Raw genomic sequence first — 144,179 nt, 5'->3', positions numbered from 1 at the left:
TCAGTGAATATTTGCTGAAAGAGGTTTACATAAATGATGTTATTTGTCCATGTACTTTTATAAAAAAAATAGCTTCGGAATTTGTTATACTTGCTGTTTATGCTAATGACATAAATCTTGTTGGAACTCCAGAAGAGCTCCAAAAGGCAATTGAATATCTTAAGAAAGAATTTGAGATGAAAGATCTTGGAAAGACAAAACTTTATCTTGGTCTTCAAATTGAATATTTTGCAGACGAGATCTTTATCCATCAATCTGCCTATGCAGAAAGGGTCTGAAAACACTTTTACATGGACAAAGCGCACCCATTAAGTACACCAATGGTTGTTCGATCACTTGAAGTGAATAAAGATTTGTTCCGACCTCCAGAAGAGGATGAGAACTTCTTGGTCCCGAAGTATCCTATCTCAGTACAATTGGTGCACTAATGTATCTTGCTAATGCTATAAGGCCTGACATAGCATTTTCTGTTAATTTACTAGCAAGGTATAGTTCTTCTCCTACACGGAGATATTGAAACGGGATTAAGCATATATTGCGATATTTAAAGAGAACTCTTGATATGGGTTTGTTTTATGCTAACAAAGATAGTGCAGATCTTGTTGGTTTTGTAGATGCAGGTTATTTATCTGATTCCTATAAAACTAGATCTTAAACCGGGTACGTGTTCACATGTGGAGGTACTATCATATCATGGCTCTCCACAAAGCAATCTATTGTTGCTACTTCTTCAAATCATGCTGAAATAATAGCTATTCATGAAGCAAGTAGGGAAGCGTATGGTTGAGATCAATAATTCATTTTATTCGAGAAAAATGTGGTTTGGAATGTGAGAAAAGATCCACAATTTTATACGAAGACAATGCTGCATGCATAGCTTAATTAAAGGGAGGATTTATAAAAAGAGATAGAACGAAGCACATTTCACCAAAATTATTCTACACACACGATCATCAGAAAAATGGTGACATTGATGTACAACAAATCTGTTCAAGTGATAATCCGGCAAATTTATTTACTAAATCTTTACCAACTTCAACTTTTGAGAAGATGGTATACAAGATTGGAATGCGGAGACTCAAATATTTGAAACAAGGTTTTCATCAGGGGGAGTAAAATACGCGATGTACTCTTTTTTTCTTACTAAGATTTTTTTCCCACAGGGTTTTCCTTATAAGGTTTTTAATGAGGCAGCTAGCAATGCGTATTACTAAATATGTGTACTCTTTTTCCTTCACTAGGATTTGTTTCCACAGGGTTTTTTCTTAGTAGGGTTTTAATGAGGCACATTATCTTTTAATGAATATCCAAGGGGGAGTGTTATAAATATACTATATTATGGATGTTTATTTAGTACTCCGTTGTAAATAAGCTTCCTAAAGAAGCTTGTCCATATGAAACTCCGCCGTAAATATGTTTATCTATTTAGTACTCTATTGGAAATAAGCTTCCTGAAGAAGCTTATCATTTCGGTACTCCGTTATGGATAAATATTACCCATGGTAGAAGATTATCTATATCTGGTACAGTAATAGCTTACACAGCAACTTAGAGTAGCAGCTTACACAACAGCTTCCTTTCTTCTATAAATAGAGGTCAATTCATTATGTACATAAGTTTGAAATTTGAATAATATATCAGTTTCTCTATGCTTGTCTTTACTTTACGATCTTTATTTTATAACAAATATCTACTTTAGGTCATCTAATGAAAAATGCCTATTACATGCTAGGAATGAACTAAAACAATAAAAGTATGAGTGTATCTCTTACTAACTAAGTAATATTATAATATAAATTTAATTAGTAACATATAGTAGTATATCTTTAAATCAATTAATTAACATACTTCTTACTCCACTGTCTTTTTCTCACACCAAAGGTCCGAATTCTCAGTCTTTAGTCATGTCAAACCTCAGTCAAATGACAGCCTTTTTCCCCACACCATTTTCCTTCTTGTCTTAGCACTTAGCAGTTAGCTCCTCCCCTTCTTTTCCCTCACTCCTCCCCACACTTAGCAATGACAACAGAAACAACCAGTCCCATTTTCTTCTTCACTCTTCTCCTCCTTACTTTCACTTCAACCCCATCTTTCTCCATTGAAAATGATATCAAATGTCTTGAAGGAATCAAATCTGCACTTTCTGACCCACTCAATAAGCTCTCATCTTGGTCTTTTTCAAACACTTCTGTTGCTGCCTCAATTTGCAAACTTGTTGGTGTTTCTTGCTGGAATGAGAAAGAAAACCGGCTCATTTCTCTTCAGCTCCCTTCTATGTCTCTCTCCGGTTCACTCCCACCTTCCCTTCAGTATTGTACCTCTCTTCAATCCCTTGATCTCTCTGGTAACTCCCTCTCCGGTTCACTCCCGGTTCAACTCTGTTCTTGGTTGCCTTATCTTGTTAATCTTGACCTTTCAGGCAACTCTTTCTCCGGTTCTATACCTCCTGAGTTTATCAACTGCAAATTCTTGAACACCCTTTTGCTAAATGACAATAAGCTTACTGGTTCGATTCCTTTTGAGATTGGCCTGCTCGACCGGCTGAAACGGTTCAGTGTGTCAAACAATGGTCTTACCGGTCCGGTTCCTGATGATTTAGACCGGTTCTTGAAGGATGATTTTGAAGGGAATAATGGGCTTTGTGGGAAACCACTTGGATCTAAATGCAGTAATTTGAGTAACAAGAATCTTGTAATTATTATAGCTGCTGGTATTGTAGGTGCTGCAGGATCTTTGATTCTTGGATTTGGGATTTGGTGGTGGTTTTTGGTTCAGCCTAGTAAGAAGAAAAATAGAGAACTTATTGATGGTAAAGGCAGTAATAATAGCAGTGATTGGGTTGAAAAGTTGAGAGCTTTTAAGCTTGTTCAGGTGACATTGTTTCAAAAACCTATTAACAAGATTAAGTTGAATGATTTATTAGCAGCTACTAATTCTTTTGATAGTGATAATATTGTTATTTCAACTAGGACTGGTATTTCTTATAGAGCTATGTTGCCTGATGGATCTGCATTGGCTATTAAAAGGTTGAGTAGTTGTAAAGTGAGTACTGAAAAACAGTTTAGGTCCGAGATGAATCGATTAGGACAGCTTAGGCATCCAAATTTAGTGCCTTTATTGGGTTTCTGTGTTGTTGATAGTGAAAGGCTTTTGGTGTATAAGCATATGCAAAATGGGAGTTTGTATTCACTTTTGCATGGTAATCTTAGTACTGGGGTTAGGAGTAGTAATTGTGAGCTTAGTTGGCCAGCTAGGCTTAGGATTGCTGCTGGTGCAGCTAGAGGACTTGCTTGGTTTCATCACGGGTGCCAACCGCCCTATTTGCACCAATACCTTAGCTCAAATGTGATTCTAGTAGACGATGATCTTGATGCTAGGATCACGGATTTTGGGCTTGCGAGCCTCGTTGGTTCTAGTGACTCGAATGATAGTTCATTCGTCAATGGGGATTTAGGAGAGTTTGGTTATGTGGCTCCTGAATATTCAAGCACGTTGGTTGCGTCGATGAAAGGGGATGTTTACAGTTTTGGAGTCGTGATGTTAGAGTTGGTGACCGGACGAAAACCTCTTGGCGCGGGTAATGCTGACGAAGGATTTAAAGGTAGCCTAGTTGATTGGGTTAATCAACTCTCGAGCTCAGGTCGAAGTAGGGATGTGATTGACAAATCTTTTGTTGGAAGAGGTCAGGACGATGAAATCTTGCGAATTCTTCAAATTGCTTGTTCTTGTGTGGTTTCAAGGCCGAAAGATAGACCATCTATGTACACAGTGTACCAGTCATTGAAGAGCATGGTGAAAGAACATTGCTTTTCGGAACACTTTGATGAATTTCCAATCAACTTGACCAAGCAAAATCATGATCATAAGGATTAGATTATAAGCATGAAATGATTAGACAAATGTTTCTAGTTTTGAATATTTTAGCTATGGCGCTTGTACTTCAGACTGAAGGTAGTTCCTCTTTGAAATTACCCCTCGTCATTTATCGATAACTTTGTATAGTTTGAAATTACCAAGCAACTTTGTAGGAATGCATGATCTTTGTGCTTTCTGGATACATATTTTGTCAATCTATGTTTAAATGTTTCAGTTGTGAATGAGTATGTATTGAAGTGCTGTTTATCACATTACAAAGTTGCTCCATATCTTATTTTAAGTAGCTATATTATTGGTGTATGAATTTTTCTTTTTCACTCAGTCATCAAATTCTCTGGTAATTGTCAACATTATATTGATGTGGAATTCTATTTCAAGCTATTCATGACAGCTAAGATGGTTTATATTTGTAAGGCTAGCCACTTCTTGTTTGGGTGTTTGCATTTGGTATTACTTGCTTTGCTTGCTCATCCCATGTTTCCAATTTGGACCACTGCTTTACATAAGTTCTGATATTCTTTTATAGCAGTGATGTATGTAGGGCACGCAACTCAACTATTTCAATAGTTATGTTATCAGAGGTGGACCCAAGATTTAAAGGTCGCGAGTGCACTTTTTGATTAAACCAAAATCTACTTTGTATGTAGAGTGTCCACTATTAATATATCACTATTTTCTAAAGACATATACATGTATATATGGAATTTTTGCCGAACTTTACGGGTGTTGGCGACCCCTCTACCTATTGCATAGTTCCCGTCTCTGACACCCCTTGAAGAAATTTCTGGCTCCGCCACTGCGTCTTTGCTTGTTACATTCTCACTAGCACTAGTATCGGGTATTTCTGCTAACCAGAACTTAGGCACTACACAAGGTTTTTGTTCAAAAATTATGAATATTGAGCAACTGTGGTTGCATAACATGACAAAATTTCCAAGCAGGCCTCCCATTTTCCCAACAATAAAACTGAGGATTTTAGGAACAATACAAGGGTCAAAATTGAGTAAAAAGTGCTCAAGATGATAATAAAGAAAAATACTACTTCCGACCTAAAAACATGGGACTCTCGTGATATTATTTATAGTTTGTCCTGAGGTTGAAGAGATTAGATTGGTCAATATATTTTCTTCGGTGGACCACTAAATAAAATAAAATAAAATGAAATGGTGGCCCTCTTAATCTAATCCTCCATGTGAAAGTCAGTGTCCCTTTCCCTTTCTTTCTCATTTGTTTTCTTGTTTTTCTGTTTTCTATTTTCTTCTATTTTTATGCCCTTTGTTCTGCTTATTCCCTCCTTTTCTTTCCTTGCTTATGGAGTTTTCCCAACTCAAAACAGTATTCTAACTCTGGAAATGTAATGTATTTGTGTGCGCGTACCTACCAACAATAACATTTACGTCTCAGTCCAAGCAAGTTGGGTCGGCGATATGAATCCTCGTTTCACCACCTTTTATGTATTTAAAATCGGGGAAGGAGTTGATGTTCAACAATTGTTTAAATATCAGCATTGATCAACTCTAGTTGTAGCTAGTCAAAAAGACTGTAATTTGAGGAATATTATCTTTTTTGACTTTTTGTTCTTTTAAATATTAAGAACTCGGGAGTTAGTGAATCAAATTTTGCGTGCACGTTAGGTATCGAATGGTGGAAATACAGGCTACACTAATATTGAGTACTACATTATGTTGACAATATTGTAGTCTTTTAATAGAGTTGGAAGTTTAATGAGCACGAGTGCTATAATTCTATTTTTAAATCTTTTTGGAGGAAGGATTCTGAATAAGAGAAAGAGGAAGGATGAAGAGGAAAAGGCTTGTCAAGATTTGAACCTTGCATAGATCGAGGTAACCTTGTAGCTTACTTGTTGTCGGTAGCAAAGTCAGAATTTTTACTAAGAAAATTCAAAATATAAAAAAATAAACATGCAAAGAAACCAAGAAAATTCAACATTGAATATACGTAAGAATTTGGTAATGTTCAAATTAGTGTATAATGCCAAAGCAGGAATTACTAGTCTTTCAGATTTACAATATTACATAATTATTACAAGATTTTGCAACCATAGTATTAACAATGACAGCTTCAAATTACAAAACTTGTGTGAAAGCCTTGCAAACTGTCTGTCTCATGCCTAGCAGTATATGCTCATTTAATGGAGGACACAATTCTGTGATTGCCACAATGGAAACTGCAAATATTATACTATACTTGTGTTGCAAGATGACTCCATGTTATGATTTTTTCATTATTTTCTTTTATTCAAATTTTTCATTGCTTTTACAACTCTTCATTTTTTAGGTAACACTGTCCGTGCTATGACTCTTCATTATTTTAATTGACTATAATTCTTTATTGGCTTCACATAGATAATGACTGAAAAACTTGCAAAAAAGATAAGAGAGTAATATATTTGCTGTCATAGAAAGTTGCCACATCAACTTGTTTATGCTAGCTTTACCTCACATCGCAAACAAAAATAATAATACATACCCCACTTCTTGTTCAGAATTTTTGCCTTAATTTAGCAAAAACAAAAAAGCTTTTTTTTGTTCTATCCACAAGTAGATATCACCATATATACAAAGCAAGTACGAAGAAGAATTCATTCATGAGACTTGCAACTAGGGTGTATATAGGTCGGGTTGGTTCGAATTTTTCAATTATCAAACCAAACCAATGGTGTCGGGTTTTAAATTTATAAACCAAACCAAACCAACAAAGATGGGTTTTTCAATCTCAGTTTTTCTCGGGTATTTCGGGGGTTTTCGGATTTTCGGATTTTTTTTCGGTAAAGTCTTCATCGTATAAAATATGTAACTTGTGCTCCAAATATTTCTTAAGTCCTAGTAAAATACAACTATATAATGTGTTTTCCAAGAAACTAATACAATAATATGAGATAAGTCATAGTATTATACTAAAATATTCAATAACAAAGATAAAATAATAAAATTACATAAAATAAATATGGCTAATTAATAAGCCATAATAAAAATTAACATAATCTAAAAATACTATATAGGTCATGCTAAAATATGTATAGCTAATAAGTACTAATATTAATTACATAACTAAGCACTAAAAAAAAAAGATAAACTAAGTTATGCATTTTCATTATAAACCAGTGTAAAACTAAAATAATTATCCAACACTATCGTCATTTCTAGTATTGAATTGAATTTTTTTTTTAGCGATCATGCACAATTATGCCTTATAATAAGGACTAACCGGTCATTGCAAATATAATCCGATTTACATGTCCGGAGTCGAATCCCATAGAAAAATAACGTGTGAATTACAACTAATAGTTTTGCACGAATTCAAATAATCAACTTTCAGAAATATTATATAACAATTTGAGAACTTACTAACTAAGATCAAAGTAATTAAAAATACAGTAATTTATAACTAACAAAGCAAATATTGTAGACAAAATTTGAAAAAGAGGCTAGGATTTCCCCTATTGTCGGAATCTTCCCCCTACGTTTCCTATAAATTCACTTAAATATTTTCTACCGATCGTGAGCACTTTGAGTGTCGTAGCTCTCTCTCGAGTAACTACTACAAGTTACTAGACGCATTCTCTCGAACTACTCTAGCTGATACTAATTTACCGCTCACGACGATCGCACCAAGGCTTCGTTATCTCTAATCCCGCCTTTAAACCCTCTGTATCGATCTCTCAACTACGTTAGAAGTGATGTTATTCAACAACTACCTAAATGTGCACTCTCTCTCGAGCAATATACACAATAAATAGGCACAGTTAATTGAGACCTCTTCAACTAACAATAATGAAAATATAGTTGAACAAGTAGAGAAAAATTAAAGACAAATCTATATTAAACGCAGTAAAGAATTATCCTCCAATAGGTTCCATCAAACCTTAAATAAGAGAGTTTAGCTACTCATAAATACAACAAGAATCAACATAATGTTTAAAGACATGAAACTACAAAGTAAAGAGATAAAGGAAGGGAAAACTCGTTTGATTCTTGCTCCACAGTGCTTGGCAGCCTATTTCTTCTCCAAAATCATGTCCAACCCTAGAATAACTCATTTGGGAGTATTTATGTCAATCCCCTGGTCCAATTTTAGGTTTGGGTCTTTTAACCCGTGACTTTTAATTACCGTGCTATAGATATCGCGAAGCCTGGTCTATAGCGCGGTCTAAACCTCATTGGGCGAGCTCTGTAGCACGGTCTAAACCTTGCTGGGTGAGCTCTGTAGCGCGGTATAAACCTTGCTAGGCGAGCTCTGCAACGCGGTCTAAACCTTGCTAAGCCTGGTCTATAGCACAGTTTAGATACTTGATGCTTTTGTGCTCTTTTCTTGTATTTTTGTCCTCTTTTTGTGCAATTTTTATTTGATGATTCCTTCCGATATTCCTACACATAAAATCATACAATTTAGCTCAAATAGCGCACAATAACTCATTAGACCAATAAAATATAAGGCGAGTAATGTGCTAAAAGTATAGCATTTTGGCATCACAGCACCACCCCACACTTAAACATTGCTCGTCCTCGAGTCAACCACTAATTCCTAGAGTACTTTTATTTTCTTTAGCACATCCAAAGTACACCATACCTATGACTATAGTTGATAGCAACAATTAAGCTTTTAGCATATGCCTTCGACACACATTTCCCTTAACTTTATGCCATACTTCAAATCTTGATTCAACAAAAGGACAGCATATTTCTAGCAATCCTAACCTCACAAACTGACTCAATATCACAATGCATTCATGGCTTGAACATTTAACATCATAGAGAAATCTAATAACATCACTTATCCCTTGCAAAATCATGTGCCCTCACAACAAGAACAATAGAGTAAATTGAATCCACACATTCGAATCAAATGTTCAAACATATTTTAAGGATTCTCATATATCAAAGAAATACCTCACTCTCACAAAAAAGTCACATGCATGCACAAAGTACCATAGGCTTGCCCATTATGTAAACATCTACTAATGTAGGCTTGCTCGATCTAAAATCAATTAGGAATTTTTATGGTTGTAATGTTGGCTTAAGGACAGGTAGGATAAATTTAGGAATAGTGACTAACCTTCCCAAGCACTTTAACACATCAGATAATAAACTTTAAGTGCAAATTCTTCAATCAACTTCAATTTCACAAACATTATCACCCCCAAAAATATTTTCTCTTTCTTTAAGCACCACAATAATTCATACACACTAGCAAGGACAGGATATGCTTATTTTCCCTTGCTACATATTTTTTTCTTTTCAACAATACTTTTTTTTTCTATCCTTCCTTGTAGTGGTGTATTCCTTACAATATAAGTGCAAATTTATTTCTTTCATTGGTTCCACTCAAAAGCCACCCAAGTTTCATTCTTACTTCTTTTATCGCTCATTTTACAATTTAAGTACTTTAAGAGGTAAAAGGATCAAAACAATGATAATTAAGAACAAAGGGGTATAAGCTTGTTATGTGGTTGCCAAATAAAAGTTTATAGTCTCAAAAGGGTTGATTAGGGATAATTTTTAGGGGTATTATCACTTTTAGCCCGCGCCAAAAACTATTTATATCTGGTAGACGAAAAAGTGTATAATATTTATATAATTTTTGTATATAACATACAGACTGTATATATATACAAAAAATATACAAATTTTATACATTTTTCGGTTATTATTTTTACAACGGTTATATAGTATCATTTTTCTTAATTTTTATTGTGGTAAGCATTAAGCTCAAACAAATCAAAGAAAGCCTAATATCATTTTTCAAACCAAGCAAAATCTAAAATTTCGCTTCAACTCACATGTTGGGCATGTTCTAGACTCTAATGCAATGACACAGACTAAATAATTTCTCACCACACATGGCACATGACTCACTAAGGACGGTTCCATTCCAATTCTCAAACAATTATAAATATTCACTGAGCCACAAAATATTAAGCATTAAGCACAAAGTGACACAAGCCAATAAAGCGAGATATAGGCGTTAATAAACATGCTATCTAACTCAACAAGGCATCATAATCAACTTCAAACCATAGATAATGTAATATACATGCTAGAGCCTAAATATGCTACTATCAAACTAGTCAAAGGCGCCTAGCATTTCTTATCATTTTTTTTATTCCCTAAATTCTATTCTAATCTAAAGACAAAACAAAAACTACTACCGGGTTCAAATACATCCCGTGGAAAAGAACTGATGCACAAAGAAAAATCACGAGGGATTATTACTATCTACAATAATAAAAAGACCTATATATATATATATATATATATATATATATATATATATATATAAAATTTGTAAGACCTAAGTCCCTCAAGAAAACTGCCTAAGAGATCCTTTGTCGGGAAAAGTCCAGTCATTTCATTTATTTATTTTTTTACCTATTAAATAAGGGGAAATACGAAAATAAAATAAACATTAAACACACAAACTAATTAGTTTATCCAATATGTACAAATGACAGAGAATACCTTCCACCCCACACTTAGATCATGCATTGTCCTTAATGCATATATAAATTCATAAATATAAAAATATGTAAGGTGGTTGGAAAACTCCCTAACCAGTCATCGTCGAAGTCTCCATCTTGTCACGACCCAAAATTCCACCTCAGGCGTCGTGATGGCACCTAATCTTTAAGACTAGGTAAGCCGATTACAATTACATTTCAAGCCTTTTTTTGAATTAAATAGGTAATCAAAACGAACAGCGAAAACAAATATGAAAATCTCCCAAGACTGATAGTACTGAGTCACGAACTCTAACTGAATACATAGAATGATCACGAGGACCGAATATACAATACTGTTTGATTAAAAATTAACAGTACAATGAAATAAAATGACTCCAAGGGACTACGACGACCAAGAAGCTCTACATTGAATCCTTACAATCCCACTCTAATTCTGTCCGAGTCCGATATCTCCAATACCTGGCTCTGCACAAAAATGTGCAGAAGTGTAGTATGAGTACACCACGGTCGGTACTCAGTAAGTATCAAGACTAACCTCAGTAGAGTAGAGACGAGGTACAGTCAAGACACTCACTAGTCTAATAGCATGTGCAATAAGATATACAAAATAATAGGAAATAAATAACAATAAGGGGAACAAGAACACCATTAATAACACTCAACAATTTATGAATATAAGTACACCCAATTAAATTAAGTATTTCAAATAAATATCTTTCACATATAATTCTTCCAAATAAATCTCTTTCAAATATAATTCCTTCAAATAAATATCTTTCAAATAAACTTCTTTTAAATAAATCTCTCTCAAATATATTTTCTTCAAATAAATACCTTTCGAATGTAATTCTTTCAAATAAATATTTTTGAATAAAAATCCTTTCAAATAAATATTTTGAATATAATTCTTTAAATTAAAAAGGTCACCATGTGACACTTCATTTCATAATTATACAACTACGGGTCTCAGCCCATTTCCATATTTTTTATAAATACGGGTCTCAGCCCACTTTCATATTTCCACGTCACTTTGTGCCTATAATTAAATCATCATATTTTCCCGGCACATGATGCCCTCATTTCACATCGCAACTGCACGGACAATTCACGTGTCAATATCATCATTATTTTCTCACGACACCTCGTGCCCACATTTCATATCATAATCCGCCTGGCAATGGCCACAGACTCCCAATTTCAACATAAATCAGGCTATTATCAATTTACCAATAACAAAACAAATTGCACTAGGTATAAAAATAAACACAAGAAATATCACAATATCACATAAAATCACCAATGTAACCACTCCACAACATCACATATTATCCCTGACAATAGCCACCCTTATCTCTCATATAGCCGCCCTTATCACTCCTATAATAGCCACACTTATCCCTCTGCCCTGACAATATCAATAGCCACCCTTATCGCTCCTATTGCCACCCTTATCTCTCCGCCCATCCACCCTTATCGCTCCGCCCAGACAATATTCTAACAAATACAACAACAGTGAAATGTCACCCTTATACCCACATAATATCAACATTGGAATGCCACCCTTATATTCTCAAAATAAAAACTCACATAACATAACAATTTATACGGAAAATTATCACGGCAACATAATAAAATCAATTCATATCACAATTTTCCCAATGGCCACAACCAAATTTCAAAGATACAACCAAATCAATTAATTTCATAACAAATAGCCGAAGGCTCCACGCAATATGTATAACACCACAAAAACAATCAACAGAGATAGAAATTATTCAGCATAAAGCAAAACCTTCATTAATCCAAATTTAGATAATTATATTAACACTCTTTTTTAAGCTTGCTTAATTAATTATTTGCATAGGAAAAAATTCATAATGAAACTAAATTTCAAGAAATATCAAACCATCGAACTCACAGAATTCACATAAATATACAAGTAATAATTACATCGAATTGTCGTATAAAAACAAGTTCAATAAATGTGATTCGAGGCATGGCAATTAGATGATTAAATATATGCCAACAATTATCCAATTTACTACATAATATGCCTAAGACTTTAATTCAATATATTTTTTACATATAATCCCGGGTACGTACCCGTCACCTCGCGTACACGGCTTTTCAAATTTCACAAATGGCACATAAGACTCGATGCCTAAGGGGTAATTCCCCCACTCGAGGTTAGGCAAGACACTTACATTTTTGAAGTTATGCCGATATTCTAAAAATCTCCTTCTTACTTGAATTGACCTCCGGACCGCTCAAATCTATCCAAATTAATTGTATAACTTCATTAAAATTCATCAGAAATAATTCCGGATAATAATACGTCGACTTAAAAATTTATTCCAAAAAGTCAACGTGGGGCCCGCCTCTCGAAACCCAACATAATTTTTATGAAATACAAACACACATTCCGATACGAGTTCAACCATACCAATTTTATCGAATTCCAATAATAACTCGACCTCCAAATCTTAAATTTTTATTTTTGGAAAATTTTGCAAAACTCTTGATTTCCTCCATTTAAATCCGAATTAAATGATGAATATAATCATGGATTCATGAAATATAAACACTTTAGGATATAGAACACTTATCCAAGTCAAAGTCGTGAAGAACTCCTCCAAAATCGCCTAAATACCGAGCTCCAAAATCTCAATCGAAAATGACAAAGTGACTGATTTTTGGTCCTTATGTTCCTGCCCAGTTTCGCACCTGCGGGGTACTGTTCACGCATATGTGGGCACTGTTCATGCTTCTGTGAAAAAAAAATAGCAAGCTGCCCAGAAATTCCAGCAGCTTTTCTTCAAGTCCGAATTGATCGGTTAACCTTCCAAAATCCACCCGAGGCCCTTGGAACCTCAACCAAATATACCAACACGTCCAAAAATATAATACGAACTTAGTCGAGGCTTCAAACCATGTCAAACAACGCCAAAATTACGAATCGCGCATCGAATCGAATTATGAGTTTTTAAATCTTCCAACTTCTATATTTTTGCGCCGAAACATATCAAATCAATCCGGAATGACTTCAAATTTTGCACACAAGTCATAAATGACGAAATGGAGCTATTCAAATTTCCGGAATTGAAATCCGACTTCGTTATCAAAAATGCAACCTTCGGTAGGACTTTCCAAAATCTTCTATTTTCCAACTTTTGCCAAAATGCGTCGAATTATCTTACGGACTTCCAAATCCAAATCTGAGCATACGCCTAAGTTCGAAACATCATACGAAGCTATTGACACCATCAAAATTTTATTCCGGGGTCGTTTGCTCAAAAGACAACTCCCCGGTCAACTCTTTCCATTTAAGCTTCTAAATAAGAATTGTTCTTTTAATTTAATTTATGAATCTTTCGAAAATCAAACTCGACCACGCTCGCGGGTCATAATACATATTGCGAAACTGCTCGAGACCTTAAGTCACTGAACGTACGTAAATTCTTAAAACGACAAGTCGGGTCGTTACACATCTGCACTTGTCTAGTCCTCATCCTCTACTCCCTCAGTTGTGTAGTGTTTTATTATAAAGAAGTTAGAAAACAAAGTATGTATTTTAATATAAAGAAGTTAGAAAATAGTGTAGTGTTTTAATCTAAAGAAGTTAGTAAACAAAGTAGTATTTTAATCTAAATAAGTTAGAAAACTAAGTAGTATTTTAATCTAAAGAAGTTAGAAAACTAAGCTTACAAGAATATTAAAACATCACTTACCTGGCGAGGCTTGCTCCTTAGTGAGGTTAGAAGCAGGCGACGCGAGCTCCATTGCGAGCTTAGAGGCAGGCGATGCGAGGGGTGCTGCGAGGTGGACTTTCTACAACCCAGGCAATGCGAGGCTTAACGAGATGATTTTCTGGCTAGGCGAGGTCTGATGCGAGGTAAGTTTGAAAAGCAAAGAAAACTTACCTCGTGATAACCCGAGCGACGCGAAGCAAACGCGACCTGGACCTTGCGATTACCCGCACAACGTGAGTCTAATCTTGTTGGGCAAGCTCCCAAGCGAGCATTGGATAGTAGGGTGTGAGGTTCATGGCGATATCTGAAGCTGAGTTCTTACAGCGAAAATGGGGAATGGCCAGTGAATATAATAGCGAGCAAGAACCATGGCTGGCGACGCGAGCAAAGGACCATGTGAGGTTATCTCTAATGCATGCTGAGAACCCGCCGACGCGATATCATAGCGAGAAACTTACCTGGAGACTCGAGATCACATCGAGAAACTTACCTGGCGACGCGGGCTCCTTAGCGAGCTGTGAAAAAGGAGACGCGAGGCATAAGGCCAGGATTTCCTTGCTATTTCCCTTGCGACGCGAGGCTGCCGCGAGATTGGTCTCACTATAACCCTCGTTGGGCGAGCTCTATAGAGCGCTGAAGACTGGGCAACGTAAGATGGAAAGCACGCTGGACAACAGGCGATGCAAGTTGTACTGCAAGGTGAAATGTTTGCGACGCAAGGTTTGCTTCCAGGTGCGCTGTGCATTGAACTGGATGTCGCGAGGTACGCAACGTTGTTTGGAGCGTATGCATGTAATTTTTATTTCGTTTCGTGAACAACTCCAAGCGCCATAATTTCCATCATGCTCCATTACCTGTTAGTGCATAAAACAAACGAAAATTTATAGTTAAGCTAAAATAAATTAAGAATTGGGTTGTCTCCCAACGAGCGCCTGATTTAACATCGCGGCACGACGCATGAGATCAAAGTTAAGGTTCACTCAACAATTGAGGCACCTTCAAATAAATCACCGATACAACTTTTTCCTCATCCATACCAAGGTAATGTTTCAACCTTTGCCCATTAACTCTAAACCTGTTCGTTCCATCCTCAGATTCAATTTCTACAGCTCCACTTGAGAGTACTTGCACCACTATAAATGGTCCCGACCATCTAGATTCCAGCTTGCCCGGAAATAGTTTCAATCTTGAATTATACAACAACACGACATCTCCGGGTTTGAAAATCCTCTCTTGAATATGCTTGTCGTGTATGATCTTCATCCTTTCCTTGTACAACCTGGTGCTTTCAAAAGCATGGTAACGGAACTCGTCGAGTTCATGAAGTTCTGTGACTCTACTTGTACCAGCGGCCTCCATGTCAAGATTTAATTGCTTTAATGCCCAGAAAGCTCTGCTCTAGCTCCACCGGTAAGTGACACACCTTTTCGAACACCAATCTGTATGGTGACATACCAATCGGAGTTTTGAATACAGTGCGGTAGGCTCATACTGCATCATCCAATTTTTTTTGCCCAATCAGTCCGAGTCGCATTTACAGTTTTGGTTAAAACACTCTTGATTTCTCTATTTGACACCTCAACTTGTCCACTTGTTTGTAGGTGATACGGAGTGGCAACCTTATGGCGCACGCCATATTTTTCCAGCAACTTTGCGAAGGCTCGATTACAGAAGTGAGTTCCTCCATCACTGATGATCGCCCTTGGAGTTCCAAATCGGGTGGAGATATTCTTTCTTAGAAAATCAATAACTCCCTTTGCATCATTTGTTGGGAGTACTACAGCTTCTACCCATTTCGAGACATAGTCCACTATTACGAGTATATACTTGTTGTTGTATGAGTTGACAAATGGTCCCATAAAGTTGATTCCCCACACATCAAATACTTTTACTTCTTAGATTGGGTTCATGGGCATCTTATGTCGACGGGAAATATTCCTTGTCCTTTGACACTCATCACAGCTTTTTACCCAAAAATGTGCATCTTTAAACAATGTCGGCCAATAGAAGCCCGAATCCAAAACTTTAGCAGTTGTACTTACTCCTCCGAAATGACCTCCATAAGGCAAAGCATGACATGCCTGCAAAATAGAAGCTTGATCTATCTCGAGAATATATCTCCGTATCATGTTATCAATAAAAATTCGAAACAAATATGGTTCATCCCAGAAATATATGCGACAATTACAAAAAACTTTTTCTTCTGCACAGAAGACAATTCATAGGGAACAATACCGCTTGCCAGGTAGTTTGCAATGTCTGCATACCATGGAGCTTCCTCAAGGCTCGTGGCTAACAGTTGTTCATCTGGGAAAGTCTCCATGATATCTTCCACCTCAACCTTCGTTTCAGCTCCTTTAAGCCTGGACAAGTGATCGGCAACTTGGTTTTTCGTTCCTTTCCGATCATGAATTTCTAAGTCAAAATCTTGTAGCAGTAGAACCCATCGAATCAGGCGCGACTTTGCTTCCTTTTTATCAATTAGGTACCTGAGAGCAGCATGGTCAGTATAAACAATTACCTTCGAAGTAGGACCGGAATTTGTCAAATACGAACACCACTGCTAGCATCTCTTTTTCTGTCACTGTGTAATTCAGTTGAGAGCCATTCAATGTTCTACTTGCATAGTAGATTGGATGCATGATTTTATCTTTTCTCTATCCAAGTACTACTCCCACGGCATGGTCACTTGCATCACACATCAGCTCAAATGGTTGCTCCCAGTCGGGTGCAACTATGATAGGTGCATACACTAGCCTCTTTTTTAATCCTTCGAAATCTACCCTGCAGTCATCAGAAAAATACAAAAGGGTGATTTTTTCAAGCAATTTACACAAAGGGTTAGCAATCTTGAAAAAATCTTTTATGAACCGCCTGTAAAAACCGGCGTGTCCAAGGAAACTTCTTATTGCCTTGACGGTAGTGGGTGGTGGCAGCTTCTCTATTACATCAATCTTAGCACGGTCCACCTCAATACTCTTACTTGACACCCGGTGTCCTAAGACTATACCTTCATGTACCATAAAATGGTATTTTTCCCAGTTCAGCACCAGATTAGTCTCCATACATCTCCGCAACACTCTTTTCAGATTTCTAAGGCAATCATCAAAAGAATTTCCAACCACTGAGAAATCATCCATGAAAACCTCCATTATATCCTCTACCATATCTATGAAGATGGCCATCATGCACCTTTGGAATATAGTAGGTGCATTGCATAGGCCAAACAGCATTCTCCGAAAAGCGTAAATGCCATATGGACAGGTGAATGACGGTTTCTCTATATCCTCCGGGGCAATAGATATCTGGTTGTACCCCAAGTATCTATCCAAGAAGCAAAAATGGGACCTCTCTGCCAAACTAGCTAGCATCTGATCAATGAACGGCAAGGGAAAATGATCTTTTCGGGTGGCCTTGTTCGATCTATAGTCCATGCAAATTCGACATCCCGTGACTATTCTTGTTGAGATTAATTCATTGTTCTAATTTTTCATAATAGTCATCCCACCTTTCTTTGGCACACACTGAACTGGGCTAACCCAGTTGCTATCTGAGATGGAAAAAATAATTACTGCATCTAACCACTTGATAACTTCCTTCTTTACAACTTCCTTCATGTTAGGGTGCAACCTTCTTTGATGTTTTCTGGAAGGTTTGTGCCCATCTTCCAGTAGAATTTTATGCATGCAGAAGGCCGGGCTGATACCCTTAATGTTTGCAATGGTCCAACCAATTGCATTCTTGCACTCTTTCAACACCTGAAAAAGTTGTTCTACATGCACATCTAACAAACCAGATGAGATAATAACAGGTAAAGTCGAATTAGGTCCCAAGAAAGTATACCTGAGGTGAGATGGTAGCGGTTTCAGCTCCAATTGTGGTGGTGTTTCGATCGATGGCTTGGATGGAGGGATCTTTCTTTCTTCTGAGTGTAAAGGCACGAACTCGAGCTCTCTTTTCCAGTACCCTTGCCCTTGAAGATCCAACATCCATTCCGCAAGTCCTCACCATTTACTTCTTCTAAGTTCATAAGGAAGCTGTTAGAGGGTCTTTTGCATTAAGTGCCTCATCTTCTTCCTCTATGATTACATCCACCGTGTCTAACAAAGAGCAATTTGCAAATTCACTGGGTCGCCGCATAGACCTTTGCACATTAAATATTATTTCTTCATTATTCAGCCTCATTTTCAGCTCCCCCATTTCACAATCAATCAGAGCTCTCCCCTATGGCTAAGAACGGCCTTCCTAAAATTATGGAAATCTCCTCATCTACCTTGCAGTCCAAAATGACAAAATCTGTTGGAAACACGAAATTTCCAACTTTCACAAGTACATCGTCAAGTATACCTGATGGTCTTTTCATCGTCCGGTCAGCTAGCTGCAGTAACATGGATGTGGGCCGTGCTCTTCCAATGCCTAACTTTTTATAGATAGACAATGGCATCAGATTTATACTTGCTCCCAAATCACACAATGCTTTGGCAAATGCATAGCTACCTATGGTGCATGGAATTGTGAAGCTTCCAAGGTCAGATAACTTCTCAGCTATAGGTCTTGACATAACAACACTACAAGTTTTTGTCAACGTGACAGTTTCCAAGTCTTGGAAGTCGAACTTACGAGACATCAAGTCCTTCATCATTTTTGCATAACCGGACATCTCCCTCACAACATCAATTAGAGGAATGTTTACCTTAATTTACTTCAGCATTTCCATGAATTTTTTTTACTGTTCATCCTTCTGATATTTGGCCAACCTCTGTGGGAAGGGTGCCAGAGGTTGCTTCTTTGCTGTAGCTTGAGTTAGATCCTGCTCAGGCACTTTTTCTAATGCCTTCTCCTGCACTTTCTCAGTCTCCTCCGCATCCTCTTTTTCCTTGTTTATTTCCTTATGGGTTGGTTGCACTCTTACTTTTGTTAGCTCAGTTGACTCATCTAACTCAATTGGCACTGTCACAAGTGTTTCAAATGACCGGCTCTCACGAGCAATTTCTTGCTCTAAATCAAGATCTCTACCATTTCTTAGGATCACCACCATAAGCTGATTCGGGCCTTGCTCCTACGGATTGACATTTGTGTCTGCAGGTAAAGTCCCTTGGGGGCGATTATTCAGAGCCATAGATATTTGGCCTAATTGAATCTCAATACCTTTTATCGCTGACTCATGTGCTTCCACCTTCTCTTGCATTTTTCCATTAGACCCAATCAGTTGCTGCAACATTCCTTTAATTTCAGACAACCCATCATCTTGCTTCACTAGCTGTTGTTGCTGAGGTTGTTGATAAGCTAGTTGTTGATTATGCTGACTGTGCCCCTGTTGCCTTTGGTAAGGTACTACTTGACCATGTGTTCGCATAGCTCCGGGATTGTTGGTGTTATTGTATTGTTGATGTGCTGGTCTATATTGCTGATTTTGCTACCCCAAATTCTGACCACCTTGCCTCTGGCCTCCATAGTTGCCCACATAGTTCATGTTCTCTTGATAGTTCTGGTTGTCACTTTTACCACTCCATGAACACACGTATGGTTGGTTAATGCATGGTGTACATAATCCCTCATTAGTCGTGTCAACTATGTATACCTGCTTCTGGACTGATTCATCAATCTTCTTGGTGAGGATACTCATTTGTGTCATCAGAGTAGCCATATTCTCGGCTATGGAATTGTTTGGGTCCAATGCTACTGAGTGAACTATAGGGGTGATTGTAGTGTCTCTTGTCATCTAGCCTGAGTTTTGAGCCATTTTATCTAGTAGGACTTTACATTCTCTAAATGACTTGCTCAAAATGCTCCACCTGCTGAAGCATCAACATTGGCCTTCAAATTATCCGCCAATCCCATGTAAAACCGTTGTCCCAACATCTGATCTGGAATTCCATGATGTGGATACTTAACCAGCATACCTTTGAATCTCTCCCACGTTTCTTGTAATGTTTCAGCTGGTTTCTGCCTGAAGCTCAATATTTCATCAACTTGCTTGGCGGTCATATTTGGTGGGTAAAACTTGTTCAAAAACTGTTTGACTAATTCCTCCCAAGTGGTAATGGAATTTATGGGGAGCGAATTAAGCTAAGTCTGGGCTTCCCCTGTCACTGAGAATGGAAACAACAACAGTCTTATTGCTTCCGGTGTCACATTCGTTTGCCTTTGCGTGACACAAATTGACAGAAAATTTTTCAGATGCTGTTGTGGATCTTCAATGTAAGACCTGGAGAACAGTCCCTTGTTTTGCAGCAAATGTAGTATGTTGTTTGTGATTTGAAATGACTCCGCTTGTATCTGAGGGACTACAATTATAGTTGCCAAATTTTCAGCAGTGGGTTGTGCCCAATCATACAAAGTTGCTTCTGGCACAAGAGGTGCCACACCCTGATTGTTCGGGTCATTCACATTGTTTCGATTGTTTTGATTATCCAAAGCGTCACCCATGTTTGGTTCAATTTGTTCTCTTGGGTGATGATGTTGTTTGTCTTTCTTGTTTGCACGATTTAATGCCTTGAAAGTTTTCTCAGGATCCGGTAATGCTTCAAACAATTCACCAGTTCTTGAAGAGCTTCTAGGCATAGACCTATAACACACAAGACCACAAACGTTAGAATTTCAATGTAATGAATAAAAATGGATAAAATTGACTAAACTAAGAATCTTACAAATTCTTATAGCTGTAATTAGTTGTTGCCTCCCCGGCAACGGCGCCAAAATTTGATCACGCCCAATTATGTCTTATAAAAAGGACTAAGCGGTCGTTGCAAATATAATTTGGTTTACAAGTCCGGAATCGAATCCCACAGGGAAATAACGTGTGAATTATAACTAATAGTTTTGCACGAATTCAAGTAATCAACTTTCAGAAATATTATATAACAATTTGAGAGTTTACTAACTAAGATCAAAGTAATTAAAAATGCAGTAATTTATAACTAACAAGGCAAATATTGTAGACAAGATTTGAAAAAGTCTAAGGTTATGATTCCCCTATTGTCGGAATCTTCCCCGCTACGTTTCCTATAAATTCGCTTAAATAGTTTCTACCAATCGTGAGCACCTTGAGTGTCGTAGCTCTCTTTCGAGTAACTACTACAATTTACTAGACGTATTCTCTCGAACTACGCTAGCTGGCACTAATTTACCGCTCACGACGATCGCACCAAGGTTTCGTTATCTCTAATCCTGCCTTTAAACCCTCTATATCGATCTATCAACTACGTTAGGAGTGATGTTGTTCAAAAACTACCTAAATGTGCACTCTCTCTCGATCAATATACACAATAAATAGGCACAGTTAATTGAGAGCTCTTCAATTAACAACAATGAAAATATAGTTGAACAAGTACAGAAAAATCAAAGACAGATCTATATTAAACGCAGTAAAGAATCATCCTCCAATAGGTTCCATCAAACCTTAGATAAGAGAGTTTAGCTACTCATAAATACAACAACAATCAACATAATGTTTAAAGACATAAAACTACAAAGTAAAGAGATAAAGGAAGGGAAAACGCGTTTGATTCTTGCTCCACAGTGCTTGGCAGCCTATTTCTTCTTCAAAATCATGTCCAACCCTAGAATAACTCATTTAGGGAGTATTTATGTCAATCCCCCGGTCCAATTTCGGGTTTGGGTCTTTTAACTCGCGACTTTTAATTACCGTGCTATAAACCTCGTGAAGCCTGGTCTATAGCGCGGTCTAAACCTCGTTGGGCGAGCTCTGTAGCGCGGTCTAAACCTTGCTGGGCGAGCTCTGTAGCACGGTATAAACCTTGCTAGGCGAGCTCTGTAGCGCGGTCTAAACCTTGCTAAGCCTGGTCTATAGCACGGTTTGGATACTTGATGCTTTTGTGCTCTTTTCTTGTATTTTTGTCCTCTTTTTGTGCAATTTTCACTTGATGATTCTTTCCGATGTTCTTACACATAAAACAACACAATTTAGCTCAAATAGCGCACAATAACTCATTAGACCAACAAAATATAGGGTGAGTAATGTGCTAAAAGTATTGCATTTTTGCATAACATCAGTTAGTATTAGTATTGATTTGAACTTTGTTTGAGTTACTACTTTTATGCATTATAAAATTTATTTACCATTCAAGAATGTTAAGTCTAAACTTGAAATAATACGTTAAAAGATAAAACTGAGAAAAAGTTTAAGAAATATTTATAAATTACATTACAATAAATATTTATATGTATATAATACTTTTAAGAATTATATAAATGTACTATCAGGTTGGTTTGGTTTCGGTTTGACTTTTTTTAGTTAAAACCAAACCAAATCAATTATGGTGGAGTTTTATTTTTCAATACCAAACCACATCGTATTTTTTTTCCGATTTGACTCGGATTATCGATTTGGTGCGGTTTATCAGTTTTCTTTTATCACTCCTACTTGCAACGATTTAAACTTACCATTTTTCAAAGTGAAAGAGAGAGGAAAAAAATAGCCGTATACACTTCGTGATTCCATTGAGCGCATCAGCATATGTGTGTAATTAACTTCTTCCAAAAGCTACATACAAAGAAGGAACCTATGTCAATTAATTGTAATAACCATATCAGTGGTGATAATTTCAAAGAATGAAGCATATAACCATATCAGTGGTGATAATTTCAAAAAATGAAGCATGATGATATTGATATGCCCTACTTCTAGTTCAGAATTTATACATTATGCACAAGTAGATAACGGCAAAATATACGAAGCAAGCACGAAGAAGAAAATAGGGTGAAAGATGGGTTGGGAAGATGAACAGTGTGCAAATATTGTGACTAATTAACCCCACTACATGACTTAATATAGTTTGAAGGATATTGTTTTCATTCATTTATAGTATGAGAGAAATGAAAGGAAGAGTTACACCTTTTTATATCAAATGAATTTACTCTCCTTTAATTAAGTAATGCACCATTTCGTACCATGGAATGACAGCCCCTTTAATTGAGTAACGCACCGTTCCTTTAACAATTGAACCGTTACGAAATGCCGATGGCCTTTAATTGAGTGGTGCATCGTGTCATATTGAGTGGTTTTGTTCTATTTATACGAGGAAAAAATAGGGAGAAAAGACCCAAAAAAAAAAAAAAGATAAATAGGTTTATTGGCTAAAGAGAGGTGTCAAGTCACATTTTCCATTGCCTCCTTTATATATATACACAGTGGCGGACCCAGAATTTTGCGCAAACAGATTCAGTCAAAAACGAAGGTGTCTAATAGCATAAGTGGTGACTTGGTGTCGGGTATGACAAGTAGGGTTTGATCATTTTATTATATTTTTTGCTCTTAATACAATATCAAAATGAAATCATTTTAAAGTTGGTATTCTTTAATTTTAACAAAAATAAAAATATTTTATGAAGATATAAAAAAATTTATTTATCTCTATTCTAAGAAATTTATCTATTTAATTTAACAAATTTTACTTCAAAAAATTTAATTTAACAAATATTTATTAACTCCAAGATATTTAAATAAATCTTTTTTTTCTTGTTAGTAATAAGAAGTTATTTGCAGAGAAAAAAGAAAAGAAATAGAAGTCAACGAAATAGTAAAATGACAAAGGAGAGAACATAAGTGTAATAAATTTGAAGGATGATGTTTAATTTGAAATAAAGATGGTCTTGCCCTTCAGTTGCACACACTCCATCCAAGTACTGATTAAAAAATAAATTGGGAAACGCCCCAAAATGGATTCGATCCTACCATCTCTCTCACACTTTGAACCCGCTCGACCACCTCTATTGGGGGCATGTTTGTGTTAAAGCGGGTTCAAACATTTTTTTATAGTAGTAATGTTCCTCCATTAAACGTAATATATCAATATACGCAGTATAATTTTTCGACGAAGCGGGTTCAACTGAACCCCCTTGACACCATATGGGTTGGGTCCTGATATATATATATATATATATATATATATATATATATAGAGAGAGAGAGAGAGAGAGAGAAAGAGAGGGGGAGATATTATTGATATCGTGTGTTCATCTCCCATTAGTTCCACCCATGTTTAGAGGAAGATCCTCAGAATTTTACTCTAGCATGTTTGGAAAGCCACCTAGGAATTGAATTTGAGCGTAATTGGGTGTAATTTGTCTAGCCAGATGGTCAGCATGGAATTGGGTGAAATTGGAGATGTGTAATTACACTCTTCAATTCTCAAGGGGGAGATGACAATTGGTGGTAATTACACTGTGTAATTACAAGGTTAGTTTTTAATTTCTTTTCTTTTTATTTTTATTTTAATTTATTTTCTTTATAACTTTTTTTATTATTATTTTAATTTATTTTTTTATTTTTTTATTTTATTTTAAATTTATTTTTTTATTTTAAAATTTATTTTCTTTGTACATTATTTATCTACCTTTACTTCTTGTGATTCCATGTAATTGCTCGTATATTTTATTTCTTATTTGTTTTATTTTCTTCATTTTGCGTAACTGCGTTATATTCTAATTTTTGAAACTACACCTCCTAATATTAGAAGTAATGAGTCATTAACAAACATGGCATATAATGAGTGATGCTATTAAATTAGAATTTTTTTGTTGAATGAGGTTGTAAACTTATTATGTTTCCCAATCTTAAGTTGTATTGGAACTTATTTTTATTATGTTGGAATTTGACATATGTTAAAAGTATTATTGTTTTGTGAAATTTTGAAATTGTATTATATTTATGATTTTAATTTACTTGTTTTAGCAGTATTGGCTTGTTATTTCACATTGCATATTTTTAAATTTTTAATTAAAATTTATACATTTGTATAATGTTATATTTATAAATATTAATTTATTTTATCAAACATGTATTCATGATGTTCTTATAAAACGTATGTTTTTAGTTTTTATAATTAATTAAATTAAATATTATTAATTTTAAAAATTATATATCAATTATTTTTACAATATTAGTTATAAATATATGATTACTAATTAGTGTATATTCAAGAAAAAATATGCATCTTAAATACCAAATCTAATATCATCTTCTATATATTATTAAAAGTAAAAATAAAAAAATAATAAAAGGCTCCACATTAACCTAAGTGGTAGCCTAGAAAAAAGTCATGTGGCATAATTAGTTAATAATTAGTTATTTAGTTAATAATTAATTATTGAAAATTAACAAAGAAATTAACTACCTAAAATTAACTACTGAAGCATAGGTGATGGTTGGTTTAGGTTAGTTAATTTCTTTATTTCTTTTATTTTTAAATCATTTTCGTTTTTCTTTTTTGAAATAGAAAATATATTTATTCATTAAAATTCAGACAATATTATTGAGAAAATTATAATAAAATTAAAATAAAAAATATTTAAGAGTAATAAAATATATATATTCTATTATATTACAAAAAGAAAGTAGCAGAGAAAAATATTAAACAAGTAATATGCTAATAATTTCTATTAACAATATAATTATACTAAACATTGGATAATATAATAAAAAAATACAGAACAAAAAGTTATTCGATGACTATATAAGTCCCTTTAAAATAATAGATATTTTATTCATTCTTTGTTTTTTAAATCATTTTCGTCTTTCTTTTTTATAACAAAACATGTATTTATTCATTAAAATTTAGACAATATTATTGAGAACAATAGAAATAAAAAAAACATTTCAAGAGTAATAACATATATATGTTCTATTGTATTACAAAGAGAAAGCAACAAACAAAGATATTAAACAAAGTAATATACCAAAGTAATATACTAATAAAAATATTTTTATTAACAATGAAACTATACTAAATATTGGATAATATAATAAAAAAATACATAACAAAAAAGTTATTCAATGACTATATAAGTCCCTTTAATTTAATAGAGATTTTATTATTGGGTTTATCGTATTGACAAATAAGGTGACAATTAAAATTTATTAAAGCAATACGATCTAATATGTTCAAACAAGTCTGATCACAATTTAATTTAATTAATATTTTTTTAATATTGATCGCGCATCGCGTGGGTACGACTACTAGTTTATACTTAAAGAAAATTATTTATATGCATATATTTATTATATTAGCTTTTAAGTTTTAATAATTACTTCATTTAAAATTTAATTTAATTGTGTAATTATATTTGTGCAACCAAACCGCACACTTGTAATTACACTGTGATTACGTTATGACAAACAAACAAGTCGTCATAATTACGTTGTGTAAGTACTACCCTAGTAATTACTCCAATTCCAATTAGTGGATGGCTTTCCAAAGAGACTAAGGGTTCAGGCTTTAAAGTTCTTATTATTGAACCCGTTATATTTTTAAAATTATGAGTTCATGTTAATCATTTATTATATTTTAGTAGTTTTTTACACATAAATTTATGTCCGCATCCAATATTACGAGTTTATTTAAACCCGATGTCAGAAGGCTAGATCCGCCTCTATCCATGCTTTTTGCAACTCTCGTCTCATGGAACACAAAATTTGTATTACGGCTATACACATCAGTATGAATTAATTACCTCAAGTTCATTAAAAATATGTTGTCTGTTCCTCAGGTTGCACACTGCACACCAAGTCCCAAAATTAAGAAACCACGTCCTATCCTTAAAACTCTAGTCCTTCCGGTCCACTTTAATTAATTTTTTGATTGTTTTCACACATATTAAAGAATTTATTTTTTAGTGTTAATTAACAATAAAATTATCATATTAACCTTAATTTATTCATTAAAAATATAACAAATACTCTTAGACTCTTTACTCCAAAGACAACTTTGAAAAAAAAAAGTTAATTCTTTCTTGATATTTGAAAAAATTAAATTTTATAAACCACAAAATAAATCAAAAAATTAATTAAAGTGGACCGGAATGAGTACTTACTTAAATTCATCTTGTAAGTTTTCATTTAAACTTTTTATTTAATTGATAATCATATAAAGCAGACGATATTTTAGTCATTTGCATCAAACTCAAACTTTCTTCCTGCATGCGCTACCCTAGAAGCACACACTATAACCAGAGGTAAATTTTGAATGGCGGCATATTCAATCAAACAGGTGATGTTCTCTCCGACTACGTATCCCATACTACCCATAAACTGAAAATTCATAACCCCAATTGCTACGAAAATCTCGTTTAATTGGCCTAAGCCTATGCCTGTTTGAACAGTTTCGGTTAACCCTATGCTTCTTTTATTACACTTACCATATGTCTATTAATTTGTTCACTCAGACAAATAAATACTTCATTTTTCTCTAACGAGGAACGAAATTTCAAGATTATTCTTTTTACCAGAAGTATGCCAATAAACCCCATATTAAACTACCATTTTGATCAATCACTCGCCTTCTGCTTTTGTGCAAATGATGTATATTTGGTTTTGAAGGATATTGATGTTAACGTGTTTAATTTTTATACTCCCTTCGTTAGTAATATAATTTGAATTGGCACAAAATTTGTGAAAAAAATAAGGACTTTTGAAACTTAATCTTAAATATGTCATAATATTTGTGTGAGTATAAACTTTTGAATCTTGTAACCTTAAATACGCTATAACATTAATTTTTTCTATAATGGTAAAATAAAAAGTATAAATGTAATTAATTCTAAATTTAAAAAAATTTCATTCTTTTTTATATGGACTAAAAATGAAAATGCGTTAGTATCAAATGTAGAAGGGAAGCATGGGGGTTGACTGTTGAGGGACGATAAAAGAGACAAAGAGGATCTGAATAGGTATAAAACAAACTATAGGGGATGGTTATACAATATACAGAAAATTAGAGGAGATCTACGAATTAATTCAGAAACCTCCAAAATCAAACTTGATCGGCGGTGAGAAATACGGAGACACAATCGATCGATTCAATGGATTCTCCATTTTCGCCGGCGATTCTCCTCTTCATCTTCCTTTTAGTTTCTTCTTCTCCAAATCCATCCGTAGGGTTCGACGCGATCTCTACGGAACAAAGAGAAGAAGGCATCGTATTAGTAGGACGGAGACATCTGATGAGCTTTAAAGAGACGCCTATTGGTACAAATATCACTTACGATTGTTCTCCGTCTGGTCCTTGTGTTCCTTGTACTTATTCCGAAAAGGTTTTGCTCTTTTTCCTTTTTCAATTTGACAATTTTGATGATTATTTCATTTTCTATTCTAATGCATGTATTGTTTAGTTGCCTGATGCGTGTTTGTTTATAGAGTTATATGATCAACTAGCTCGGAAAGTTTCAATTTTATTCCTCGCGATCAATAGAGTAATTTAAAATTCTTAGTACTTATATAGAGATTATTGCTACAGTTGTGAGTTGTCTGTATTGATGTTCTAAGATGATTAAATATTTAAATGCCAATTTCCTATCTCTGGGCACGGAGTTCAAAAGACTTTTTGAAACTCTAAAACATTCCATAGATATTTCTGTGCTATAAATCATCTCATTAGGGTGAAATGGAAACTTTAAAGTTAAAGTGTTTCTAAGTATTGAACGGTGTCATTCTTTTTAGTTTGCCAGCAAAATATTATGTGAGATAGTTAGCTATCAAATTGAAAGTAAATTGGAGCATTTATTGAACTGTATTGGGAGAAGGGGAATGGCAATTGGTTATAGTCTCAAGTAACCACAAATGAACGAAAGTTATGTTAAATTAAGGCTTGTTTAGATTAGATTTTTTAGGTTAGATTTGTGAATTGTAATTTTTTCTTCTATGTTCTTTCCTGTAGAATGATGAAAAGTATAGGTGCAGTGAAACTGGATATCGTATCCCATTCAAATGTGTAGAGATCAAAGCGAGTTCAAAGGAAGTGAACAGCAATAAAGGAAAGAAGAATCGATCTGCTCTGGAAGACACTTATGCTGCAGTAAGGCCACATGTGATGAAGCATAATGGACAATCTCTTGCCTCCTCGGTAAGAGAAAGAAATTTGCTCGATGATTCATCCACGTCGAAGAGTGGATCGCATACATATGTGACTTATAGGAGCTGTGTTCTTTCCGTTAATGAAGAGAAGCTGTCAGTACTTGGCTTTGAGGTAAGTACATGCTTTTTCTGCTTTACAAAAATGCCTCGTGGTGAACCATCAAATTTACGTTCTGCAACTGGTGACTTTGGAAGTCTGCATATAGAGTTGTACACTTTTTCTTCCGATGTAGTTGGTTCTTTTAGTATTCAGAGTTCATTTTAGTGCTAGCCAAGAGCGAAGCATGAAATAGGATGAATTAAATGATGTGAGAACCATCTATGATAATCTTGTTTTGATAATTTTGCCTGGGAAAGCAGTAAGAACTGTGTCATTTTAAACTGCTACAATCTAAAGAAATATGTGAAAACCAAATAAGTGTTCAAGGATGAAAGTTTATTGAAGTATTTACGAAGAAAAAAAAGAAGGTGCGAGTTAATGAGGTATAGAGAAGTAATAGATACTTTATTTTGTTATGGAAAACCACTCAATTTACTAGGAGGACTTTGAAAGGAAGCAAAGGAGACCTAAGGCATTTCATCTCTAAACGTGAAAAAGTAAAACTAGGTAAAAGCCCGGGTAAGCTAATGGAAGCAGAGGGGCGTATTGCAATTCTGAAACTTCAAAGAAATAGTTAAAGATCTGTATTCATAAAATGGAGAGAATATTATGAGGACTTATTCTCCCTAATTCTTGAATAGTTCCTCTTGGATTGTCATGTGTAGTCAAGAGATAACTCCAGGTTGAAGTTTTGTTATCCAAGAGATCCTATTATTTTCTGCCTCCAATTCACAGTCATGTCCAGTGTGCCAAGGATCCCTTCTACCTAAAGCCTAAAGCATAAAAGATTATGGTTATACCAAGGCCTTTAAAAATTTCTTTTGTTGCGAAGGTAAAATTTTATTAATAAAACAACACCAAGACCGTTCCGACTATGTACAAGATGCATTCACAAGTTCAATTGTTGTTCACTATTAGATAAAGAGCCAGTGAAGCCTAAGGAGGTGTTTTAACAGATTTCTCAGCACTTCATTAGTTCTATTACGGTGAACCATCAACCGTGAATGTTTTTGGGAACAATGTCTCCAGTTAAAAGATTGTCCTGCCATGATTACTTGCTGTTAGTGTGTCATTCTAACAGTTATCAGTTTCTTAGTTTTTCTCGACTGATCCAGTCATCTAGTTTCGAAAACTTCCTGGATTTCTTTCTCCTGAATGAAATGATGCGAACCATTTCCTTGGTAGGTAGAGTTACCACCAGTACCTGTTCGGTGGGAAATAGTAGGTACCTAGTGAAATAGTCCAGGTGCGAGCAAGTTGGCGCAGGCACTATTGCTAACAATAAAAAAAATGATATGAACCATTTTGCAGGCTTGCCTTAGAAGTATTGGCTGTTCGTATAGTGCATAAGGGTATTTGAGTTGTGTGATGTTATTCTTTTTGGACATGGAAATTCTTTAGGCGTAGTCAACCCAATTGGAAGATCTAATCATTCTGTCATGGACCTTAACATGGTATTTGTTGCTGTGCTGTTCTGTTTTCATATCCCTCTTCACCAGCGACCAAACTGAAATTCAAAGACTTTCACAGTTAGCTGATGCACACAAAGTTTCAGTATAATCATCCGAAGAACAAGTCTGGGACCCACACAACTTCTTTCTAAGGAAACCCGTTATACCTTGTGGAATAGTTCTCTGAAAAAGCCTCATAGTTTGTTGGAAGAACAAGCTCTTTCTGATTCTGTAAATGTGTTGGAATTAATTGGCATCATCTGATTCTTATTCTGAGTGATTTAATTGGATCTGTATTCTGTAGGTGCTTATGCTGGGCTTGCTGATTGTCAGTGGTTCAACAATATACTTCAGGAAAAGGCGAGCAGCTGCTGCACCTGGTGCTGGACCAGTTAGACTTCCAACTAATTCTCGATTTTGACTAAAAATCTGTAAATTCGTAGCTTAGGGATTCCTTTTTTTTTGTCGTATCTTTTTTTTATTGTTTGGTCGGAGGTTGCACCTAATTGATTTGCTGTTAAACATGTTTGAATCGGTGTAAAATGTTGTAATTCATTCTACCATTTTATAGTTGGAAGAAAATAGAGATTTCATAGTTCCTCTATATCTGTACTTGTGCCTTTGCAATTCATAAAGTATGAAGAGTAATTCCGGACAGGGTAGAAGGTGATCATATCCTGTTGTACTGTGTATTCTTTTGAACCTTTCAAATCACAGGATTCTCTGTTCATGATCTCTTCGTTCGGATGTGCATGGTTGGTGGCAGAATTAAAAAAATATTCAAATTCATCTTTTTTTGTCTCTCATATATTTAAGACAAGAATTTTACTTTTGTGGAGAATAGAACAATGTCTTGGCACCTAAATTAACTTTAGCACATTCCCTGTGCTTTGAAGTTCTAAGTATTGCACTTTGCATGTTACTAGAAGTCATAGATAGAGGACATGATTTTGCACCATCATAGTGCAGACCAAAGAGGTACTAATAGAATGTAGACTCTAACACCATGCTTTGGAGCTTTACAAAATTTTCAGATATTTTTCAGTAACTTATTTAATATTGGAAAAAGCGTGTTTAGCTATTTGAAATTTATTATTTACTTGAAAAACGTGTTTACAAACCTTTCAAGCCTTACATTATTTAGAACTCTTGATTAATCTAAAGCTTACACCGTGGGTTATCATAAGAGAGACATCAATCAATTGGGAAGTTCCGACTTTCTCAAGTAACTAAAATGATGTAAAGACCCAAAGATACAAACGCACACCTAAAGCTACTACATCATTTCTTTTAACGACCAACTTCGGACCAAACATAAATCAAAGAAAAAGCTGTTAGTAATAGCAGAACAATTAATTTGATATAACCATCTACCAATTCGGGTGCCAGCAGCCATTGGCAGGGGACTTAGGATAGAAAAGAGAACCTGCTTTCTAGGATAAACTTCAAATACAGACCACAATGTGCCATGTTATTGCTGCTTCTTTTTGAAAAAATATACACAATAAGACACTAAGGCCCTTTGTCAAAACTGTGGTGGATCTCTGGCGCGCATGTTCAAAGCCAGCAGCATAGTAAACTCAAAACAAAAGAATGGCGATGCTAATAATCCTCAAATAACAACTACCTTTATGACACATCTACAGGGATACAATATAGAAGGGCTACAATCAGCTCAAGTATTCGGATCACAAGAAGTAGTCTGGAGTCTTCCTTGTAGTGTCAGGCTCAATTTGCCGTGGAGCTGGGTCAAACTGAAGGAAATTTTGCTCCATATTTTCACCTATTTCTAGAATTGCAGCCATATTACCACACCGGTAACAATAGTTTGGAGCGCTAAATACCGTTACAACATTCTTATCCTGCCAAAAAGCAACCAATATCATGTTAATAGTACAATTTAATACCTTAAAGACAGATTCACTTAAATGAACAAAAGTGGGAGATTTTTCCCACAGAGGTGGGAAAGAAACTGTTCGGATTATATCCACAGACCTGACACCAATTAAAACCTTCCATGACAAGCTGATGGGCTCTAGATATCAGTGTGAGACCATTGGTGTGGTTGAACTGAGATGCTATATCCTGTCCAAATGTGTAACCAGCCCCTCGGGGTGATATTCCCCACCCACAGCGATCATCTGGATCAGACCACAGGAGATCACACATTGGCCCTTCATGTGGCACCTAACGACCATAAAAAAGAGGCATAAATGATAGGATCAGTAACATTGGCATTAAGATGATAATAATAATCATGAAACATCTGAAACAATCGCAGCCACTAGTGCAAATAGGAAAGGAGCAACTGAAAGATAGTAAAGTGATTCTAGTATTTTGCCTTCTCTAGATCCAAGAAGAACTGGAAAAGTAGATTGCATTAACTGGTGAATGGAATATACTACAAGCCTCTATGTTCCATACATGAAACATTGTCAAACCTATCCAACACCACATTAGAAAAGAAAATGGAACTCTTTCAACTTATGATAATAGAAACACAGAATTCTCTTCCTGCTCAATTCTTGATTAGTTTGGCTCTGCATTTATAATCTTGCTGAAAAAAATGGATCTAACCTACATAAGACAGCCTGTTGTGCCATAATGATCAATTTTGTGAGGTAAATAGGTGATTACGTTGATACATGGTGTCAAATAGAGAGTGGAGGAAGTGACAATATAAAGCAAACTAGTTTGACATATCATGAACTTGTAAAAGCTTGAAGAAAACAACTATTATTATACCTCTTGTATACGATCCAGTGCTCGGATGTTATCGAGGGTATCAAGGGATGGTGAGAGTCCTCCATGCAAACAGAATATCTACAAATTTCTCAAAATTAGGCATATAAAACTTGCCAACAGTTCTATTCAAGTAAATTGCCAGCACAGTTAGAGCTCAAACCTGACTCTCTATGAGTGCTGTCAATGGTAGATAATCAAAAAGATCAGTGAAATGCTTCCAAACATTAGCATTTCCATACTTCCTCAAGCATTCATCATAAAACCCATACCTAGCAGGAAAGGAGATCTGTCAATTACTGCAAAAATGACTCTGAACCTGCAGTCATATTTTATGCGGTGAAAAACAAGTAGGGCAGCTGATCAGGAATAGCATAGATGAACCCTCCCTGCAAGACTACCCATAGAAATACTTTATTTAAAAAAAGAAAAACTGCATACAGATATCTTCACTGATGAGTACATATTGTGACTGTGAGTAACAAAATTATGGTCTCATTCGATAAGTAGAGGAACATAAAATCATATTTATCCTCATTACAACTTCAAGATGAGAAGGAAACAACTGCTGGAACATCCATCTTCATTGTCCCAGATTTCTCATTAATGCACAACTTCAAAAACTAACAACAAACCCAGTGTAATCGCACAAGTGGAGTATAGGGAGGATAATGCGTACGTAGACCTTACCTCTACCATGTGAAGGTCGGGAGGCTACTTCGGATAGACCCTATCCTTGCACATAAAAGAATAATGCGATAGAAAATTATCTTCGCTTGAATTTAGAAGGTATTTTGACACAGATGGAGTCAACAAATTAATGGGATGAGTTATGCATATACTCATTTTATGGCGAAAATCATATTTTATTTAGTACACTATTAAATCATTTGTTCACTTTATTATTTGCACATGACTTACATATTTTTAAATATTTATTTAAAATTCACATTCAAATTTAAAAATCTTATCAATTAATAAATTGTTAGGAATAATTTATTTATTTATTTGAAAAAGAATGTATATTTGAAAGATAGGATTCTAAGATCCTATTTATCCTTATCCAATAATAATATATCTACCTAGATAATCATACAAAAAATTAACTTAAAAAGGAGCAATTAAAAATTGGAGATCAAACTTATTTGTCTACATACAACTCTTTTTCCTTCCTTATGTATTGCTTATTTGATGAAATCTTATAGCTTTCAATTGGATCTTGGGTTATAAATATTGGTATTATATTTTTACTTAACTGAATTTTTAAGAGTACTATTTATATACGTATATAAATCAGATCAATATAATTAAATTTTATATATTATCAGTAGTAGGTAAAAATCATCAAACTTTCCTCAGGTGTTTTCAATAGGTATAAAGTTCTAATACCTGACCTCCATGGAAAGAGGGTGAAGAAATGGAAAGAAGATTTGCATTGAGTAGGCTGAACAGAAGCATCACATTCAATTACACACGCATTGCTTTTGTGCAATAGGAGAAGACATAAATCAAGAAAGGACATTTGAGCCATAAAAGCGAAAATTTCAGGCTGCTACCCTCACTGGCTCACGCAAACCCAAGGAGAGAGAAGCAAAGAGGAGATTAAACTAACCACTAGCATAAAGTCGAATAACATAATCCACCAAACTGGACAAATTTTGAAAGAAAAAGTGGCATGTACGAACATCCTAGGCCAGTGAAACACTAAGTGTAAGAAACACATAAAAGTATCATGCACCAAGCAGCATAAATGAAACAATCACCAAATATAAAGAGATGGAAATTCTTCTACATACTTAGGCAGCATTGCATATTAAGTTCTTCTAAATTCTTTTTTTTTTTGATGAAGTAAGAGAATTTCATTAAAGGCATCAAGAAGATGCATAGCAAAAGAGGGTACAAGTAAATAGAGTGTGTGTGCTCATAAACATAACAAAAAGAAACCTATGTTAAAACTAAGGGGCAGACACAGTCCAAAAAATGATCACAACTAGATACAAGTGCCTAATTAAGCCAAGTAAAAAGGTTAAATAAACATTTAGCTTTAAGAGCATGATTTGGAGTTGATATTCCATCAAAACATCTGCTATTCCTTCCGGTCCATATACACCAGAAAATAGAAGCGGGGACCAAAAGCCAAGTTTTAAAATTCTTTTAATCGGAGAAATAGCAGTTTAGATAGATTAAGAAATATAAGAGCAATGCAGAAACCTTTTTTAATTTTATAAAAGCATCGCATAAACATAAAATTCTCACTGCCATACATAAACCAGATCATTTAAGAAATGACAAAGAATAATCCTTGAATATCACCTGTTGAGAAAGAGATATCTTCAAAAAACCTCATTTACGCACTTTAATGATGAATAAATATTAAGGACTCACACTTGAGTGATCTGACGGCTTTCGTGGTTTCCCCTAAGAATTGTGATTCTATCTCTGTAACGGACCTTCAGAGCAACCAATAGCGTGACAGTCTCAACGGAATAGTATCCACGGTCTGCATTTGTTAGGCAATTATTAATGACAAACAATGAATGCTAATGTACTCAACCAACAAGGAAACTGATACTACTAGTTAACACTTAACATACAGAGAAGTAAACTGAAAAGATAAGAAAAGGAATCCATCAAAGAAACAGTAAAAAGGTAATAAATGTAATCTGTCATTGCAGTTTATGGAATGAGACCTACATAATAAAATCTACCTTAGATGAAAACAATATTAGAAAGACAAAAGAAACCCTCAAAAGCCTTTATCTACCATCATGTCATAAGGAAAACATGTGAGTCATTTAAAATGGAAGACAGTTACTAATTTTATGGAACCCGCTGACAGAACACTTCCTTTTTGGTAGAGCTATATACGAAAAACAAACAATGATGAGTAGGGAAAAGTCTACACCACTCAAGTGCCCACTCGGCATCTGTGCACCAAATTTTTGACATGCGTAGGAAGAAGAAGCTTTCTGTATGGGGAGAACTTCTTTTAAGAAAAGAACATATTTAGAAAGCAAAAAAAAAATCCATGACATGTAATTACTTGTAGCATCTCTGTCCGCAATGTATGACTCAGGCACAAAATCCAGCACCGAAAACCGGATGCTTCCCACTCATACTAAGAGTAAGCTTGTGAAATGACAAGATCAGTATGTCTGACAGTTGTCAAGTCATCGTATTTGTAAGATAAAGTGAAGCCATAACTCCAAACCAATTTTGGTCACTCGTCCGCCCCAGAAGCTTGGTCTAGTGATAAGAGAACAACAATGATGTGCGCATGTCACAGATGTAAACCTCGTTGCAGATAAAAACGTGGTATTTATGTGGAGAAGGGTAGAGGGACATGCCCATTATCCATCGAGATTTGAACCGTGCGCCACTGACCCTCAAAAATTTCTCTATTAAAAAAAAATTGGTCACTCGTCTCATTGGATGGCCAAATTATTTTGTTCCTTAATCAGCATCCTGCAACTCTAAGGAGGATGTTTCCACATGTACGTTTTACCAATTTGTCATCTTTGGCACCAAGAAATTACCAAATGAAGTTCTCCCACGTCTGGCTCCAAAATATTATATCAATGCCGTGAAGTTACTTTGTCATATTCCAACCACCAAGCACACTAGAAATCCACATCACAACAACACTTCATCATTCTCGAGTATAAACAATGATTAAATCAAAATAAAGCTTGCCATTGTTCGACACATCATAGTGACACTGCCAATAAATGAACGGCAAATCATATATCATCCTTATCAAGAATGATTGAGAAATAAAATCTCGAATAACGGCAAACTACAAAACAACCGCCATAAAGTTGTTACTTCACGGCATCCTTACATTCGGCAGAACCACCCACACACAACGATTGGAGCTAAAAGTTACACTTCACATTCTACTTGGTACACAAAACAGCACAACCTCTATCATCCTTCAAGTGCTGCTCACATTAGCAGTATCATTCTTACTTATTTTGTTTTTGGTTTCCCATCCGGTGTCTGGTATCCGCTTTCGGACTAACAATCCGGTTTCGTGCCACGTAAGGCCCATTAAAGGAGAAAGTACTCACTACTAGGATTTTTCCATACCCAGAGCTCAAACTCAAGACTGTCGGTAGCATTTTATTTCTACTTCCTATTTATGTCCAAAAAAAAATTCATTACACGCAGAGAAAATTAACACAAAAACCAAGATATCATGTGCAAATTTCTAATTTAACAGAATGAATCTACCAAATCCAACCTAGATTTTACATTTTCAATAAAACAGTCCTTAGAATCCACAAATATATAACCTGATTACCAAAACTCACCAACATAATCGCCCATGAAGAGGTAATTAGTATCAGGAGCGTTGCCGCCGATTCGAAAAAGCTCAATGAGATCATAGAACTGTCCGTGAATATCACCGCACACCGTCACCGGACATTTCACCGGTTGCACATTCCATTCCTCCACGAGTATCGCCCTAGCTTGATCGCACAGTATTTTCACCTCCGCCTCTGATAACGGCTTGCACTCCATCAATTGCTCGATCTGCCGATCTACATCCGCGTGCGACGGCATTTTCTTTCGTTAAAACACAAATTTCGTTCTACAATCGCCGATCTAGCTATTTTTCGCCGCTTCAATCGTCAGATCGAAAATCCAACTGCTATAATATTCGCCAATTGAATCGAAAGTTGAGGATTAAAATCAAGCAGAAAAAAGTTATTCGAAATTCAAATTTTCAAAAAGTTGAACCTCGATAAAGTAACTAGGGTTTCAATCTCTGGAACATCTAATGTTTCCGATATTTGTCTCCATTCATGCGAAGCTATTGCGCTGTCTCTCTCTCGCTCTCTCTCCTATGTGAAAATTGCGGCAAAAAATAAAAGGAAAAATATTTTCACTGTCACGAATATAATATATTATATTAGAAACTGCTGTAAATATGTTATCTTTTATTTAGAAACTTATCCGCCGTAAATATATTTATTTATTTAGTATTTTATTGGAAATAAACTTGCTGAAAAAGTTTATTTTTCGGTACTCCGTTATAAATAAATATTATTTCAAGTAAAAGATTATCTATATCTGATACAATGAGCTTATCCTTTCGGTACTCCGTTATGGATAAATATTATCCCGGTAGAAGATTGTCTATATCTTATACAATAGCAGCTTACACAACCACTTGCAGTAGCAACTTCCTTTCTTCTATAAATAGAGTAGTTTTCAATTCATTATATACATCACTTTGAAGTTGAATAATATATTAGTTTCTCTATATACTTGTCTTTACTTTACAGTCTTTATTTTGTAACACGTTATCAGCACGAGACTCTGCCATCTCGAGCAAATACTTTGAAAGTATGAGAGAATATGGATAATTCTCAAATTATGTTTGGATCAAAGACCAATCATGAAGATATTTGTGTAATTGATAGTAGAGCAACTCATATCATATTCAAAGATCAGAAATACTTTTCTTATTTTCATAAGGAAAAAGTAAATGTTTCAACAATTTCTGGAAATATAAGTTTGATCGAAGGCTCCGGAAGAGCCACTATAGTTTTGTCTAAGGGAACAAAACTTATTATAGACAATGCATTGTTCTCCTCCAAGTCCAGAAGAAACTTGTTGAGTTTTATAGATATCCACCGAAATGGGTATCATGTTGAGACGATACATGAAATGAATGTGGAATATCTTTGTATTACAAAAAATATTTCTAGCCAAAAGTGCATTGTAAAAAAGTTACCAACTTTATCTTCTGATTATACTATTTAAAGATTGGTACAGTTGAAGCACACTCTATCGTAAATCATAAGTTTACTGATTCAAATACTTTTGTGCTTTGGCATGGCCGTTTGGGCCATCCTGGATCAATAATGATAAGACGAATTACTGAAAATTTGAGTGGGCACCCATTAAAGAACCTGAAGATTCTTACAAATGATGAATTTTCGTGTGATGCTTGTTATCAAGGCAAAATGATCACTAGACCATCACCAATGAAGGTTGACATTGAATCCCCTACCTTTTTAGATCGTATACATGGGGATATATGTGGACCTATTCACCCACTAAGTGGGTTGTTTAGATATTTTATGGTCTTAATAGATGTATCTTCAAGATGGTCTCATGTGTGCCTACTATCATCTCGCAACATGGCGTTTGCAAAACTAATAACCCAAATAATTCGATTAAGGGCACAATTTCCAGATTATCCTATAAAGGTTATTCGCCTTGATAATGTTGGAGAATTTTCATCTCAAGCTTTTGATGATTATTGTCTATCAGTTGTGATAAAAGTTGAACATCCTGTAGCTTATGTTCATACTCAAAATGATCTTGCAGAGTCATTTATTAAACGCCTGCAATTGATAGCAAGACTACTACTTATGAAAACAAAATTGCCCACTACTGCTTGGGGTCATGCTATCTTGCATGCAGCATCACTTATCCGTCTCAGACCGATACATTATAATAAATATTCTTCGTCACAATTAGTTTTTGGTCATGAACCAAATATTGTCCATCTACGAATTTTCGGATGTGTTGTATATGTGCCAGTAACACCACCACAACGGAGTAAGATGGGCCCACGGAGAAGGTTAGGAATATATGTTGGGTTTGAATCACCCTCTATTATTCGCTATCTTGAACTATTGACAGGAGATTCATTTACTTCTCGATTTGCAGATTGTCGGTTTGATAAATAAATTTTCCACAATTAGGGGGAGAGAAAAAGAAATCAAAAGAGAAATTGTGTGAAAAGTTTCATCATTATCTTATTTTGATCCACGTAACCCTATATGTAATCAGAAAGTCCAGAAGATCATCCATTTACAAAATATAGCAAATCAAATGCCAGACACATTTCCATGAAGAGAATGTTCCTATCTAAATTGATGTCCCAGCAGGACCATCCACTAGCATGAGAGCTAGTGAACCTAAAGCACGCCTGAAGCGTGGTAGGCCTTTGGGTTCTAAGGATCGAAATCCTCGAAAAAGAAAATCGACAAATGATCAAGATGATACTATAAAGGGATCTCTTGAAGAGACCCAAGATCTGATTAGTTCTGAGATTCCTGAAGAAATCAATGAACCCGAGACTCAAGTGAGTGAGGAACTTTTAATAAGTTCTATTGATTATGGGATTAATTTAAATCGATCTGAAATAGTGGTGGATATTATTTTTGCATATAATGTTGAACTTAGCATTATGCAAGATAGTGAGGATTTTGAACCCCGATCTGACGAAGAATGTCAACAAAGATCTGATTGGCCAAAATGGCAAGGGAAAATTCAATCAGAATTGAACGCACTTGCTAAATGAGAGGTCTTTGGACCAGTAGTCCAAACACCCGATGGCATAAAAATAATTGGTCATAAATGGATTTTTGTGCGAAAAAGGAATGACAAAAATGAAGTTGAAAGATAAAACGCTCGCCTTGTCGCACAAAGATTCTCACAACGACCTGGAGTTGCTTATGAAGAAACATACTCACCCGTTTTGGATGTCATAACATTTCGATATCTCATCAGTTTAGCCTTACGTGAAAGGCTTGAAATACATCTGATGGATGTGATTACAGCTTATCTGTATGGGTCACTTGATAATGAGATTTACATGAAAATCCCTGAAGTATTTAAAATGCCTAAAGCAAATTCAAAATCTCGAGAAATGTATTCAATGAGATTACAAAGATCTTTGTACGATTTAAAGTAATCTGGGCGCATGTGGTATAATCGCCTTAGTGAATATTTGTTAAAAGAGGGTTACATAAATAATGTTATTTGTCCATGTATTTTTATAAAGAAAATGGTATCAGAATTTGTTATACTTGTTATTTATGTTGATGACATAAATCTTGTTGGAACTCCAGAAGAGCTCCAAAAGAAAATTGAATATATTAAGAAAGAATTTGAGATGAAAGATCTTGGAAAGACAAAACTTTGTCTTGGTGTGCAAATTAAACATTTAGCAGACAAGATCTTTATACATCAATTTGCCTATACAGAAAGGGTCTTAAAACATTTTTACATAGACAAAGCACACCAATTGAGTACACCAATGGTTGTTCGATCACTTGAAGTGAATTAGGATCCGTTCCGACCTCCAAAAGAGGATGGGGAACTTTTTGATCCTGAAATACCCTATCTCAGTGCAATTGGTGCACTTATGTATCTTGCTAATGCTACAAGGCCTAACATAGCATTTTTTTGTTAATTTACTAGTAAGATATAGCTCTTCTCTAACATAGAGACATTGGAATGAGATTAAGCATATTTTGCGATATTTAAAGGGAACTCTTGATATGGCTTTGTTTTATGCTAACAAAGGTAGTACATTTATTATTGGTTATGCAGATGCAGGTTATTTATCTGATCCCCATAAAGTTCGTTCTCAAATCGGGTACGTGTTTACATGTGGAGGTACTGTCATATCATGGCGCTCCACAAAGTAATCTATTGTTGCTACTTCTTCAAATCATGCTGAGATAATAGCTATTCATGAAGCAAGTAGGGAATGCGTATGGTTGATATCAGTGATTCATTTTATTCAAGAAAAATATGGTTTGGAATATGATAAAAGATCCACAATTTGTAACGACCCGACCGGTCATTTTGAGCTCTAGCGCATTGTTCGGCAGTTTGAGGCCATGAGTAGCTTCACTTCAAGTATTATGACTTGTACGTGTGGTCGAAATTGAATTTCGGAAAGTCCAGAGTTGATTTAGAAAGAAAATTCTCATTTCGGAAGCTTTAAGTTGGAAGAATTTACTAAGGTGTGATTTCGAGTAAATGACCTTGGAATCTGAATTTGAAGATTCCAACATGTTCGTTGATGATTTTGGACTTGGACGTATGTCCGGATCGGGTTTTGGATGACCCGAGAGCATTTCGGCACCTATTGTGGAAAGTTAGCATTTTGAAAGGATTTCATAAATTTGGGTTGAAGTGCATTTCAATGTTATCGATGTCTGTTTGGAATTCCGAGCCTGAAATAGCTTCGTATGGTTATTCTAGACTTAGGGGCACGTCCGGAAGTGGATTTGGAGGTCTATAGGTCGTTTCGGGCTCATTTGGCGAAAAATAAAAATTTGAAGTTTTTGGAAAGTTTGACCGAGGGTGGACTTTTTGATATCAGGTTCGGATTCCCATTCCGGAAGTTGGTGTAGGTCCATTATGTCATTTAAGACTTGCACGCAAAATTTGGCGTCATTCCGAGTTGATTTGATAGGAATCGGACGCGCGGAAGTAATTTGAAAAGTTTTTGAGTTCATGAGTTAATCCATGCGTTTGGGCGTCCGATTCGTGGTTTTTGATGTTATTTCAGTGTTTCGATCGCTCGAGTGAGTTTGTATGATGTTGTTAGACTTGTGTGGGTGTTTGGTGTGGAGCCCCGAGGGTTCGGGTGAGTTTCGAACGTTCGGGAGGATGAGAAAAACTTTAATTTTTTTGGTGTTTCTTGGCAGCTGTTGCAGGTCTCGCAAATGCGAGAATTTGTTCGCATTTGCGAACCTCACATTTGCGAGGAAGGTTTCGCAATTTTGAAGAAGCCGCAACTGGGCAGTGTTTGCATTTGCGGCACTTTGGTCGCATTTGCAGCACTTTGGTCGCATTTGCGACCTTGGCAGTGTTCGCATTTGCGGCCTTGGCAGTGGGAGCCCAGGTTCGCATTTGCGATGAGTTTGTTGCATTTGCGACCTTCGCATTTACGAACTAAGTGTCGCAAATGTGACATCTGAGACTTGTGCACAACTCTATTAAATGCGAGACTTAGGCCATTTAACTCATTTTCTTTTATCTCTTGGGCGATTTTGGAGATCTTGGAAGGGGGGTTTTCACCTAGCATTTTGAGGTAAGTAATTTCTACACAACATGAGTTAAATACATAGACTATGGGTAGATTAATATGTAAAAATTTGATAAAATCAAGGGTTTAGATGAAAACCTAGGTTTTGGATAAAAATAGGATTTGACCACGAAATTGGTTATGGAATGTAGTAAAAAAAATAATATATTTTGAGTTCGTGAGGTTATGGGTAACAACTTTCTTCAAAAATTTCCGGAATCCGGGCACGTGGGCCCGGGGTGAATTTTAGGAATCTTACATTTAGGGTTGGGTAATCACTTTAATAGTTGGAATATGAACTTTTGAACATGTATTGATTAGTTTATATACTATTTGATTAGTTTTGGATTGTTCAACACCAAATTGAGGGTTTGAGCATAATCTTGGACCAAAAAGTAGGCTTTGAGGCGAGGTAAGTCTCTTTTCTAACCTTGTAAGAGGGAATTAACCCCATATGTGAATTAAATTAAAATGTGCTTCTATTTGTGGGGGATACGTACGCACGAGGTGACGAGAGTTCGTACGTAGCTACTAATCATGCTATTGTCTAGGTAGTCTAGGACCCATATCATGCTATACTTACAATATTTGTACCCTACTTGTTAACTTAATTGCTTAAGTCTTTTGAAACCTGATAAAAGAATTAAATTTCACTTACTTGAAGTTGTGAATTGAACACTTGACTGTTATTGAGAATTTGTGTTTTTCTTAAAATATTTTCTATTTGTGGAGTGGGTCAAATGCCTCGGTAGCAGATAAATGCATCTATGGTTCGTGCCGTTCGACCCTCGGCAGTGCAAGTTTTAAATATTATGTTGGATCGGGCCGTACGACCTCGGCATAATTTGTGCACGATAAATTTTTGGAAACAATTATAATTGATATTGCTTCTTTGGCTTGAGATATAAATTATTAAATGACGAGAATAAATTTGGAAAATTTTTCTATTAATAAAAGAATTGTCCACTCACTTCTTGTTATTGAGTTTACAATTGTTTCATACAATCCATGTTTAAGTATAATATCGGTATTTATTGTTAGCCCATAGTAAGTGTCGGAGTCGACCCTTCGTCACTACTTCTTCGAGGTTAAACTAGATACTTACTGGGTATGCGTTGATTTACGTACTCATACTACACTTGCTGCACACTTTTGTGTAGGTGCATATATGTCTAGTAGACTTGTGGGCACAGAGGCGCAGCTATTTCGGGGACTTAGGTGAGTTGCATCCCATGTTGAGAATTCGCATCACACAGAGTCTCCATCAGAGTTATCAACCCTCTCCTGTCTAAATGTACTTTTAGACAGATGTTGTATTTCTAATATATTTCCTAGTTGATGCTCATGTACTTGTGACACCTGGTTTTGGGGGTGATTATGGGTTGTTCAGTATTGTAGTTGTGAAAATACTATAATTTACTTTGTAAAGTCTATCTCATACTATTTTATTGAAGTAAATTATGGTTTCAAAAATACTAAAATGAATAATTAAGTTAATCAATTTTTGTTGGCTGGCCTGACAACGGTGTTAGGCTCCATCACGACCTCTAATGGAATTTGGGTCGTGACGACTCGGTATTAGAGTACTAGGTTCACTTAGGTCTCACAAGTCATGAGCGAGTCTAGTAGAGTCTTGCGGATCGGTACAGAGATGTATGTACTTATCTTCGAGAGGCTACAGGGCTGATAGGAGCACCTTCCTTCTTGATTCCTCATCATGCGGTTTGATTCCTTTGAGGCTTGTGTCTTTATTTCTTTCCTACTCAGACTTATGCGACGTGAAGCGCTTGTTATCAATTGGTAATTGAGGAATTTTAGTGGTACTACAGATGTGGTGTAGGATGTTTCTCCTTGCGTAATTGCTTGGGCTATGGTCGTCGCCTTGCGGAAGGTTGTCCTGTCATTTCAGCTCAGTATGAGTAATTCCTAAGGTTTTGAAGTTGGGCACTGGTTGTTATGAGGATTCATGAGTTGTTATCGCATAGTATTGATGTAATGGTAAAATGCTTGTCTATGTGCCGGGGCAGTGAATGATTTGAAAGGAGGTTTTCTCAGTGCATGATTAAGAGTTTCAGTGTTTTATTTCCAGCGGAGGAAAGGCAATCGGGCTATGAATGTTCAGGGTTGGGTTGATGGAGTAACGGGATTTGGTATTTTCGAGCATGGCAAAATTTTCATCTGTGATGAGGCGTCGTTGTCCTTGTTGAATGTGTTTAGTTCACCGGTGTTATGATTTTCTTCAATTCGCCTTCGAGGTAAGGTATGGTGGAATGGTGCCGGGGAAGCGGCTGTCAGAGATCGCGGTGTGATATGGTTCAGAATCGAATCGGTGTTCCTAGTGTTGATAGCTCGAGAAAGGTGATCTTAGGGGAGGTTTAAAGTTGGTAGCTATCTATTAATCCATGTGCTACAGAGATGGATTTTGATTTAAGGCAACAGCTGGGCATCAAAGATGAGGAAGGACATGTGGGAGGTGTCTTGCGGTGATTAAACTTCTAGAAGACAAGTGTAAGAAAACAGAAGTCGAGTAGTTGCTTAAAGGAGAGGGTCTGACCAAAGTGGGAGAGTGGTCGGGTAGCATATGGGTTCTGTGGTAGGATAGCTACATGCGTTGAGGAAAGTTTAGAGTGATTTGGAACTCATGGTGGACAGTAACTAAGTCTACGAACTTAATTTGGAATATTGGATGTTATACGGAGAAATGTTGGATATGACAAAAATGAGTTGCTTGATATAAAGAAGGATACAACATGACTTTGGAATGGAATGTATTGTCGCACCTTTAGTTGATGTCCATGAGGAGTGAACGGACTTGTACAACTGGTGAATGAGCACAGGCTCAGGATGGTTTATTGGTTTCGTGGTAATTATACTCGGTGCAGCGTTGTTGGAAGATGTCGGCATGGAATTTCCACAGGTGGGTTATTTTCGGTGAGCAGGTTAACGATTGTGTGGTGTTGACGAAGCTTCTGTGAAGAATTCTACTTGCTACCCGGTAAGAGGCCGAACATGTGAATGTGGCTAGGGATTCAGAGCGTTCATGAAATGGTTAACAGGAAGATTTCGAGGAATTTGGCGAGTTAGTTACGCGAGGTCATGTCAGTGAGGAAGAAGGAATCTTGGTAGGTTCCAGGGTTATGTAATGGTAGCTTCAAGCTAAGCCCTACCGCCTACGATTGGTTTGCATGGTTGTCTACTTGTGAGGTTTCTGGTTATCAGTATATTTGTGGGTTATTACGACTAAAGAAAGAGAACATCAGTGGTGATTTGAGCAAAGGATTTGAGGAATGTGTGCTATAATTGGCCTTATCGATTCATGTTCAGGCTTTGGGAAGACTCGGGATTTATGCTTCGTGTAGATGTGATGTACGAGAAAGGTGATTCGGCTGGGTGCTTCTTTGAGAGGGCGTTCATGTGCTAGCAGAGCCTTGGAGTTTGATCATATTTGGGAACAAGTCAGAGTGGGTGACTCTCAACAACGGTCCTAGCAGATTCAAAAAATTTAAAGTCCGGTGCCTAAGGATTTCAAGTCTGTAGTATGGCTAAGTATCGAGCATTGTAACAGATTACGAAAAGGGGCTTGGAGTGTTCTATGTGATCATCGGTCTGTGGTGTAGCACTGGAGGAATGGGATAAAATAACTTCAGATTCATAAAGGAAATATCAGAATGGGTGTACCAGTTGAAGATGAGAATGTGCGCACAAGGAGGGTATGAGAAGGTTTGTAGGTTTTGATACAACGTGGTCTCGTGAAATAGGGTCCTTCTGGATGAGTGCGAATTATGTTCATCATATTTTAAATGGAGCTATTATTATTCCTAAGGCACGTCCGGAGTAAATTAGAAGAAGTCGGATCGGTTAGCAATGGTTGAAATGATTAGTTCCTTCAACATGTTAAGTTTTACAAATGGTTGTGGCGGTATGTGCGAGGCTTGACGGCCACCGTAATTGATTTTACTTAGAGGCATTCGAGTTATTATGGCTTGTTACGTGTAGATGGATCCCGGAAGGATCATGGTGGTTTAGACCACTACTTGGGGTTGTATTTCTGCGGTTATGAGAATTCGATTGCGTGTTGCAATAATTCTACTGAAATGAGTTAAGTGAAAGATTGCTATATGGCGGAGTGTTTATTCTAGTAGTGGATCAGGGGTTATTATGGACTTCTTGTACTCTCACGTATTGTCATGTTAGATGCAGTGAGCGACATGGAAATCGGAAGCTGAGGACCAAGGTTGCGGTTCGGTGTTGACAAGAATGTCACGAGCTCGGACGAGCAGGAAAGAATTCAGATGGTTAGAATCAGTTGGTATTGTCTTTAGCATCACCTGAGATCAATGTCCTGTGTAAGAGGCTTTGTGTACTGATTTGCGGATTCTTGATTTGCTTTACAACATTAATATGGCCGGCGGTATGGAGGTGTAGACTTGTTTCCTGGTGTTGAAGGTCGTGGGAGCGTATCCCACAGGAATATTGTATAAGTGTGACATGTAATCACTTGATTGATTAAAGACTGAAATCGAGTATGGAGATTTTTGTACTATCGCTAATGTGAGGATTTAGGCCTGAAAGGCTTTCTATTCAGTTGGTTGTGAATTGTGGAAGTTTGTTCCGGATTCGACGGTTGTTCTTGCGTGTCATGGGAAAAGGGTCATTGTGGATCCTTGAGAGGTTATTTGCCCAAGCATGGTATGATCAGAATCAGTTTGAGATCCATTGATGGGTCCAAATGTGGATGTGTACTCTACACCAGCCTGGGTGTGTTCATTCAGCATAGCATTCCTTATGGAAGAGTATTCGGGTGTGGGATATTAATTTCGTCGCCAGATATTTCATGTAATACTCTATTGTGCCATGTGGGTTATGAGACAACTTAATTATTTGTACAATGTGTTGAGGTCCCGCGTAGCGGTGGTGTTATGTGAGCAGGATGGCTCTCGAGATGCAGATCATATATCGCACCTTAGTTGTGCTTGAGTTTTATAGCATATGACACTACCCGTCTCCTCAGGATTTGTATTATGCACTTGGTGTGCTTATGGTTGATATTCGGGCATTTTGTGAGTATAAGTGTTATGACTCGATGTGTGTTTTCTTTAAATTATTATGTGTGGATCGGGTGGCACGCCTCCACGGGTATGTTGTTTGGATTGGGTGGCACACCGCCACGGGTATCATGGTTGGATCAAGTTGCATGCTGCAATGGTATTATGTGTGGATCGGGTTGCACGCCACAACAGTGTGACATTGAGTACAATTTCCCATAGCTATTCTTGTGTGTTTTGTGTCTCATTTCTGAGGAAGGTTCATAACATCTTTTTGGTTATTAAATTAGTTACGTGGGTTGAGTAGTTCATTCAGAGTTCGTTTTCGTTATATATCACATTTGAGTTTGTAGCTTGTTAGCACAATATGGTATCATATGAGGCTTTTGCAATATCTGAGGTGTCTTATTGCCTGGGCAGCTTGTATTGGGTGAAATGAGATTATTGGACCCTGGAATCAGTGCGATCAGATTTATATAAGGCATATTAAAGAGTAAATATTGTTATTCAGTCTAGAATGAGGTAATGGTTCTTGTCGGGAGGAGAGAATCCATAAATTGTGATTCGGCAGGTGGTTATGAGTTCTACACATCTTCTCTGCCGTGGCTGTATTGCGAGAGTTAAAGCAAGGCTTAATTGGTCATGAGGTACACTACGGGCTTCGGGTCAGTGAAAATTTTAGCTGTTGTGCCTTGGGAAGATTGCCTTGGGAAAATGAGTTACGCGGTGCATGGTAAGAATTCAGTAAGGGTATACAATCATATTCGGTGTAGTGATTCATACGGTGTTCGTATGTTGGAAACATGCCTGATGGAGAATTTCGGATGTTGGAATTTGACTCTAAGGCTTACTTGACTAAATAAAGGGGAAGATCTTCCGATTGACTCGAGCTAATGTGCTCAACTGAGTTGTGGTAGCACGGGTAGGTGCACGAGGTGTTAAACGGTGATTTCAGACAACTCCAAAATAGTTCTTAGCACGTTCGAGGACGAACGTTTTTTTAAGTGGGAAAGAATGTAACGACCCGACCGGTCATTTTGAGTCCTAGCGCGTCGTTTGGCAGTTTGATTCCATGAGTAGCTTCACTTCAGGTATTCTGACTTATACGTGTGGTCGGAATTGAATTTCTGGAAGTCCGGAGTTAATTTAGAAAGAAAATTCTCATTTCGGAAGCTTTAAGTTGGAAGAATTTACTAAGGTGTGATTTCGAGTAAACGGCCTCGGAATCGGGACTTGAAGGTTCCAACATGTTCGTATGATGATTTTGGACTTGGGCGTATGTCCGGATCGGGTTTTGGATGACCCGAGAGCGTTTCGGCGCCTATTGTGGAAAGTTGGCATTTTGGAAGGATTTCATAAATTTGGGTTGAAGTGCATTTCAATGTTATCGATGTCTGTTTGGAATTCCGAGCTTGAAATAGCTTCGTATGGTGATTCTGGACTTAGGGGCGTGTCCGGAAGTGGATTTGGAGGTCCGTAGGTCGTTTCGGGCTCATTTGGCGAAAAATGGAAATTTGATGTTTTTGGAAAGTTTGACCGAGGGTGAACTTTTTGTTATCGGGTTTGGATTCCGGTTCCGGAAGTTGGAGTAGGTCCATTATGTCATTTAAGACTTGCACACAAAATTTGGCGTCATTCTGAGTTGATTTGATAGGAATCGAACGCGCGAAAGTAATTTTAGAAGTTTTTGAGTTCATGAGTTAATCCATGCGTTTGGGCATCCGATTCGTGGTTTTCGATGTTATTTCAGTGTTTCGATCGCTCGAGCGAGTTTGTATGATGTTGTTAGACTTGTGTGGTTGTTTGGTGTGGAGCCCTGAGGGCTCGGGTGAGTTTCGAACGTACGGGAGGATGAGAAAAACTTTAATTTTTCTGGTGTTTCTTGGCAGCTGTTGCAGGTCTCGCAAATGCGAGAATTTGTTCACATTTGCAAGGAAGGCTTCGCAATTTCGAAGAAGCCGCAACTGGGCAGTGTTTGCATTTGCGGCACTTTGGTCGCATTTGCAACCATGGGAGTGTTTGCATTTGTGACCACTTGGTCGCATTTGCGACCTTGGCAGTGAGAGCCCAGGTTCGTATTTGCGATGAGTTTGTTGCATTTACGACCTTCGCATTTACGAACCAGGTGTCACAAGTGCGACATTTAAGACCTGTGGACAACTCTATTATATGCGAGACTTAGGCCATTTAGCTCATTTTCTTTCATCTCTTGGGCGATTTTGGAGATCTTGGAAGGGGGACTTTCACCTAACACTTTGAGGTAAGTAATTTCTACACAACATGAATTAAATACATAGATTATGGGTCGATTAATATGTAAAAATTTGGTAAAATCAAGGGTTTAGATGAAAACCTAGGTTTTGGATAAAAATGGGATTTGACCACGAAATTAGTTATGGAATGTAGTAAAAAAATCATATATTTGAGTTCGTGAGGTTATGGGTAACAACTTTCTTCAAAAATTTTCGGAATTCGGGCACGTGGGCCCGAGGTGAATTTTAGGAATCTTATATTTAGGGTTGGGTAATCACTTTAATAATTGGAATATGAACTTTTGAACATGTATTGATTAGTTTATATACTATTTGATTAGTTTTGGATTGTTCAGACAGCACCAAATTGAGGGTTTGAGCATAATCTTGGACCGAAAAGTAGGCTTTGAGGCGAGGTAAGTCTCTTTTCTAACCTTGTAAGAGGGAATTAACCCCATAGGTGAATTAAATTAAAATGTGATTCTATTTGTGGGGGCTACGTACGCATGAGGTGATGAGAGTTCGTACGTAGCTACTAATCATGCTATTGTCTAGATAGTCTAGGACCAATATCATGCTATACTTACAATGTTTGTACCCTACTTGTTAACTTAATTGCTTAAGTCTTTTGAAACCTGATAAAAGAATTAAATTTCACTTACTTAAAGTTGTGAATTGAACACTTGACTGTTATTAAGAATTTGTGTTTTCCTTAAAATATTTTCTATTTGTGGAGTGGGCCGAACGCCTCGGTAGCAGATAGATGCATCTATGGTTCATGTCGTTCGACCCTCGGCAGTGCACAGTTTAAATATTATGCTGGATCGGGTCGTACGACCTCGGCATAATTTGTGCACGATAAATTTTTGGAAACAATTATAATTGATATTGCTTCTTTGGCTTGAGATATAAATTGTTAAATGACGAGAATAAATTTGGAAAAAATTCTTATTAATAAAAGAATTGTCCACTCACTTCTTGTTATTGAGTTTACAATTGTTTCATACAATCCATATTTAAGTATAATATCAGTATTTATTGTTAGCCCATAGTAAGTGTCGGAGTCGACCCTTCGTCACTACTTCTTCGAGGTTAGACTAGATACTTACTGGATATGCATTGATTTACGTACTCATATTACACTTGCTGCACACTTTTGTGCAGGTGCTTATATGTGTAGCAGACTTGTGGGCGCAGAGGCGCGGCTATTTCGGAGACTTAAGTGAGCTGTATCCCATGTTGCGAATTCACATCACACAGAGTTTCCATCAGAGTTATCTACCCTCTCCTGTCTAAATGTACTTTCAAACAGATATTGTATTTCTAATATACTTCCTAGTTGAAACTCATATACTTGTGACACCGGGTTTTGGGGGTCATTATGGGTTGTTCAGTATTGTAGTTGTGAAAATACTATTATTTACTTTGTAAAGTCTATCTCATACTATTTTATTAAAGTAAATTATGGTTTCAAAAATACTGAAATGAGTAATTAAGTTAATCAATTATTGTTGGCTGGCCTGACAACGGTGTTAGGCTCCATCACGACTTCTAATGAAATTTGGGTCGTGACACAATTTTATATGAAGACAATGCTGCATGCATAACCCAATTAAAGGAAAAATTTATAAAAGGAGATAGAACGAAGCACAATTGACCAAAAGTATTCTACACACACGATCTTCAGAAAAATGGTGACATTGATGTGCAACAAATCCATTCAAATGACAATCCGGCAGATTTATTCACTAAATCTTTGCCAAATTCAAATTTTGAGAAGATGGTATACAATATTGGAATGCGGAGACTCAAATATTTAAAACAAGATTTTTATCAGGGGGAGTAACATGCGCGCTATACTCTTTTTCCCTTACTAAGGTTTTTTCCATAGAGTTTTCCTTATAAGGTTTTTAATGAGACAACTAGTTATGCGTATTACTAAATATGTGTACTCTTTTTCCTTCACTAGAATTTTTCCCACGGGATTTTTCCTAGTAAGGTTTTAATGAGGCACATTATCTTTTAATGAACATCCAAGGGGGGAGTGTTATGAATATATTATATTATGGATGTTTATTTAGTACTCCGTTATAAAGAAGCTTCCTGAAGAAACTTATCCATATGGGACTCGGCCGTAAATATGTTTATCTATTTAGCACTCTATTGAAAATAAGCCTCGTGAAAAAGTTTATCCTTTCGGTACTCTGTTATGGATAAATATTATCCCCGGTAGAAGATTATCTATATCTGGTACAATGAGCTTATCCTTTCGGTAGTCCGTTAAGGATAAATATTACCCCCGGTAGAAGATTATCAATATCTGGTATAATAGCAACTTACAAGCAGTTTACACAACAGCTTGCAGTAGCAGCTTATACAACAACTTCATTTCTTTTATAAATATAGGAGTTTTCAATTCATTATGTACATCAGTTTGAAGTTGAATAATATATCAGTTTCTCTATACTTATCTTTACTTTACCGTCTTTATTTTATAACATTCACAAATAATATAGTACGTGCATTAATAAGAGCCCCTTTGTATTGACTTAAAAATGAATTTTGAGCAGAAATAACTTTTAAGCCAAAAATCAATAAGTTGGGGGTTGCCCAACTTATTGCTTTTGGCTAATTTTAAACAGTTTTTAACTTATTTTAGGTATTTTTTAACTTTGCCAAATATTGAAAAAAGTTAAAAAGAGCGTAAAAGTTGATTTGATCAGCTTAAAAGCCAATCCAAATACACTCTAAATGGAGAAAAATATTGTGATGTGTGTTTGTTTGTCTCTTTTTTTAAAAAAAATAAAAAATTACACTGATTGTCTTTATATGTGTGTTCGTATCTATTTACTAACATTTCTCATTTAAACAACTCAATTAAAGTATTACTATTACTTGTCAACTCCTTTTCCTCGCGCTAAATGCCTTTAAATGACCAAAATTCAGGTATTGGTGCCTTTATTACTATTTCATAAAGTTAATACCCCTAAGCACATGTATTTTGTTTCTTATTTATACCAAGTAAAAAGATTATGCGAATATATATTATATATACTTTACATATATATAGCAACTAAACTTTGACTATATATAGCTGCAGCGAGTATATACTTTAGCAAACTTTGACTATATATAGCTGCACCGAGCATATACTTTAGCAAACTTTGACTATATATAGCTGCAGCGAGCATATACTTTAGCAAACTTTGACTATATATAGCTGCACCGAGCATATACTTTAGCAAACTTTGACTATATATAGCTGCAGCGAGTATATACTTTAGCAAACTTTGACTATATATAGCTGCACCGAGCATATACTTTAGCAAACTTTGGAATTTGAAGGTACGAGTAGTAAGATTGTGGCACGTTCCAGACCATGACAAACCAGACAACACCGTCTCCCTTGAATTAATTATTCAAAACGAAAAGATGCATTCTTTTATAGTTGCATCCCCCCCCCCGTAATTTGACTACAATCTCCATCTTCTGATTTGTACAATGGAATTCATTAGGTTATGCGTGTATTTAATCAACTTCAATTTCAGTTTTTATGGTCTAGATGGAGATATATTACTTATTCTAAAATCATTATAGTGATTTATTTTTTTTAAATTGTTTATCTGTCAACAAAGTAAAGAAGTGTTCGCCAAAGCTCAAACTAAATACTTTTTTCTACAGTATAAAAGAATTTTGGTATACTTGAAATCATTTGTAGTTTGTTCTAAAGAATTTTTTTCATGTGCGAGAATATTTTTGGACATCTTAAATCCAACTGCTATAATATTCGCCAATTGAATCGAAAGTTGACGGTTAAAATCAAGCAGAAAATTACTTGATTTGGTTTGGTTTGGTATTGAACAAAAAATCAAACCAAATCAATATATATATAAGTATAATAGAATTTTTAAAATTTAAACTAAATGAAACCTATTTCGATTTTTTTTCTTTTCAATTTGATTCGATTTATTATATATAGTGGGGGTGTTAGATTCTCTATTTTTTCGTCATTATTTTGGATCGTCCGTGAATTTCTACCATTAGTTTTCTTTTGGAAAAATGATGATGTATAGCCGTTGTAAAAATAATAGCCGAAAAATGTATAAAATTTGTATATATTTTGTGTATAACAAACAGAATGTGTGTGTGTGTGTATATATATATTCTGTTTGTTATATACAAAAATTATACAAGTTTTATACACTTTTTTGACTACTAAATATAAATAGTTTCTGGCACGGGTTAAAAATAATAATACCCCTTTTCATTTTGCTATACAACCCAAGTCCAACATCAATCAATTAAAAAGAAAAAGGCATAACCCGTTTGCTCCTAGCCCATTAAAGAGTATTTATAAGGGAAAACTGCTGAAACTGTCAATTCATAAACAATTTCAAATTAAACTAGCCCAAAATAAAATGGGGTATTATCATTTTTAGCTCCCCCAGAAACTATTTGCATTTGATAGCCGAAAAAGTATATAAAATTTATATATAACATACAAAATATATATTATATATAAAAAATATACATTTTTCGCATATTATTTTGAGACCGACTATACAGTATAATTTTTTCAATAAAATATATATATAAAAAGGCCCAAATATCATTTTAATCCAAACAATTTCCAATTAGTGTTAGTTTTTAAAGCACAAGGTGGGGGAAAAATGAGCTAAAATGAGTTTAAGAGAATGGAGCATCTTAACTCGATTTAGAGATCACTATTAAATATTAGTTTGTTGGATTGGATCTGGGGATTAAACTGAAAACGCCATGGACAATCATTGAAGCTTTGTTTAAGCTTGAATTCAAAATTTTGGATTTTCGAAATTAGAATTTATTTTGAGTGAGTGTTGTTGGAATAGATTTGGTACATCTTAAGGAGTGTGAATCTCAATTTTGGGACAATTTGGTAGAGATTTTAGGCAGCTGAATTGAGATCTAAGCCAAATTTGAAGTACACATAATGAACATAGAAGAAGATGATATCTGTAACTGACTGTGTACCTCTCGCGTATCTATTGTATATCATTTGTGTATCAAATATGTATCTTTTGTATATCTCCCGCATATCCAATATACCTGTATGTGAGATACATGTAAGATACATGTTTGATTCATATGTTGTAGAGAAACTTTTAAACTCGATTTTAACTATAAATTTTGACTCAAAACTAGTTCATATCCCCTCAAATATTCCTCAAATTTGGTATATTGAATCATGTATATGTTTTTATGAATTTCAATGACACCCGTTGAAAAGGATCCCTTTTTGCTTAGATTTTTGGAATCTTGTACATTTTGGAAAGAGAACTTTGCATGTAATTTTTTGAGAGAAAGAATCCTTATTTATCTATGTTTTTAATTTTTCTATATTTTTGGCTAGTTTTAGTAAGTCTATGAAGTTGGTATGTTAGGGCTTATTTTGGACATTTTCCTAAGATTGTCTATTTATAATTCTTGTAGCTCGTCAATAAAAAATCATTAATATTTGGAACTTAAACAAAATTTTCTTCAATCTTGTTTCATTCTTCTTCAATTTCATATGAATACATGCTTTACAAATAAAAAGGCATTAGGTCAATCTAGTACCAATATATTTTCTTGTTTCATAATTATTATATACTAGTCTATTGAACTCCTTTAAATTTTCCAACAAACTTTTCTTACTCATCGAGACCCATCATTTGACCAGAAAAAGGGGATCAAATTCCAACTTAATATATCATCATCATCATTATCAATTTTGTTCTCTATTTGCTTAATTTTATTCTAATGCTAATAAACCATAACAATCCAACATTTCATTTTGAGTTCTAGCATCTCGTTTCATAATTTCAGACTTTCAGTAATTCTATTTGATATTTTAGGACCTGGGAGTATGGATGATTTGGACCCCAGAGGGCTCAAGAGCTTTTCAATACCATTGCATGCAAATTGGAACTTTAGGATTCTTTATGCTAATCTTAGTTTTCGTTTTGAGTTGTTGCGCTTCGCTTCATATTTCGAGTTTTTGGATAGATTCGTATAGTGTATTTGGATTGGCCAAAATAATTGGAATTTTTTTGTCCCTATATAATATTTCAAACTTATTTACCAAAGTTATCCTAAATTTATATATAACTATCATTTCCTTACAATTCATAAATAATCTATTATTAGTGCCATAAATTAGGGGACTCGATACACCCTTTTTTTTTCTTCTCTCATCTCTTCTTTCCCTATTCTCTGCTGCCTCTCTCCACCCAAAACTCCCTTAATTGAGTGCCAAACTTTGTACTAGACTAAATATTTAACGATCATTCTCCCTACAATAAGACAATAGCCATTATCTCCAATACCCCTACTGCATGTGTAAAGACCCGACTTGTCATTTTGAACATTTACGCTCCTTCCAACTATTTGAAATCTTGAATAGCTTCATATGATGTATTATGACGTGTGTGAATCGTCGGTTTTGATTTTCAGGTATTTCGGGATTAGTTCGAAAGAATAAATTCCATGTTAGAAGCCTTAAGTTGAAAAGAGTTGACCGGAGTTTGACTTTTGAGCAAACGACTCGAAATAAGATTTTTATAATGTAAATAGTTTCGTATGGTGATTTCAAACTTAGGCGTATGTCCAGATTTGGATTTGGATATCCGTAGGATAATTCGACGCATTTTGGCGAAAGTTGGAAAATGGAAGATTTTAAGAAAAATGTCGACTGGGAGTTGACCTTGATGTATCGGTCTTGGACTTCAGTTCCGGAAATTTGAATAGCTTCGTTATGTCATTTACGACTTGTGTGCAAAATTTGAGGTCATTCTGGATCGATTTATTATATTTTGGCATAAGACCTAACTTAGGACGAGAGTATCTACATATATATAAGGAGTTATGCGATTTATAGCCTATCAAATGCAAGATCTTTGACTCTAGTTTTTAACGCTTCAAACCGTTCGTCATTTGGACATTTCTACAAGAAGTTATGACCAAATTACCAAAGGCTGGCAGAGGAGACTGCGGATGCGAAGCATCCGAGGCCGCATCCGAAAGAAGGGCTGGCAGTGAAATATTTCCATAGCATCCGGGGCAGCATCCGAAACCCATAAAACTGGGCCTATAGATACAATTTTGGGGTTCATTTTTTCCACTTCATTTGGACGAATTTTGGAGCTCTTCTCCACTCTCTCAAGATCACCAACTCCTCTCTTCTTCAAGGTAAGTAATCCTCATTATCTTGATGTGAAATTCCATTATTTCTACACTAGTATTGATGAAATATACACATAAAATACTTAGATCTTCAAGAAATGTTTTCAAGAACTCAAAGGAGGGTTTTACAAGATTTCTTCCAAAAAGATAATCCTACACCCTTAGACTTATATGTACGGATTTATTATGGGAATGTGAGTATGAATTAAGTATTGTAACTCATGGTATGGTGATTGGAAGCCATAAATTCTCAAGTTAAATGAATACCCATTGTAGAGATTGTAAAATAAATTAATTGATAAGATTTGTGGGTTGGGAGTGAATTGTTGGGCATGCATGTGTTAAAGGAAGTTATGGATGGTCTAGAGACGATTGTGAGGTGAATCATTTGTGTGGAAGGTGGTTGTTAGGTGAAGAAATTCCATTGAAGGAGGTTGTAGAGAATTATGCACTCTAGGTGTTTGACAAAATGCCTAAATGACCAAAAATATGGAAATTCGTTACTAATATTGGTGCAATTGTGTTTCATTGTTGTAAATTGAAATTTGTTTAGTGTGGTGGACCATCGTAGTATTATTAAGGGGCCAATTTCAGATTTGAGCCGTCCGAAGGTGGCTTCACTCGCGAAGATCATTTAAAGCATTGACTTAGTTTCGTCGAGGTAAGTATCTTGCCTAACCTTGAATGGAGGAAATTCCCCTTAGGCATTGAGTACAATAACAACAACAACAACCCTGTAAAATCTCACTAATGGGGTCTGGGGAGGGTAGTGTGTACACAGACCTTACCCCTACCCCAAAGGAGTAGAGAGGTTATTTCCGAAAGACTCTCGGCTCAGGAAAACAAAAAGACAAAATGACAAAAGGAGACAATATTAGTATCACCACAACAATCATAGCAAAAATAGGAACACCATGAAATGCAGAAGAAAGATGCAAAGCAAAAACGATAGCTAGTAAATAGGACATGTACTGAAAAGCGAAGTAGTAAAACACAACATTGTCACTAGCTATCTTAGACAAAAACCCTACGTGGCTAGTCCCACAATGGTACGAAGTAAGTCAAGACTCAACTACATCCTAACCTATAACTCTAATACTCGACCTCCACATCTTCCTATCAAGTGTCATGTCCTCAAAAATCTGGAGCCTCGCCATATCCTGTCTGATCACCTCTCCCCAATACTTCTTAGGCCGCCCTCTACCTCTTCTCGTGCCCTCCATAACCAGCCACTCACACCTCTGTACCGGAGCATTTGGGCTTCTCCTTTGAACATGTCCGAACCATCTAAGCCTCGCTTCCCGCATCTTGTCATTAATGGGAGCCACGTGCACCTTCTCCCAAATAACATCATTCCTAATCTTATCTATCCTAGTGTGCCCGTACATCCACCTCAACATCCTCATTTCTGCTACTTTCATCTTCTGGATATGTGAGTTCTTAACGGGCCAACACTCAGCCCCATACAACATGGCCGGTCTAAGCACCGCTTTATAGAACTTACCTTTGAGTATTGGTGGCACTCTCTTGTCACACAGGACTCCAGATGCTAACCTCTACTTCATCCATCCTACCCCAATACGGTGTGTGACATCCTCGTCGATCTCCCCTCCCCCTAGATAACCGAACCAAGGTACTTGAAGCTGCCTCTACTCGGGATGACCTGTGATTCAAGCCTCACATCCACGCCCAGTTCCCCTGGCTCAGCGCTGAATTTACACTCCAGGTATTCCGTCTTCGTCCTGCTCAACTTGAAACCCTTAGACTCAAGAGCCTGTCTCCAAACCTCTAGCCTCTCGTTAACACCAGCTCGTGACTCATCAATCAGAACTATGTCATCGGTGAATAGCATGTACCATGGCACCTCCCCTTGGATATGGTGTGTTAACGCGTCGATCACCAGGGCGAATAAGAACGGACTGAGCGCAGAACCTTAGTGTAACCCCATTACAACCGGAAAATACTCAAAGTCGCCTCCTACTGTCCTAACCCGAGTCTTAGCCCCATCATACATGTCCTTAATCGCCATAATGTAGGGAACCGAGGCATTGAGTCTTATATGGAAATTGTGTCATTGAAAACCATGTACGCGAGGTGACGAGTACGTACTTGGTTTATATGTACAAATTATATCGGTTTAAATTTGTAGACGCTCTTATGTATTAAATTAGAAATTATTGGCACTTATTAAATCCTCTATTTTTCATGCCTAGATCTTTATTTGTTGAAATTATTTTTATATGATAATTTGGTGTGATTGCCACCTTGAATTTATGTGAAATATTATTTTGTTGAGTTGTTCACTCCCTGATATTTTTGTTAAGATTTTGCGCACATTATGGTCGAGCCATGGACTCCTTATTATGGAAAGTAATGTATTGTTGATTTCTGTGGCAAGTTGTAATAATTGAGCACTTGATGTGCAATCTCTGATAAGTTGTAATATTTGAGCACTTGATGTGCAATCTGTGACATGTTGTAATATTTGAGAACTTGAGGTGCAATTTATGAGATGTTGTGATATTAGCACGTGATATTGTTGGGAGGTTTGTTCGGGTGTTTGCACGAGGTTTTTGCCGGGCTATTATTACTATTGATTTATACACATGCGGCGTGACAAGGCGGGCTATATATATGTGAGTTTGCGCATGTGGCAAGACAAGGTGGGAATATTGTTATGCGCGTGCGGTAAGACAAGGCAGGCAATTTACTTTATTATTGCGCATGTGGTGAGACAAGGTGGGCTATGTCGGGAATTGAATTGTGATGACTTGTGATGGCCTGGGGGCATTGTTGTTCTTGCATATTTACTTTGGGACTACGAGGCGGTACCTTGGGAGATCCCCTTGTCTTGCATATTTACTTTTGGGACTACGAGGCGGTACCTCGGGAGATCCCCTGTTGAGCATTTAATTTTGGGACTACGAGATGGTATCTCGGGAGTGCCCTTTGCTGACATCTCTCTATGGTTGCACTCGTCCTTGGTTATTTTGTATTTTCGTGATAGGTAAATCCTTGTGACCTTCCGTGATGTATTATTTGATTTTACTATGTGTTTGTACTCCCTGTTGTATTGTGTTGGCTTGGGCGTTTAGTACGAGACCCTGAAGATTTATATTCCTATCTTTTTACTGATTTTCGATGACTGGGTTGTTCTAAATAAAATAAATTACTATTATGTTTTAAATTGATAAGTTTTACATCCAAATTAATAGATTATATGATATTTTATTTAAATTGAAATTTTATTTTTCTTCACTCAAACTATTTCTAAAATAAACTCATTTCTTTGTTGAATTTTTACTTAGTTTAAAAATTGTAACCTTACTTTATTGAAAATAAATTAATTTTTCGGATTTTATATATTGACATATTTGGCACGAGAGTTGTCCGTGCGGTTGTGATAGAGATATGGGCACGAGGTACCGTGAGAATATGAAAAAGGGGTTGAGAACCGTATGTTATGATTGTGATATGAGATATTTATTTGAAAGAGTTTTATATTCGAAGGATACTTATTCAAAGAACTATATTTGGAGGGGTATTTATTCAAAGGAATTATATGTGAAAGACTTGTTTAATTGGTTGTATTTGTGTTTTCTTATTCGTCTGGGTAATAATTATGGTGTTCTTGCTGCTTTACTGTTTATATCACTAGTTGATTATTGTTGCTATCACTGCTATATGTTTTCGATTATTTTGTATGGTACAGGTTATTTGACTAGTGAGTGTCTTGACTGTATCTCGTCACTACTCCACTGAGATTAGTCTTAATACTTACTGGGTACCGACTGTGGTGTACTCATACTACACTTCTGCATATTTTTTGTGCAGAACCAGGTAATGTGGAGTCAGTTGACTGCTCGCTAGCAGTACAGATCTTGCTGTGGAGACTCAAGGTAAACCTGTTGCTGCGTTCACAGGCTTTGGAGTCACCTTCTGATATTGTACTTGCATTGTTTATCTCTACTTCAAAATAGTTGTATTTATAGGCTTTCTAGTAACTCAGTAGAGCTTATGACTTGTACTACCGGATTTTGGGATTGCAAATATTGTATAGAGATTTCTACTTCGCATTTGCCAGTCATTATTTAATATTGTTATTATTTCGGTGAATGTTAGACTTACTTAGTTCCTAAGACTAGGTGCCATCACGACATTCTACGTAGGAAGATTTGGGTCGTGACAGCATGAATATCACATGTGATAAAATTTTGTAATCTTTTGAGTGCTGCCTATTGGAATTTAAGTAAAATGGTTAACTCCTCTGTAACGACCCGGTCGATCGTTTCGAGAGTTATAGCCTCGTTTCTCTCATTTTTGCTTTTTTTTGTATTCTTCAGCTATATTGTGATATACCTGATTAATTGGTTCGGGTTCGGAGTGATTTCAGAGTGAATTGAGACACTAAGTCTCTTAATTAGAAGCTTAAGTTGGAAAAGTCAACCAGATATTGACTTATGTGTAAACGATCTCAGATTTTAATTTTGATGGTTCCGTTAGCTCCGTTAGGTGATTGTGGACTTAGGAGCACGTCCGGAATATGATTTGGAGGTCCGTAGGTGTCACAACCCAAAATCTAACTAGCCGTGATAACACCTAACCCAACCCGTTAGGTAAGTTAATTACCAACTATCCCATTCCAATAATAATTATTAAAGCAATTTAAGTAAATAAAGGTCTTAATCTTATATAATCTCTAAGAATTAGTAGTACAAATCATGAGCTTCTAAGAATAGAGTATACAACGCGAAAATGAAATAAATACATAGTCTTTTTGAATAATACCTAAACAGAGATTTTATAAATCTAAGGCTACCCTGAACAAGAGGCAGCTACAATAGGAATGCAGGTACATCTTCAGATCCTGCAACCATCGAGCACAACAACAACAACAGCCAACATCTGTACACAATGTGCAGAAGTGTAGTATCAGTACAACCGACCCCATGTACTGAGTAAGTAACAAACCTAGCCGTAGGTTGAAAGTAGTGACGAGCTTGTACCAAGGTCAGAATCCAACTTCCAAAACCAACAATAGTTCATAACAATATTAAACAAATAATACCAGAAGTAACTCAAAGAATAAATGCTCAGCTAAATCGTGACTTCTGAAAATAGTTCTGCCTTTCAAGTACATCAGTGAAAACCCAAATCGTTTATTGAAGTTACCAAAAATATGAATAAGTTTGAAAACAATAATTTTTCCAAAATCCTTTCAATAATAAATAAAATGTCTTATTTTCTTTCCAAATAACCAGTGTAAAACAAATGCATCACTATGCCTATCTGTCAACATGTGTGAGAAATCATGAATAATATGATATCGTACAACATGAGGAAAGCACATCTCTATGCATGTATGTCATGTGTGCATGTCAATGCAATGTATCTTAGAGATTGTACTCATGTACTCACACTCTCAGAGTACTAAATCTCACTGTCTCGCATTCTCTCTCACTATGCTCAGCACACTCAATCACTCAGCGCTATATAATACCTCATGCGGCGTGCAGCCCGATCCATGTTTATAGTCAACTGCGCTCACTGGGGGTGTGTAAAAACTCATGAGGGGCTCCTATAGCCCAAGCGCTATAAGCACGGACAACTTACGTGCTACACGGACAACTCACGTGCTGCACGGACAACTCACGTTCTATAATATCATATCTGGATCTGCACAGCCAACTCACGTGCTGCACGGCCAATTCACGTACAATAGTATAATATATGGATCCGCACGGCCAACTCACGTGTTGCACGGCCAACTCACGTGCAATAGTATAATATATATAAAGCCAACATGGCCTGCTGCGGCGTGCTGCCCGATCCCAAAAAAAATATCTTCACATTCAGGCCCTCAGCCTCCCTCAATTATCAATCTCTCCAGTCTCTCTCTCATGGGCTCACAATGTCATGAGAATAGCCCAAAATGATGACATGACGTATCAATAAATAACAACAGAGACTGAGATATGATATGCAATGAAATGAATATGACTGAGTATGAATTTTCAATTTAAAATAAATAATTCACAACAATATAACCTCTGCGGGTCCCAATAATGCTGGGACATAGCCTCAACATAATTTTTTTTATATGCTTTTCAGCTCAATTTCTTTAACTCATAAAACCGCATGGAAAATGCCAAGATCATTTAACTACAAAATTCTATAGAAACAATTATTTCACAATTTCTATAGTGCACGCCCACACGTCCGTCACTTAGCATGTGCGTCACCTCCCAACAATTTCACGAAATACATATATTCAGGGTTCATACCCTTAACTCCAAGATTAGAAGAGTTACTTACCTGGAACAAGCCAAATCCAATGTCGAGCAAGCTAAGCAATGCTCCAGCAATTCCACTCTGCATGTATCAACTTCCAAACGACTTGAATCTAGTCACAATTAATTTGATTCAGCCCATGAAATTTATAGGAATTAATTCCATATCAAAATACTAATATTTCCATAAAATCCGAAATTACGCCCCAAAAATCACCCGTGGGACCCACGTCTCGGAATCTGACGAAAGTTACAAAATATTAATGCCCATCCAACTATGAGTCCAATCATATAGATTTCACCAAATTCCGACATCAACTCGACCCTCAAATCTTCAATTGAAGTCTTTGAAGATTTCTACCAATTTTAACCCAATCTTTACCCATTTAAACTTAACAATCTTTCCACAACCTTATTGGTATGTATACATAATACTATTACACCCAAGAATCATACTATTAATCACCCATCTTTACTCCAAACCCGAAATTGAAGAATTGAGAAAAGAAATCCTTACCTCTTTGAAGCCCTAGCAAGATCCTTGTGAAATCTTCAAACCTTGAACAAGAATTGATGGATAAATGACTAAATCTTCATTTTCTCTCTCTAAAATGCTCTCACCTCTCTCTAAAATATCATATGAAACCCTTCAAAATGACCCCCAATAGTATTTTATAAGAATGGGGTTGGGTTTATAAAACCAGAAAAATGAAGCTCCGGAACAGGTTCTGTGGTCGCATATGCGACCGCATAATGGTTATGCGGACCGCATATCGGTCGCATAATCGGTGTCCAATACTGGCAAATATTTGACTATGTATGCGGTCACTATGCGGCCCGCATACTTGTTCTGCGGTCGTATGGTGACCGCAGAACAGTTATGTAGTCGCATAGATGACAGCAGATTTCATCCAAACTGGCCCTCTTCTGCCTCACTTCTGCGGCCATTATGAGGCCTGCAGAGTGATTATGCGGTCGCATAATGGACCGCAGAAATACATTTTTCTGCCAAAAATTTTTCTTTACTTCCCGGTGCATTGTTTAACCCAAAAAGTCCGAGACGCGCTACAACCTTTGTACTTATTGATCTACCTCGACACCATAAAACCTTAATTTCCTTAGCAAAAATTCTCCGAGTCACTACACACACGTCAACATCCGGTCAACTATTTTCACTTAAGCTTTCAACATGAAATTCATTCTTCCAAGCTAACTCCGAAATACCTTAAAACCAAAACCGACAATTCACACAAGTCATAATACCTCGTAGGAAGTTGTGCAAGACCTCAAATAGTTGAAAGGAGTTTAAATGCTCAAAACAACCGGTCGGGTCATTATAGTAGGAGAATTAGGCTTGAATTGGCAAAAGTTGGAAATTTGGCGATTTTGATCGGTAATGAAAATTTTGATATCGGGGTCGGAATGGATTTTCGGAAGTTGGAGTAGGTTCGTGGTGTCATTTTTCACGTGTGTGTAAAATTTGAGGTCATTCGAACGTGGTTCGATATGTTTCGGCGTCGGTTGCAGAATTTGGAAGTTTAAAAGTTCCTAGGCTTGAATCCGATGGTAATTTGGTGTTTTGATGTTATTTTGGGTGATTCGAAGATTCGAATAAGTTCGTAGGGGGTCATATGACCTGTTGGTATGTTGGTTGAGGTTCCGAGGGCCTCGGGGTGATTCCGGTTGGTTAACGGAAGAATTGGAGTTGATGAAATGCAGCTGTAGCTGCTGGTTCTGGTGTCTTCCGCATCTGCGGAGTGGGAGCCGCAAGTACGAGCCTGCAGGAGCGACTGAGGAGCCGCATATGTGGCCATGGAGTACCTGGGCAGGAACCGCAAGTGCGAAGGTATTCCCGCACCTACGTGAGGCACAGATGAGGGCAAGCAGGCGCAAGTGCGAGTTTTGACCGTAGAAGCGAGAGAGTTTCCACACCTGCGTAAGGCGCAGATGCGGTCTTGAGGACGCAAGAGCGAAGCCAGGATTTTAAGTGAAATCCGCACCTGCGATGGAATTTCCGCAGGTGCGGCGTCGCAGAAGCGATTAATGGACCACAAGTGCGGTATTTCTAGGCAGAAAAGAACGAGTTCGAGGTTTTGTCTTTCATTTTTAATTTTGGACTTGAGAAACTCAGTAGAGAGGCGATATTTCGAAAGTTTTCAAGGAGTAACATTGGGGTAAGTGATTCTAACCCATAATGGTATAAATTTCGTGAATCCATGGCTTTATTCATCATCTAATTAGGGATTTGAGCTAGAAATTTGGGAGTTTAGGGCTTGAGAATTAGAGAGTGGATTTTGGGGATTTGAATGACCAAATAAGGTTGGAGTTTGATAAATTTGGTATGGTTAGACTCATGAGTGAATAGGCTTTCGGATTTTGTAATTTTTGTTGGATTCCGAGACGTGGGTCCGGAGGCCGGGTTTGAGCCGATTTCGGATTTTGGTTATAATTTTGTATTTTTCTTGTGGAATTGATTCTTTTAGCCTATATTGATCGTATTGTATTACTTGTGGCTAGATTCAAGATATTCGGACGCCGAATTGAGAGGCAAGGGCATTCCGGAGTAGGACTTTGCTTGGTTTGAGGTAAGTAACATTTTCAAACTTGGTTATGAGGGTTCGAGACCCCAAATTATATGCTATGTGATTGGTATTGAGGTGACGCACATGCCAAGTGACGGGCGTGCGGGCGTGCACCGTGAGAATTGTGACCTGGGTGATTCCATGGCACCGTTTAGTGACTCTATCCTGCCGATATCCATGTTTTCATCATGTGATAAAGTAGTTGAGCTGTAGACTGTGCTAGATATCATGTTTAGGCTTTGCGCTGGTATTGGTTGGACCTTTAGCGGTCGTTTCTTGCTGTTATTTCACTAGTTTCATTTACTATTCCATACTCAGTCATGATCATGTATTTGTTTTTATATATCATGTCCCAGTCTCAGTTATTTATTGATTCATTGTATCATTTTCTGGGTTATTTTCATGACATTGTGAGTCCGTGGTGAGACTGGAGAGGTTGATGATTGAGTGAGGCCGAGTACCTAGTTATGAGTGACAGTTATGGGATCGAGTTGCACGCCGCAGTGGTTATATTGATGATTATGATAACGTTTGGGCTGTAGGAGCCCCTCCGAAGTCTGTAACACCCCCCAGTGAGCGCGAATGATATTATTGAGGGATGGATTTCCCTGGACATGGATTTGTCCGAAGAACTTGATACCTGGAGATAGATTTCTCCACAGGGTTGAATTGCCCTTTTTCCTCGGTACTGGGTGACTTTCTGTCAGTGTTGTATATATTCCAGGATGGATTTCCCTGGGCCGGATGGCCATATACAGTACCGAGTGGTTGAGCACTTGAGAGTGAGAGGATATGGTGCATCTTATACGGTTGGTGCATTAACATGTAGAGGATACTGAGTTGTATACTATGCACTGTTCAGATCTGCATTTACTTTACTGCCTTACACTGTATATTTGACTTGAAAGCATGCCTACGATTCTGCGTATTTATTTCTATTATATCTGTTGAGGTTGAGTCGTCACTATCTTTCAGTCCAAAGTTTGGACTTGTTACTTACTGCGTTGGTGTACTCATGTTACTCCCTGTGCCTTGTGTGCAGATCCAGGCGTTTCTGGTCACGACAGCGGCTGCTGATTTTTCTACATTTGGAGTCAGGGATTATTAAGGTAGCTGCACGACGTTCGCGGACCTTGATTTCTCTCTTCCTTAGTTTATTTGTAATTTTGAGTTTATTTCTATAGACATTTTTTGTAACGACCCGTTTCCCCATTTACAGCTCAATTTGGGCTTTACAGTTGTTGTGTAATTGCCGGGGTAATTGGTTCGGGTCTGGTGAGGTTTTGAAATGAATTGGAACAACGCTATTTTGACTTATGTGTAAACAACCCCGGAATAGAGTTTTGATAATTTCAATAGCTCCGTATGGTGATTTTGGACTAAGGAGCGTGTCCGAAAAATTATTTGGAAGTCCGTAGTGGAATTAGGCTTGAAATGGCGAAAGTTCAATTTTTGAAAAGTTTGACCGGGGGGTTGACATTTTGATATCGGGGTCGGAATTCAATTCTAGAAATTTTAGTAGGTCTGTTATGTCATTTATGACTTGTGTGCAAAATTTGAAATCATTCCGGATTGGTTTGATGTATTGTGGCACAAGATATAGAACTTGAAATTTTAAAGTTCATTAGGCTTGAATTGGGGTATCATTCGCGATTTTAGTGTTGTTTGAGGTGATTTGAGGGTTCGACTAAGTTCGTATAATATTTTAGGACTTGTTGGTATATTTGGTTGAGGTCCCGAGGGGCTCGGGTGAGTTTCGGATGGTTAAGGGGTTGGATTTTGGACTTGGAACTCTGCTGGAATTTTTCTGATGCACCATTTGGTTTCCTTCATCGCGTTCGCGAGTGGAGCCTCGCATTCGCGAAGAGGAATTGAGAGGATGGAATTATTTGCTCTTCGCGTTTGCGAAGAGAAGAAAGCGTTCATGAAGGGTGGACTGGATGTGCATCGCGAACGCGAGAGGTGTTACGCGTTCGCGAAGAAGAGAGGAAGCAACTGAGGACCCCAGACAATTGGTCTACGCGTTCGTGTAGGGGGTGTCGCATTCGGGTAGTGAGGAGGGACGAAGCATCGCGTTCACGATTGGTTGAACATGTTCGCGTAGAAGGCATTGAGGCAGAGGCGCTTTCTACTTCGCGAACGCGAGGGTGATGTCGCGTTCGCAAAGGAGGAATTTGGACGGGAATTATTTTGTGCTTCGTGAACGCGAGGCACTGACCGCGTTCGCGAAGAAGAAAAGCATGGGCAGCGAGTTTAAGTTCTGAAAATGGGACTTCGTCCCATTTTCCATTTGTGACGGATTTGAGCTCGGGAAGAGGCGATTTTCGGGAGTTTTTTCAGGAAAATAATGGGGTAAGTGTTATTAACTCAATATTGGTTAAATTACCCGAATCCATGATTGTTTTTAACATTTAATTGGTGAATTAAGTTGAAAAATTGTGAAAACCCTCTTGGTTTAATTTGAAGATTTGAGGGTCGAGTTGATGTCGGATTTTAGTAAAATTTATATGGTTGGACTCGTGGTTGAATGGGCGTTCATATTTTATAGCTTTTGTCGGGTTCCGAGATGTGGGCCCCACGAGCGATTTTTGAGTGTAATTTCGGATTTTGTGAAAAAAATTAATATTTTGATATGGACTAATTTTCTATAATTTGGGTTGACTGAATCAAATTAATTGTGACTAGATTCGAGCTGTTCAAAAGTTGTTACGCGCAGAATGGAAATTTCTGGAGCATTGTTTAGCTTGCTCGACATTGGATTCAGCTTGTTCGAGGTAAGTAAATCTTCTAATCTTGGAGCTGAGGGTATGAACCCTGAATATATGTATTATGTGAATTGTTGGGAGGTGGCGCACATGCTAGGTGACGGGCGTGTAGGCGTGCACTATAGAAATTGTGACATAATTATTTATGTGGAATTTTATAGTTAAATAATCTTGGCATTTTCCATGCGGTTTTATGAGTTAAAGAAATTGAGCTGAAAAGCATATTAAAAATTATGTTGAGGCTATGTGCCAATATTATTGGGACCCACAGAGGTCATATTGCTGTGAATTATTATTCTAATTTGAAAATTCATACTCAGTCATATTCATGTCGTTACATATCATATCTCAGTCTCTGTTGTTATTTATTGACACATCATATTATCATTTTGGGCTATTTGCATGACATTGTGGACCCATGGGAGAGAGACTGGAGAGATTGATGACTGAGTGAGGCCGAGGGCATGATTGTGAGGATTATTATGTGGATTGGGGCTGCCCGCCTGCAGCAGACCTTATAGGCTTTATTATAGCACGTGAGTTGGCCGTGCGGATCCAGATATTATTATAGCATGTGAGCTGGCCGTATGGATCCAGATATTATTATAGCACGCGAGTTGTCCGTGCAACATGTGAGTTGGCCGTGCGGATCCAGATATTATTATAGCACTGAGTTGTCCGTGCAACACGTGAGTTATCCGTGCAGATTATAGCGCTTGGTGCTGAAGGAGCCCCTCCGGAGTCTGTACATACCCCCAGTGAGCGCAGGTACCTACTGAGTGCGAGTGCTGAGTGATTGGAAGGCCTTGGTGACTGGGAGGACTGAGTAAAATGATACTCTGAGAGTATGCATATGATTTTATCACTGAGTTGCATCGCATTGACATGCACACATTACATACAGGCATAAAAATATATTTTTCTCATGATGTATAGTATTACATCATTCATGATTTCTCGTACATATTGACAGATGGGCATAGTGATACATTTATTTTACACGGGTTATCTGAAAAGAAAATGAAACATCTAATTTATTATTGAAAGGATTTTGGAAAAATTATCGTTTTCAAACTTATTCATATTTTTGGCAACTTCGATAAATGATTTGGGTTTTCACTGATATACTTGAAAGGAAGAATTATTATTTTTGAAATCATGGTTTAGCCGAGAATTTTATCTCTGAGTTATTTCTTATATTATTTGCTTTACGTGGTTATGGACTATTGTAGACTATTGGTGTTTGGACCCGACCTTGGTAAAAGCTCGTCACTGCTTTCAACCTAAGGCTATGTTTGTGACTTACTCAGTATATGAGGTCGGTTTTACTAATACTACACTTCTGCACATTGCGTGCAGATGTTGGCTGTTGTTGTTACTGTGCTCGATAGTTGACGGATTTGAAGATGTACCTGCGTTCTTATGGTAGCTGCCTCTTGTTCATGGTAGACTTATATTATAAAAACTCTGTTTATGTACTTTTCAAACAGAAGATGTGTTTATTTCATATCAGCTTTGTAAATTCTATTCTTAGAAGTTCATGATTTGTACTACCAGTTCTTGGGGAATGTATAAGATTAAGATCTTTATTTACTTAAATTGCTTTAATAATTATTATTGGAATTGGGTAGTTGAAAGTTGGCTTACCTAGCGGGTTGGGTTAGATGTCATCACGACTAGTTGGATTTTGGGTCGTGATATTTTTGTGGACTATGTTTCGGTTATTAGACGCTCATGTACTCAGTGACGCCCCGATTATTGGGACAATTGTATTGTATTTTGGGTAGATTCTGTGTTCAAATGGGTTTTTATTTATGTTAAATCCTTTCGCTGTTAATTTCAAAAGATGTTTTACTGTAATGGAGAAAAATGTTGGATTTAGGCTTGCCTAGTTTCACGATAGGCGCCATCACGATAGGTTAGGTTTTTGGGTCGTGACATCCTCTACCTATGTCGATGTAGCAGCAGCAACAACAATAGAAACTCGACGATGACGCTTTTAATATGAAACTCGAAATTTTTCTGCCCAAATCATTCAATTTCCATCAATATTTAAGTTTTTATTCAAACAGACATGAATCAGTGCACATGAGTCGATTTGGAATTGCTCCTCCACTTTTCTTTCTTTAACAAATCAAGTAAGAAAAGAATAATGTATGTTACAACAATATACAAATTAAAAAGGCCAAAGTAGTCACTTAAAGTTGGTAAATGTTTTTATTTAAATACCTCAATAGCCCTTGTACCTATTAGGCACTCCAACACACACTAAAATGTATCTATTGAACGCAAAAATTGACAGAACACAAAATATTTCTCACTAAAATATGAGCGTGTGTACAATTTCTGAAAGCTGACATAACTAACAAAATAATCAAAATATCCTGTCTCTTACACAATCTTGTTCTTCCGTTTTCTTCCCCTTTCCTTTCATCGAAATTCCATCATTTTGGTCAAAATCTTGCTAACTTCTTTTTTATTATTGATCTCTGTCATCTTTTAGTTTCTCATGCTATAATTATCAATTTAAAGTTACAGAAGGTCATGGCTATATGGTGGTGTAGTGATTGATTATTTTAAGGTAAAATAGATGATAGAAAAGGCAAATAAGCGTCACATAGCTTATGGTGGTGATACTCATCTAGTATATTATCTTAGGTACAAGTAAGAGGAGATGAATGTTATCTTAAGTAGCAGACTATTGACTTAAATGGTAATGGTCTAAAATTAAATGAAAAGGGTGCAAGTAATGGGAGATGAAGGTTATCTTAGGTAGCAACTATTGACTTATTTAAACTTTAGATTTATGTTTACAGAAACATATATGTATACGGTCGAAATAGATTGCGGCCTTTCTACGTTCGATCGAGTCCGAATGGTAAGCAACCAGAGTAGAATTTTGGGATGAGTCCCAAAGAAAGTACAAACGAGCCTCAAGTTCCAAAGACTGATCGAGGAGTCAGCTCGATACTATTATCGAGTCCATGACCACATCGATCCGCAAGGCAACGTGAGGGTGGTCGGAAATGCGCTACACCCACCCCGAAAGTCGAACTCAAGCCAAAGTCGAGGTCTCGACCCAATAACGAGTTCGAGCCATTATCGAGCTCGCAGACAAGAGCCGTTACAACCACACTAAGGGAGAGAATCTTGGCGGGAATCGAGGAAGAGACATTTCATCATGGGTTCTCCACTATATATTTTTTTATTGTGAATAAAGTAGGATCCCTCTACTATAAAAGGGAGAATTCTTGTAAGCATAAGGCAGTCTCACACACTGTAACAAAGATCACTTCTCATATTGAAAGATATCCCCTTGTGCTCGTTTTATTTTATCTTATTCATTCTTCTTGCTTACTATTCTCATTCTCATAGTCAAGAACATAGATATTACTATTTCTCTATACGGTTTGTATCAAATTATATCACATATCTTTAGAACCATACTCAAATTTAACTTTATCTGATTTTCCGGATAAACAGTTTGATGCCCACCGTGGGGCTAAGGATAACAGTGATTGTTTAATATAAATCTGTAATACACACCAGTTTACAACTTCGAATCAGCAATGACTTTACCTATCGACCACGAAGCCGGCCTTCATGATGAAACCAACAACTTGGTACCCGAGGCCGGAAGGCCACTTGACGATGGCACTGAAGCTCGAATCGCAGTACCTGAAATTCGAGCCGAAGTACCGCTAGATGTTAATTCGCAAGTGGCTCTTGAGGCGAATCAACGTTCCGAACCGAAAAAAAATATTCATGGCGGTACTCGATCCGTAGCTCGAGACACCCCTAACGTGGAGGAAATCGGAGTCAGCTTATGTATGATCTTCGAGATGTTACAAGCCCAACAAGTAGCGATAGCTCAGTTGCAGAGCCAAACTCATGTACAAAGCAGGCCAGATCCCAATCCGCTTCGAGAAATCACCCCCAGAACGGAGCTCGCCATAGTGAAGTCATACGAGCAAGAATCGAGGACCACTCCCGAAATTACTAAATTGCTCGAGGAACTCACAAACGAGTCGAAGCCAACGACAAGAGAGTGGAAACATATAATGCTAGGGTCGATTAGATCCCGGGAGCTCCACCAATGGTAAAAGGGCTGGATTCGAAAAAATTCATACAAAAGCCTTTTCCCTCGAGTGCGGCCCCGAAACCAATCCCTAAAAAATTCCGTATGCCCGAAATTCCCAAATATAATGGTACGACCAATCCCAATGAATATGTCACCTCTTACACATGTGCCATCAAGGGTAACGATTTGGAGGACGATGAGATCGAATCCGTATTGTTGAAAAAGTTCGGGAAAACCCTCTCGAAGGGAGCGATGATTTAGTATCACAATCTGCCGCCAAATTCCATCGACTCTTTTGCCGTTTTAGCAGATTCGTTCGTAAAGGCACATGTTGGTTCCATAAAGGTTGCAAAAAGGAAATCAAACCTCTTCCAAGTAAAGCAAATGGGTAATAAAATGCTGAGAGAATTCGTATCCCGATTTTAAATGGAACGCATGGAATTGGAACCGATCACAGACGATTGGGCCGTCCAAGATTTCACCCAAGGGTTGAACGAGTAAAGTTCAATAGCATCACGTCAGCTGAAGCAAAGTTTGATCGAGTATCCAGCAATAACTTGGGCAGATATACACAACCGATATCAGTCGAAAATTAGGGTCGAAGATGACCAGTTGGGAGCTCCGTCTGGATCCATGCATCAGAACAGGACAACTATTAAAAACCAAAGGGAGATCGACAGAGAACAAAGGTCGAACAGAAACCGACATCAATTGTACGTCGCAAATCGGATGAACAAAGGTTCAACACGCAATACCGCTCTGAACAATCGAAGGAGTGATCGAGGGCAAAATTCTCGAGGGATTATGAGAAAGAGTGGCTTTGATAAATATGCCGATCCTATGGAGGCACCTCGGCTATCGGAGTACAATTTTAGCGTCGACGCATCGGGCATTGTATCGGCGATCGAAAGGATCAAAGATACTAGGTGGCCCAGACCCATGCAAACCGACCCTTCCCAAAGGAACCCAAATTCGATGTGCAAGTATCATGGTACGCATGGCCACAGGACTGAGGAATGCAGACAGTTGAGAGAAGAGGTAGCCCGCCTATTCAATGAGGGCCACCTTCGAGAGTTGCTCAGTGACCGAACTAAGAATCACTTCAGAGAAAGGGACGCCGACAAAGGAGATAAATAGGAGGAACCTCTGTATATCATTCATATGATCGTCGGTGGGGTCGATATTTCACAGGAACCCGTTCTCAAATACGACAAGATACCGACCACAGGGGAAAAACGAACCCGAGGTTATGCACCCGATGGCATTTTATCATTCGGAATCGAAGAAGTCGAAGGCATCTCTCACCCTCACAACGACGCTCTGGTAATTTTGATCCTATTAAATAAAATTCAAATTAAGCGTATCTTAGTGGATCCAGGTAGCTTTGCAAATATCATCTGATCTTGGGTAGTAGAGAAGCTCGGTTTACAGAATCAAGTCGTACCCTCAGCTTGGGTCTTAAATGGCTTCAATATGGCAAGTGAAACAACTAAAGGGGAAATTATCCTGCCCATAAATGTGGCTGGAACCGTCCAAAACACCAAGTTCCACGTAATCGAAGGCGATATGAGGTACAATGCCCTACTCAGGAGACCATGGATCCACAATATGAGGGCAGTACCTTCGACTCTACACCAAGTAATGAAATTTCATACGTCGGATGGCGTGAAGACAGTGTACGGGGAGCAACATGCTGCGAAGGAAATGTTTGTGGTCGATAAGATAACACCGATACCAACGTCGTTGGTCTCAAGGTCTAGCATAAAAAATAGGAGAGGAACCAAATAGCAATCATAGCAACCGGTCTCGACCGAATCAGTGAAACAGGAAATAGATGATAACGAGGAAGAATTTCTAACACCTCGAGCTCTCATCATCCCCGACGACTCCGACACCACCAAGTCGATGATCGAGGAACTGGAGCAGGTTATATTAATCAAATATCTGCCCGAGAAAAAGGTATACCTGGGTATGGGGTTGACCCCCGAACTCAGAGAAAAACTCATTCAATTTCTTATTAATAACATAGATTGTTTTGCTTGGTCCCATTTAGACATGGCGGGGATCCCACCATCGATAACAACGCACCAGCTGAGCTTAGACCCTAGGTTCAAACCGGTGAAGCAAAAAAGAAGACCCTAATCCGAGGTGAAACACGCATTTGTAAGAGATGAGGCAACTAAACTTCTCAAAATAGGGTCAGTTCGAGAAGTGAAATATCCCGAATGGTTGGCCAATGTGGTTGTAGTCCCCAAGAAAGGGAACAAACTTAGAATGTATGTAGATTATAAAGATCTAAACAAAGTATGCCCCAAAGATTCCTTCCACTGCCTAGCATCAATCGCTTAATCGATGCCACGGCCGGCCACGAGATCCTCACTTTTCTCGACGCCTACTCCGGGTGCAATCAAATTAGCATGAACCCGGAGGACTAAGAAAAAACTTCGTTTGTCACTAAGTATGGAACCTATTGTTATAATGTGCCGTTCGGGCTAAAAAATGCAGGGGCTATGTACCAACGCCTAGTGAATAAAATGTTTGAAGAACAAATGGGTAAATCAATGGAAGTTTACATTGATGACATGTTAGTTAAGTCCCTGCGCGTAGAGGACCATTTGGCTCATTTGCAGGAAACGTTCAAAATTCTAAAGAAATACAACATGAAGCTCAACCCCATAAAATGGGCTTTCGAGGTTGGATCGGGCAAGTTCCTCGGCTTCGTGGTGTCGGATAGGGGGATCAATTTCAACCCCGACAAAATCAAAGCCATCGAAGACATCACCGTCGTGGATAGTGTGAAAGCAGCGCAAAGGCTAACCAGACGGATAGCTGCCTTAGGTCGATTCATTTCAAGGTCGTCAGATCAAAGCTACAGATTCTTCTCTCTACTCAGAAAGAAGAACGATTTCGCCTGGACCCCGGAATGCCAACAGGCACTAGAGCAACTGAAGCGGTACCTATCGAGCCCACCATTACTTCACACTTCGAAGGCAGATGAGAAGCTTTACCTATAGTTGGCAGTATCGGAAATCGCTGTGAGTGGTGTCCTAGTTCGAGAAGAGCAAGATACGCAGTTTCCTGTTTAATATGTAAGTCAGACCTTAGGAGAGGCAGAGGTTAGATACCCACACTTAGAGAAACTGGCGCGTACATTGATAAACACCTTTAGAAAGTTAAGACCATACTTTCAATGTCACCCCGTATGTGTTTTAACCACTTACCCACTTCGAAATATTTTGCACAAGCCCGAGCTATCGGGCCGACTGGCCAAATGGGTCGTCGAGCTCGGTGGGTACGATATTGAATATCAGCCTCGGACGGCCATTAAGTCCCAAATTCTAGCCGACTTCATGGCCAACTTCACACCAACCCTTGTACCCGAAGTTGAAAAGGAACTCTTGTTAAAATTGGGTACATCGACGGGGGTTTGGACCCTCTACACAGATGGTGCTTCAAATGTGAAGGGTTCCGGGCTTGGCATTGTACTAAAGCCTCCCACAGATGGCATTATTAGGCAATCCATCAAAACTAGTAGATTAACTAACAATGAGACCGAGTACGAGGCCATGATTGCAGGTCTCGAGCTAGCTAAAAGCTTGGGAGCAGAAGTCATCGAAGCCAAATGTGACTCTTTGTTAGTGGTAAACCAAGTGAACAAAAATTTTGAGGTTTGAGAAGAAATGATGCAGAGGTATTTGGACAAACTACAGATAACTCTACACCGTTTTAAAGAATGGACCCTACAACATGTACCTCGAGAACAAAACAGTGAGGCTGATGCTCTCGCAAATATAGGGTCATCGGTCGAAGAGGATAAGATCGACTCGGGGACTGTCATTCAACTCTCGAGATCTATAATCGAGGGTGGGAACGCCGAAATAAATTCCACAAGCTTAACCTGGGATTGGAGGAACAAGTGTATTGAATACTTAAAAAGCGGAAAACTCCCATCGGACTCTAAAGAATCTAGAGTTCTATGAACCAAAGCTTCTCGATTCACGTTGGTTGAAGATAGAACGTTGTACAGAAGGATATTCAACAAACCACTGGCAGTGTGCTTAGGGCTAGGGGACACCGATTATGTTTTACGGGAGGTCCATGAAGGCACTTGTGGAAACCACTCCGGCGCCGAACCACTAATTCGCAAAATCATCAGAGCAGGATACTACTGGGATAACATGGAAAAGGATACTAAGGAGTTCGTTCAAAGATGCGATAAATGTCAAAGGTTTGCACCAATGATCCATCAACCAGGAGAGCAGCTTCATTCAGTCATCTCTCCATGGCCATTTATGAAATGGGGAATGCATATCGTCGGCCCTTTACCATTGGCCCCAGGTAAAGCTAAATTCATTTTGTTTATGACTTACTATTTCTCTAAATGGGTTGAAGCACATGCGTTCGTAAAGGTAAGAGAGAAAGAGGTTATAGATTTTATCTAGTACCACATCGTGTGTCGATTTGGGATAATAGTAGACAGTTTATCGGCGGCAGAGTGACAAAATTCCTCGATGACCATAAAATAAAAAGAATAGTGTCTACACCATATCATCCTAGCGGGAACGGACAGGCCGAATCAACGAACAAGATTATCATCCAAAATATAAAGAAAAGATTGAACGAAGCTAAAGGAAAGTGGAGAGAAATTTTGCCCGAAGTCCTTTGGGCATATCGGACAACATCTAAATCCAGTACAGGAGCAACCCCATTTTCCCTAGTGTATGGATCCGAATCCCTAATTCCGGTCGAAGTCAGAGAACCAAGCGCAAGGTTCCGACATACATCGGAAGAATCGAACTACGAGGCAATGAATACTAGCCTCGAACTATTAGATGAAAAATGAGAGGCAGCATTGGTTCGAATGGCTGCACAAAAACAACGAATCGAAAGGTACTACAACAGAAGAACCAACCTCCGCTACTTCAAGGCCGGGGACTTGGTCCTAAGGAACCATGAACACTCGAGATCCTAATGAAGGGAAGCTCGGCCCAAATTAGGAAGGACCCTATCAAGTCCTTGATATAGTCGGGAAAGAATTTTATAAACTTGGAGCAACGGATGGAAAACCGTTACCAAACAATTGGAATATATCGCTTCTCAAACGATATTACTGTTAAGGTATGATTTCCTCCTCTATCATCTATATACGTACATTCGACACTAACTCATTGCAGGAATTCGACGAAAAATATCAAGACCTTTGGTTTCAAAGCACGCGTTGTACTCTTTTTCCCTCAATTTCGGCTTTTATCCCGAATGGGTTTTTCCGACGAGGTTTTTAACGAGACAACAACTATGTGCTACCCGGGGACAAATCAATAGTATCCGAGGCTCCTTCATAATCAACCTCGAATACTGGGGGGCTACCAAGCGAATAAATCAAAGTCCGGTACAAGAAAGTTATTCCATATCAAATTCATGACAAACAGGGGCTCGATAGAGAAAAGTGTAAGGGCCAAATGGTCAAAACAAACCATGCCCGCGTAGTTTCACTCGGACTATGGTACAAGATACAAACACATGTGTAATGACTTATAAAGGAGAACTTCTTTTTCAGATATCTCATACTTTGAAAAGATTTTTCTGCTTGATGATTCAAACGGGCTTATCCTATCCGTATACGGTCGAAATAGATTTCGGCCTCCGCACGTTTGATCGAGTTCGAGCAATCACTCACTCGGTCATTAAAATCTTATGGGCTAAGATATTCTAAGTTCGAGTTCAAAATAATCACTCACTCAAATAAAAGCCTAAGGGCTATCTCATTTCGAGTTCGAGCAGTCACTCACTCGGTCATAAAAAGCTTACAAGCTGAGATATTCTGAGTTCGAGTTCGAAACAATCACTCACTCAAATTAAAGCCTAAGGTTTATCTTACTTCGAGTTCGAGCAATCACTCACTCGGTCATAAAATGCCTACGGGCTAAGATATTCTGAGTTTGAGTTCGAAACAATCACTCACTCAAATAAGAGCCTAATGGCTATCTCATTTCGAGTTCGAGCAGTCACTCACTCGGTCATAAAAAGCCTACGGGCTGAGATATTCTGAGTTCGAGTTCGAAACAATCACTCACTCAAATTAAAGCCTAAGGGATATCTTACTTCGAGTTCGAGCAATCACTCACTCGGCCATAAAAGACCTACGGGCTAAGATATTCTGAGTTCGAGTTCGAAACAATCCCTCACTCAAATTAAAGCCTAAGGGCTATCTTGCTTCGAGTTCGAGTAATCACTCACTCAGTCATAAAAGGCCTACGGGCTAAGTTATTCTGAGTTCGAGTTCGAAAGAGTCACTCACTCAAATTAAAAGCTACGAAGATCGAATTCGATGAAATCACCTAAATCCTCATAAAAACATCCGCAAGGCATAAATGAAATCTTCACGAAGCAAGGCAGTAAAAGAAAAAGATATTTGTATAGGTATATATACAAGGGTGCTTTACATAAATAAATGCAACATAGAAGAAGCTAAGGGCTAAGCTTCTGGGTTATCATCGAGAGCGGTCTCTTCTCCACCGTCCCCCCATCTTCGGACCCGCTCTTGCTACCATCATCATCGTCATCATCATCGCCATAAAAAGCCAAGGCTTTAGCTTTAGCTTCGAGTTCTTTAGCCTTTTTTATCTCTTTAGCAAGGTCGAAACCTCGAGCGTGTAGCTCCTCGAGGGTCTCCCTCCGAAACCGACACTTAGCAAGTTTGGCAACCCAATGTGCTCGAGTGTTGGCAGTATCCGCCGCCTCTCGTGCCTCCATCTGAGCAGCCTCGGCATCAGTCTGATACACGACAATGGACTTGTCCGCCATGACTTTCGACGACTCAACCTCTGCCTTGGCCTCAACAAGCCGTGTTTCAAGCTCCTCGATCCTCTTAGCCTGAGCTGAACCCTTTTGCTTGACGCTTCGAAGCTGAACATCGGCCGATAATAATTTGGCCAAGATGGTTTCTTTTTCCGCAGCCAGGCGGTCGATAGACTCCTTCCACCGGTTATATTTAGCCTTGATTTGATCGACTTTTTCCCGAAGTAACCCGATCTTTTCAACCTTTTGCTGCAGCTGAGATAACGAAGGGTTAACTTCCACAGTTGGGTCAAACCCATACTCTAACAGAATGAGGCTCACTTGCTTATCTAGTTCGGCCTCTTCTTCACGAGCCTTAGCCAAATCTACTTGGAGGTCCTTTATAGCCTCGTCCTTTTGGCTGCAAAGAAGCTGCAGGGCATCTTTCTCCCCCAAGACCTTCTGAAGCTCGACCTCACACTGGCTGAGGTCGACTCGAAACCTGCTAATGGCCTGCACAGTAGGGAAAAAACACAAGTCAAGTTTGGAAAAGAACGAAGAAACCAAGTACAATAAAATCATTACCCGAGAAATGAAACGTTGGGCCTCTTCTAGGAGAAGAGAAGCATCACCAATGTCGGAGGCATCATCGACTCCAGTAAAGCAATCCCGAAAAGGGTCCCCTACACTAGAGCTCCCGCCCATATAGGGGGTCTTCAATTCTCGAGCTTCCTTTAACGCCTCCTCAGAAAAGGTTGGAAGAGAAGGCAAATGACCCACTGTCATAGTCCCAAGCGAATCGCTCGGGATGCTCTGATCGAGACTCGGGGTACCAGAACCGACCCCGACCGGTACATCTGCCATTGGCTCAGAAGGTCTGGCGACCTCGATAGCTTTCGCAGATCGGATCACCAAAGACGAGGCATCATCATCATCATCATCATCTTCTTCTTCTTCTTCTTCTTCTTCTTCTTCTTCTTCTTCTTCTTCTTCTTCTTCTTCTTCTTCTTCTTCTTCTTCTTCTTCTTCTTCTTCTTCTTCTCAGTCGTTGGACCGAGTCCATCGAAAGAGCGATTGCCTTCCACCTCACCCTTTGAGTTTTGGGCTTGGGGTCCTCTGACCGAGAGATAGCTTTTCGCTTCTTATCTTTCTCCGGTTCCGGGAACGGGGACTTGGATCCTTCCTCATCACTCGAAGGCCTCAAAACGGCATCATTGGTTACACCTACATGAAAGGAAATCGGTAACAAATGGAGCATAAAAAACATTTTGAAGAACACGAGAAGTGACCCTTACCATGATTCTTGGCCTCCCATCTACCTTTTGCCAAATCATGCCAAGCATGTTCGGCATAAGAGGAAGTCGAGGCTAACTTTCGAACCCAATCGTCGAGGTCGGGTACCGCTTGTGGCATCCAAGGGACAGCTGTATATCGGAGAAAGACATCAGATAAAATTAGAAAAAGATACGAAAAGCAACGTCTTATGAAAACCACTTACGGTTGAAATTCCATTCCTCGGGGAACGACATCTTCTCTTCCGGAATGAGGTCACGGGTCCTCACCCGGATATAATGGCCCATCCAACCCCGGTCCTTGTCTTCGTCGATGCTCGACATCAAAGCCTTCGATGCCCGACGATGAAGCCTGATTAGTCCTCGAAAGATTTGAGGCCGATACAATCATATGCGGTGATTCAGGAAAAAATCCATCCCCCCGGCCTTGTTGGAGAAGAAGCAAAGTAAGGTTACTATACGCCATAGAGAAGGATGAATTTGACCAAGGGTGACCTGATATCTTTTGCAAAAATCAATGATCACCGGATCGACGGGACCCAACGTGAAGGGATAAGTGTAAATATTTAAAAATCCCTCCACATGAGTGATGACACTCTCTTCGGGAGAGGGAATTTGCAACACAACCTCGGAACCCCAGTTGCAGTCTTTCCTCACAGCCTCGAGATGACCCTCTGTTATCGAGTACATGTACATCGACACATGCTCACATCGACCCGGAATAGATGAAGGATTCTCAACCTTAAATCGATCTTCAGAATACACGGGCCGGGAACATACTCATAGGTAAGCGGCTCCACCAGCGTCTTGTCGTCGGACCGCCGTGAAGAAGAAGCTTTCTCCTTCTGAGGTATAGTTTTCGAAGTTTTGGCCATTGATATGAGAGAAAGAAAGGCAAAGGAAGATGAAAAGTTGATGATACCAAATGCTGGTGTAGATAGCTTTGCAAGCAGCGAAATAGAGAGAGAGGGTAAGAAAATTTGGAAGAGTGAAGACGTAAAAGTGGTAAATGTTAGATTGAGGGGTTATTTATAGGCTTACATCATGGCGGTTCAGTATCAGCGGTGGCCGACCACCGTCTGACATGCATTAAATACCTTGAAAGACTAAATCGATGGGACAACTATCACATACGTCATGATCGAGCCCTGTGAAAACGTCAGCTTATAACCCGATCGAACCGTCGAAAAGCATATCGATTCTCACTACATCCTTCCTAAGAAACGAGGGGACTATCTGTATACGGTCGAAATAAATTTTGGCCTTCCTACGTTCGATCGAGTCCGAATGGTAAGCAACCGGAGTGGGATTTTGGGATGAGTCCCGAAGACAGTACAAACGAGCCTCAAGTTCCAAAGACTGATCGGGGATTCAACTCGATACTATTATCGAGCCCATGCCCAAATCGATCTGCAAGGCAACGTGAGGGTGGTCGGAAATGCGCTACACCCACCCCGAAAGTCTAACTCAAGCCAAAGCCGAGGGCTCGACCCAATAACGAGTTTGAGCCAATATCGAGCTCACAGACAAGAACCGTTACAACCGCACTAAGGGAGAGAATCTTGGAGGGAATCGAGGAATAGACAATTCATCATGGGTTCTCCACTATATATTTTTTTATTGTGAATAAAGTAGGATCCCTCTACTATAAAAGGGGGAATCCTTGTAAGCATAAGGCAGTCTCACACACTGTAACAAAGATCACTTCTCATATTGAAAGATATACCCTTGTGCTCGTTTTGTTTTATCTTATTCATTCTTCTTGCTCACTATTCTCATTCTCATAGTCAAGAACATAGATATTACTATTTCTCTATACGGTTTGTATCAAATTATATCACATATCTTTAGAATCATACTCAAATTTAACTTTATCCGATTTTCCGGATAAACAATACATTTATTTTCCAGGTTCCAATTATTTTGTTGATGTGAAATCAAACTATATTACCTGTAATTCCTTTCCTACTCATCATAATAGCTGGAACTGCCCAGTGTTTGGATAAGTTAGTAAGATAATATAGTGTTGGCTCATTTATTTCATATTACACCAACAGTGTCCGTAACATGGAATGGATGTAGTTCATAATGTGTATGATATTAAGTGATTGCACTTGTAGAAATGATTAGAATTCCTGTATAAAGTTTGTACTACCTTTTGTCCCGGAGATAAGCATCCTAAGTTTTGTTATTCTTCTTGTTTTTCACGTATGACCTACGGTCTCATTATAATTTTTACACGACGTACGTTGATGCTTCAGTTTTATTTGTGAAAGATATACTTGGTGGCCTAGATTATCCTATGTTGCACTTTATAATAACACCAATGTTAAGAGATGGTGATATTAACAAAAGAAGTGTAGAATTGCTCGGAGAGATATTTGAGTAACAAAATTGAAGGGTCATATACAGTGGAGGAGCAATTTGTGTTTGTTAATTAGGGTGTTCCTCTTAAAGTTGAAAAGGTATATTTTACTACTATTATAGAAGCGGCTAAGGAGAGGAGCTTGGGGTAGTAAGGGTATTTTGGAAATAGCATTTTTGACTTTCTGGACACGTGCTATATCTGATTTTCCAATCTCTGCCACGTTTTAGCAAAGGTACAGCTGCCGCTGTATGAACTGTGAAGCCCAAAGCCACCGAATTCCTCTTCTATTTCCCTTAATCTCTTCCTAACTTCTCTCTTGCGGCTCAGTTTATGTGCTTCGCCGAAACAGTTATCAAGTAGTTGTGTTTTACCTGGATTTTCGCTTCCTCTACCCCAACTTTTGTGTATTTCCCTGAGAATATGGGCCCTATATGTGTTTGAGAAAAATTCTTCAATGAATCAGATTTTCTATTCGATTTCTATTATTGTTTTTGGATTTAATCTCTTGCTTCGCTTGGGCGAAGAATAATATGATAATTTTGACTTTGGGTAATTTTGATTTTGGGTAAACGGTGCACAGAGCAGTGATAGATTTTAAGGTTCTTGCGTGTGGTCTCTGTAATTTGTTCTGCTTCTTCAAGTTTTCTGTTATGTTGATTTGGTTATTTGGCTTTAATAGGTTTCAGCAGAGTTCGGTCCGTATCATATCGATTTCATCCTTTTTGGTTCTCCGATGTGTTTGATTTTGTTATTAATAATTGGTTTATATAATTTGCGTGTAAACTGTTTTGAGTGAATTTTTGTTATTAAGAATTGGTTAAGTTTTTTTTGTTGTTCCGTGGGTTTAACGTTTGGAGTAGAGAAATTAAGCTGAGGAGTACAGATAGTGGTTTTTGCTTCGTCTGGCACTGGAAAACTGGGATTTCAGCACTATTGATTTCTGATAAATATGTTTCACGTTGAAAGTAGGAGATTTGTCTCAACTATAACTATCACTTGAAAGTCTTTTATTATCGTTCGCTAGTTTCTTTTGAACTTGGATAAAATGAAGGCTAAGCTCCAGATTGCAGAAGCTAAATATGAATGCTGCATCAAAAGCACAAAAAGTTCTTTTTTTAACAGGTTTAAGGGTCACATATAGGTTGCTTCTAATGCTAAGAATTCTCCTTTATTCCTTTGGATATATACATCCGTGGGCCAGCACATGTAGCATAATCACATATACGATTAGTTTTGAAAATGTTGTTGATTAATGATTCATCGACTATGTACTAAAGGCCCCTGCATAAATTTACTGGGTACTTTACTAAGAAATTCTTCTTCCATATTTCTCCAGTTTTACTGTAGGCAAAAACACTTTCACGTTCATCTAGGTTCTGCATTTACTGTATTTTGGCTGTTGTAAGGAATTATCTGACTTTACTGTATTTAGGTTCTTCATTTAGTATACTTACTGCTCATTTCAGTAGATTTATTTCCCCTCATGCATACTCTATGTTTTCTTGTTAGCTGTTTGTTTTTGGTTACTTTAGTTCGATAGGTCCTCTTCGTGTTTTATTTGGTTATGAGTTCTTCCCATATTTTATCTCTGTCTCAATCCTGTTGCACGTTTGTGTTTGTGACTTTATTCATTGATGTTTCTCTACTTTTCTTTATATCTGTATATTTTACCCCTCTTATTTAATTTCATGTGTTCAGGGTAGTATGTATGCTTATGATGGTTCTGTAAGTAGTAGTAATTACTTATGGTGGATTTTAGTATGAAGTGCCGGAAGGCTTAAACCAATTCTTAATCAAGTATTTTCTGCACAATCCATCCTTGACCTATTAATAGTTGCTATTCATGATTATACATATTGAGTAATTCATGTAACATGGAGAATATGCAGAGCTATACAACTACCAATTAACATTCTAGATGTGAAGATTTGAGTGTTATGAACTTGAGAAAGAGAGATAACATTCTTCGTCCAAAAAAATGAGAAAAAAGGCAACATCATATCTACTTCTGAAGTTCCTTTTCCTATAAATATTACTGCATACTTTCAATAAAAAATCACTCAACGTCGTAAAGCATTGACTATAACAAATCAGTCGGTTCAACAGTTTATGCACTTCTATCTTGAATAATAAGAGATCATGTCACAGTTGCTTCTGGAGCAGTTTTAGGTGCCTAAACACATGCATTACCAATGTGCACAACCTTTAGTGAAGACCCCTTCTCTGCAACGTAGAAAATCCTTTTAGTTGTGTCAATGTTTTTTGGAAAAAAAACTGAATCTTCTTATACAGAAGTTCCTGTGAAGGAAGCTCATGCTTCGAAAGGCTAACTAATTCTGATAATGATTATTGCCTAAAGTTGTAATTTCCTCTTAATGTTGACAGGTTTCATCCACACAGATGATTCGTTCATTTGGTTAAAGCGCTCCAACATTTGCTTTATCTTGAATATATACTATAAAAAGTGATGTATACAGTTGCGGTGTACTAATGTTGGAGTAGCCGACAACAAGGAAGCCACTTGATAGATAAACTTGATCATGCAAACATTGGTAGTTGACTTAGTCTGTATCAACTACAAGCTACTATCACTACAATGTTGATTCCAAGGTAACAACAAGTTTTAGCATTGATATACTATCACTACACACATCTGATAACAAAAACTTTATCGTTTACCATATTTTATTTAAATTAACATGCCCAAATACAATATCGCAGATGTAAATTTGAAGTTGACCTCCCAAACAGGAGAGTAACAGTGGCAACAGTAGCAACAGTAGAGTCAGACAAATTGTTGAAAGAATGCTTTCGCTGATAGCAGATCAAATACATGAAACTACCATCGTGAAGGTGTACATACTAACAACCATAACATTATTTTAGCTCACAAAAAATAAATTAAAAATCTTCACTTTACTTATTCAGTGTAGTCTAAACTTTTTGCCGCAGAAACAACTGTTACATGTTGAGCATATCAGACAACACCTGTTGGACAAACTGTTCAAAATTCATTTACAGAAATCACTACTCAGAACACTAGATAAAGCATCTGATACATTTGTCATGTTAACCTACACCCAAAAAATAGACTGTCTTCTACTTGCCAGAATCTTCAACATCAACGACCATTGGCGAGGGAATTAAGAGAAATATATGATCCATCACTTCTGTAGATGCAGATAACAACCCATCAATAAAAGATGCAACGCCAACCAACAAACCCAACATACAATCACCAAGGCCTCTGCAGAAACAATGAAGGTTAGAAATTGAAACTTACTAGCTTTCAACTGAGTTAGTTAGGCAAACGAGATTCTGTTTGGGCTTACTACACAACCTCAAGTGCAAACAGTAAGCTCACATATAATAAAAGTTTTGTTGGGTGGAAAATGAAAACAATGTCTAAAAAGTTAAAAACGGTTGAACTTTTCTGGGCAAATTAAATATTTTCTCAGTAAAGAAAGAAGCACTCATAGTGCCTCTTCATTTGGAACAATTGAAAATAAAATGTATGTTCAACCTCTTTACGGCTCTTAGTGCAAATTGCATATTTTCAACTACTCTGTTATATTAACTCTCAATTTGTTCTTCATACAGATACTTCATCAGATTTTAAAGTGCAACAAAGATGGCTTGAATGCTTTTTGATAGCCTACAGTAGTTGTAATCTTTCACATTTTGTGTCAAATTACTTCGCAAACTCTCTTTGTATATTCTTGTAAATACATGTAGATCCTTTTCTGCATGCATCCATGTTTTCATTGAACCTCAAAAACGTCTGACCATAGCTCTGCTCCAACTATTTACTAAATGTCAAACACAATGTATAACAAAAAAGCAAACATTGTTCACGTTGGGCCCGGGCAAAGCCCGAGCTACCCCTATTAGTATTCTTATAATAGATTGTACACTGTTTTCAGCTACTAAACCATTTTAATAACCTACTGACTTCATCACTAACCGCAAGATACAGGATCAAATGATAGAATAAGTTAGATGCTTCATATCCGAGCAACTGCAATAACACACTTAAATATGTCAAATGTAAAGTGATCTCAGGCTCAACTGGAGAGGAAAGGGCTTATTCAGGGTGGCTTAAGGGAAGGCCAGTAAAGCCTTTGCTTTAGGCCCCCTAAATTTTGAGGTCCCAAAAATATTTTTTTATTATGGATTTTCTATTTTATTTTTGCTTAGACAATACTAAAGTTTATACAAACTCCTTCTAAATGTAAAAAGAAAAGTGTTTATTTTTTAACAAAAGAAATATTTTAGAACTTTGAATTAAGTTACTCAAATCTTCATATTGGTAAATAATATTTTTTACATTAAGATCCATGGTAACACATTGTAAATAAGTGGTTAACATCTTAGTAACTTGAATTTTCTTACCAATAAAAATATTAGTACTCCGTATTATATTTTGTAAGATAAATTATAAATAAAAAGAAAGAAAAAAACAATGTAATTTGTAACGATCCGACCGGTTGTTTTATGTATTGCAGTCCCATTCTCCCGTTTATCGCTTCTTCTATGTACATTTATGATTATGTGACTTGCCGAGGTGGTTGGTTTTGGGTTCGGACAGGATTCAGAGTGAATTTGACACTTAATTCCAAGGTTGAAAGCTTAAGTTGAAAGAGTTGACCGGAGTTGATTTTTGTGCAGACGGCTCCGAAATGGAGTTTTGATGGTTCTGATAGTTTCGTATGGTAATTTTGGACTTAGGAGTATGTCTGAATATTGATTTGAAGGTCTGTAGGTCGTTTTGACTTGAATTGACGAAAGTTGGAAAGTTAAAGTTTTGGAAGGTTGGTAGGTTTGATCGAGAGTTGACTTTGTTGATACCGAGTTCAGATTTTGGTTCCAAGAGTTAAAACAAGTTCGTTGTGTCAATTATGACTCGTGTGCAAAATTTATGGTCAATCAGAGTTGGTTTGATAGGTTTCAACATTGGTTTTAGAAGTTGGAATTCATTAGTTTCGTTAGGCTTGAATTGGGGTGCGATTCGTGATCTATATATTGTTTGATGTGATTTGAGTCTTTGACTAAGTTCGTATTCATGTTTTATGACCTGTTGGTATGATTGGATGGGGTCTCGAGGGCCTCGGATGTGATTCAGATCAAATTCGGCTTCGTTTTGGACTTGTTGGACTGCTGATATGATATCCGGTACACTCTTCATCGCGATCACGACATGGGGATCGCGTTCGCTAAATGTTATTCTGTGGCAGGGGTTTTTTGTTCTTCGCGTTCGCGAAGAAGGCGACGCGTTCACGAAGGTTTAGGGGGTCTATGCATCACGATCGCGAGAGTGGGGCCGCGTTTGCATAGAAGAGGGAGGTCGGCTTGGGCGCCAGGCCTTAAGCCTTCGCGTTCGCGGATAGGTGAAGCGTCCACGTAGGCTTTAGCATAGTGGAGCATCGCGTTCGCGACCTGGGCGTTGCGTTCGCGTATGAGGTTTTGGCAGCTGGTGTGCTTTATGCTTCATGAACGTGAGTGAGCTTCCACGTTCGCGAAGAGGAATAGCTAGGCAGCTGTCACGACCTCAATTTCTCTCCTTAGGATGTCGTGATTGCACCTAGACTCTAAGACTATGTAAGCCCAACATGTAATAATAATTTAACAGAAATGATTAAACAGAGATACTAAAGTAAAGCAGTTAAACTCATATAAACTTCTAAAATAGGACCTCAACAACATATTTCCTAAAACTGGTGGAACTAAGTCCTAAACTCTACAAAATATCTAGAATGTCAACTACAACATTGTCTGAATAAGAGAACAACAAAATGGAAAGATAATGGAAGGTAACTCCGAGGCCTGCGAATGTCGAGCGGTATAACTTGAAGTCTCTAGAAAGCAGCTAATAAGACAATCACTAACGTCCAGCACGGGCAGACGTACCTGGATCTACACAAAAAAGACCCCAATAAGTATCAATCCTAACCTTAGTACAATAGTGACGAGGCCAAGCCAAGACACCTACTAGGACATAATAAATAGAACAAGAATATAATAACGAGAAGTAATGAAAAACGGAGGATCGAATGATAACAAAGTAGTTTAATAACGTAACTAATGACAGAATTGTGAGCAGAAAGACAACAAGAAGGAAGCAATTAATGAGAACCTCAAATAATCAAATACAGGCAAAACGAGTAATACAAGGAAGAATAAAAGTAACAAGAATAGTTCAACCAATAACTCTTTTCAATATGAGTATATATTGAAAAGAATCACAACCAAGGTACCGCCTCGTATTCATATTTCACAATTTCAATAACAATATTTCCTTATATAACCACGGGGGCCTTACATTTAATTTTGAAAATTATTTTTTCTGAAATAGCTACCCGCGTTTTAGCCCACCTTATTACACCGTGTGACTTCAAGTAGTTCCCCTACTAGCAATATGCATATCAACCCCAAGCCTTATATCACCGCATGCCTATCAATATCACAACATAATCACAACTCGCACCACAAGTGCCCATATGCCACAACTTACTAAAAGAATCAACAATATCAGTGTTTTCACAATAAATAGTCCATGGCTCAATCACAATGTGTAAAAGAATCTCAACAATAACAAAATAAAAGTGAATAGCTCAACAAGAGTGATATCTCCATAATTAACAATTTCGCCTCAATGTGATAATTGCTTTTACAACTTCAACACCAATAACTCAACAAGAAGATATTCCATGAAATAACAACTTCAAGTAAGTAATTCAACAATAAAGAAGCAACAAGACAATAAGCAAGGCGATAACTTCAACTAAAGCATATAAGAGCAAATTAGTAAGTAAGAGGTGAAACAAGTGTTAACAATGTCAAATAAAACATATAAGGGTAGACTAACAAATGCAAGGCTATATTAACAACGAAAGATATAGCATGTCATGACAATTCAATTAAAGCCATGAAAAGAGTCTAAATAGCCTAAACCGGTCAAATACCAAATATAGCCTGTATACCCACTCATCACCTTGCGTACACAGCTTTCACATATCACAATTAGCACAAACAAACCAATTTCTAAGGGGTTGTTCCCCCACACAAAGTTAGGTAAGATACTTAACTCAACTAGGCCAACTCAACCTTCGAAAATAGCTTTTCTCCTAAAATCTGCCTCCACACGGCTCAAATCTAACCAAAAATGACTTAATATCATCAACCAATGCAAGGAAAAATAATTACAATAGATAAAGCTTTGATCTTTACAAAATTCCCCAAAATGTCAACAAAAGTCAAACGTGCGCCCGCCCGGTCAAAACCCGAGTCCAAGGGTAGATTTCGACTACCAAACCCACGAGTCCATATATGTGATTAGTTTTCAAATCCGAGTCCAAATCGACTCTCAAAACTCAAATTCTCATTTTCCAAAACTTAGGCAATATTTTCACAAATTTTCACTTTTGATTCACATGAATTTGATGTTAAATTTAAGATATATTAATGAGATATAGTTGGAAATTGATTAGAATCACTTACCCAATATTTTTAGATGAAAATTCCCTCTCCAAATTGCCTCCTACCGAGTCTAGGGTTCTAAAATGTGAGAAATGAGACTAAATCCCGACTTTCGAGCCCTTATGTCCAGCTGCAAATAGGGATCGTCATAGTGATTCTCTCTGATGTGATCATATAAAGAAGACCGAGATACCACGCAAGCAAGAACTCGATCGGGCTCCAAAACATCCAATCTGACAAACTTATTGGCCAAGGCCTGAACATCCATGGCTAGTGACCTCTCTACTGCTGGTAGATATGCCAAACTACCCATACTCTCCGCCTTTCGACTCAAGGCATTGGCCACCACACTGGCCTTTTCGGGATGATACAGAATAGTGATTTCATAGTCTTTAAGCAACTCTAGCCATCTCCGCTGCCGCAAGTTAAGATCTTTCTGTTTGAACAGATGCTGGAGACTCTGGTGGTCGATATAGACCTCGCATGGGACACCGTACAGATAATGCCTCCAAATCTTCAATGCATGAACAATGATTGCTAATTCCAAGTCGTGCACCGGGTAATTCTTTTCATGAACCTTCAGTTGCCGAGACGCGTAGGCAATCACCCTACCGTCTTGCATCAACACTGAGCCAATACTAACACATAACGCATCATAATACATAATGTAAGACCCCGAACCTGTAGGCAACCCTAACACCAGGCTGTAGTTAAAGAAGTCTTGAGTTTTTGAAATCTCATCTCACATTCCTCGAACCATCTGAACGGAGCACCCTTCTGGGTCATTCTAGTCATAGGTGCAACAATGGATGAGAAACTCTCTACGAAACAACGGTAATATCTGGGCAATCCAAGAAAACTTTTAATCTCAGTAGCTGAAGACGGTCTGGGCCAACTCTGAGCTGCCTCAATCTTCTTCAGATCTACCTTGATCCCCTCACTCGACACCATATGACCCAAAAACGCCATCGAGTCAAACCAGAATTCACACTTTGAGAATTTTGCATATAACTTCTTCTCTCTCAAGGTCTGGAGCACGATCCTCAAATGCTGCTCATAATCCTCCCGACTGCGGGAATACACCAAGATGTTGTCAATAAACACAATGACAAATGAGTCAAGATATGGCTGGAATACACTGTTCATCAGGTGACAAATGCTGCTGGGGCATTGGTCAGCTCAAATGACATCACTAGAAACTTATAGTGACCATATCGAGTCCTGAAGCCAGTCTTCGAAATATCTGGATCCCGAATCTTCAACTTCTTCACTATAATCTTGTTCAACTGCCGATAATCAATACACATGTGCATAGAACCATCCTTCTTATTCACAAACATAACTGGAGCACCCCCACGGCGAAACACTAGGCTGAATGAAACCCTTATCAAGCAACTCTTGCAGCTACTCCTTTAACTCTTTCAACTCCGCTGGTGCCATACGGTAGGGTGAAATAGAAATGGGATGAGTGCCCGGTAACAAGTCAATACCAAAATCAATCTCTATCGGGCGGCATTCCCGAAAGATCTGCTAGAAATACATCTGGAAAGTCTCTCACTACCGGAACTGACTCAATAAAATGAGTATCATCACTAACATGTATCACTAAGGCTAGATAAGCATAACACCCCTTCTCAACTATCTGCTGAGACTTTAGAAAGGACAGAACCTGCTAGGGACTTAATCTAATGTACCCCTGCACTCTAATCGCAGCAAACCTGGCATAGCCAGTGCCACGGTCTTGATGTGGCAATCCAGAATAGCATGATAAGGCGACAACCAGTCCATGCCAAATATCACATCAAAATCCACCATACTGAGTAGCAATAGATCAATTCTGGTCTCAAAACCACCAATGACAACTAAACACAACCGATACACACGGTCTACAACAATAGAATCTCCCACAGGCATGGACACATAAACAGGAAAATTCAAAGAATCACGAGATATATCCAAGTACGGAGCAAAGTAAAATGACACATATGAATAAGTAGATCCCAGATCAAATAAGACTGATGCATCCCTATGATAAACCAGAACCATACATGTGATAACTGCGTCTGATGCGACAGCCTCTGTCCTGCCCGAAAAAGCATAGAATCTGGCCTATCCTCCCCTTCTAGGGAAACCTCTACCTGTCTGACCTCCACCCCTAATTGTCTGTGTAAGTGGAGCGGCAACTGGACTAACAACTATGGCCTGTGAAGTCTGTGGACCAGGTGGAATCCGAGGAGCCTGAGTAGTGTGTGGAGGTGCACCCCTACTAAGTATGGGGCAATCCCTCACCATATGTCTGGTGTATCCACACTCAAAATAAGCTCTTGGTTGGCATGACTGCTTAAACTGACCCTAGTCTGGTTGACTAGTCTGTCTGACCGCTGAACGCACCCAGTGCAGAAGGTACACTAGATAGTGGCTGAGCAAAATGTGCAACCTGAGATCTCAGAATAGCCGGAGTACTACTAGAAGGTGGAAGTGCTGAATGAACTTGGCGGCTCACATTGCCTCTATCATGACGGGCTGCAGTTGGGGCGCGGGCACCACTATATCCTCCAGAATCTCGAGGCCTCTTGGCCTCCCTGTCCTCACTCTCTCGGCCTCGCATACCCTCCAACCTCCACACGATCTTTACCACCTGCTGGTACGGAGTATCTGTCTCCAACTCTCGAGCCATGGTGAACCTAATACCATAATTGAGGCGGACCCGCTCTCTAACTGTAGAAACCAAGGTAGGTGCATGTATGGACAACTCGCTGAATCTGATAGCATACTCTGATACTGTCATAATACCCTAGCACAACTGCTCAAACTCTGCGCGCCATGCATTCCGAAGGGTCTGGGGAACAAACTCTCTCAAAAACATCTCCAAAAACTGAGTCCATGTGAGTGCAACTGCATCGACTGGGCTACCCTCCTCATAAGCCCGCCATTACTGATACGTTGTTCCTGACAACTAGAGTGTAGTAAAAGCAACTCCGCTCATCTCCACAATACGGTGGCTCTTCTCTAGAAAACCCTGCACATCCTCTGAAGCTAGGCCACTATAAGTAGGAGGATGATATTTCATGAATCTCCAAAGTCTAAGATGCTCCTCCTCAGATGCCACTGCCTTAACCTTGGTCTGAACCGGAATAACAGGCTGTGCTGGCATAACCTCTAGGGCCTGATCAATATGGACCCGCTGCTCCGGAGTACAGACCGCGGGAGTCTGAGCTCTTTCCCAGCCTTAGATGTGGCTGGTGCAAGTGGAATCAACCTCGCATGAGCTGGACTACCGAACATGCTAAAATAATATGCTAAGGTCTCCTGAAGTGTAGGGGTGACAACAGGCGCCTCGGGTGCCTGCCCCCCAATTGTAGCTACCGGTGGCTCCTCAGTCGCAACTCGGGCAAGTTCTCTAGATGCACCACGTGCCCCTCCTCGGCCTCTTCCCCGGCACCGGCCTCTCGCGACTCTAGCAAAGGGCGCGGGTGTCTGATCGTCGGATCCAGCAGTGCGTGTCCTCACCATCTGTGAGAGAATAGAAAGTCAAGGATTCAGATTTTGATGTCAACCAGTTCACACGATGACAGGAATGAAAGAAGTGGAAATTTTTTAACAGTTTTGTAGCCTCTCGAAGATAAGTACAGACGTCTCCGTACCGATACGCAAGACTCTACTAAACCTGCTTATGACTCGTAACACCTATGAACCTAGAGCTTGATACTAACTTTTCCCGACCCCAATTTTCCCCCTTAGGATGTCGTGATGGCACCTAAACTCTAAGACTAGGTAAGCCTAATATTTAATAATAACTTAACATAAATGATTAAAAAGAGATACTAAAGTAAAACAGTTAAACTCATATAAACTTCTAAAATAGGATCTCAACAACATATTTCCCAAAATCGGTGGAACTGGGTCATAAGCTCTACAAAATAACCTAGAATGTCTACTATAACACTGTCTGAATAAGAGAACAACAAAATGGAAAGATAATGGAAGGTGACTTCGAGGTTTACGGACGCCGAGCGGTATACCTTGAAGTCTCTAGAAGACAGCTAATAAGACAATAACTAATGTCCAACATGGGCAGCCCCTGAATCTGCACAAAAAGGATGTGCAGAAGCGTAGTATGGGTACAACACAATGGTGCCCAGTAAGTATCAAACCTAACCTCGGTAGAATAGTGACGAGGCCAGACCAAGACACCTACTAGGGTATAATAAACAGAACAAGAATATAATAACGCGAAGTAATGAAAAACGGAGGTACGAATGATAACAAAGCAGTTTGATAGCGTAACTAATGACAAAATTATAAGTAGAAAGACAACAAGAAGGAAGCAATTAATGAGAACCTAAAATAATCAAATACGGACAAAACGGGTAATACAAGGAAGAATAAAAGCAACTAGAACAGTTCAACCAATAACTCTTTTCAATATGAAGTAAACAACAAGAATCACAACCGAGGTACCGCCTCGCATTCACATTTCATAATTTCAATAACAATTTTTCCTTATATCACCGCGGGAGCCTTACATTTAATTTTGCAAATTATTTTTTTCAAAATAGCTACCCGCGTTTTAACCCACCTTATCACACCGCTTGGCTTTAAATAGTTCCCCTATTAGCAACACGCGTATCAAGACCACCTTATCTCACCGGATGCGTATCAACCCCAAGCGTTATACCACCGCATGCGTATCAATACCACAACATAATCACCACTCGCACCACAAGTGCCCATATGCCACAACTTGCTAAAAGAATCAACAATATCAGTGTTTCACAATAAATAGTCCATGGCTCAATCACAATGTGTACAAGAATCTCAACAATAACAAAATAAAAGTGAATAGCTCAACAAGAACGATATCTCCATAATTAACAACTTTGCCTCAATGTGATAATTGCTTTTACAACTTCAACACCAATAACTCAACAAGAAGATATTTCATGAAATAACAACTTCAAGTAAGTAATTCAACAATTAAAGAAACAACAAGACAATAAGAAAGCCAATAATTTCAACTAAAGCATATAAGAGCACATTAGCAAGTAAGAGGTGAAATAAGTGTTAACAATGTCAAATAAAGCATGTAAGGGTAGACTAATACATGTAAGGGTAGACTAACAAATGCAAGGCTATATTAACAACGAAAGATATAGCATGTCATGACAATTCAATTAAAGCCATGAAAAGAGTCTAAATAGCCTAAACCGGTCAAATACCAAATATAGCCTGTATACCCACTCATCACCTTGCGTACACAGCTTTCACATATCACAATTAACACAAACAAACCAATTCCTAAGGGGTAGTTCCCCTCCCCCACAAAGTTAGGCAAGATACTTAACTCAACTAGGCCAACTCAACCCTCGAAAATAGCTTTTCTCCTAGAATCCGCCTCCCCACGGCTCAAATTTGACCAAAAGTGACTTAATATCATAAACCAATGCAAGGGAAAACAATTACAATAGATAAAGCTTTGATCTTTAAAACATTCCCAAAAAAGTCAACAAAAATCAACCCCGCCCGGTCAAAACCCGGGTCCAAGGGTAGATTCTGACTATCCATAACCCCACGAGTCCATATATGTGATTAGTTTTCAAATCCGAGTCCAAATCAACTCTCAAAGCTCAATTCTCATTTTCCAAAACTTAGACATAATTTTCATAAATTTTTACTTTGATTCACATGAATTTGATGTTAAATCTAAGATATATTAATAAAATATAGTTGAAAATTGATTAGAATCACTTACCCAATGTTTTAGATGAAAAGCCCCTTTCAAAATCGCCTCCTACCGAGTCTAGGGTTCTAAAAATGTGAGAAATGAGACTAAATCCTGACTTTCCAGCGCTTATGTCTAGCTGTAGATGACGCATTTGCGACACAGGGTTCGCATTTGCGAATCCTCGCAATTGCGAATTAGGGATCGCATTTGCGAACCCTGACAGCCTCAAATTCCCAACCCGATAGCCAAAAGTAAACCTACGGTCAAACTTCTAAATCTCAAATTGCCAATTTTCGGCAAAACAATACAAAATAACCTATGGACTTTTGAATTCGATTTCGGGCATATGCCAAAGTCCAAAATCACGATATGAAGCTATCAGAGCCATCAAAACACCAATCCTGGGTCATTTTCACAAAATTTAACCATTGGTTAACATAAACAACCTAGGCCTCTAAGCCAAGAATCAAAGAGTCTAAATCAATCTGAAACTTTTCCGGTACGAAACTAATCGATCCCGTAAATCATAAAACCTAAATTACATATGCGTGAAGCATAAAAAGGGGAAACGGGGCACAATTATACAAAAAGATCGATCGGGCAGTTATAATAACAGATTTAAAAACAAAAAACGAGGGTTAGAGTTATTATTTCATATTTTGAGTTGTAGAGCTCAGTATTGGGCGATTTTAGAGGGGGTTTTCACACCTTGGATCCGGGCAAGTATTTTTGACTCGGATATATTAGTATTTCATGATTCCATCTTCGTGTTTAGCATCTAATGAGAGAATTAAAGTGAAAAAAATGAGGAATTTTGTGGAAACTTTTCAAAAATGAAAAATGGAGGGTTGAAGTTTGATTTGAAGTCGGAATTGGATGATTTTGGTATGGTTGGACTCGTAATTGAACGGGTGTTCGAATTTTGTGAATTTTGTCAAGTTCCGAGATGCGTGCCCCGGGTTGACTTTTGATTTTGGTTAAAGATCTTAGCTTTATCGGATGGAATCGATTCCTATAGCTTGTATTGATTATATTAAGTTGTTTGTGACTAGATTCGAGTCGTTCAAAGGCCGATTCGCGAGGCAAGGGTTTGTTGAAGTAGTGAGTTGCATGCGTTGAGGTAAGTAACACTTCTAAACTTGGATTGAGGGTATATATCCCTCAAATTCGTGTTATTTGGATTGTGTTGGGGTGACGCACATGCTAGGTGAAGGGCGTGTGAGCGTGCACCGTGATAATCATAATCCAAGTAGATTCTTACACTGTGTTGATATCAAGTCTTGTTTTATCCATTTAATTCCTACATGTTAGAGTAATTGAGTTGTGATTCATGTTAGAAATCATGTTTAGGCTATATGCTTATTTGATTGAGACCTACTGAGGTTATTTATGATGTTTTGAGATATCTGTTTTAACTGTAATTATATACTCAGTCATAATTCTTCATTTGCATATCATTTCTCAGTCTCTGTTATTATTCACTGTTACATCACATGTTATCATTGTTTGGGCTGAGCGGTACGAGATTTGTGAGCCCTAGAGACTTAAGAGATTGATGACTGAGGTAGACCGGAGAGCTGAGTTGTGAGTGTTATTGTGGATCGAGTTGCACGTTGCAGCATACCTTATTGGCTTATTTATTATTGTGGATCGGGTTGCACGCCGCAATAGACTTTATAGGCTTTATATTAGCGCTTGGGCAGGACCCGTCCCTCTGGAGTCTGACATACCAACAGTGAGAGCAGGTACATTGATATATACACGTGCTTTGGTGAGGGGCATTGATGCCAGGTACCCGTACAATGTTAAGTGATTGTGTGTGTGATGAGTGGGCAATTGAGATAGACAGATTGAGTACTCTGAGAGTGTGAGTACCTGGGAATATCATTGTGATACCATACATTTGACGTGCATAATTTACATGTAGGCATAGAGATGTACCATTCCTCATGATACTTAACATGTTCTTATTAGTGTTGGCCTTTAATTATGAACTTGAAAGCATGTCTAAATTTCTGTATCATGAACGAGGTGAATATGGAAGTTTTCTTTGAGTTATTTACTATTATTGTTATTATCTTACCTGTATTGTCATTATATTGGTTCTGACTTTATTCTTGTGAGCTCGTCACTACTTTCACCCCAAGGTTAGTTCTGTTACTTATTCAGTACACGGAGTTGGTTGTACTCATACTACACTCTACACTTCATGTGCATATTCAGGTACATCTGGACGCGGTGATTTCTAGATCTGTACTGGTAACTGCTTGGAGACTTCATGGTAGTTGCTATGACGTCCGAGACCTTGACTCTCTTTCCTTTTATTTCTTCAATACTGTTCTATTATTCAGATAGTTGTATTAGAGTTTTGGTTTATGTCGATATTTAGTAGTGCTCATGTACTCGTTGACACCAGGTTTTGGAATGGTTATAGTAGAGTTTCAGTTACTTTTATCTGATATTTATGAAATTTTCTGCGGTTGAATTTATTAATACATGTTTCATTCAAATGTTTAGCTGTTATGTAATTGTCGGCTTGCCTAGCAAGTATATTAGGCGCCATCACGACAAGTTGGGATTTTGTGTTGCATAAATATTAATATTATATTTTGTAAGATAAATACAGTATAAACAAAAAAAAGATGAAAAAATAAAAAAAAGAAAGAAGAAAGGCCTTCTATTAAAATTTGACTTTATGCCACGAATTTTATTAAGACGTCCTTGGGCTTATTATGCTAAAGGGACCACCATTATTTCTTACTGTTTAGTCAATAGTTCTTACGTAATTGTGTACAGTTGCTTTTGACAAATTAACCATAATCTATCGTGCCATTCCTGTGATGCAACTTAGTTTTGTTTTGCATGTTTGTTGAGTAAATTTGCATATACAGATGAAATAGACTATATATAAAACTCTATATCGAGCTTGGGCCCGTGGTGGCATGGTTTACACTATCTAGTAAAAGAATACGTAAAAGTAAATACATTTCTAGTGAATGCACGACCAATTCTAACCCATTCACCCTAAACCTTGCATTCTAAAATAGTATCCTGAAACCCTAAACCCCTCCGCAACATACACAGATCTTTTCCGCAAGAGGCTTTCTTGCCGCCGGAAGTAATCGAGAATATACTTGTGGAGCTGCTAGTGAACTCACTACTGAGATTCAGAAGCGTTGCCAAGCTATGGGAGGCCACTATCAATAGCCCGAAATACATCTAAGTGAAACCCAACGTTGATGTCAAACTTATTATGAAAGCGGTCTCTCCTTGTTCTGCATTGATTTTGAACAGAAACCCAACCCAACAGGAGCAATTTGACCACCCACTGAAGCAGTCGCAACAACCATCAATGCCGGTGAATTCTTGCAATGGTTTGGTTTTGATGAAATTTGATAATTTATATGCCCTGTTATAATCCATCCACTAAGGGGTTCTGTAGATTGTCGGTTTGTAGCATTTGGGTAGGGGTAGAAAATTTAATCCTGCTAATTTAGGGTATGATAGCTCTACAGAGGATTATTAAGTGGTTCAAATTATCAAAGGCTTGGGCCTGTGTGGGCGACAATGGTTTATAGTCTGAAGCTGGATTCATGGAAGAAACTTGAGGATTGTCTATACAGTTTCAGTGATTCTGGATTATTTTTTAGAGGTGTATTGTATTGTATTGTATTGGAGGTACGAGTTTTTTTGGCAGGAGGACTTTTGTAGGTTTTAATCTTGCAACTGAGAGATTCGATCAGTTGACATTTTCTATTGGTGGTTCATCTTCATCAAAAAGGAAAAAGAAAAAGAAAAAGAAAAAGAAGAAGAATCATGAGCCTTTTGGTGATCCATTGGTTGTGAGTTTGGCTGTGTTGGGAGAATGTCTTTCTTTGATTTGTTCATATGCTAGGAGATATGGCCATAACCACTTAGCGCATGTCGTGATATGGACGATGAAGGACTATGGAAGCAAATAGTCTTGGGTGAAATCATTTCATTTGGATATTGGAGGTTGAGGGTGCAGTGTTGTGAAGCCAAATACATATTTATCGAGTGTCAAGGAAGTCCTTCTGCATATCAACATGTTTAGCAATGAGAATTCTTGCTACCTCCATAAGCTCATGTGGTGTAATTTGGAAAATTCCTCACACGAACGTCTCGAGATTACTGGTGAGATTTTTAGCCGTTTTAAATTCTTTGTCTGTTTGCGAACCCTTGTTCCCGTATATGGAGGTGGAGGTGGTAATGGAGATGACGACGCTGGGGCCAACTCAGGATAGATTGAAGGTAAGTTAAACGAGCATTTTTTTTTTTGAAATGGTAACAAATTTCATTGATATATAAATAAAGTCTCAGTGCCTAGATAGTGTTGAGAAAAAAGGTCCCTAGTTATATTTTTATTTTTATACAGGGGTACATCATTATATTTTAACAAAGTGGGACTTATGAACAATAATCACATGTTTTCTTTAATATGTCACAACTGTATTTGAATTAGTGTTGTATATCAAAGTCTGATGTCTAAAATTTTGCAGTCGAGATTGTCTTATCTTAGTTGGCATCTTGTTCTAGTTGTCGAATCTGGCCTTATCGATTTACAAGTAGTACCATATTTTGATTGTCAATTGATAAATGGATTAAACTGAAGGTACGATGATTGGTTGATTGGTGGATAATTAAAATATTAGTTTATAATATTTTCGAAGCATGGTTAATGATTTATTGGTCTCTGATAAGGATACTCGCTATTCTTGCCGTGTTGGAAGTATAAGCAACACTTTCACACGCTTCTCTTTTGCTAGTCATGCTCCACTTCATGATCTCACCTCTTCCCATTTATTTAGGGTAATGACAACGCTATCGTAATCTTGCTCATTCTCTTTTCTCTTGCAAAGTTGATTCTACAGTTATCCTGAAATCATGGGAGTTGCAACAGAAGTCCTTCAATTACTTTATGTTATGCTTTGTTTTCAAATTAACTTCTTAAGATTAAATATCTTGTGAAAAATATATAGTCGAAAGATTATTTAGGAAAATCTGAGAAAGTAATGAGGGGAGATTAGAGCTGTCACTTGGGATAACCAAGCGAGTAAAAAGAGTCCCTTGTGGATGAGGGAGTGCATGGTTTGAAATGCTTTCTATTACAAACAATGCTATTGATCAGGCTTGTTGTCATGTACAATTAATGCCCATTCTCCTCCCTTTCTCCAAACCAAACTCCAAATTCCTCTTTTACGAAAATTGCAGTTTACCTGTTTATGCTTATCTCTTAATACCGTTGATCACGATAAAAATTGTCCTTGTAGGATTACTGTTAAGTGAAAGAAGGGAGGACGAATAGAGAAGCTTGTTCATTCTTGTTCTAGCTATTTTATACATGTATATCTATAAAGAGAGACTTATAAATAGTGCAGTATCTGAATTTTTACTTTTGCTTCTGCAAAACAAATAGTGATTCTGGTTGGAATATCCTTTCATGTAAGTGCTTTTATGCTATTTGTTATATAACTCTGCAAACAACCAGATGAAGTTGGGGATGAAAAAACTAGTAAGCTTTATGAATCTCACGTTTTGCATGGCCAATATTTTGCCTTCTGTTTTTAGTGTCACGAGTTCATGATTCTTTTCAGAAATTTTAGGGGTGGGGATGTTTCATTCAAGTTGGAGATTATGTTAAATATTGCTTAAGAAAACTCAAACTAGGATTAACTTATGCCTCTAGAGTAGTACTAACAGCCTCGTTCACCTAAAATTGACCATCAGTTGGGCCTCCTCTAGCTGCTGCATATCACAAGCAGCAACACGCTCAGATTTTCCCAATCACTTGAGGCATTGTACTGGAATTTTTTTTTTTTGCTTTCACCAGAAAAAGCAGTTTCTTTTAATTTACTTGGTTTTATCCAGTTGGAGAAATATTCACTTGTTCACACTTGCATTCAGCTGTAGGATCAAATAATTAATCATGTCCATTGCTGAACTGATGCTGCTGACTCAAACTTAGATTCGAGTGTAGCCTTGTAATTTTGAATATAATGTTGAGGTAATAGGTATTTCTGGTGTGGTCTATAATATGCTTTGACGTCTAGGATTAGAGGATCTAAATCAACAAGTTGCATATTGCTTGTTTCGTTTGAACCCAAACTGTTGTGACACACCTTGTCCTACTCACTTCCTTAACCTTAATTTCCCTTATATTTCTAATTGACAAGGTTCCTGAATTCACTCCTATGATATTCTATCTGTTGTTAACATCCGAAACAGGTCTATTTTCTTTTGGTTCAGGAGACATTTGAGATTGCAGGCATCACTAGAATTTAGAAATGCGACTATGAGCCTTGCAAAATTTAGGTATATGCCGTTTGGGAACCATTGTTTATATTTAGGTATATGGTTTTTATGTTATGTGAGCGCCTAATTTTTTATTATAATTGAATTTTTTCCCACTCATCTCATCAATACATCACTTCTCACTCCATTTTTCTCGCTCTCATCTTCCCATGCGTGTCCCATTCTACTTTCCTTCGCTCCCCACTTTCCCTTGTCCCTCACTCCTTGTCCCCATGCTTGTCCCCCACTCACAACCCATATTCTACTCACTCACGTTTTCACCATGGGAACCAGCTGGAAACTCCAACTCAAAAACGCAACAAAACAACCTCAAAATACCCTGTAAAACACCAAAAAAAGTCCATCCAAGAGGGCAGCAAAATTAGGTGCGAAAATAGTCCAAAAAGCAACAAAATGCAGCAACAAATCACCAAGAAACGCTGCCAGTTTCCGCCCTTCAAACATCAATGAAACCCCAGCTGAAACCACCAAAAATTCAGCCATGAAAACCAACAAAACAATACCCCTTTATAGCTAAAAATCACTCAAAACAGAGCTCAAAATGCTGCCAACTCCCCCATTAAAGCAGCTTCAAAATCCAGCTAAGAAAATGTGATCGAAAGCTTCACAAAAGAACAGCATGAACACTGCCTAAAATCAGTCGGAAACAACCTTAAAATGACCTCAAAACAAACCCCAATAACCAGTAAAATTTTAGCCGCAAGAGGCTCAATCTTTGGTTTGCTTCGCCGTCGAGCTTCGGACTGTGGTTCTGTCCGCATTCAAGTTTGGCCAACGTTCTTTCTCACTAATTCCATACTTGGAGATTTCTTGAATGAAAAGTGAAGTTTGCATCTATAAAAGGTCCTTTTCTTTTATATATTTTCTGCATTTCCTCTTTAAAGTTTGTTTATTTAAGCCATTAAATGTGTGTTGCTTTAATTTTCCCGATTTACCTATTTTTGTCATATTGTGACATTTTAATATTGTCAACATTTAGTGTAGATCTGAAGGTTAATTGATAATTGTTTTGAGTAGTTGATTCGTTGGGGTTGAATTAAGGTAGTTAGGACTTGATTTTATTGATTTCATTCGAATGGGCCATATGGTGTATCTTTGATATAATGGGCCGAATAGTTTAGGTAGAAGTAGATATAGGTTTAAACATGGAATTTTTACCTCCTATAGCAAAGGTTAACACCTTATTTATTTTAAATAAATATCATTTAAAAAAATTATATTCTATAACTACCTTTTAATGTTTATAGCAAAATATCTATTTATGGTTACCTCCTACCCTTAAGCCATTATATACGCTATTTATTATTTTTCTATCTCCTTTTTCAGATTTTTCTCTCACATAATTACCGTATTTGATGTAAACTTCTCTCTCCACGTTCTCTCTCTCTAATTTCATACACGCCATTCTCTTCCCCCATTCCCAGAAACCACGATTTTGCAACTGAAAATCTTTCTCACCCACATCGCCTAGCGCTTCCCCATTCTCAGTCACCACACTAATTTCATACACGCCATCTGCATTGTCTCTCTCAACTTTCATTATTTTTTGCTACAAATAGTTGTGGCAAATATTTAACTTGTTAGAATTCGCTTGTAGTTTGTTTATTCTGTTTATCTCTACTAATTTTTTATAAACAATAACCATTGTTATTGTATTCAACAGAAAATTTGAGATTTTCTCTCCAATGGCTGATTCAACATCCCAGAAAAGGGTTACCAGAGGTATACCCACCAAAGTACTCAATTTCGATGGGCCCTCTTTCTCTTTGCAAATCACTCAAGTGGAATTGGAATTTGCAGGTTCAACAGCAAATACAGCTGCAGAGAGGAGAATAAAAATACGCAATGACACATTGAAAGAAGCCCAAGTTGAGAAATCTTCGAAAGAATCAACACTTCCCGTTGCGGAAAAGAGAAAAAAACCTATGGATGATGCTTCAGGTGTCAAGGGAAAGGAGGTCGATGCAAGAAATAGCTCGGATACACGGGACGAAAAGGTAATTGTTGATGTATCAATATGTATTTGAGTCCTCATACATTGAGTATTACCTTCTCCAATGGATTTCTATTATTGTATGTTATTGTATTTATATGTGTACAATAGTGGATACATAACTTCCTCTTCTTATTTGTTAATTTGATTTATATGTATGTTGATGTATTCATAAGTATTCAAAATTGCCTTCACTGTATTTATACTTGTTACACTGACTTTTGCATATCGTATTTAAATGTATTCATAAGTATTCAAAAATTCCATCACTGATTTGTACTTATTACAATGACTTTTGCATGTGTGTATGTAGATGTATTTATATATATACAAAATTTGGCTTCACTGATTTGTGCTTATTTATTCTCGTGTCTTTTGCATATTATATTTAGATGTGTTTAGATGTATTCAAAAGTTCATTCACTGTATTTGTACTTATTATAGTGACCTTTGCATATTGTATGTAGATGTATTCATAAGTATTTCAATGGTGCCTTCACTGTTTTTGTACTCATTACAATGACTTTTGATTGTTGTATGTGGATGTATTTATATGTATACATCTATTTCCATCACTGATTTCTTACTCATATTACTGTCACGACCCAAAATCCTAACCTATCGTGATGACGCCTATGTCGATACTAGGCAAGCCGATAATCTCGATAAACCACTATTTTTCTTAAGTTTGAATATACAATAATTTAATAAAATATAAAATCCCATAAATACTTACACGAACACTCCCCAAAATCTGGTGTCACTAAGTACATGAGCATCTAATATCGATACAAATCTGGAACATAAAGTCTATAATAGTCTAAGACCAAAATACAGTAAATATGGAGATAGGAAAAGAGAGACAAGGTCTGCGAAACACGCCAGCTACCTCTGAATCTCCTGAAAATCAATTTCGCGAAATGATCAACACCCGCTATGTCCGGGAATACTTGGATCTGCACACAAAGTGTAGGGTGTAGTAAAAGTACAACCAACTCAGCAAATAACAATAATAACTAAGAAACTGAAGATAATGACGAACTACACAGTTATAGTTCACTTTCAGTAATTCCAGGAAAGAATATATATGCTTTCATATCCGGTAGTTTAAGTCAAATCAATTTTTATACAGTTCAATTTCATGTAATTCAGATATAAAATCTTTTAGAGATTTCACAATAATGATAGATAGCAACCAAGTGCAACAACAAATGCAAAGCAAGTACAACCTCTCAAGCAACAGTCACTCAACTCATCCTCTCAGCCCTCAGCCCTCAGCACTCACACTCAATGGGTACCCGCGCTCACTGGGGGTGTACAGACTCCGGGGGGCTCCTACAGCCCAAGCGTCATAATCCGCACGGACAACTCACGTGCTGCACGGATAACTCACGTGCTGCACGGACAACTCACGTGCTATAATATTCTGCACAGACAACTGACGTGCCATAATATCCTTACCTCACCGACAGGCCCTCGACCTTACTCAGTCCTCAAACTCTCTAGTCTCTCGGGCTCTCAGGAAGTCTCTCGGGCTCTCAGAAATCACAAAGATCAGCCCAAATAAAGATAACATAATGCATCAACAAATATCAAGAAAGACTGAGGTATGATACGCAAGTAAAATCATGACTGAGCACAAGATAGCAATTAGCAAATAATTCAATAAGTACGTGACCTCTGTAGGTCCCAACAGTACTATCACATAGCCTAAGCATGATTTCTAACATGATTTACAGTCAAACTTCTTCAACACATAGAGAGCATATAGCTAACAACAAGTTATTCAACTTTATAATTTCACGGGACAGATCAAGTCACAATCCCCTCGGTGCACGCCCACACGCCCGTCACCTAGCATGTGCGTCACCTCCAAAATAATCACATGATACAAAATCTGGGGTTTCATACCATCAGGACCAGACTTATAACTGTTACTTACCTCAGAGCGTGAAATTCTTCACTCTGCTATGCCTTTGCCTCGCAAATCGGCCTATGAATGCTTCGAATTTAGTCACAAATAATTCGTTTCAGTCAATAAAATTTATTGGAATTAATTCCATATGAAAAATATAATTTTCCATAAAAATCAGAATTTTAGCTCAAAAATCGCCCGTGGGCCCACATCTCGGAACCCAACAAAAGTTACAAAATTCGAAAGCCCATTCAATCATGAGTCTACCCATACTAGTTTTACCAAATTCCGACCTCAACTCGACCATCAAATCTACAAATCTTATTTCCAAATTGCTAAGTTCAAATCTCCGATTTACACCTAAAAAATATGTAATTTATTCGGATTATTCGATGATAATTCAATATTATGGAGTATAAATGATCACAAGGGACTTACCTCAAGTGTTTCCTTGAAAATCTATCAAAAATCGCCTCTTCTCGAGCTCCAATTTGCCAAAAATGGCGAATGGGACGAAGTCCCTATTTTTATAATTCTGCCCAGACAGCCTCGGTTCTGCCTCGATCTTGGCCTTTGATCGAGGTGCTCGATCCTGGGCCTCGATCATGGCCCTCGACCCTGGCCTTTGATCATGGCCCTCGACCCTGGGCTCGATCGTGGCTTCGATCCTGATCCTCAACCCTGCCTTCGATCGTGGTCTTCGACCCCCTGGTCTTCGATCATGCCTTCGCATTCACGTCCTCCCCTTCGCGTCGCGAAGAACCAAACCTCACACTCAGAAAATACTCTTCGCGAATGCGAGGGCCCACTCGCGAACGCGAAAGAGAAAATCAGAAAAATGCAGCAGCAGATATCAGCAATCTCACCAAGGCAAAAAATGATCCGTTAACCATCCAAAACTCACCCGAGCCCCTCGGGACCTCAACCAAATATACCAACAAGTCCTAAAATATCATACGAACTTAGTCGAACCCTCAAATCACCACAAACAATGCTAAAACCATGAATTACACCCCAATTCAAGCCTAATGAACTTTTAAATTTCTAATTTCTACAAACGACTCCGGAACCTACCGAATCACGTCCAATTTACCTTAAATTTTGCGCACAAGTCATAAATGACATAACGGAGGTACTCAAATTTTCAGAATCGGATTTCGACCCCGATATCAAAAAGTCAACTGTCCAGTCAAACTTTCCAAAAATTCAACTTTCGGCATTTCAAGCCTAATTTCTCTACGGACCTCCAAAAAATTTTTCGGACACGCTCCTAAGCCCAAAATTACCATACGGAGCTATTGGAATCATAAAATTTTAGATCCGAGGTCATTTACACCTAAGTCCACATCCGGGCAACTTTTCTATCTTAAGATTTTCGATTATGAGACTAAGTGTCTCATTTCACTTCGAATTCCTTCCGGACCCGAACCAACTAACCCGATAAGTCATAAATTAATTACAAGGCATAAATTGATCAGTAAATGGGGGAACAGGGTTATAATATTCAAAACGACTGGCCGGGTCATTCCATTCTCCCCCTCTTAAACAAACGTTCGTCCTCGAACGAGTTTAGAATAATACCTAGAGTCTCAAATAGGTGTGGATATTTGCTCCGCATCTCCTGCTCAACCTCCCAAGTAGCTTCTCCGACTGGCTGGCCTCTCCACTGCACCTTCACTGATGCAATGCTCTTTGACCTCAGCTTTCGAACCTGCCGGTCTAAAATAGCCATCGGCTTCACATCATAAGTCAAATTACTGCCCAACTGTACTGTACTGAAATCCAGAATATGAGACGGATCCCCAACATACTTTCGGAGCATGGATACATGAAACACTGGATGAACACTTGATAGACTAGGTGGCAAAGCAAGTTCATAAGCCACCTCTCTAATTTTCTTAAGTATCTCAGAAGGCCCAATATACCGAGGGCTTAACTTGCCCTTCTTCCTGAACCTCAACACACCCTTCATGGGGGAAATCTTGAGCAGAACCTTCTCCCCCACCATGTGAACAACATCACGAACCTTCCTGTCGGCATAACTCTTCTGTCTAGACGGCCGTTCCTGAATCACTTTGACCTTCTCTAAAGCATCCTGAACCAAGTCAGTACCCAATAGCCTAACCTCACCCGGCTCAAACCAACCCAATAGAGATCGGCACCGTCTCCCATACAAAGCTTCATATGGAGCCATATGAATGCTTGATTGGTAGCTATTATTGTAAGCAAACTCCGCGAGTGGCAGAAATTGATCCTAAGAAGCCCCAAAATCAATGACACAAGCGCGTAACATATCCTCCAATATCTGAATAGTGCCCTCGGACTGTCTGTCCGTCCGTCTGAGGATGAAATATTATACTCAACTGAACTTGTGTGCCCAATTCTCGCTGCACTGCCCTCTAAAACTGTGAGGTAAACTGCGTACCCCGATCTGAAATAATGGACATCGGTACACCGTGTAGGCGAACAATCTCGCGAATATAAATCCCAGCCAACCGCTCCGAAGAATAATTAGTACCGACTGGAATAAAATGCGCAGATTTGGTCAACCGATCTACTATCACCCAAACAACATCAAACTTTCTCAACGTCCATGGGAGTCCAACTATGAAGCCCATGGTAATATGCTCCCACTTCCACTCCGGAATTGCAAGTCTTTGTAGCAATCCGCCCGGTCTCTGATGCTCGTACTTTACCTGTTGACAATTTAAACACCGAGATACAAACCCAACTATATCTTTCTTCATCCGCCTCCACCAATAATGCTGTCTCAAATCCTGATACATCTTCGCGGCGCCTGGATGAATAGAGTACCGCGAACTGTGAGCTTCCTGGAGAATCAGCTCACGCAAACCATCTACATTAGGCACACATAGCCTGCTCTGCATCCGTAATACACCATCATCTCCAATAGTGACTTCCTTGGCATTACCGTGCTGAACCATGCCCTTAAGGACAAGCATATGTGGATCATCATACTGGCGCTCTCTGATGCGATCATATAAAGAAGACCGAGAAACCACATAGGCCAAAACTCGATTTGGCTCAGAAACATCCAATCTAACAAACTAATTAGCGAAGGCCTGAACATCCAAGGCTAAAGGCCTCTCTGCTACCAGTAAATATTCTAAGCTACCCAAACTCTCCGCCTTACGACTCAAGGCATCGGCCACCACATTGGCCTTTCCGGAATGATAGAGAATGGTGATATCATAATCCTTAAGCAACTCCAACCACCTTCGCTGCCGCAAGTTAAGATCCTTCTGTTTAAATAGATGCTGTAGACTCCGATGATCAGTATATACCTCGCACTGGACACCGTACAAGTAATGCCGCCAAATTTTCAAGGCATAAACAATAGCTGCTAACTTAAGATCGTGGACTGGATAATTCTTCTCATGTACCTTTAACTATGTAGATGCATAGGTGATCACCCTACCGTCTTGCATCAGCACTGCGTCGAGACCAATACGCGACGCGTCACAGTACACAGTATAAGACTCTGAACCTGTAGGCAACACCAATACTGAAGTTGTAGTCAAAGCTGTCTTGAGCTTCTGAATGCTCTCTTCACATTCATCCGACCACCTGAACGGAGCACCTTTCTGGGTCAATTTAATCATAGGCAATGCAATAGAACAGAAACCCTCCACGAAACGACGATAATAACCGGACAAGCCGAGAAAACTCCGAATCTCAGTAACTGAGGATGGTCTGGGCCAATTCTAAACTGCCTCTATTTTCTTTGGATCTACCTTAATTCCTTTATTGGACACTATATGTCCCAAGAATGCCACTGAACTAAGCGAGAACTCGCACTTAGAGAATTTTGCAAAAGTCTCTCCTCTCTCAGCCTCTGTAATACAATACCTAAGTGTTGTGCATGCTCCTCCTGGCTACGTGAGTACACCAGAATATCATCAATAAATACTACGACAAATAAATCAAGATATGGCTGGAACACACTATTCATCAAATGCATAAATGCTGCTGGGGCATTGGTTAGCCCAAAAGACATCAAAGAAATTCATAGTGGCCATAACGATTTTTGAATGCCGTCTTTAGAATATTCGAATCCCGATTTTTCAACTGGTGATACCCAGATCTCAAATCAATTTTGGAGAACACTCTCGCTCCCTGAAGCCGGTCAAATAAATCATCAATACGCGGCAATGGATATTTATTCTTGATTGTAACTTTGTTCAATTGCCTATAATCAATGCACATTCGCATAGTACCATCTTTCTTTTTGACAAACAGAACTGGTGCACCCCAATGTGACGCACTAGGCCTAATAAACCCCTTTTCAAGGAGTTCCTAAAGTTGCTCTTTCAATTCTTTTAACTCACCTGGTGTCATACGATACAGAGGAATAGAAATAGGTTGAGTGTCGTACACCGAGTCAATACCGAAATCAATATCCATGTCGGGTGGTATACCCAGCAGGTCTGCAGGAAATACATCCGGAAAGTCTCGCACGACCGGTACTGAATCAATAATAGGAGTATCAATATCAACATCTCTCACAAAGGCCAAATATGACAGACATCTCTTTCCAACCATACGTTGGGCCTTCAAATAAGAAATTACCCTGATGGGAACAAAATCCAGAGAACCTCTCCATTCAACCTTTGGCAACCCCGTCATCGTCAACGTCATGATTTTTACGTGACAATCCAGAATAGCATGACATGGAGACAACCAATCCATACCTAGGATTACATCGAAATCAACCATACCGAGTAATAAGAGATCAACTCTAGTCTCCAGTTCCCCAATAGTTACCACACATGACCAATACACACGATCCACAGTAATAATATTGCCCACCGATGTAGATACACAAACAGGTGAAACTGTAACGACCCGGCCGGTCATTTTGAAAATTTAAGCCCCGTCCGGTGGCATAAGGCCCTAAGCAGCTTCATATTATGTGTATTAACTTGCGTGCATGGTTGAATTCAATTCACGGATGATTCAGAGTGATTTGGGACACTTAGTCCCTAAAACGGGAGCTTAATTCTAAGGATTTTGACCGTAGTCGGAACTATATGAAGACAACTCCAGAATGGAGTTCCGTTAGTTCTATTAGCTCCGTTGGGTGATTTTGGACTTAGGAGCGTGTTCGGACTATAAATCTGAGGTCTGTAGCTAATTTAGGCTTGAAATGGCGAAAGTCAAATTTTTGGAGATTTGGACCGGAAGTGAACTTTTTGATATCGGGGTCGGAATGCGATTCCGAGAGTTGGAACAACTCCGTTATGTTATTTAGGACTTGCTTGCAAAATTTGACATTATTCCGGGGTGATTTAATAGGTTTCAGCACGAGTTTTAGAAGTTGAAAGAATTGAAATTTATAAGTTTGATTCATGGTGCGATTCGTGGTTTTAATGTTGTTTGATGTGACTTTAAGGCTCGACTAAGTTCGTATGATGTATTAGGATTGGTTGGTATGTTTTGTTGAGGTCCCAGGGGCCTCGGGTGAGTTTCGGGTGCTTAACGGATTAAAAGTTTGATTTGTGTTACTGCTAAGTCTTCAGGCTTCTGGTATTTTTGCACCTGCGAAGAAGAGACCGCAGGTGCAAGAGCGCACGTGCGGAGAGGCAAGCGCAGAAGCGGAAAAATAGAGGAGTGCCAGGGGTCACAGGTGCGAGGAAAATTTCGCATCTATGATGCCCGCAGATGCGGATATTGGCGCGCAGAAGCGAGAGGAAGCACAGGTGCGGCTTGGACGTGCGCACCTGCAGTCGCGCAGATATGGCTAATTATGCGCAGGTGCGGTCACGCCTGGGCAGAAAAGAGAAATCCGAGGGTTTGGTTTCATTCTTCATTTTTGGACTTGAGAGCTCGGAATTTGGCGATTGTTTGAGGGATTTTCAGAGGAAACTTTGGGGTAATGATTCCTAACTCATTTTTGGTTGTATTACATTAATCTATAGTTGTTTTCTCCATTTACTTTCGAATTTTTGGGGTTGAAATTGGAAAAATTTGAAGAACTTCTTCAATGAAGATTTCGAGTTTTGAAAGGGGATTTGTGGTCGGATTTGAGTAATTCGTGGTTGGACTCGTGAGTGAATGGGTGTTCATATTTTGTGATTTTTACCTGATTCCGAGAAGTGAGCCCCACGGGCGATGTTGAGTTAATTTCGAAATTTTTGTTAAAATATTGATTTCGTTAATTAGATGAGTCTATTATTGTTGTAATTATGATATGTAATTTCTTTTGGCTAGATTTGGGCCATCCAGAGCCGGATATTCGTGGAAAGGGCATTCTTACGGATTTATTGAGCTTGACTCGAAGTAAGTATCTTGCCTAACCTTGTGTGGGGAAACTACCCCTTAGGATTTGAGTTATCTATGTTGATTGTAGTCTGTGTACGCGAGGTGACGAGCGCGTGCTCAGACCTATTTGTGGAAAGTTGGCCTTTTAGGGTTCTTATGTCCTTATATTCACTGTGTATGATGTTGTTTTTGATATTTTTAAATTTCTATTTGCTAGTTTCACCTCTACATGCTTTGACTAGAGATAATTGCTTTAGGATTCACTCTTACTGTCTATTTGACCCTTATTCGACTTAACCAAAGATTTTACCTCTTCTATCATCGTGCTATATTTTTTTTTTCATAACTGCTTATCTTTAATTGAAATCATTACTTTCTCACCCTATAATTGTTTAGTCTTAATTGGAGTTATGATTATCTTCCGCTGCTTATCCTTATTTGAATTGTTGAATTTTCCTCGTAATTGCTCAACCTCAAAAGGAGTTTAGATAACCTATATCTTTGTTGACTTGCCATTATTTGGAACTATTTGACTCGTGTTGGCTTCTTATTGTTGACTTGAATATTGTGGAATCGTTGCTACATTTTTGTTTTGTTTTCCCTTGTTAAGCTGTTCTCCTTGTGCCTTACATTCTTTAATGTAATTATTTCTTGTGAATGAGTTATACCGTTCTTGTGATTTAAATTCTTGAGTTGATTTGCTCGCCGTACTTTGCATTTCTGTCATTGTTGCTTTTGTACTCGTTGTGGTGATTTACGAGGTTTCTGTCGTGTTATAGTTATTATCTCTGTTGTTTGCACTGCATATTTAAATTGGGACTACAGATATATTCTGGGAGATCCCCCAGCACTGCATATTTAAATTGGGACTACGGACGTATTTCGGGAGATCCCCCTGTCTTGCATATTTACTTTGGGACTACAGACGTATTCCGGGAGATCCCCCTGCACTGCATATTTAAATTGGGACTACGGACGTATTCCGGGAGATCCCCCATCACTGCATATTTAAATTGGGACTACAGACGTATTCTGGGAGATCCCCCTGTCTTGCATATTTACTTTGGGACTATGGACGTATTTCGGGAGATCCCCCAGCACTGCATATTTATTTTGGGATTACGGGACGGTATTCCGGTAGATTCCTCGCTGTGGTTATATCTGTGTTCGGGGCTGCAAATCTTCCATGCTCAGGTGTTACAGGGTGACTTATACTCGAAGGATATGATTTGAAAAGTTTATATTTGAAAAGTATTTATCTCGAAGGAACTATATTTGAAGATATTTATTTGAAAGGGTTATACTTGAAAAGTATTTATCTTGAAGGAACTATGTTTGAAGGCTAATTATTTGAAAAGTTTATATTTGAAAAGTATTTATCTCGAAGGAACTATATTTGAAGATATTTATTTGAAAGGGTTATATTTGAAAAGTATTTATCTTGAAAGAACTATATTTGAAGGCTAATTATTTGAAAAGTTTAATTTGAAAAGTATTTATCTCGAAGGAACTATATTTGAAGATATTTATTTGAAAGGGTTATAGTTGAAAAGTATTTATCTTGAAAGAACTATGTTTGAAGGCTAATTATTTGAAAAGTTTATATTTGAAAGGTTTTATCTTGAAAGAACTATGTTTGAAGGAAGTATATTCCAAAAATAATTTTTTATTGGAAAGGATTATATTCTAAAGACCTCAATTTAAAAAAAAAAAACTTACGGGTGAAAGTTTACACTTGAAGGATTTTGACTAATTTATTGGGGTTGTTGGCTGAGACCTGATGTGAAAACTATTGCTGCTGCTGAGTTACTACTTGCCTTTACTGTATTGTGATTTCTGGATTTGGGTTGTGTTTTCGTTCATTCTTCTGTGTCTTATTCTGGTGTTCCGCTGTTACTTGCTGTTTTTCCTTCCTTATTGCAGTTGCTATGTCGTTAGCCATATCTCGGGGTCCTTAGATAGATGTCATGTTCTGTCATCCCTATACTTATACTTGTTCAGTTTATTAGACCAACGGGTGTCTTGACTAGTCCTCGCTACTACTTCACCGAGGTTAGTCTTGATACTTGTCGGGCACCGCTGTGGTGTGCTCATGCTACTCTTTTGTACATTTTTTTGTGCAGATCCAAGTACTTGTTCGTTAACTATCTGTGTGGACTGTTACTATGGAGACTCAAGGTAAACCTGCTGCTGCGTTCGCAGGCTTCAGAGTCACCTTCAACTTTTCGTTTTGCATTGTTTATTCTTATTTCTAGACAGTTGTACTTAGAAGTTTTCTAGCAAACACTCTGTAGAGCTTATGAATTGTACTACCGGTTTCGAGAGTTTTAAGAGATTCTATTTAAACAATGTTGTTTTAATTATTGTTAGGCTTACCTAGTCTTTAAGACTAGGTGCCATCACGATACCTAGACAGAGGGAAAATTGGGTCGTGACAGAAACTAAGGACTCGCAGGGCATATCCAGATAATGAGCAAAATATGATGATACATATGAATAAGTGGAACCAGGGCCAAATAATATAGAAGCCTCCCTGTGGCACACTGAAACAATACCTGTGATCACTGTGTCTGAGGCAATAGCATCTGGCCTGGCAGGAAAAGCATAGAATCGAGCTTGCCCGCCACCTGATCAGCCTCCCCCTCTTGGGCGACCCCTAGTTGCCTGACCCCCACCCCGAGCTGGATGGGCGGGTAGTGTAACTGCTGATGCTGGTGCCGTTGGTCGAGAACTCTGCTGTGGAGCCCCACTCAACAGCCTAGGACAATCTCTCTTGAAATGACCCAACTCTCCGCACTCAAAACAACCCCTCCTCTGACGGAACTGCTGCTTCTGATAACCCGAAGAATTACCTGTAGAAGACTGAGCAAACGAGGCATGATGAGAACTCTGCACTGGTAGTGCACTGAATGAAGACTGGCATGAGTGAGCACTGTAACAACCATGGCTAGCTGATGCACGACAATGACCTGGACGACCCGCCTGAGCGTGTCTGTAAGAACGGCCCCTACCACGGTAAAACTGACCCCTGAAGGAACACCGCTGAAATCACCGAAACCACGAGGCCTATTAGCCTCCCTCTCAACCCGCTCCTGGCTGCGAACTATCTCAATCTGATGAGCAATGTCAACAACCTCGTCGAAATTAGCACCAGACACTCTCTCTCAAGTCATAAGTAATCGCAGCTGAAAAATGAGGCCATCTATGAATCTCCTGATCCTTTCCCTGTCCGTGGGAATCAACCAGATAGCATGACAGGCCAATTCTGAAAATCTCATCTCATATTATGTCACGGACATATCACCCTGACGAAGCTGCTCAAACTGCATGCGCAGCTCCTCTCTGCGGGACTGAGGCACGAACTTCTCCAGGAATAGACCGGAGAACTGCTGCCAGGTAAGGGGTGCTGCACCGACCGGCCTACATCTCTCATAAGACTCCCACCATCTGAAGGAAGCCCCAGAAAATTGAAAAGTAGTGAATGAGACCCCACTGGTCTCCAGAATACCTGTTGTCTGAAGCATCCGCTGACACTTATCCAGAAAACCCCGGGCATCCTCTGACTCAGCACCGCTAAAAGGTGGAGGTCGAAGCCTCTCAAATCTCTCAAGTCTCCTCTGCTCATCATCTGCCATAACAGGAACTACCGGGGCCTGAGCAGCTACAACCGGCTGGGTTGGTAGTGCCCCCGGTATCTGAACTCCCTGTACTACCTGGTATGGAGTACGGGCAACAGGGGTATGAGTAACTCCCCCGGCCTGAGAAGTGGCAGGTGCGGCCTCAGCCGAAACCACCTGAGCAAGACCAGTGCAAGCTGCCAATATCTGGGCCAAAGTTTTCTGAAGGCCTGGAATCTCAATGGGCACAGCTGGTGCCTGAGCTGATCCTGTCTGATCAACTATATCTGGAATCTGCTCCTGAGATGGAGCAACTGGTGGTACTATAGGTGCTGGTCCAACTATGGTATGAGCTACACCACGACCTCTACCTCGACCCCGGCCTCTCGCGGCCCTAACTGGTGCACTCGTGGCTGACCGTCCGATCCGGTAGTACGTGTCCTCACCATCTGTGAGAGGATAGAATAGCAGAAATTTAGTTTCCAGAATCAACAAATTTGCACGACAATATACAAGAAAGTGAAATTTTCCTAAGGGTTCCGCAGCCTCTCGAAGATAAGTACAGACGTCTCCGTACCGATCCGCAAGACTCTACTAAACCTGCTCATGACTCGTGAGACCTATGTAACCTAGGCTCTCATACCAGCTTGTCACGGCCCAAAATCCCAACCTGCCATGATGGCGCCTATCTCGATACTAGGCAAGCCGATAATCTCGATAAACCACAATTTCTCTTAAGTTTAAAAATACAATAATTTAATAAAATTTAAAATCCCATAAATACTCACACGGACACTCCCCAAAACCTGGTGTCACTGAGTACATGAGCATCTAATATGGATACAAATCTGGAACATAAGGCCTATAATAGTCTAAGACCAAAATACAGTAAACAAAGAAATAGGGAAAGAGAGACAAGGTCTGCGAAACACGACAGCTACCTCTGAATCTCCTGAAAATCAACTGCGCGAAATGATCAACACCCGCTATGTCCGAGAATACCTGGATCTGCACACGAAGTGCAGGGTGTAGTATGAGTACAACCAACTTAGCAAGTAATAATAATAACTAAGGAACTGAAGATAATGACAAGCTACACAGTTACAGTTCACTTTCAGTAATTCCAGCAAAGAATAGACATGCTTTCAAATCCGGCAGTTTAAGTCAAATCAATTTTTATACAGTTCAATTTCATGTAATCAGGATATAAAATCTTTCAGAGATTTTACAACAATGACAGATAGCAACCAAGTGCAACAACAAATGCAAAGCAAGTACAGCCTCTCAAGCAACAGTCAATCAGCTCATCACAACAGCTCAACCACTCGGCTCTCAGCCCTCAGCACTCACACTCAATGGGTACCCGCGCTCACTGGGGGTGTACAGACTTCGGAGGGGCTCCTACAGCCCAAGCGCCATAATCCGCACGGACAACTCACGTGCTGCACGAACAACTCATGTGCTATAATATCCTACACAGACAACTCGCATGCCATAATATCCTTATCTCACCGACAGGCCCTCGGCCTTACTCAGTCCTCAACCTCTCTAGTCTATCGGGCTCTCAGGAATCACAAAGATCAGTCCAAACAATGATAACATAATGCATCAACAAATATCAAGAAAGACTGAGGTTTGATTCGCAAGTAAAATCATGACTTAGCACAAGATAACAATTAGCAAATAATTCAATAAGTACGTGACCTCTGTGGGTCCCAACAGTACTATCACATAGCCTAAGCATGATTTCTAACATGATTTACAGTCAAATTTCTTCAACACATAGAGAGCATATAGCTAACAAGTTATTCAACTTTATAATTTCACGGGACAGATCAAGTCACAATCCCTTCGGTGCACGCCCACACGCCCGTCACCTAGCATGTGTGTCACCTCCAAAATAATCACAGGACACAAAATCTGGGGTTTCATACCATCAGGACCAGACTTATAACTGTTACTTACCTTAGAGCGTGATATTGTTCACTCTGCTATGCCTTTGCCTCGCAAATCGGCCTCTGAATGCTTAGAATCTATTCAAAAATAATTCATTTCAGTCAATAAAATTTATTGGAATTATTTCCATATGAAAAATATAATTTTCCATAAAAATCCGAATTTTAGCTCAAAAATCGCATGTGGGCCCACGTCTCAGAACCCGACAAAAGTTACAAAATTCGAAAGCCCATTCAATCACGAGTCTACCCATACCAGTTTTACCAAATTACGACCTCAACTCAACCCTCAAATCTACAAATCATATTTCCAAATTTCTAAGTTCAAATCTCCGATTTACACCTCAAAAACATGTAATCTATTCGGATTATTCGATGATACTTCAATATTATGGAGTAGAAATGATCACAAGGGACTTACCTCATGTGTTTCCTTGAAAATCTATCAAATATCCCCTCTCCTCAAGCTCCAATTTGCCAAAAATGGCGAATGGGACGAAGTCCCAATTTTTATAATTCTGCCAAGACAGCCTCGGTTCGGCCTCGATCTTGGCCTTCGATCGAGGTCCTAGATCCTGGCCTTCGATCGTGGCCCTCGACCCTGGGCTCGATCGTGACTTCGATCCTGATCCTCGACCCTGCCTTCGATCGTGGTCTTTGACCCCCTGGTCTTCGATCATGCCTTCGCGTTCGCGTCCTCCCCTTCGCGTCGCAAAGAACAAAACCTCACACTCAAAAAACACTCTTCGCGAACGCGAAAGAGAAAATCAGAAAAATGCAGCAGCAGATATCAACAATCTCACGAAGGCCAAAAATGATCCGTTAACCATCCAAAACTCACCTGAGCCCCTCGGGACCTCAACCAAATATACCAACAAGTCCTAAATCATCATATGGACTTAGTTGAACCCTCAAATCACCTCAAACAAAGCTAAAACCATGAATTACACCCCAATTCAAGCCTAATGAACTTTAAAATTTTTAATTTCTACAAACGACTCTGGAACCTACCAAATCACGTTCGATTTACCTTAAATTTTGCGCACAAGTCATAAATTACATAACGGAGGTACTCAAATTTTTAGAATCGGATTTCGACCCCGATATCAAAAAGTCAACCCCCCGGTCAAACTTCTCAAAAATTCAACTTTCGGCATTTCAAGCCTAATTCCTCTACGGACCTCCAAAAAATTTTTCTGACACACTCCTAAGCCCAAAATCACCATACGTAGCTATTGAAATCATAAAATTTCAGATTCGAGGTCATTTACATCTAATTTCACATCCGGACAACTTTTCTATCTTAAAATTTTTAATTATGATACTAAGTGTCTCATTTCACTCCGAATTCCTTCCGGACCTGAACCAACTAACCTGATAAGTCATAAATTAATTGCAAGGCATAAATTGAGCAGTAAATAGGAGAACGGGGTTATAATATTCAAAATAACTGGCCGGGTCGTTACAATTACAATGACTTTTGATTGTTGTATATGGATGTATTTATATGTATACAACTATTTCCATCACTAATTTCTTACTCGAGTGTATTTTGCATATTATACTTAGTTGTATTTATATGTATTCAAAAAAATTAATGAGCTATGTATTGCTGTTGACATATGAAATCTTTTTGTAATTCTTATTGTATGCAGGAAATTAAACTATTTGTGAAACACCTGCCTATTTCATCACCGCATGTCAGTTCATATACTAATACAGACATAGTCTCCGACCTCAAAGAAAAACTTACTCTAGAGCAGTACAAAATATTGGGTACTACTTGTTTTGGAAGTTTTCTTAATATGAAGCGTTGTGAGGTCCAACATCAATTGTTCAGGTGCTTCATGGTTCTACAGTTAGAAGGAAGTCATGACGATGTATTTTCAATATACGTCAATGGTACAACATTATCCTTCTCAATCAGGGAGTTTGCGCTTGTCACTGGTCTCAATTGTGTTGGTGACCCTGAAGATTTTCAGTTCGACACAAAGCTGCCTAACCGGATTATTGAGACATACTTTGGCGGTGCAAAGAATGTCAAGAAGAAAGATTTGTTGACATGCTTTGATGACAAGAATTGGGGTCATGACAACGATGGGGATGCCATCAAGATAGTTGTGTTGTATTTCATACACACTTTCATATTTTCATCTGAGAAGAACAACACAACCATCCCAAGACTACATTTTAACTTGGTCGAGAGTGGGAGATATTATCCATGGGATATTGATGCATTCTAATACCTTATTAAATCTATTAGCAAGAAGATGGATTCTCAGAAGAAGTACTATAGGATAGCTGGGATGCCTCTCGCCATGCAAGTATGGTTTTACGAGTATTGTTCAAAGGTTGACCCCAAAATTGCACTGTGAGTTGATAACCGGATACCCAGAATACTCAATTGGAGATCCACTATCAACCAGCCAACTTATGCTTATCTGATGAACGGCATGTTCAATGATCAGGGAAATATGATAATTTACTATTTGTTAAGTGGCTGATTTTTTTTTAAGAATATATTTCTGTTAGTGAAATCATTTGTTGAAATTTTCATTGAAATATAGTTCAATGCATCAGACATCAATGGCCCTTTTTCAAAATTAGGTCAAATAATGTGTAATACATAATACAGTGTTAGAAATAAATAATAAATACAGTTGCACACAACCTACATTTTACTTCCTTGTTTTCCAAATTAACTTGAATACATTATAATACAGAAAACAATATACAAATACGTATTTAATTCAATGAGCATAACTTTGTAATCATACAGCAAAGATCGTTCACTTTGAGTGTATTTCGATTTTCAGATTGTTTACAATGACATCCAACCAAGCGATATAAAGCTTGTTGTTATTCAAATTCCTCCAGGAGGCGTTGATGTAGAGAACAGTCCTACTCCTACTCATTCAGACAAGTATGTAAATGATTTGGATGACTTTAGTCCTACACCGCATCTTCAGCCTAAGAAGAAACATGATGCAAGTGTTGGTCCATCTTTATCACCGCCCTACAAAAAGCGCAAACAACAGATTATAGATCCCTCAAATGCAGAGACTCAATCCAAGATTCCTCCTGCGGGCACATCTGAAATCTAAGAAACTTTATTGCATGATAAGAAGCCAGCAGATTCTAAAACAGATGAAGTATTTTCTTTGAGCAATGATCTAAATTCATTCAAAGAATATGTGAGTTTTGTATGCACATATTAAACATTACAGTTTGAAAATTAACATTCATATATTTTTCCAACACCTCTCTAATTATTTGTGTATTGACTAGGTGATGGGCGAGTTCACGTCTCTAAGAACATTGATCAATGAAAACTTTAAGAAGCTTTCTGACCAGGTTAAAGCCAATCAGGATACGAAAATGGTATACCAGAGAATAGAAAAACACAGGGAGACGTGATGATGGTATTCAAATGTCATCTGATGCCAACTTGCAAGATAATCCCAAAAGCCAAAAACAGAGTGATATAGCTGTCGGCGAGAATGCAGAGGTTAACATTTTTTAACCTCTTTAGTATATGTTTATATAAATATATTCAGAATATATATTGTAATTTAGTTTCTGCTATTATTCAGATTAATCATCTATACAACATCATACACATTATAAAATACAAGTATATACATGTGACTTCAGTTATACATAAGTATTCAGGATTATATAAATACATATTTTAAAACATCTTTTATTATTATTCAGTTTACTCATGTATATTGTAACATACATACTACAGTATACATTTATATATATGTCATTTCAGTTTCAAATTTGTTTTAAGGGTTTTAAAAATGCATTTTCTATAACAACCTTCACTATTCTTTTAATTGAACTATGTATGTAGATGTATTTATTTGTATTCTAAATGCACTGTATTTATACTCATTACTTTGATCTTTGCATATTATATGTAGATGTATTCATAAGCATTCAAATAATTTTTAGATGTATTTAAGCTTGGATTGTATTTAAACAGTATTTAGATGTATTTAAGCTTGGATTGCATACTTAGATGTATTTTTTACCCGATATGTCTAATATGTATTTATAATTTAGAAAGTAGATATAATATTTTTTTCAATTCCTTGTAGAAGTGATTTGGAAGACCATTACAAGAAGAACAAGTCAACACTGCATATACCGTTGGATTTTGGAGTTGATCAAGTCACTTCAAAAAATTGGTTTTACCTTCTCTCATTTGACGATAAACTATGGAATGACAATATAAGATATACCCCTTCCAAATTCAGTTTAATTCATTTTTTTCTGTTTGGTTTGTCTAATTGTATATTTCACAATTTGAGAACTCATACAAATTTTGTATGCATTTGTATTTATATTGTTGATGTGCTATGTAAACATATGTTTTCTATGAGTTCTGTTTGTTCTATGTTGCTGTTAATATACATCTGCTGCTGGGGTCAATTTAATGAGTTATGTGTATCTTGTGTATTTAACTACATTCAGATTTATATTTATTTCACGGTTTTCTCTAGCAATTTTTTAAAAGTAGTATGTATTCTTGATTAGTTTCTTAACTGTACGACTGATATAAAGCAGTATGTTTCGTTATCAATATGTATTTAGTTATCAGAATGTATTTAACTGTATTCAATATTAAATACATCTATGTATTCAGCATTATGTATCTAACAGGTGATGCCAATTTATATTCAGTTTGTTTTCAGTATGCCAATTATGTATCAGTATGTATCTAACAGAATTATGTAAATTCAATTTATTTTCAGCAGTTGATACTTCTATATTCAGTTCATATATTCAGTTTGTTTTTCTTGATTTCATTCAATGTACTGACGCTATGTATTCAATTTTATATATAGCATATTGATGTCATATTTTACTACTTGAGAAAGAAGGGCAAGTACAACCAAACAACCAACTTCAAGTATACAACTGTTGATTGTATATTCAAGACAAGAATCGTTGAAATCTTCGACATGTATGCTGATACAAATAGTAATGCAAATGTAGCCAAAGAAGAGGATGTGGTATGTGAGTACATAAGGGGCTACAGATTGCTAGCTAACGTACCGTGGCATATTGTTGACAATGTCTTGATACCAGTCAACTTGAAGGACAAACTTTATTGGATATTGACAGTTGTCTCATTCAAGGAGAGATGTATCAAAGTGTATGACTCGTACAGATCAGCAGGTCTTGATGCCTATGTGGCTTCTGAGATAGATAAGCTTGCTAAGCTTGTACCTCTGTATCTCCAACTGGATCAGCAGGTCATGATATCTTATGACTCAGCATACAGTGACAAGGTACAAACTGATTCCTTTGATGTTGTTTTCATTTCAAATCTACCTCAACAAAAATCTGGGAGCATGTATGTATTCAATCCTCTTTGCTTGTATCATTTATAAATATAATAATATGAATTATTTTTAATTGTTTTAATCTACATTTTCAGGTATTGTGGATTGCATGTAGCGGCATACGCAGAGTTTCTGAGCACTTTTGGTTTGGTTCCACAAACAACATTTGATGCCAATTTACTCCGTCAAAGATATGGTGCCCTCCTTTGGGACTATGCTATACGGAAGATAGACGCTGATACCATAAGCGAGAACAAAGCACCCTCAAAGATCGTTAGGCAAATCACGGATTCGGATACATCGGTGAAGATAGTGTTAGAGTAGTTTTAGGTGAATGTAATTTTGGAAGGTAGTTTTATGTGAATACTGTTTTTTGAATATTGTTTTGGTAAAGATGGGGTTCAGTTAAGAAAAAAAAATCATGTTTTCATTTTATTCACTATATCCACAGTGTTTATATATGATAATTTCAAGTATTCCGTCGATGTTTCAATGTTTTGTGTAACTTTATTCATATGTATTCAACAGGTTGTGTTCGTATGTATTCAACGGATGTATATATACAATATACATTCATCAGTTTACTAAAAATGGTCCTTTAGCATATTGTATAGATACGTATATATGTATTTGTATATAAAGTAATATATCAGGTTGTATATGCATTATGTATTGATATATATTCAAGAGATTGTACTGTATGTGATATACACTTTGTATTCAGATGTATTCTAATATTTACATATTATGTTGTATGTGTACTGCATTTTGTATTCATAAGTATTCAAATGTTTTTAGATTGTATTGTTTGTGTAAGTCATTTTGTATTGATATGTATTCAGCATATTGTAATTATGTATTCAGATTTAACTGCACCTGTATATATTCATATTTATTCAAAATATATATGCAATATGTATTCAACAGTTTACTAAATTATATTCAGCAGAATGTATTCACGCAAAAATTCAAATACACCAACTAATCAATATGTATTATTTCAAAATGTTACCGGAATCTATGACACATCGTTGTAGCACTAATACAAGTCAGAATGTGAACTAAGTCCTATGTGGAGCATTTCTACAAGTACGCTTATTATGTCCTCCCTGCCCACATATGCTACATGAATGTTGATTTTTCTTCTGCAGCAATTCACTGAACGGCTTATCGCGCTTCTTCTTTGGCCTTCCAGGAGGTCTTTTCCATTTGGGTGGTAAGACACCTTCCTCTGATATATGTGCTGGTATATTCCATTCATTTCGGTCTGGCAGCGGAAACACGGGCATCTCGTATGTCATTACAACAGACTTTGGTTTGTAATAGTCAGAGCAATAATCTTCTGGCATTAGAAACTTGCTCTTCAAGACAGCCCAAGTGTGTGGGCATGGTAATTCGTCAACTTGGAACCGCCCACAACTGCATTTTCTCTCTAAGAGGCACACGGTGTAATGCCTTCCTTCATCGTTCACCATATGCAAGTATTCAGTCGATGGTACCACCTACATTTAAACATAGACCTATAAGTTTTGAACATTTAAAAAAAAATTATATGTATATCAAATATATATATATATATATATATCAAAGAATAGACGTATTAATTACAGTATAGATATATACAATTAAAATATAATTTAAATATACAACAATAAACTTTTATTTATCTTTTAGAATCATCATATATATTGAATTCAAACAAATATGTATTGAATACAAACATATATGTATATATAAAATACAAAGACATACAGCTGTATACAATGAAATACATTGAATACAGTGGAATACATTCTATATGTAGGCTGGCAGAATATTAAAGATGATGACATCTTAACTTATGAATACAATGATATACAGTAACTATCTGCTTATGAAATGCATATGGTTAGAAACAAAACCATTAAATTCAACTAACGATATAATGGGCATATGGACTGTATTTCGAATAGTAGAAATTGTATCAGAAATAAATATACCTTGCACCAGGGCTAAATATATGATACAATGACTTAAAAAAAACTTATAGTCATGTGTGTAGACATTGCCTCATTCAAAGTAAGCATCTCCTGGTATTTTTTTCCAAGCGTTGTGTATGTCTGTGACGCTTCTTTTCGATTGCTGCATTTCCAACGTCCAAACATCTTCCTAACTTCTTCGAGGAAGTCGTATATTGGCAATTCCCTTACTGACATAAGTGCGGCATTGATTGACTCAGTAATATTTGATGTCATGGTCCATCCCCTGTTAACAGGTGCATACAACCTAGCCCACTTTTCGTATCCAGCTAATTCCAAGTATTCTTTCACTCTAATATCTACCTTCTTTATTAGACTGTCAAATTCAGCCTATGTGTATGCTTTTGCCATCGAGAAGTATATCTCGCTCAACTTTGAATGACTCTTTTTGAATTTCTTATATACGTTGTTCCATAAATGCCATATACAAGTAAAATGTGGTACCACTGGATACACTCTCGATACAGATTTGATGATACTCTCACTCCTATCTGAAACGATGCATATGTTTTTCCTCTCACCATATGCTTCCTTGAATTGCTCAAAGAACCACGACCAAATAACATCGTTCTCTGAATCAATAACACCATATGCTAGTGGCAGTATATGACATGTAAAGACAATTGCATACATATTAAAAATATGTATTTCAATCTTTCATAGACAGTAAGATTAACAAATTTTATTATAATCCCCATACTCACCTGCACCATTCAACGTGCTGGCCAAGACGAATGTCCCGGTGTAATACAATTTTAGGTGGCTTCCATCCACAACCACAATGGGTCTACAATGATCGAATCCCTTTATAAAGGCATACAAAGATATATACACATACATGAACTCATTTTTTGGCGATTTTACCATTCTAATGTGCGAATCATGATATGTCATATTCATTGTATATAAGTACCATGGTAATTTATTGTATGAATCAGCCGGTTCACCTCTCAAAAAATTTATTGCCTTTTCTTTAGCCCGCCACTCCAACATATAACTAACATCTACACCAAAATCTGATTTTACATCATCAATTATATCCTTTGGGGTGTATTTCCTCTTATGATTAGTAAGCTTGGACCTAATCATACCTCCGATAAGACTACTACTTGCTTGACGTTGCTCATACACCTTATCCTTCAACGAACATGTATGCTTATCATTGAACTCTCTCACTTTGAACATTTGTGATTTGTTAATGCTAGAAGCCTTAAACCTCCATTCACAATCCTCTGATATACATAATAATGTATAGCTACAAATAATTTTTTCCGCAATATATACGATGAGTATAAATGATTAACAATTCACTAATATACATGTGAATACATTGTTATATATATACACACACATTATTATAAAATACACACATATACATGTGAATAAGACTATAATTATATATATACATTTAAATATGTATAAATACATCTAAAAACAAACAGCGAAAGCCATTGTAATATCTATTTTATCAGTAAAATACAGATGAATACATGTGTTCGAAATACACAGGTACACCAATAAAAGTCATGTAAATACATTCAAACATATCTGAATACATCTAAATACAATTTAAAAATTCTACCATGAATACAATATATAAAAAATCTCAAAATACACAAGTATACATGTGAGTACGACTGTAATTATATATATATATAATTAAATACGTATAAATACATCCAAGAACAACCAGTGAAAGTCACTGTAATAAATATTCATCAGTAAAATACAGATGAATACATGTATTTGAAAGTCACATTAATAATTATTATATGTTTAATATTTGAAAGTGATGTAAATACATCCAAACAAATCTAAATACAATTTAAAAATTCAGTCATGGAAGCAATATACAATTTCACATTCAATATACATAACCATACATTTGAATATAACATGATGTTTAACAAGTTGTAGTTAAGAACGCTCAAACCTGATAGCATTAGACCTATCAACCCGGAATTGAAATCTTTCAGATATTTCATAATGCTCCATCACCTGTTTCAATGTAGCCTTATTCTTATATACTTGTCCAGCCATAACCTCTCTTTGATTAGTTTTTGAAATAATCAAATTCGTGTCCAATTCGAACACCTCAATTGGTTCTCCTGAATTGATTAGACTCAATAACAAGTGTATCATCTGTATCAAAATTACACATTTGATTTGCTTCGTCAATTTGTACAATGTCGCCTTGAATTAAACTACCTCCAGCTACAACTTATTTGTCAATTGTTGTTATGCATAAAGGATACATCCCGAATTCTCTGTTCACTTTTTTCAACCCTAAATACACCATGTAACCCATGTCGTTATGTATTTTCATTGGCGTGCAATTTTCATCTACTTTGTATTCGATTTTGATTGACTTTGAGCGCAAATCTATGTCGAGTTGTTTCAAAATTGAACCAACCAAATCATTGTATGACGCATACTCCTTTATTAGTATCCTCTCAATCGAATAGTCAACATAGTTGCTCTCACTGTCCCATTTGCCAGAATAACGCAGTAGCACAGTTAAACTTGCCATATATAAAATCGAATTATACCAATTTCTGTATATAATTATATGAATCTTGAATTTTATTGGTTGAAAATAAAAACACCCACGAACAATATCAACAGAAAAGGGAAGGATTAGAAACTCGGCGATTGCTCTGTTTTGTTGTATTTATCATCTGGAAAAAATATTCAGCATATTCGCGTCAAATACAGATTATGGGTGATGTAATTGAGTTAGTTGAGTTATATTAGGAGTCTATTATGTTAATTGATTCACTTTCCATTTAAAAATAGCTGAATAGCCATGAATTGCGCTATTTACGTTACTATATTCACAAATACATATCGTGAATACAGTCGAATACAATAATTATCTAGCTGGAATCCCCTGTTTCATGCCGATTTTTGCTACTGTATTCATGAATACAATAGCTTAAATACATCGAATACACTCTAAAAAAACTAAAAACATAGCTATAGGAAGTAATATAGTAAATGATAGCTACAACTAACTAATAACCACTAAACAATAGTGGTTTGTGAAAATTTCTCTTTAAACATAGACAAATTAGACTTGGGCCAAATGAACTCACTCCTGCCAAATCCCAAAAATCATAAGTCCAAATAGTATATCTTCCTAAATAAGAGAACTTAATAACATATAACCTTAGGAATCATGAACAAGTTAGATTGCTTTAAGCGCACACTTAATTAATCCAATCATCGTGATTATGTATACGTTCGCATGACATAATTACGATTTTCAAAATTAAAATCAAGGTATGTGTTCACGCAACTTTGGATACAACAATCTTAATAATTAAATAAAGTGTTATTAGTTGTGTACACGTACGCGTGACATAATTTTGGCATACCAAACAAAACGAGTACACGTACGCATAACTCATTTAAAGATAATTTCATAATCACAAATAAGCAAGATATAAAAGCGGACGTAGATAAAACATGAAAATCAATAAATTACAGTTTTGTCCAAAATCAATTCAAGCCAAGTTGTAGTCAATAAAGCGACCGTGCTAGAACTACGGGACTCAGAGAATGCCTTACATCTTCTCCCCGGTCAATAGAATTTCTTACCGGGGCTTCATTTTCGTAAACCAATAATAATAGAGTCAAACCTTCCTTTGACTAGGGATTCAAATAAAAGGTGACTTGGAACACCCAAAAATTCAATTCCAAATGGCGACTCTGTAAATAATCTCTACTCAAGTTTGTCACTTTAATTGAAAAAACTATTTAACCCATAATAAACAATAACATAAGACATTTTTTGTCGGGGTAAAAAGGGGTGTGACATGTTGGAAACAGATTAGGGGGATGTGGCAACGCGGAAAGCAGTGTATAGGAAGTAGGAACTCCTGCCAATGCTCCTAAAATAAATTACACTGGATGAAACTTTTCGGAACCATTGTTTATATTTTGACCATGTTAAGACAATTTTGGTAAAAATTTGAATGCGTTAAGAGGAGAAATTGTATACTTTTTAGCCAGCGAATGTAATTAATTTCGATCGATCGGACAATTTTTGTATTTTGCGCAATCACATGTGGTGGCCCAAATATTCCAACTGAATATTTGTTTTCCTTTTAAACCCTTTTAGGCAATTGTCCCAACTTGAATCTCCAAAACTTTAGACCAACCAACTCTTTTGTGCTTATTACTAGTCCAGTAGATGTTAAAGGAGAACGAAAAGAGTCCTTGGATATGAAAAAGCACGAGTAGAGAGCCTACTTTGTCTTTCACTTTGAACTTTGGAGAGAGTACCATCTTGGTCTTTACATGCCTTAACTTAACTTTCCTTTTCTTTTTCTTTTCTTCTTTTAAACTTATAAATTTTGATCGCGATGCTCGAGAATGATGGAAGTTCTGCAACAAGTTTGAACGGATTAAAGACCAAAACAGTGTTCACATCCCCCACTAAAGAATCTAATGAAAAGGACTAACACAACTTTTCCTTTTTACCACTACTTTTTTAATTTTCTCTCTTAAAAATACCTTCAAAATGGTGGATGTGCTTTGGTTTGGAACACATGCCACTTCTTAAGCAAATTAACAAATGCAATTGAAAATTAAAGCTCCTTTATTTACATGTTAAAGCTACTGAGAATTTGACAAAGATAGACATGAGATTCGTACTCTATAAAATGCATGGCTGCTAAGACATGCAGTTCCTGTCAAACATTATTCTTCATTATCTTTTCTTCTTAATTATCTAAATAAATATTTCTTTCTCTTTTTCTTTTTCACAATCCATGCAAATTTTCATATGTTTCTCTCTTCCCTCCCAAACAAGTATATACTCCACTCTATATAGTAGTCCCATTTCTTGCTTCATATGGTATCATTGGATACCTCATCGTCCCAATTTTTTAATTAATGTACATAGATACAATTTAAAAATTATATACATATACAATATCATTAGTAAAATAAATATTAATTTAGACGGAAATAAAACTTTATATATACTCCATTACTTCAAGTCCAAATTCATGTACTAGCTCAATTGTGACATAAACCGACACCGCTTGAGTAAAATCCTATCAACCACTGACTCTACCTGGCCCCAATTAGATACCAGATTTAGAAGAAAATAAAAAAGGAAAAAAAAAGCATATCACAAGCCTTATCTTTGCCCATTGGTTCATGGCTCGCTAAATTTTCCTTTGGAAGCTTGACCTGGTGGCCGACGAGAACTCCTCGCTCTTCTGTTAAAAATTAAAAATAAATTAATTCACTTTCCTGCATAAATTCACCAACTATTGAATATCTTTCTCCATTGATTTTACACAAAATTATATTCTCTATTAAGAAAGCTTAAATACACTAGCTAACTAGCACGATTATTTCTTTTTACACTATCAGAATAATTTAGCCTTATTTAATTTTCAGGACATGTATTTATAGACAATGACTTGCAGTTATATTTTAGGTAAACTGATATTGTAAAAAAAAAAAATTCACTGTGTTAATCTCATTAAGAAAGTATTCTTGGAGTGTATGTAAGGTGAAATCTTAAGCACAGTAAACAATTGCTAGCTAAAGATATTTATATGATTTGCATCTAGTGATGAAGCTTTAGTGGTAATGGAATTTCATGAAATTAAAGTACATGATAAAGGAGAAAAGAAAGCAAAAGGAAAAAAGAGAGATGGCATGAAAAGGTTAAGGGGCCTCGTAAATTGCAAGAGAACAAAACGAAAGGTTAATTAGCTTTGATAAGTTTCATTTATAATTAGAGAATAAAGTGAAAGACAGCAGAACAGATGCTTTTTCTTTCTCAGAATTTATGCATTAACGTAAAGTTACATAACTTCAGTAAACTAAAACTTTGATATATGGAACATAATCTAAAAGAAGGAGTTGATGTAACAGTTAAGCATGCAAACGCTACTACTTTAATTTGTCTCAACTTAAAATATACAAGTAGAATAAATAAGCATGAGAACTAACTCTTTTTTCTTTAGGGAAGGAGAACTAATATTAAAATTAACCAATTAAATAAAAAACAAGTGAAATATACCCAATAAAAGAAGAAGAAGAAAAAAGATAGAATATGAAGAGACAAAATATTGGAACTGCACCTTTGATGAGAGTCTTTTACGAGAGAGTTACGTTCTTTATATTATTAAAACTTCAAATTTAGTTATAGTTGATATTTTATAAGATCTCTTGGAAGTCTTAATTAGTTTATTGAATTCTTCAACTTGCTTCCTCTTTTCCTTTTCAGGTGGCAAAATGAATGAAAGTTACATCTCGAAGTGACTCAAACTATTAAAAACATCATTTAACATCAATTGTTCATTATAGCAACTCGGAACAATAGAAGTTTAAAAAATTGTTCATTAGATGATCGCAATTATAACGAGAGTTTAAATCATTTACACAATCAGGTAATTTTAACAGGAAATTACATGTAAACAATTACTTATAATTAATATCGTTTGATAACCTAAGAAAATAAGTTAGTTACAGGTTAAACTGCATTAATAGTATAAATTTTTTGACTTTAGTGTATATAAACGCTAAAGTAAATATTTATAACTATAAGACGCGGTTTATACATTTAATATCTCTGATATATATGATATGAGGGTGTGTGTGTATAATTATTTGCATAATATGATGGAAACAAAGAGTGAGGAGATAAAAGTAGAAAACTGGAGAAAGAAATCAAAGGTAAACCTGTTATGGATGGGGTCAGGACCATTTGGAACTCTTCTTCTACTCACGAAGTTGAGATCTATCTTGGAATGAATACTTCTCTTTTGTATTTTCATAAGTTTGATATTCTTCTTCATAATTCCTTCATTTTCAAATACTCCAACCAACAATAACCAAACAAATCCTAGCAGTACCAAAAACCCCAAAAAGCCCTTAGAGAACTTTCTAATATTTTCCATATATAAACGTTTAAAAACTTCTCAGCCCTCTATAAGATTATAGAGGGAAGAAGAAAATTGAAATTAACCTGTGATGTTTTGCAAATGGAAACCTAGTGAAGAGAAGGAAGAAATTGAAAACAAAATAAAATCGAAGGAATCAAGAATGGCTAGAGGCAAAGAAAAGAGAGAACGCAAACCAATAGGTTTGGCTTAAGCCAGGATTTTGCTAAATGGGCTAGGGGTAGTTGGTTATCTTTATAGGTTGGAGTGATTCTGTTACTTTCTCGAAGCTAGAGGGGGTGGGGGAGAGAGACAGATAAATATGTGAAAAATAATAACATTTAGATTAGATATCACGTTCTGAACCCATATTTGCAAAAGTGCAATGATTAAATTCAATGGTAACAACATAACTAGTTTTAAAAACATCAAATTTAAATTCTGAATATGTGTAGAAAAAAACAATTAAGAGAGAAAAGCTGGTTTGAACGTGACAAGAAGGGAACCAATTGCTTTATACTCTGCTATAAGGCTTCTATACGATATCTTTCTTTCTTGCTTTTTTTGCTTTGGGTGTTTTTGTGAATTTTCATGCACTATACGATACCAGCAGCATGCCTTACTATAGTTCCTTACGTACGTTAAAATGATATCTGGATTCTGTGGCAAACTACGTATACGAGTATCAAGTATTTTTTTTTCTTTTTGGGGTCTCTTACTCCTTTAGAGAAGGGAGTTTGAATGGCGTTGTCACGTTGTTATCATAAACTTGGACAAAGTACAAAAAAGGAATTAGATGTTGGAATACAAGAATACTCTTTTATTGACAAGTTGTTGGATACCTTAATTATGATGATATTGCTGGATTGCACAAATGTCGCATTATTGATAGTTTAGTGCGGATCACTCCACTTGGATTGGAGAAATATAGAGGAAGATAATTAGTTGTTTAAACTCCAAAATATAGCCAAAAACATATCAAAGCCTGCTCAAGGTTATTTTCTTGATATTTTTGTCACGGTCCTCGACCTCATGTTTTTGTTCTCTTTGGCTAACCCAAATGGCACGCCTCAATAATTGAATCATGAATTACCGTTATATGACCCTAACTTTCCATTCCATCCCAACTCGGTTAGAAATTTGCCTAAAGGTAATTAAGTTTTACAACTAACATTTCGAGTTCAACGCAAGCGATTGGTCTCTATTTGGTTCTTATTTCTTACATGCTTGTTGAGAAAAGGTGCATTACCTCCCTATCTAGAATTAGTAAGGTAAGGTTAGACCCCTAACTTGTACTTTTCTTTGAGGCGATATATGTTATAAAAGTCCAAACAGGCATGCCTGAGTGGCGTTAATTCCCTACTAGAAATACAGTCTTTTCCCACGGAAGAATCGGTGGGAAATTTGTGTGAAATTTGAATATTCCCACGATATGGGAAGACGCTTTGTAGAAAAATAATTTTTCAGGACATTCTTGGATAATTCCCAGAAAGTTTCCCACGGAAGGTTTGGTGGAGTCACATAGTGTATTTTCCCACGACCGTTGTGGGAAAAGGAAGAAAATATAATAATTTAATTTTCTTATGTTTCCCACCGAATCTGTGGGAAGTATTAAAAATAATTTAGTTATTTTTTTATTTTACCTATGGAAGCAGTGAGAAATATGCATAACCTGAAAATAAATATATGAACATTCTCACGAATATTAGTGGGAAATATTGAAATTCTTGAAAAAATATGGACAAAATTCCCACGGAGTTGGTGGGAAATCCGTGGGAAATCTGAAAAATATTTTCATGGCCAAATCTATTTTTATAACTACACCACCTGTCAAACAGAAAGTACAACTACCAATACAAGACTAAATACAATTAAGCATTCAAATACCAAATTCAACATTCAATCCAATTCATTTCATAAACAACATCTAATTCAATCCATTTCATAAACAATATCCACTAAAACATAGAGTAGAACAAAAACTCAAAAAATTTAGCATTCAATATTCAACATCCAAGTACCATCCAAGACAAACTAATAAAAGAAAGTACTCCTTAGTTATCATCAAATGCCAGCTATAGTTCTTGAGCGTCTTGCAAGGGCATCTGCTTGTCTATTTTTTTTCTTGGGACATACTCTATGATCACATCACCAAGCCACCAGCTAGAGCTGTTTGCTTTGACTGTCTCCCATATCATTCGATAATAAAGATTCACTACTTGCCTTTCAAGGGAAGTTCTTTCTAGAGCAGTAAGAGCCTATTCTGTCTTGCTTTCTGATTCAATTCCGCTGCTAGGGTGAGCTAACTCCAAAAAATCTGTTCACAGTTACGGGGCACAGGAAATGCACCAGATGCTGAGAGGGAGTTTATCCGAGACTTGAGACTTTTAACATCACTAGTGACAAGACTTAATGTATCGTCCTTTTGCCAAAAGAAGAAAAGCATGTCGGTGGACCTTATAATCAATTTTTGATTTAGGATCACGCATACATGAATTTAGTAAAGATTTTTAATTAGTACACTTGGATAATGTTGCAAACTTCTTCTATTCCACGATCAGAATTCAGGAAGCTTTGAATTGAAAAAGTTGACCAAGTTTGACTTTTGTGTATTCGATCTCGGATCAGAGTTTTGATAGTTCTGTTAGGTCCGGATGGTGATTTGGGCTTGGGCGTATGCTCGAATTTGTATATGGAGTTCTGGAAGGTTTTGGCCATAATTGGAGAAAGTTGGCAATTTGAAGGTTTGGAAGATTCATGAGTTAGATCGGGAGTTGACTTTGATGATATCAGATTTGAATTTTTATTTCGGGAGTTGAAATAGGTTTGTTATGTCATTTTGAACTTGTGTGCAAAATTTGAGGTCATTCTGAGTCGATTTGATATGGTTCGCCAGAAGTTCTGGAAGTTGAAAGTTCAAAAGTTTATTAAGTTTGATTAGAGGTGCGATTCATGGTATTGACATTGTTATGTGTGATTTGAGGCCTCGAGTAGGTCCATATTATTTTGAGACTTGTTGGTATGTTCGGACAGTGTCCCGAGGGGCTTGGGTGAGTTTCAGACGAGTTTCAGACCATTTTGGGACATGTGTGGTATTGTTGGCCGTTTCTGGTGTTTCAGTTGTTCTTTACGATCGTGAAGATGTAGCCGTGATCACGTAGTCTAAATCTGGAGCGGGGTATTTTTTTTCTTTGTCTTCGCGACTGCACGATCGTGTTCGTGTAGGTTGTGGGAGCTTGAGCATCACGTTCGCATAGTGTATAGCTAGGCTGAGCGGGTCTTCATGGTTTCTTCTTCGCGTTCGCGCTGGAGCTTCCGCATTCGCGTTGGTCTATGCAAGATGTGGTTCGCGATCGCGAGTTTGGGGCCGCGTCCGCATAGGGATTCTTCGAGGCTAAGCAGTTTTGTGCTTCGCGATCTCGAAGCTGGTCCCGTGATCGCCAAAGGGTATTCCTGGAGTAGATCTATAAGTACTCTATTTCAGACCTTTGAGTTATTTTATCACATTTTTAGTTGGGGAGCTCGGATTTGGGCGATTTTGGAGAGAATTTTCATCACATAAATTGGGGGTAAGTATTTTCTACTCGGATTTGATTATATTACATGATTCCATCTTCGATTTTGGCATTTGATTGGTGAATTTAAAAGAGGACTTTGGGGTTTTTGTCTAAAGTTTTCTAAAGTGAATATTTGAGATTTGAACATCGATTCAGAGTCGGATTTGAGTGAAATTAGTTTGACTGGACTCATAATTGAATGTGTATCAAAATTTGTGAGTTTTGTCGAGTTTCATGGTGCGGGCCCGGGTTGACGTTTTGGTTGACTTTGAGTATTTGATTAAAAGTCCGAACTTTATCGCTTGGTTTTTTTTTTAAAGGAATTATTTGATGTTTTTGAGTTGCTTTTGGCTAGTTTCGGGTTGTTCAGAGGTTAATTCGCGCGTGATGGCATTTTTAGAGTATTGTTTGGTTTGATCGGTATTCGATTTGGCTTGTTTAAGGTAAGTGTCTTGCCTAGATTTGTTGGGGGAATGTTTCCTAATAAAATGATATTGTTTTCCATATGCAGGGGTGATGCATATATGAGATGACGATCGTATATGCATGTGCCAGGGTTAATCATGCTGGGGGTAGAATGTACGATTCTTTGTGCCTTGTTGGAATATGTGATTTTCTTGCTTCATGTTTTACTTGACTTCTATATTAATAATGATATGGATTTCAATGCTAGAAACCACTATTTAGCTTGTTATAACTTTATTAAAGTTAATAGACTTTTTGTGTAACTGTTAATGTGCTAAATTCGGTCATCACTATACCTAATTCTGAGATACTTGGGTAGTTTTATACTTATGAAGCAAAGCATGTCTGAGCTTCTGACAAAATACTTGAACAGTAGGCTTCTTGAGGTTTATTAGATTATTTATTGGTTCGAGAGCTGTGATTGATGTTCACGTGGTGGTTTTGCTTACCCACTCTTCTTGATGTTATTCATGCTTCCTACCTTGTTTGTCATTGATATATACATGTTCTTGGTGAGGAAGAGTGTAAAGCACGAAGGGTGATGCCGTGCAATTTCATTTACATTATCATGTGAGGAAGAGTGTAAAGCACGAAGGGTGATGCTATGCCATTTTATATACATTATTATGCACGAAGAATAATGTCGTGTCATTTCATTTATATATTCATGTGAGGACGAGAGTAAAAGCACGAATGGTGATGTCGTGCCATCATTTTTATATTATCATGTGTTCATGGCATGCAGGGTATTTCCATGCAGGCGAGGACGAGAGACATGCATTATATTGTGATATCTTTTTCTTGTGTATACGTTTATGCCTTCATCTTGAGTTGTTACTGTTGCACCTATGTTCTCTATGATACCTGTGGTTGTCACATCTTTGCCTTTTTTTTTTCTTATTTGCTATTGTTCTATCCATGCCTTCTATTTGTTACTTTTCGTTACATTCATGTCTGCCTGTCTACCTTCTTGTTTGTTATATGTACATCTATGATTTTTTCTCATTTGTTGTGATTTCACCTAAACCTTCTACCTCATTAGTTGTTGAAATCTATGTTCTTCTACCTTACTTGTTGTCACTACTTTTGTGTCTCCTATCTCGTCTATTACTGTTTTTCATATTTATTGCTACTATATGTGTACTCTTCCCTTCATAGTTACTATTGTTGGTGTTTTTTAGCCTGGTTGGTACCGTTATAAACATGCTTAGTAAGGATGAGATAAATGCACGAAGTGTGTTGCCGTGCCATTTGATTCGACATACATTCATATATCTGGTGAGGATCAGATAAATGCACGAATGGTATTGCCGTGGCATTTAATTTGATATCTTGAGTAAATTCCCCATACTATGGAAGTTCGTGAATTTACTTTTTTTGATTGATAGTTATCGGTTTAGGAAAAGTATTGGTTGTGATATTGAGAAAACTGATCGTGATTTCTCCTAGTAATCATTTACTGCTTTGTATATTTGTTCTTGTACTCTTCTCTGTTATTTTCTAGTATTGTCTTTATTGAAAATCTGCTGCACAGATTATACCAGTAAGTATTTTTTAACTAAAAAGCCTCGTCACTACTTCACCGAGGTTATTGAAGATACTTACTAGGTACATGGGGTCGGTTATACTCATTCTATACTTCTGCACTCTGCGTGCAGATCTTGGGCTGAGATGCGGTGGATGACGGGAGCTGGCACTGAAGATGTATCTGCCTTCCGGATTTAGCTACCACTTGTTCCCGAGTAGTCTTAGATTTGAATTCTGTTTATGTACATTTCAAACAGACATTGTATTTATTTTAAACCAGTTTTTGTAAGAATTCAGTCTAAGTGGCTCATGACTTGTACTACTAGTCCTTGGGATATTGTATGGAATTCAGTTATATCACCTTTATTTTATTAGAACTGTGTTGACTGTTATTGGGCGTTCCTAGCGGGTCAGGTTAGGTGCCATCACGACTAGCTAAATTTTGGGGTGTGACAAGATTTTTTTCAGAAATTCCCAAACCTTCCAGTGTAACAAGTAATCCAACTTACGGGAAGAGGGGGGATCGTTCGATCATGGGTGGATTTAGGGGGGCGGAAGGGGGTTCACCCGAATCTCATTCACCGAAAAATTACAATATATATATATAAGGCAAAATTCGGTTTGTATATTAATATTTTATATTTTGAATCCCCTTGATACTGGCCGAAAGCATAGCTCAATGCTTAAGGGGATTGAAAACCTCTATAAGGTCACTGGTTCAATTCTCACTGGCTAGTATCTCTTATAATTTTTTTTAACTTTTTTTTTTTGAACCCTTTTAGCAAAAATCATGCCTCCGCCGCTGCATTCATTATTGTTATTCTGTGTTATAATTGTTCTTTTCTTCTCCTTTTTTTTTTTCTTAATTCCTTTTTGGTGATATAGAAGATTTTGTGGGAATCCTAACAAAAGGACAAACTAGTACTAGCAGACACCAAGTTTCAACAAAAAGTGCACAATAATGCATCATAGCGAAGTAAAGTTGTATGTTAAAGCTCAAGTTCAACCGCCATAGATTGGCCAAAACTAATTTGGAAGACTGTCTTTTCCAATTTTCAGCACGAGGGCTTGCTTCTCGAATTCCCTAGCTCTCAAGTCATGTTAAATTTGGAAATTTCATTTCAAATAATTTGGGCCGCTTTGAGCTTTGTGTACTTCAAGTAAAATATCAAGATAAGCTGCTTACCCTTTACTTACACCAATACCAACTTCTATAAAGACTACCTTTTGACCACAAATCTCCTCCTCAGGCTGGTTTGACCAATCGGTACAAGACAAGAGACACGGAGCTGTCAATATATGGGGAGTTAGAATTTTAGAACGAAAACTTCTTCTCTTAATAATTAAATTTTAAATTTAATATTTATAAATATTTAATAAATTTATTAATATAAAAATAATATTTGAGCAACACCAAATAGGACTCAACTTCGAGGATTCATTATAAAATGGATAAATATCCTCTTAACCCCTAAAGTTATTCGATCGCCAAAATAAGATGCGTTTAATTTTGACTGGAGCACCCAATTGTATATTTGTTTTAATCACAATGGTGCATCCATGGAGTTTGTAAACCCAATTAAGTTAGAAATAAAATACGTATAATCGAGACGGAGCTAGAGTGTCGGGAGCGGGTTCGGTCGAACCCAATAGCTTTGGTTCGAACTCTGTATTTGTCTGAAAAATTCCATTGAATATGCACAATTTATTAATTTAGAACCTAATAACTTCAAACGATTAGAATCACGAACCCATAAATTTAAAATTCTTGCTCCGCATATGCAAAAAAACAAAAAGAAGAAAGACTTGAGGCATGGAAATCACTTTTTTAAACAGACATTATTTCGTGAATAACTATTTAAAGCTGTGTAGTGTTGAGAAATACATCCAAAGTCCCTTCAAAATACAACGAATTAGAACTTATTTTTTTGAAGACATATTATTTCATGAAGAAATATTGTTTCGAAAAAAAAAATTAGTTCGTCTATGTTACATATACAAACTACTTATCAATAAGTTATTTGTAAAAAAAAAAATATGGACCATCTTCAATATATAAAGCCTTCAAGTCGCTAATGTCGGGTTTCCCCACTTAAATTACAAACTACTCAACACCCAAATCACCACAAAAATTCCTTGAAGTATTTGACGCATGGAAATAATGCTCACGAAAATAGGAGATAGGGAAGACATGGGAAAGGGAGCATGGTATTTATAGGTGTATAAAATATTTATACAACTTCGTAAAGTCTAAACGTTGACATATACATATACTTGTTCTTACTTTTCAATTACGGCTGCTACATGGTCCACATATATGCCTCAAATCACTTGAACCACTCTTAGTTGTTGGCAGTTAATTCAATCTTTAAATGGATCATATATGCTCCCTTTCACAGTAGAATATTTATATACACACAATCATATCATATATAAATTAAGGTGAGAGCAAAAGAGGGTTGTTCATGAACTAGGGTTGAACTAGCTAGTGTATAGGAAGTTTTGATCGTTGGAATGAAAGGTGTATCCATAATTTGAAGTTTATAAGTTCCTACTGTAGCTTCAAAATTAATAGTAAAATAATTATTAGGCTAATTACACTCAAATATATATAAATATTTAGTGAATTTTTTAATATATATAATTTGAGAAAAAATTATTAGGTTCACGTGAACTTGTATCTGACCCTCTAAATCTGTCCCTGATTAGAATAGGTTGATGGATTGCATGCCGCACGCCTTTAGAATAGAGCATAACGCAAACACATATTTTTATTTTGTCACATGTGTACAGTGGCGAAGTCAGAAATTTCCTCAAGGGTGTTCAAACTTGAAATAAGTATAAAAATATTCCGACAAAGGGTATTCAATATGAGTTATGTACCTCTAAAACCTCTAATATTTTAGCTATATACGCAATGTAATTTTCGTACAAAGGGTGGTCAATTGACCACCTTAGGCAAAGTGTGGCTTCGTCCATGCATGTGTAGTGTATCTAATACCAACTACAAACATATATAAAAAGAAGGTTGTGTAGGAGAATCGAATTATATCTGCAGTGGCTTCTGTCTCAAGTTTAAAAGGCAGAATAGCAACTTAAAACTTCAAATTACATAGTTTAAACACACTTCTCGCTCTGTCAAATGTCAATCATTGACCGCTAAATCCAAGTTTTCAATATTTTCGTAGATCATATTAATTATTTTTATCTCTATAGTCAGTCTATGTCACACTCCTAATTTTGGTACCGGGATTGTAACAAGTTACACTTGTTTCAGGACAATTCAGTATTTGTAATAACATTTGAAGTTGAACGTTGATTATTTTTAAATTATGTTAGATAAATTAAACTGTCAAATCAACTGTGGTTGTAAACCAAACACTTTAATTTTTAATTATAAACTACATATTCAGCTTTACTAGTAATAATTCTACACAATATTATAATTCTTGTACAACTTACTTGTGAAGTAAACTATCACATGGCTATAAGATAGACAAATTAAGAAGGTTCCCAGGCTTGATTGCAAGATTTTTATTTATAGCTGGACAGCAGAACGCATGGTTCTTTGTTTTCAGAAGATTTTCTTTTACTGTTGTGTTGATTAATGATATATTAATTGAAAGATACTATGCAGATGTTTCAGTATCATTCCCTACTAGAAGCACAGACCATATTTCGAGTTAGAAACAATGTGTGTGTCTCATTGAAGTGTCAACTGAATTTGAATCTATGCTTTGGAATCATATTTTTTGGATGTCTTCATTATTGCTTTACCTCTCATTATAAGAAGAATGAAAGGGTCACTAATATTCCCTAATCCTTAACTAGATTATCTAGAGCAAAATATTTTAAAAATTCCATACTTAGATTTCCTTGAAGTTCTTCGACGATTTGCATCAACAACTATATATACCAAATAAAATTTTACTAGCTAGGTTGTATAAATATATGCTGTTATACAAAAAACAAAAAAAGATCTTATCCTCTTTTCTTGATTCGTACACGACAACTTTATGAGCAAGAACAAATGAACATATCACAAAAAGGTGGTCTTAGAATAAAGAGTTTATACCAATCTAAACCAATTATTTATTAGTGAGGAATATATAAATAGATAGGCACTTTGGTGTCTAATCACTCATTAGTAGAAACTTATACTTTATTTTTTTATGTTAATTATTTTTCAAAATTTTGTTAATATTTAGGCGAAATATATAAATGACCCTCTCTAAATTGTCCTTTTAACACTTCAAATGACTACGAATGTATTACCCGGTCTAGTCAGCTCACTTCGCGTGTGACACGGTACAAAACGTATGTTACCCATCAAGTAAATTAGGCTTTTACTTTTTTAGAATTAATTTGAAGTGGGCCCCAAAATTTCAATATCTTCTTCAAACCATTAATGCCAGAACCAGTTATGGTGCCATCAACGCCATTATCGCCGCCTCCGCCTCCGCCACCGCCACCACCGTGGCTGTCAAACCTTTGTAAAATGCACGGTAGAAAAAGAAAAATTTTCAGCAGATTAAAGCCAATCATCGACCAAAAAATTGTAAACTCATAACTCATGAAATCTCAACAGAATTAATTATTTCATCCATCTACTTTAGAAACAATTGAAACCAGTTGCTTGAACCAAGCAATCAACTGGACACCAATTTAAGACTAAATTACCCAAAAATTAAGAATACTACAGAAAGAATAATACTTTAAAACCCGAGTTCTGAATCAATATAATAAGAGAGAGAAGGCTGAAGACGAAAAGATAGAGAGATAGAGGTTGCCGGAGCTGGGGAGCGATTAATAATGCTATAGCTAATACTTTACAGTTAATTTGTTTGGGACAAGGGGTGAGAAGAGGTCCTGTCTTAGGAAGAAGGGATGGGGAAAAGAGAATCGGGTTTTTTTATTTGGTTATTTGTAGAAGAAGGAAAAATCAGAAAGAGAATGAACAAGAATATGGAGGAAGAAGATGAATAGGGAGGCGGTGGTCTCATGTTTGGTTAATAGTAAAAAGTTTTTTCTTTCTTTTTTTTGCTTTAAATGTGTTTTTCTTTTGTTAATTATATTTGTCAAATTTGTATTATAATTTATAGGTGTCATTTTTTAATTGGTTAATTTCCCAAGTCATTGGCGAGTGTAGCTTACGCATATGGTCTGCTGGACCCGGACGTTCACGAGGCTTAATTTTTATGGATTATAAGTGTTAAAATGGTAAAATGGTCAGTTAAAATATTTGTCTGATCGTTGAGTACAACTTAAAAGAACCGTTTAT

General features: G+C 37.3%; 7 protein-coding genes, 1 long non-coding RNA gene and 1 other non-coding gene across 10 annotated transcripts; 5 read left to right on the top strand and 4 right to left on the bottom strand.

Annotated features, from left to right (window-relative positions):
- Positions 1 to 1,872: 1,872 nt before the first annotated feature.
- On the top strand, positions 1,873 to 4,070 carry LOC107826099 (putative inactive receptor kinase At1g27190). The gene has a single exon (XM_016653049.2). The coding sequence runs from the start codon at positions 2,020 to 2,022 to the stop codon at positions 3,871 to 3,873; it is 1,854 nt and encodes a 617-aa protein (XP_016508535.1). The 5' UTR covers positions 1,873 to 2,019; the 3' UTR covers positions 3,874 to 4,070.
- Positions 4,071 to 15,075: 11,005 nt separating this feature from the next.
- On the bottom strand, positions 15,076 to 15,465 carry LOC142178085 (uncharacterized). Its single transcript, XM_075247413.1, has one exon. It carries the CDS (start codon positions 15,463 to 15,465, stop codon positions 15,076 to 15,078), a length of 390 nt encoding a protein of 129 aa, XP_075103514.1.
- Positions 15,466 to 18,313: 2,848 nt separating this feature from the next.
- Positions 18,314 to 18,766, bottom strand: LOC107826098 (uncharacterized). The gene has a single exon (XM_016653048.1). It carries the CDS (start codon positions 18,764 to 18,766, stop codon positions 18,314 to 18,316), a length of 453 nt encoding a protein of 150 aa, XP_016508534.1.
- Positions 18,767 to 19,978: 1,212 nt separating this feature from the next.
- Positions 19,979 to 20,085, top strand: LOC142178677 (small nucleolar RNA R71). The gene has a single exon (XR_012706944.1). It is a non-coding gene; the product is annotated as a small nucleolar RNA R71 (small nucleolar RNA).
- Positions 20,086 to 27,823: 7,738 nt separating this feature from the next.
- Positions 27,824 to 31,133, top strand: LOC107826100 (uncharacterized). Its single transcript, XM_016653050.2, has 3 exons — positions 27,824 to 28,158; positions 28,782 to 29,090; positions 30,834 to 31,133. Exons 1-3 carry the CDS (start codon positions 27,928 to 27,930, stop codon positions 30,948 to 30,950), a joined length of 657 nt encoding a protein of 218 aa, XP_016508536.1. The 5' UTR covers positions 27,824 to 27,927; the 3' UTR covers positions 30,951 to 31,133.
- Positions 31,134 to 31,944: 811 nt separating this feature from the next.
- LOC107826101 (serine/threonine-protein phosphatase PP2A-2 catalytic subunit) lies at positions 31,945 to 38,151 on the bottom strand. Of its 2 annotated transcripts, none has more exons than XM_016653051.2 (7): positions 38,015 to 38,151; positions 37,585 to 37,925; positions 35,657 to 35,771; positions 33,435 to 33,543; positions 33,275 to 33,352; positions 32,525 to 32,716; positions 31,945 to 32,391 (listed from the first exon to the last, which is right to left on the bottom strand). In XM_016653051.2, exons 2-7 carry the CDS (start codon positions 37,835 to 37,837, stop codon positions 32,218 to 32,220), a joined length of 921 nt encoding a protein of 306 aa, XP_016508537.1. In that variant the 5' UTR covers positions 37,838 to 37,925; positions 38,015 to 38,151; the 3' UTR covers positions 31,945 to 32,217. The 2 variants fall into 2 exon arrangements, with proteins under 2 accessions (XP_016508537.1, XP_075103981.1); XM_075247880.1 differs by having other exon boundaries at positions 37,585 to 37,922; positions 38,015 to 38,132.
- Positions 38,152 to 84,025: 45,874 nt separating this feature from the next.
- On the top strand, positions 84,026 to 87,522 carry LOC107762400 (uncharacterized). Its single transcript, XR_001642781.2, has 4 exons — positions 84,026 to 86,380; positions 86,492 to 86,623; positions 86,723 to 87,034; positions 87,371 to 87,522. It is a non-coding gene; the product is annotated as an uncharacterized LOC107762400 (long non-coding RNA).
- A 12,358-nt stretch (positions 87,523 to 99,880) lies between these two features.
- Positions 99,881 to 113,500, top strand: LOC107762401 (uncharacterized). Its single transcript, XM_075248244.1, has 5 exons — positions 99,881 to 101,243; positions 103,218 to 103,304; positions 104,968 to 105,026; positions 105,105 to 105,301; positions 113,444 to 113,500. The coding sequence occupies exons 2-5, from the start codon at positions 103,285 to 103,287 to the stop codon at positions 113,498 to 113,500; spliced, it is 333 nt and encodes a 110-aa protein (XP_075104345.1). The 5' UTR covers positions 99,881 to 101,243; positions 103,218 to 103,284.
- An 11,984-nt stretch (positions 113,501 to 125,484) lies between these two features.
- On the bottom strand, positions 125,485 to 128,971 carry LOC142178084 (uncharacterized). Its single transcript, XM_075247412.1, has 6 exons — positions 128,855 to 128,971; positions 127,444 to 127,578; positions 127,146 to 127,245; positions 126,886 to 127,034; positions 126,472 to 126,771; positions 125,485 to 125,925 (listed from the first exon to the last, which is right to left on the bottom strand). Exons 1-6 carry the CDS (start codon positions 128,969 to 128,971, stop codon positions 125,485 to 125,487), a joined length of 1,242 nt encoding a protein of 413 aa, XP_075103513.1.
- Positions 128,972 to 144,179: the final 15,208 nt, after the last annotated feature.

The sequence above is a fragment of the Nicotiana tabacum genome, chromosome 24, assembly GCF_000715075.1.
Source record: "Nicotiana tabacum cultivar K326 chromosome 24, ASM71507v2, whole genome shotgun sequence".
NCBI classification, from domain to species: Eukaryota; Viridiplantae; Streptophyta; class Magnoliopsida; order Solanales; family Solanaceae; genus Nicotiana; species Nicotiana tabacum.
This window is presented reverse-complemented; position numbering and strand designations above follow the sequence as displayed.

Coding starts and splice junctions, on each gene's coding strand:
- LOC107826099 (XM_016653049.2), top strand. CDS start 2,020: ATGACAACAGAAACAACCAGTCCCATTTTCTTCTTCACTCTTCTCCTC.
- LOC107826101 (XM_016653051.2), bottom strand. CDS start 37,837: ATGCCGTCGCACGCGGATGTAGATCGGCAGATCGAGCAATTGATGGAG. Junction 35,772..37,584: donor CTTCATGGGCGATTATGTTG/GTGAGTTTTGGT, acceptor TAACAAATGCAG/ACCGTGGATACTATTCCGTT. Junction 33,544..35,656: donor AGCCGTCAGATCACTCAAGT/GTGAGTCCTTAA, acceptor CTTTCCTGCTAG/GTATGGGTTTTATGATGAAT.
- LOC142178084 (XM_075247412.1), bottom strand. CDS start 128,971: ATGGCAAGTTTAACTGTGCTACTGCGTTATTCTGGCAAATGGGACAGT. Junction 126,772..126,885: donor TATCGAGAGTGTATCCAGTG/GTACCACATTTT, acceptor GCATACACATAG/GCTGAATTTGACAGTCTAAT. Junction 125,926..126,471: donor AGATGCTTACTTTGAATGAG/GCAATGTCTACA, acceptor GTTTAAATGTAG/GTGGTACCATCGACTGAATA.
- LOC142178085 (XM_075247413.1), bottom strand. CDS start 15,465: ATGGAGGCCGCTGGTACAAGTAGAGTCACAGAACTTCATGAACTCGAC.
- LOC107762401 (XM_075248244.1), top strand. CDS start 103,285: ATGAGCCTTGCAAAATTTAG. Junction 103,305..104,967: donor ATGAGCCTTGCAAAATTTAG/GTATATGCCGTT, acceptor TGTATTCAACAG/AAAATTTGAGATTTTCTCTC. Junction 105,302..113,443: donor CGGATACACGGGACGAAAAG/GTAATTGTTGAT, acceptor TCTTTTGGCTAG/ATTTGGGCCATCCAGAGCCG.
- LOC107826098 (XM_016653048.1), bottom strand. CDS start 18,766: ATGTCCGGTTATGCAAAAATGATGAAGGACTTGATGTCTCGTAAGTTC.
- LOC107826100 (XM_016653050.2), top strand. CDS start 27,928: ATGGATTCTCCATTTTCGCCGGCGATTCTCCTCTTCATCTTCCTTTTA. Junction 28,159..28,781: donor CTTGTACTTATTCCGAAAAG/GTTTTGCTCTTT, acceptor TCTTTCCTGTAG/AATGATGAAAAGTATAGGTG. Junction 29,091..30,833: donor TGTCAGTACTTGGCTTTGAG/GTAAGTACATGC, acceptor TGTATTCTGTAG/GTGCTTATGCTGGGCTTGCT.